This window comes from Globicephala melas, unplaced genomic scaffold, assembly GCF_963455315.2.
Source record: "Globicephala melas unplaced genomic scaffold, mGloMel1.2 SCAFFOLD_53, whole genome shotgun sequence".
NCBI lineage: Eukaryota > Metazoa > Chordata > Mammalia > Artiodactyla > Delphinidae > Globicephala > Globicephala melas.
In genome coordinates, this window is record NW_027207232.1 from 278196 (window position 1) to 417834 (window position 139639).

A 139639-nucleotide genomic window follows, 5' to 3' on the forward strand; every position below is an offset into this window, starting at 1 on the left:
AGTGCCTCCAGACAGACACCTGTGGGCCGGCTGAGCAACGTCGAGGTCCATTGGTTGATTCCCTCGGAGGACCCCTGAGCGTGCCGGGTGCTGGGCAACCACACACTGCGCGTTCCTTGAGGAGCGCTACATCTCCGGAGCCCTCGAACGCCCTCAGGACAGCATGGCTGGTGAGTGCCAAGTGCCCAGGAAGACTCTGTCATGGCCCTTTGTGTGAGCTGCCATGAGAGAACGCTGTGCTTGGAACACTGCGAGGCCCGCCCTCGTACCTGAAGTCACTCCGCTGGAGGAGAGAGTCAGCCTCTTAGCAGGCTGTGTGGCTCCCGGCACACCCAGCGTGAACCCGTGCCTGGAAGTAAGGCCCTGATTTGCCGTGCAGAAGCGGAGGCGTGCTGCAGCTTCCAGGAGGCGGTGGCCTCTGCCCTGCCTACCTTGCACGGCAGCACAGCTTTCTGGACACCTGGGAGGCTAGCCGGGGCACCCTGTTCCCGGCAGGAACACTGAGTAACCCCAGGCGCACCTGGGTCTGCTAAGCAACATCCGGGCCCGTGGCCCTTTAGAGCCCCTCTGCGCACGCCGAGCGTAGGGAAACGCACTGCCCTCTCCTTTGGAGCAGCTTGGTTTCCTCAGCACTCGCACACGTTCACGAACACCGTTCTGGCACATCCCACATGGCGCGGAGGTCTTACGCGTTGCCCCAATCGGAGCTGCGCTCAGAGTAACCCTCGTCTTCGCATTCCATCCAGGACCTCCTGACTGAAGGCACCGTGCCTCCTAGAGGACGGCGGCTTGGGTTCTTACTGCCATGCAAGTCCTGTTCCTTCTTTGGCACCGCCGGCAGCCCCAGGCCCAGAGGAGCAGCTACGGCGTTCCTTGGTTGAGACCGTTCGCTGGGTGCGGGACTCCCTACTTCGATAAGTTGACTCAGGGAAGGAAACACAGGGCAACCGGTGTCTCTTGGGACGCCTTAGAAACCACGGGGATGTACGCTGAGTGTGCCCATGAAAACGGGGGCCTGCTGGAACTAGCCCTGCTTTCCCATTTGGAGGGCGGCATTCATGCCTGCCTTGAAGCTCCCTGACATTCCCGGCTCCCGACAGGCCAGTGAGCCCTGGAAGAATGCTTCGGGGAAAATTGTGAGTTTGCTCTCTCTCAACCAGGGGCTTCCGTGGCCGCGGTGGCGGTCCGCATGACAGGCTCTAGAGCTAAAGGGAACCTCAGCGTGAGAACTCGCCTCCAGGTTAGGCCCTGAGTAACCGTGCAGAAAGGGAGGCATGCAGCTCTTTCCAGGAGTTCTTAGTCGCCTTGCTTTAAAGGAAGTACGCGTCCGGGGACTCCTAGGCCCCACGGGTGTGCACCATTTTCCCTCCAAGGTCACTGAGTGCCTCCAGACAGACACCTGTGGGCCGGCTGAGCAACGTCGAGGTCCATTGGTTGATTCCCTCGGAGGACCCCTGAGCGTGCCGGGTGCTGGGCAACCACACACTGCGCGTTCCTTGAGGAGCGCTACATCTCCGGAGCCCTCGAACGCCCTCAGGACAGCATGGCTGGTGAGTGCCAAGTGCCCAGGAAGACTCTGTCATGGCCCTTTGTGTGAGCTGCCATGAGAGAACGCTGTGCTTGGAACACTGCGAGGCCCGCCCTCGTACCTGAAGTCACTCCGCTGGAGGAGAGAGTCAGCCTCTTAGCAGGCTGTGTGGCTCCCGGCACACCCAGCGTGAACCCGTGCCTGGAAGTAAGGCCGTGATTTGCCGTGCAGAAGCGGAGGCGTGCTGCAGCTTCCAGGAGGCGGTGGCCTCTGCCCTGCCTACCTTGCACGGCAGCACAGCTTTCTGGACACCTGGGAGGCTAGCCGGGGCACCCTGTTCCCGGCAGGAACACTGAGTAACCCCAGGCGCACCTGGGTCTGCTAAGCAACATCCGGGCCCGTGGCCCTTTAGAGCCCCTCTGCGCACGCCGAGCGTAGGGAAACGCACTGCCCTCTCCTTTGGAGCAGCTTGGTTTCCTCAGCACTCGCACACGTTCACGAACACCGTTCTGGCACATCCCACATGGCGCGGAGGTCTTACGCGTTGCCCCAATCGGAGCTGCGCTCAGAGTAACCCTCGTCTTCGCATTCCATCCAGGACCTCCTGACTGAAGGCACCGTGCCTCCTAGAGGACGGCGGCTTGGGTTCTTACTGCCATGCAAGTCCTGTTCCTTCTTTGGCACCGCCGGCAGCCCCAGGCCCAGAGGAGCAGCTACGGCGTTCCTTGGTTGAGACCGTTCGCTGGGTGCGGGACTCCCTACTTCGATAAGTTGACTCAGGGAAGGAAACACAGGGCAACCGGTGTCTCTTGGGATGCCTTAGAAACCACGGGGATGTACGCTGAGTGTGCCCATGAAAACGGGGGCCTGCAGGAACTAGCCCTGCTTTCCCATTTGGAGGGCGGCATTCATGCCTGCCTTGAAGCTCCCTGACATTCCCGGCTCCCGACAGGCCAGTGAGCCCTGGAAGAATGCTTCGGGGAAAATTGTGAGTTTGCTCTCTCTCAACCAGGGGCTTCCGTGGCCGCGGTGGCGGTCCGCATGACAGGCTCTAGAGCTAAAGGGAACCTCAGCGTGAGAACTCGCCTCCAGGTTAGGCCCTGAGTAGCCGTGCAGAAAGGGAGGCATGCAGCTCTTTCCAGGAGTTCTTAGTCGCTTTGCTTTAAAGGAAGTACGCGTCCGGGGACTCCTAGGCCCCACGGGTGTGCATCATTTTCCCTCCAAGGTCACTGAGTGCCTCCAGACAGACACCTGTGGGCCGGCTGAGCAACGTCGAGGTCCATTGGTTGATTCCCTCGGAGGACCCCTGAGCGTGCCGGGTGCTGGGCAACCACACACTGCGCGTTCCTTGAGGAGCGCTACATCTCCGGAGCCCTCGAACGCCCTCAGGACAGCATGGCTGGTGAGTGCCAAGTGCCCAGGAAGACTCTGTCATGGCCCTTTGTGTGAGCTGCCATGAGAGAACGCTGTGCTTGGAACACTGCGAGGCCCGCCCTCGTACCTGAAGTCACTCCGCTGGAGGAGAGAGTCAGCCTCTTAGCAGGCTGTGTGGCTCCCGGCACACCCAGCGTGAACCCGTGCCTGGAAGTAAGGCCCTGATTTGCCGTGCAGAAGCGGAGGCGTGCTGCAGCTTCCAGGAGGCGGTGGCCTCTGCCCTGCCTACCTTGCACGGCAGCACAGCTTTCTGGACACCTGGGAGGCTAGCCGGGGCACCCTGTTCCCGGCAGGAACACTGAGTAACCCCAGGCGCACCTGGGTCTGCTAAGCAACATCCGGGCCCGTGGCCCTTTAGAGCCCCTCTGCGCACGCCGAGCGTAGGGAAACGCACTGCCCTCTCCTTTGGAGCAGCTTGGTTTCCTCAGCACTCGCACACGTTCACGAACACCGTTCTGGCACATCCCACATGGCGCGGAGGTCTTACGCGTTGCCCCAATCGGAGCTGCGCTCAGAGTAACCCTCGTCTTCGCATTCCATCCAGGACCTCCTGACTGAAGGCACCGTGCCTCCTAGAGGACGGCGGCTTGGGTTCTTACTGCCATGCAAGTCCTGTTCCTTCTTTGGCACCGCCGGCAGCCCCAGGCCCAGAGGAGCAGCTACGGCGTTCCTTGGTTGAGACCGTTCGCTGGGTGCGGGACTCCCTACTTCGATAAGTTGACTCAGGGAAGGAAACACAGGGCAACCGGTGTCTCTTGGGACGCCTTAGAAACCACGGGGATGTACGCTGAGTGTGCCCATGAAAACGGGGGCCTGCTGGAACTAGCCCTGCTTTCCCATTTGGAGGGCGGCATTCATGCCTGCCTTGAAGCTCCCTGACATTCCCGGCTCCCGACAGGCCAGTGAGCCCTGGAAGAATGCTTCGGGGAAAATTGTGAGTTTGCTCTCTCTCAACCAGGGGCTTCCGTGGCCGCGGTGGCGGTCCGCATGACAGGCTCTAGAGCTAAAGGGAACCTCAGCGTGAGAACTCGCCTCCAGGTTAGGCCCTGAGTAACCGTGCAGAAAGGGAGGCATGCAGCTCTTTCCAGGAGTTCTTAGTCGCCTTGCTTTAAAGGAAGTACGCGTCCGGGGACTCCTAGGCCCCACGGGTGTGCACCATTTTCCCTCCAAGGTCACTGAGTGCCTCCAGACAGACACCTGTGGGCCGGCTGAGCAACGTCGAGGTCCATTGGTTGATTCCCTCGGAGGACCCCTGAGCGTGCCGGGTGCTGGGCAACCACACACTGCGCGTTCCTTGAGGAGCGCTACATCTCCGGAGCCCTCGAACGCCCTCAGGACAGCATGGCTGGTGAGTGCCAAGTGCCCAGGAAGACTCTGTCATGGCCCTTTGTGTGAGCTGCCATGAGAGAACGCTGTGCTTGGAACACTGCGAGGCCCGCCCTCGTACCTGAAGTCACTCCGCTGGAGGAGAGAGTCAGCCTCTTAGCAGGCTGTGTGGCTCCCGGCACACCCAGCGTGAACCCGTGCCTGGAAGTAAGGCCGTGATTTGCCGTGCAGAAGCGGAGGCGTGCTGCAGCTTCCAGGAGGCGGTGGCCTCTGCCCTGCCTACCTTGCACGGCAGCACAGCTTTCTGGACACCTGGGAGGCTAGCCGGGGCACCCTGTTCCCGGCAGGAACACTGAGTAACCCCAGGCGCACCTGGGTCTGCTAAGCAACATCCGGGCCCGTGGCCCTTTAGAGCCCCTCTGCGCACGCCGAGCGTAGGGAAACGCACTGCCCTCTCCTTTGGAGCAGCTTGGTTTCCTCAGCACTCGCACACGTTCACGAACACCGTTCTGGCACATCCCACATGGCGCGGAGGTCTTACGCGTTGCCCCAATCGGAGCTGCGCTCAGAGTAACCCTCGTCTTCGCATTCCATCCAGGACCTCCTGACTGAAGGCACCGTGCCTCCTAGAGGACGGCGGCTTGGGTTCTTACTGCCATGCAAGTCCTGTTCCTTCTTTGGCACCGCCGGCAGCCCCAGGCCCAGAGGAGCAGCTACGGCGTTCCTTGGTTGAGACCGTTCGCTGGGTGCGGGACTCCCTACTTCGATAAGTTGACTCAGGGAAGGAAACACAGGGCAACCGGTGTCTCTTGGGATGCCTTAGAAACCACGGGGATGTACGCTGAGTGTGCCCATGAAAACGGGGGCCTGCAGGAACTAGCCCTGCTTTCCCATTTGGAGGGCGGCATTCATGCCTGCCTTGAAGCTCCCTGACATTCCCGGCTCCCGACAGGCCAGTGAGCCCTGGAAGAATGCTTCGGGGAAAATTGTGAGTTTGCTCTCTCTCAACCAGGGGCTTCCGTGGCCGCGGTGGCGGTCCGCATGACAGGCTCTAGAGCTAAAGGGAACCTCAGCGTGAGAACTCGCCTCCAGGTTAGGCCCTGAGTAGCCGTGCAGAAAGGGAGGCATGCAGCTCTTTCCAGGAGTTCTTAGTCGCTTTGCTTTAAAGGAAGTACGCGTCCGGGGACTCCTAGGCCCCACGGGTGTGCATCATTTTCCCTCCAAGGTCACTGAGTGCCTCCAGACAGACACCTGTGGGCCGGCTGAGCAACGTCGAGGTCCATTGGTTGATTCCCTCGGAGGACCCCTGAGCGTGCCGGGTGCTGGGCAACCACACACTGCGCGTTCCTTGAGGAGCGCTACATCTCCGGAGCCCTCGAACGCCCTCAGGACAGCATGGCTGGTGAGTGCCAAGTGCCCAGGAAGACTCTGTCATGGCCCTTTGTGTGAGCTGCCATGAGAGAACGCTGTGCTTGGAACACTGCGAGGCCCGCCCTCGTACCTGAAGTCACTCCGCTGGAGGAGAGAGTCAGCCTCTTAGCAGGCTGTGTGGCTCCCGGCACACCCAGCGTGAACCCGTGCCTGGAAGTAAGGCCCTGATTTGCCGTGCAGAAGCGGAGGCGTGCTGCAGCTTCCAGGAGGCGGTGGCCTCTGCCCTGCCTACCTTGCACGGCAGCACAGCTTTCTGGACACCTGGGAGGCTAGCCGGGGCACCCTGTTCCCGGCAGGAACACTGAGTAACCCCAGGCGCACCTGGGTCTGCTAAGCAACATCCGGGCCCGTGGCCCTTTAGAGCCCCTCTGCGCACGCCGAGCGTAGGGAAACGCACTGCCCTCTCCTTTGGAGCAGCTTGGTTTCCTCAGCACTCGCACACGTTCACGAACACCGTTCTGGCACATCCCACATGGCGCGGAGGTCTTACGCGTTGCCCCAATCGGAGCTGCGCTCAGAGTAACCCTCGTCTTCGCATTCCATCCAGGACCTCCTGACTGAAGGCACCGTGCCTCCTAGAGGACGGCGGCTTGGGTTCTTACTGCCATGCAAGTCCTGTTCCTTCTTTGGCACCGCCGGCAGCCCCAGGCCCAGAGGAGCAGCTACGGCGTTCCTTGGTTGAGACCGTTCGCTGGATGCGGGACTCCCTACTTCGATAAGTTGACTCAGGGAAGGAAACACAGGGCAACCGGTGTCTCTTGGGACGCCTTAGAAACCACGGGGATGTACGCTGAGTGTGCCCATGAAAACGGGGGCCTGCTGGAACTAGCCCTGCTTTCCCATTTGGAGGGCGGCATTCATGCCTGCCTTGAAGCTCCCTGACATTCCCGGCTCCCGACAGGCCAGTGAGCCCTGGAAGAATGCTTCGGGGAAAATTGTGAGTTTGCTCTCTCTCAACCAGGGGCTTCCGTGGCCGCGGTGGCGGTCCGCATGACAGGCTCTAGAGCTAAAGGGAACCTCAGCGTGAGAACTCGCCTCCAGGTTAGGCCCTGAGTAGCCGTGCAGAAAGGGAGGCATGCAGCTCTTTCCAGGAGTTCTTAGTCGCTTTGCTTTAAAGGAAGTACGCGTCCGGGGACTCCTAGGCCCCACGGGTGTGCATCATTTTCCCTCCAAGGTCACTGAGTGCCTCCAGACAGACACCTGTGGGCCGGCTGAGCAACGTCGAGGTCCATTGGTTGATTCCCTCGGAGGACCCCTGAGCGTGCCGGGTGCTGGGCAACCACACACTGCGCGTTCCTTGAGGAGCGCTACATCTCCGGAGCCCTCGAACGCCCTCAGGACAGCATGGCTGGTGAGTGCCAAGTGCCCAGGAAGACTCTGTCATGGCCCTTTGTGTGAGCTGCCATGAGAGAACGCTGTGCTTGGAACACTGCGAGGCCCGCCCTCGTACCTGAAGTCACTCCGCTGGAGGAGAGAGTCAGCCTCTTAGCAGGCTGTGTGGCTCCCGGCACACCCAGCGTGAACCCGTGCCTGGAAGTAAGGCCCTGATTTGCCGTGCAGAAGCGGAGGCGTGCTGCAGCTTCCAGGAGGCGGTGGCCTCTGCCCTGCCTACCTTGCACGGCAGCACAGCTTTCTGGACACCTGGGAGGCTAGCCGGGGCACCCTGTTCCCGGCAGGAACACTGAGTAACCCCAGGCGCACCTGGGTCTGCTAAGCAACATCCGGGCCCGTGGCCCTTTAGAGCCCCTCTGCGCACGCCGAGCGTAGGGAAACGCACTGCCCTCTCCTTTGGAGCAGCTTGGTTTCCTCAGCACTCGCACACGTTCACGAACACCGTTCTGGCACATCCCACATGGCGCGGAGGTCTTACGCGTTGCCCCAATCGGAGCTGCGCTCAGAGTAACCCTCGTCTTCGCATTCCATCCAGGACCTCCTGACTGAAGGCACCGTGCCTCCTAGAGGACGGCGGCTTGGGTTCTTACTGCCATGCAAGTCCTGTTCCTTCTTTGGCACCGCCGGCAGCCCCAGGCCCAGAGGAGCAGCTACGGCGTTCCTTGGTTGAGACCGTTCGCTGGGTGCGGGACTCCCTACTTCGATAAGTTGACTCAGGGAAGGAAACACAGGGCAACCGGTGTCTCTTGGGACGCCTTAGAAACCACGGGGATGTACGCTGAGTGTGCCCATGAAAACGGGGGCCTGCTGGAACTAGCCCTGCTTTCCCATTTGGAGGGCGGCATTCATGCCTGCCTTGAAGCTCCCTGACATTCCCGGCTCCCGACAGGCCAGTGAGCCCTGGAAGAATGCTTCGGGGAAAATTGTGAGTTTGCTCTCTCTCAACCAGGGGCTTCCGTGGCCGCGGTGGCGGTCCGCATGACAGGCTCTAGAGCTAAAGGGAACCTCAGCGTGAGAACTCGCCTCCAGGTTAGGCCCTGAGTAGCCGTGCAGAAAGGGAGGCATGCAGCTCTTTCCAGGAGTTCTTAGTCGCCTTGCTTTAAAGGAAGTACGCGTCCGGGGACTCCTAGGCCCCACGGGTGTGCACCATTTTCCCTCCAAGGTCACTGAGTGCCTCCAGACAGACACCTGTGGGCCGGCTGAGCAACGTCGAGGTCCATTGGTTGATTCCCTCGGAGGACCCCTGAGCGTGCCGGGTGCTGGGCAACCACACACTGCGCGTTCCTTGAGGAGCGCTACATCTCCGGAGCCCTCGAACGCCCTCAGGACAGCATGGCTGGTGAGTGCCAAGTGCCCAGGAAGACTCTGTCATGGCCCTTTGTGTGAGCTGCCATGAGAGAACGCTGTGCTTGGAACACTGCGAGGCCCGCCCTCGTACCTGAAGTCACTCCGCTGGAGGAGAGAGTCAGCCTCTTAGCAGGCTGTGTGGCTCCCGGCACACCCAGCGTGAACCCGTGCCTGGAAGTAAGGCCCTGATTTGCCGTGCAGAAGCGGAGGCGTGCTGCAGCTTCCAGGAGGCGGTGGCCTCTGCCCTGCCTACCTTGCACGGCAGCACAGCTTTCTGGACACCTGGGAGGCTAGCCGGGGCACCCTGTTCCCGGCAGGAACACTGAGTAACCCCAGGCGCACCTGGGTCTGCTAAGCAACATCCGGGCCCGTGGCCCTTTAGAGCCCCTCTGCGCACGCCGAGCGTAGGGAAACGCACTGCCCTCTCCTTTGGAGCAGCTTGGTTTCCTCAGCACTCGCACACGTTCACGAACACCGTTCTGGCACATCCCACATGGCGCGGAGGTCTTACGCGTTGCCCCAATCGGAGCTGCGCTCAGAGTAACCCTCGTCTTCGCATTCCATCCAGGACCTCCTGACTGAAGGCACCGTGCCTCCTAGAGGACGGCGGCTTGGGTTCTTACTGCCATGCAAGTCCTGTTCCTTCTTTGGCACCGCCGGCAGCCCCAGGCCCAGAGGAGCAGCTACGGCGTTCCTTGGTTGAGACCGTTCGCTGGATGCGGGACTCCCTACTTCGATAAGTTGACTCAGGGAAGGAAACACAGGGCAACCGGTGTCTCTTGGGACGCCTTAGAAACCACGGGGATGTACGCTGAGTGTGCCCATGAAAACGGGGGCCTGCTGGAACTAGCCCTGCTTTCCCATTTGGAGGGCGGCATTCATGCCTGCCTTGAAGCTCCCTGACATTCCCGGCTCCCGACAGGCCAGTGAGCCCTGGAAGAATGCTTCGGGGAAAATTGTGAGTTTGCTCTCTCTCAACCAGGGGCTTCCGTGGCCGCGGTGGCGGTCCGCATGACAGGCTCTAGAGCTAAAGGGAACCTCAGCGTGAGAACTCGCCTCCAGGTTAGGCCCTGAGTAGCCGTGCAGAAAGGGAGGCATGCAGCTCTTTCCAGGAGTTCTTAGTCGCCTTGCTTTAAAGGAAGTACGCGTCCGGGGACTCCTAGGCCCCACGGGTGTGCATCATTTTCCCTCCAAGGTCACTGAGTGCCTCCAGACAGACACCTGTGGGCCGGCTGAGCAACGTCGAGGTCCATTGGTTGATTCCCTCGGAGGACCCCTGAGCGTGCCGGGTGCTGGGCAACCACACACTGCGCGTTCCTTGAGGAGCGCTACATCTCCGGAGCCCTCGAACGCCCTCAGGACAGCATGGCTGGTGAGTGCCAAGTGCCCAGGAAGACTCTGTCATGGCCCTTTGTGTGAGCTGCCATGAGAGAACGCTGTGCTTGGAACACTGCGAGGCCCGCCCTCGTACCTGAAGTCACTCCGCTGGAGGAGAGAGTCAGCCTCTTAGCAGGCTGTGTGGCTCCCGGCACACCCAGCGTGAACCCGTGCCTGGAAGTAAGGCCCTGATTTGCCGTGCAGAAGCGGAGGCGTGCTGCAGCTTCCAGGAGGCGGTGGCCTCTGCCCTGCCTACCTTGCACGGCAGCACAGCTTTCTGGACACCTGGGAGGCTAGCCGGGGCACCCTGTTCCCGGCAGGAACACTGAGTAACCCCAGGCGCACCTGGGTCTGCTAAGCAACATCCGGGCCCGTGGCCCTTTAGAGCCCCTCTGCGCACGCCGAGCGTAGGGAAACGCACTGCCCTCTCCTTTGGAGCAGCTTGGTTTCCTCAGCACTCGCACACGTTCACGAACACCGTTCTGGCACATCCCACATGGCGCGGAGGTCTTACGCGTTGCCCCAATCGGAGCTGCGCTCAGAGTAACCCTCGTCTTCGCATTCCATCCAGGACCTCCTGACTGAAGGCACCGTGCCTCCTAGAGGACGGCGGCTTGGGTTCTTACTGCCATGCAAGTCCTGTTCCTTCTTTGGCACCGCCGGCAGCCCCAGGCCCAGAGGAGCAGCTACGGCGTTCCTTGGTTGAGACCGTTCGCTGGATGCGGGACTCCCTACTTCGATAAGTTGACTCAGGGAAGGAAACACAGGGCAACCGGTGTCTCTTGGGACGCCTTAGAAACCACGGGGATGTACGCTGAGTGTGCCCATGAAAACGGGGGCCTGCTGGAACTAGCCCTGCTTTCCCATTTGGAGGGCGGCATTCATGCCTGCCTTGAAGCTCCCTGACATTCCCGGCTCCCGACAGGCCAGTGAGCCCTGGAAGAATGCTTCGGGGAAAATTGTGAGTTTGCTCTCTCTCAACCAGGGGCTTCCGTGGCCGCGGTGGCGGTCCGCATGACAGGCTCTAGAGCTAAAGGGAACCTCAGCGTGAGAACTCGCCTCCAGGTTAGGCCCTGAGTAGCCGTGCAGAAAGGGAGGCATGCAGCTCTTTCCAGGAGTTCTTAGTCGCTTTGCTTTAAAGGAAGTACGCGTCCAGGGACTCCTAGGCCCCACGGGTGTGCATCATTTTCCCTCCAAGGTCACTGAGTGCCTCCAGACAGACACCTGTGGGCCGGCTGAGCAACGTCGAGGTCCATTGGTTGATTCCCTCGGAGGACCCCTGAGCGTGCCGGGTGCTGGGCAACCACACACTGCGCGTTCCTTGAGGAGCGCTACATCTCCGGAGCCCTCGAACGCCCTCAGGACAGCATGGCTGGTGAGTGCCAAGTGCCCAGGAAGACTCTGTCATGGCCCTTTGTGTGAGCTGCCATGAGAGAACGCTGTGCTTGGAACACTGCGAGGCCCGCCCTCGTACCTGAAGTCACTCCGCTGGAGGAGAGAGTCAGCCTCTTAGCAGGCTGTGTGGCTCCCGGCACACCCAGCGTGAACCCGTGCCTGGAAGTAAGGCCCTGATTTGCCGTGCAGAAGCGGAGGCGTGCTGCAGCTTCCAGGAGGCGGTGGCCTCTGCCCTGCCTACCTTGCACGGCAGCACAGCTTTCTGGACACCTGGGAGGCTAGCCGGGGCACCCTGTTCCCGGCAGGAACACTGAGTAACCCCAGGCGCACCTGGGTCTGCTAAGCAACATCCGGGCCCGTGGCCCTTTAGAGCCCCTCTGCGCACGCCGAGCGTAGGGAAACGCACTGCCCTCTCCTTTGGAGCAGCTTGGTTTCCTCAGCACTCGCACACGTTCACGAACACCGTTCTGGCACATCCCACATGGCGCGGAGGTCTTACGCGTTGCCCCAATCGGAGCTGCGCTCAGAGTAACCCTCGTCTTCGCATTCCATCCAGGACCTCCTGACTGAAGGCACCGTGCCTCCTAGAGGACGGCGGCTTGGGTTCTTACTGCCATGCAAGTCCTGTTCCTTCTTTGGCACTGCCGGCAGCCCCAGGCCCAGAGGAGCAGCTACGGCGTTCCTTGGTTGAGACCGTTCGCTGGATGCGGGACTCCCTACTTCGATAAGTTGACTCAGGGAAGGAAACACAGGGCAACCGGTGTCTCTTGGGACGCCTTAGAAACCACGGGGATGTACGCTGAGTGTGCCCATGAAAACGGGGGCCTGCTGGAACTAGCCCTGCTTTCCCATTTGGAGGGCGGCATTCATGCCTGCCTTGAAGCTCCCTGACATTCCCGGCTCCCGACAGGCCAGTGAGCCCTGGAAGAATGCTTCGGGGAAAATTGTGAGTTTGCTCTCTCTCAACCAGGGGCTTCCGTGGCCGCGGTGGCGGTCCGCATGACAGGCTCTAGAGCTAAAGGGAACCTCAGCGTGAGAACTCGCCTCCAGGTTAGGCCCTGAGTAGCCGTGCAGAAAGGGAGGCATGCAGCTCTTTCCACGAGTTCTTAGTCGCTTTGCTTTAAAGGAAATACGCGTCCGGGGACTCCTAGGCCCCACGGGTGTGCATCATTTTCCCTCCAAGGTCACTGAGTGCCTCCAGACAGACACCTGTGGGCCGGCTGAGCAACGTCGAGGTCCATTGGTTGATTCCCTCGGAGGACCCCTGAGCGTGCCGGGTGCTGTGCAACCACACACTGCGTGTTCCTTGAGGAGCGCTACATCTCCGGAGCCCTCGAACGCCCTCAGGACAGCATGGCTGGTGAGTGCCAAGTGCCCAGGAAGACTCTGTCATGGCCCTTTGTGTGAGCTGCCATGAGAGAACGCTGTGCTTGGAACACTGCGAGGCCCGCCCTCGTACCTGAAGTCACTCCGCTGGAGGAGAGAGTCAGCCTCTTAGCAGGCTGTGTGGCTCCCGGCACACCCAGCGTGAACCCGTGCCTGGAAGTAAGGCCCTGATTTGCCGTGCAGAAGCGGAGGCGTGCTGCAGCTTCCAGGAGGCGGTGGCCTCTGCCCTGCCTACCTTGCACGGCCGCACAGCTTTCTGGACACCTGGGAGGCTAGCCGGGGCACCCTGTTCCCGGCAGGAACACTGAGTAACCCCAGGCGCACCTGGGTCTGCTAAGCAACATCCGGGCCCGTGGCCCTTTAGAGCCCCTCTGCGCACGCCGAGCGTAGGGAAACGCACTGCCCTCTCTTTTGGAGCAGCTTGGTTTCCTCAGCACTCGCACACGTTCACGAACACCGTTCTGGCACATCCCACATGGCGCGGAGGTCTTACGCGTTGCCCCAATCGGAGCTGCGCTCAGAGTAACCCTCGTCTTCGCATTCCATCCAGGACCTCCTGACTGAAGGCACCGTGCCTCCTAGAGGACGGCGGCTTGGGTTCTTACTGCCATGCAAGTCCTGTTCCTTCTTTGGCACCGCCGGCAGCCCCAGGCCCAGAGGAGCAGCTACGGCGTTCCTTGGTTGAGACCGTTCGCTGGATGCGGGACTCCCTACTTCGATAAGTTGACTCAGGGAAGGAAACACAGGGCAACCGGTGTCTCTTGGGACGCCTTAGAAACCACGGGGATGTACGCTGAGTGTGCCCATGAAAACGGGGGCCTGCTGGAACTAGCCCTGCTTTCCCATTTGGAGGGCGGCATTCATGCCTGCCTTGAAGCTCCCTGACATTCCCGGCTCCCGACAGGCCAGTGAGCCCTGGAAGAATGCTTCGGGGAAAATTGTGAGTTTGCTCTCTCTCAACCAGGGGCTTCCGTGGCCGCGGTGGCGGTCCGCATGACAGGCTCTAGAGCTAAAGGGAACCTCAGCGTGAGAACTCGCCTCCAGGTTAGGCCCTGAGTAGCCGTGCAGAAAGGGAGGCATGCAGCTCTTTCCAGGAGTTCTTAGTCGCCTTGCTTTAAAGGAAGTACGCGTCCGGGGACTCCTAGGCCCCACGGGTGTGCATCATTTTCCCTCCAAGGTCACTGAGTGCCTCCAGACAGACACCCGTGGGCCGGCTGAGCAACGTCGAGGTCCATTGGTTGATTCCCTCGGAGGACCCCTGAGCGTGCCGGGTGCTGGGCAACCACACACTGCGCGTTCCTTGAGGAGCGCTACATCTCCGGAGCCCTCGAACGCCCTCAGGACAGCATGGCTGGTGAGTGCCAAGTGCCCAGGAAGACTCTGTCATGGCCCTTTGTGTGAGCTGCCATGAGAGAACGCTGTGCTTGGAACACTGCGAGGCCCGCCCTCGTACCTGAAGTCACTCCGCTGGAGGAGAGAGTCAGCCTCTTAGCAGGCTGTGTGGCTCCCGGCACACCCAGCGTGAACCCGTGCCTGGAAGTAAGGCCCTGATTTGCCGTGCAGAAGCGGAGGCGTGCTGCAGCTTCCAGGAGGCGGTGGCCTCTGCCCTGCCTACCTTGCACGGCAGCACAGCTTTCTGGACACCTGGGAGGCTAGCCGGGGCACCCTGTTCCCGGCAGGAACACTGAGTAACCCCAGGCGCACCTGGGTCTGCTAAGCAACATCCGGGCCCGTGGCCCTTTAGAGCCCCTCTGCGCACGCCGAGCGTAGGGAAACGCACTGCCCTCTCTTTTGGAGCAGCTTGGTTTCCTCAGCACTCGCACACGTTCACGAACACCGTTCTGGCACATCCCACATGGCGCGGAGGTCTTACGCGTTGCCCCAATCGGAGCTGCGCTCAGAGTAACCCTCGTCTTCGCATTCCATCCAGGACCTCCTGACTGAAGGCACCGTGCCTCCTAGAGGACGGCGGCTTGGGTTCTTACTGCCATGCAAGTCCTGTTCCTTCTTTGGCACCGCCGGCAGCCCCAGGCCCAGAGGAGCAGCTACGGCGTTCCTTGGTTGAGACCGTTCGCTGGATGCGGGACTCCCTACTTCGATAAGTTGACTCAGGGAAGGAAACACAGGGCAACCGGTGTCTCTTGGGACGCCTTAGAAAGCACGGGGATGTACGCTGAGTGTGCCCATGAAAACGGGGGCCTGCTGGAACTAGCCCTGCTTTCCCATTTGGAGGGCGGCATTCATGCCTGCCTTGAAGCTCCCTGACATTCCCGGCTCCCGACAGGCCAGTGAGCCCTGGAAGAATGCTTCGGGGAAAATTGTGAGTTTGCTCTCTCTCAACCAGGGGCTTCCGTGGCCGCGGTGGCGGTCCGCATGACAGGCTCTAGAGCTAAAGGGAACCTCAGCGTGAGAACTCGCCTCCAGGTTAGGCCCTGAGTAGCCGTGCAGAAAGGGAGGCATGCAGCTCTTTCCAGGAGTTCTTAGTCGCTTTGCTTTAAAGGAAGTACGCGTCCGGGGACTCCTAGGCCCCACGGGTGTGCATCATTTTCCCTCCAAGGTCACTGAGTGCCTCCAGACAGACACCTGTGGGCCGGCTGAGCAACGTCGAGGTCCATTGGTTGATTCCCTCGGAGGACCCCTGAGCGTGCCGGGTGCTGGGCAACCACACACTGCGCGTTCCTTGAGGAGCGCTACATCTCCGGAGCCCTCGAACGCCCTCAGGACAGCATGGCTGGTGAGTGCCAAGTGCCCAGGAAGACTCTGTCATGGCCCTTTGTGTGAGCTGCCATGAGAGAACGCTGTGCTTGGAACACTGCGAGGCCCGCCCTCGTACCTGAAGTCACTCCGCTGGAGGAGAGAGTCAGCCTCTTAGCAGGCTGTGTGGCTCCCGGCACACCCAGCGTGAACCCGTGCCTGGAAGTAAGGCCCTGATTTGCCGTGCAGAAGCGGAGGCGTGCTGCAGCTTCCAGGAGGCGGTGGCCTCTGCCCTGCCTACCTTGCACGGCAGCACAGCTTTCTGGACACCTGGGAGGCTAGCCGGGGCACCCTGTTCCCGGCAGGAACACTGAGTAACCCCAGGCGCACCTGGGTCTGCTAAGCAACATCCGGGCCCGTGGCCCTTTAGAGCCCCTCTGCGCACGCCGAGCGTAGGGAAACGCACTGCCCTCTCCTTTGGAGCAGCTTGGTTTCCTCAGCACTCGCACACGTTCACGAACACCGTTCTGGCACATCCCACATGGCGCGGAGGTCTTACGCGTTGCCCCAATCGGAGCTGCGCTCAGAGTAACCCTCGTCTTCGCATTCCATCCAGGACCTCCTGACTGAAGGCACCGTGCCTCCTAGAGGACGGCGGCTTGGGTTCTTACTGCCATGCAAGTCCTGTTCCTTCTTTGGCACCGCCGGCAGCCCCAGGCCCAGAGGAGCAGCTACGGCGTTCCTTGGTTGAGACCGTTCGCTGGATGCGGGACTCCCTACTTCGATAAGTTGACTCAGGGAAGGAAACACAGGGCAACCGGTGTCTCTTGGGACGCCTTAGAAACCACGGGGATGTACGCTGAGTGTGCCCATGAAAACGGGGGCCTGCTGGAACTAGCCCTGCTTTCCCATTTGGAGGGCGGCATTCATGCCTGCCTTGAAGCTCCCGACAGGCCAGTGAGCCCTGGAAGAATGCTTCGGGGAAAATTGTGAGTTTGCTCTCTCTCAACCAGGGGCTTCCGTGGCCGCGGTGGCGGTCCGCATGACAGGCTCTAGAGCTAAAGGGAACCTCAGCGTGAGAACTCGCCTCCAGGTTAGGCCCTGAGTAGCCGTGCAGAAAGGGAGGCATGCAGCTCTTTCCAGGAGTTCTTAGTCGCTTTGCTTTAAAGGAAGTACGCGTCCGGGGACTCCTAGTCCCCACGGGTGTGCATCATTTTCCCTCCAAGGTCACTGAGTGCCTCCAGACAGACACCTGTGGGCCGGCTGAGCAACGTCGAGGTCCATTGGTTGATTCCCTCGGAGGACCCCTGAGCGTGCCGGGTGCTGGGCAACCACACACTGCGCGTTCCTTGAGGAGCGCTACATCTCCGGAGCCCTCGAACGCCCTCAGGACAGCATGGCTGGTGAGTGCCAAGTGCCCAGGAAGACTCTGTCATGGCCCTTTGTGTGAGCTGCCATGAGAGAACGCTGTGCTTGGAACACTGCGAGGCCCGCCCTCGTACCTGAAGTCACTCCGCTGGAGGAGAGAGTCAGCCTCTTAGCAGGCTGTGTGGCTCCCGGCACACCCAGCGTGAACCCGTGCCTGGAAGTAAGGCCCTGATTTGCCGTGCAGAAGCGGAGGCGTGCTGCAGCTTCCAGGAGGCGGTGGCCTCTGCCCTGCTTACCTTGCACGGCAGCACAGCTTTCTGGACACCTGGGAGGCTAGCCGGGGCACCCTGTTCCCGGCAGGAACACTGAGTAACCCCAGGCGCACCTGGGTCTGCTAAGCAACATCCGGGCCCGTGGCCCTTTAGAGCCCCTCTGCGCACGCCGAGCGTAGGGAAACGCACTGCCCTCTCTTTTGGAGCAGCTTGGTTTCCTCAGCACTCGCACACGTTCACGAACACCGTTCTGGCACATCCCACATGGCGCGGAGGTCTTACGCGTTGCCCCAATCGGAGCTGCGCTCAGAGTAACCCTCGTCTTCGCATTCCATCCAGGACCTCCTGACTGAAGGCACCGTGCCTCCTAGAGGACGGCGGCTTGGGTTCTTACTGCCATGCAAGTCCTGTTCCTTCTTTGGCACCGCCGGCAGCCCCAGGCCCAGAGGAGCAGCTACGGCGTTCCTTGGTTGAGACCGTTCGCTGGATGCGGGACTCCCTACTTCGATAAGTTGACTCAGGGAAGGAAACACAGGGCAACCGGTGTCTCTTGGGACGCCTTAGAAACCACGGGGATGTACGCTGAGTGTGCCCATGAAAACGGGGGCCTGCTGGAACTAGCCCTGCTTTCCCATTTGGAGGGCGGCATTCATGCCTGCCTTGAAGCTCCCTGACATTCCCGGCTCCCGACAGGCCAGTGAGCCCTGGAAGAATGCTTCAGGGAAAATTGTGAGTTTGCTCTCTCTCAACCAGGGGCTTCCGTGGCCGCGGTGGCGGTCCACATGACAGGCTCTAGAGCTAAAGGGAACCTCAGCGTGAGAACTCGCCTCCAGGTTAGGCCCTGAGTAGCCGTGCAGAAAGGGAGGCATGCAGCTCTTTCCAGGAGTTCTTAGTCGCTTTGCTTTAAAGGAAGTACGCGTCCGGGGACTCCTAGGCCCCACGGGTGTGCATCATTTTCCCTCCAAGGTCACTGAGTGCCTCCAGACAGACACCTGTGGGCCGGCTGAGCAACGTCGAGGTCCATCGGTTGATTCCCTCGGAGGACCCCTGAGCGTGCCGGGTGCTGGGCAACCACACACTGCGCGTTCCTTGAGGAGCGCTACATCTCCGGAGCCCTCGAACGCCCTCAGGACAGCATGGCTGGTGAGTGCCAAGTGCCCAGGAAGACTCTGTCATGGCCCTTTGTGTGAGCTGCCATGAGAGAACGCTGTGCTTGGAACACTGCGAGGCCCGCCCTCGTACCTGAAGTCACTCCGCTGGAGGAGAGAGTCAGCCTCTTAGCAGGCTGTGTGGCTCCCGGCACACCCAGCGTGAACCCGTGCCTGGAAGTAAGGCCCTGATTTGCCGTGCAGAAGCGGAGGCGTGCTGCAGCTTCCAGGAGGCGGTGGCCTCTGCCCTGCCTACCTTGCACGGCAGCACAGCTTTCTGGACACCTGGGAGGCTAGCCGGGGCACCCTGTTCCCGGCAGGAACACTGAGTAACCCCAGGCGCACCTGGGTCTGCTAAGCAACATCCGGGCCCGTGGCCCTTTAGAGCCCCTCTGCGCACGCCGAGCGTAGGGAAACGCACTGCCCTCTCTTTTGGAGCAGCTTGGTTTCCTCAGCACTCGCACACGTTCACGAACACCGTTCTGGCACATCCCACATGGCGCGGAGGTCTTACGCGTTGCCCCAATCGGAGCTGCGCTCAGAGTAACCCTCGTCTTCGCATTCCATCCAGGACCTCCTGACTGAAGGCACCGTGCCTCCTAGAGGACGGCGGCTTGGGTTCTTACTGCCAGGCAAGTCCTGTTCCTTCTTTGGCACCGCCGGCAGCCCCAGGCCCAGAGGAGCAGCTACGGCGTTCCTTGGTTGAGACCGTTCGCTGGATGCGGGACTCCCTACTTCGATAAGTTGACTCAGGGAAAGAAACACAGGGCAACCGGTGTCTCTTGGGACGCCTTAGAAACCACGGGGATGTACGCTGAGTGTGCCCATGAAAACGGGGGCCTGCTGGAACTAGCCCTGCTTTCCCATTTGGAGGGCGGCATTCATGCCTGCCTTGAAGCTCCCTGACATTCCCGGCTCCCGACAGGCCAGTGAGCCCTGGAAGAATGCTTCGGGGAAAATTGTGAGTTTGCTCTCTCTCAACCAGGGGCTTCCGTGGCCGCGGTGGCGGCCCGCATGACAGGCTCTAGAGCTAAAGGGAACCTCAACGTGAGAACTCGCCTCCAGGTTAGGCCCTGAGTAGCCGTGCAGAAAGGGAGGCATGCAGCTCTTTCCAGGAGTTCTTAGTCGCTTTGCTTTAAAGGAAGTACACGTCCGGGGACTCCTAGGCCCCACGGGTGTGCATCATTTTCCCTCCAAGGTCACTGAGTGCCTCCAGACGGACACCTGTGGGCCGGCTGAGCAACGTCGAGGTCCATCGGTTGATTCCCTCGGAGGACCCCTGAGCGTGCCGGGTGCTGGGCAACCACACACTGCGCGTTCCTTGAGGAGCGCTACATCTCCAGAGCCCTCGAACGCCCTCAGGACAGCATGGCTGGTGAGTGCCAAGTGCCCAGGAAGACTCTGTCATGGCCCTTGTGTGAGCTGCCATGAGAGAACGCTGTGCTTGGAACACTGCGAGGCCCGCCCTCGTACCTTAAGTCACTCCGCTGGAGGAGAGAGTCAGCCTCTTAGCAGGCTGTGTGGCTCCCGGCACACCCAGCGTGAACCCGTGCCTGGAAGTAAGGCCCTGATTTGCCGTGCAGAAGCGGAGGCGTGCTGCAGCTTCCAGGAGGCGGTGGCCTCTGCCCTGCATACCGTGAACGGCAGCACAGCTTTCTGGACACCTGGGAGGCTAGCCGGGGCACCCTGTTCCCGGCAGGAACACTGAGTAACCCCAGGCGCACCTGGGTCTGCTAAGCAACATCCGGGCCCGTGGCCCTTTAGAGCCCCTCTGCGCACGCCGAGCGTAGGGAAACGCACTGCCCTCTCTTTTGGAGCAGCTTGGTTTCCTCAGCACTCGCACACGTTCACGAACACCGTTCTGGCACATCCCACATGGCGCGGAGGTCTTACGCGTTGCCCCAATCGGAGCTGCGCTCAGAGTAACCCTCGTCTTCGCATTCCATCCAGGACCTCCTGACTGAAGGCACCGTGCCTCCTAGAGGACGGCGGCTTGGGTTCTTACTGCCATGCAAGTCCTGTTCCTTCTTTGGCACCGCCGGCAGCCCCAGGCCCAGAGGAGCAGCTACGGCGTTCCTAGGTTGAGACCGTTCGCTGGATGCGGGACTCCCTACATCGATAAGTTGACTCAGGGAAGGAAACACAGGGCAACCGGTGTCTCTTGGGACGCCTTAGAAACCACGGGGATGTACGCTGAGTGTGCCCATGAAAACGGGGGCCTGCTGGAACTAGCCCTGCTTTCCCATTTGGAGGGCGGCATTCATGCCTGCCTTGAAGCTCCCTGACATTCCCGGCTCCCGACAGGCCAGTGAGCCCTGGAAGAATGCTTCGGGGAAAATTGTGAGTTTGCTCTCTCTCAACCAGGGGCTTCCGTGGCCGCGGTGGCGGTCCGCATGACAGGCTCTAGAGCTAAAGGGAACCTCAGCGTGAGAACTCGCCTCCAGGTTAGGCCCTGAGTAGCCGTGCAGAAAGGGAGGCATGCAGCTCTTTCCAGGAGTTCTTAGTCGCTTTGCTTTAAAGGAAGTACGCGTCCGGGGACTCCTAGGCCCCACGGGTGTGCATCATTTTCCCTCCAAGGTCACTGAGTGCCTCCAGACGGACACCTGTGGGCCGGCTGAGCAACGTCGAGGTCCATCGGTTGATTCCCTCGGAGGACCCCTGAGCGTGCCGGGTGCTGGGCAACCACACACTGCGCGTTCCTTGAGGAGCGCTACATCTCCGGAGCCCTCGAACGCCCTCAGGACTGCATGGCTGGTGAGTGCCAAGTGCCCAGGAAGACTCTGTCATGGCCCTTTGTGTGAGCTGCCATGAGAGAACGCTGTGCTTGGAACACTGCGAGGCCCGCCCTCGTACCTGAAGTCACTCCGCTGGAGGAGAGAGTCAGCCTCTTAGCAGGCTGTGTGGCTCGCGGCACACCCAGCGTGAACCCGTGCCTGGAAGTAAGGCCCTGATTTGCCGTGCAGAAGCGGAGGCGTGCTGCAGCTTCCAGGAGGCGGTGGCCTCTGCCCTGCCTACCTTGCACGGCAGCACAGCTTTCTGGACACCTGGGAGGCTAGCCGGGGCACCCTGTTCCCGGCAGGAACACTGAGTAACCCCAGGCGCACCTGGGTCTGCTAAGCAACATCCGGGCCCGTGACCCTTTAGAGCCCCTCTGCGCACGCCGAGCGTAGGGAAACGCACTGCCCTCTCTTTTGGAGCAGCTTGGTTTCCTCAGCACTCGCACACGTTCACGAACACCGTTCTGGCACATCCCACATGGCGCGGAGGTCTTACGCGTTGCCCCAATCGGAGCTGCGCTCAGAGTAACCCTCGTCTTCGCATTCCATCCAGGACCTCCTGACTGAAGGCACCGTGCCTCCTAGAGGACGGCGGCTTGGGTTCTGACTGCCATGCAAGTCCTGTTCCTTCTTTGGCACCGCCGGCAGCCCCAGGCCCAGAGGAGCAGCTACGGCGTTCCTAGGTTGAGACCGTTCGCTGGATGCGGGACTCCCTACTTCGATAAGTTGACTCAGGGAAGGAAACACAGGGCAACCGGTGTCTCTTGGGACGCCTTAGAAACCACGGGGATGTACGCTGAGTGTGCCCATGAAAACGGGGGCCTGCTGGAACTAGCCCTGCTTTCCCATTTGCAGGGCGGCATTCATGCCTGCCTTGAAGCTCCCTGACATTCCCGGCTCCCGACAGGCCAGTGAGCCCTGGAAGAATGCTTCGGGGAAAATTGTGAGTTTGCTCTCTCTCAACCAGGGGCTTCCGTGGCCGCGGTGGCGGTCCGCATGACAGGCTCTAGAGCTAAAGGGAACCTCAGCGTGAGAACTCGCCTCCAGGTTAGGCCCTGAGTAGCCGTGCAGAAAGGGAGGCATGCAGCTCTTTCCAGGAGTTCTTAGTCGCTTTGCTTTAAAGGAAGTACGCGTCCGGGGACTCCTAGGCCCTACGGGTGTGCATCATTTTCCCTCCAAGGTCACTGAGTGCCTCCAGACGGACACCTGTGGGCCGGCTGAGCAACGTCGAGGTCCATCGGTTGATTCCCTCGGAGGACCCCTGAGCGTGCCGGGTGCTGGGCAACCACACACTGCGCGTTCCTTGAGGAGCGCTACATCTCCGGAGCCCTCGAACGCCCTCAGGACAGCATGGCTGGTGAGTGCCAAGTGCCCAGGAAGACTCTGTCATGGCCCTTTGTGTGAGCTGCCATGAGAGAACGCTGTGCTTGGAACACTGCGAGGCCCGCCCTCGTACCTGAAGTCACTCCGCTGGAGGAGAGAGTCAGCCTCTTAGCAGGCTGTGTGGCTCCCGGCACACCCAGCGTGAACCCGTGCCTGGAAGTAAGGCCCTGATTTGCCGTGCAGAAGCGGAGGCGTGCTGCAGCTTCCAGGAGGCGGTGGCCTCTGCCCTGCCTACCTTGCACGGCAGCACAGCTTTCTGGACACCTGGGAGGCTAGCCGGGGCACCCTGTTCCCGGCAGGAACACTGAGTAACCCCAGGCGCACCTGGGTCTGCTAAGCAACATCCGGGCCCGTAGCCCTTTAGAGCCCCTCTGCGCACGCCGAGCGTAGGGAAACGCACTGCCCTCTCTTTTGGAGCAGCTTGGTTTCCTCAGCACTCGCACACGTTCACGAACACCGTTCTGGCACATCCCACATGGCGCGGAGGTCTTACGCGTTGCCCCAATCGGAGCTGCGCTCAGAGTAACCCTCGTCTTCGCATTCCATCCAGGACCTCCTGACTGAAGGCACCGTGCCTCCTAGAGGACGGCGGCTTGGGTTCTTACTGCCATGCAAGTCCTGTTCCTTCTTTGGCACCGCCGGCAGCCCCAGGCCCAGAGGAGCAGCTACGGCGTTCCTTGGTTGAGACCGTTTGCTGGATGCGGGACTCCCTACTTCGATAAGTTGACTCAGGGAAGGAAACACAGGGCAACCGGTGTCTTTTGGGACGCCTTAGAAACCACGGGGATGTACGCTGAGTGTGCCCATGAAAACGGGGGCCTGCTGGAACTAGCCCTGCTTTCCCATTTGGAGGGCGGCATTCATGCCTGCCTTGAAGCTCCCTGACATTCCCGGCTCCCGACAGGCCAGTGAGCCCTGGAAGAATGCTTCGGGGAAAATTGTGAGTTTGCTCTCTCTCAACCAGGGGCTTCCGTGGCCGCGGTGGCGGTCCGCATGACAGGCTCTAGAGCTAAAGGGAACCTCAGCGTGAGAACTCGCCTCCAGGTTAGGCCCTGAGTAGCCGTGCAGAAAGGGAGGCATGCAGCTCTTTCCAGGAGTTCTTAGTCGCTTTGCTTTAAAGGAAGTACGCGTCCGGGGACTCCTAGGCCCCACGGGTGTGCACCATTTTCCCTCCAAGGTCACTGAGTGCCTCCAGACGGACACCTGTGGGCCGGCTGAGCAACGTCGAGGTCCATCGGTTGATTCCCTCGGAGGACCCCTGAGCGTGCCGGGTGCTGGGCAACCACACACTGCGCGTTCCTTGAGGAGCGCTACATCTCCGGAGCCCTCGAACGCCCTCAGGACAGCATGGCTGGTGAGTGCCAAGTGCCCAGGAAGACTCTGTCATGGCCCTTTGTGTGAGCTGCCATGAGAGAACGCTGTGCTTGGAACACTGCGAGGCCCGCCCTCGTACCTGAAGTCACTCCGCTGGAGGAGAGAGTCAGCCTCTTAGCAGGCTGTGTGGCTCCTGGCACACCCAGCGTGAACCCGTGCCTGGAAGTAAGGCCCTGATTTGCCGTGCAGAAGCGGAGGCGTGCTGCAGCTTCCAGGAGGCGGTGGCCTCTGCCCTGCCTACCTTGCACGGCAGCACAGCTTTCTGGACACCTGGGAGGCTAGCCGGGGCACCCTGTTCCCGGCAGGAACACTGAGTAACCCCAGGCGCACCTGGGTCTGCTAAGCAACATCCGGGCCCGTAGCCCTTTAGAGCCCCTCTGCGCACGCCGAGCGTAGGGAAACGCACTGCCCTCTCTTTTGGAGCAGCTTGGTTTCCTCACCACTCGCACACGTTCACGAACACCGTTCTGGCACATCCCACATGGCGCGGAGGTCTTACGCGTTGCCCCAATCGGAGCTGCGCTCAGAGTAACCCTCGTCTTCGCATTCCATCCAGGACCTCCTGACTGAAGGCACCGTGCCTCCTAGAGGACGGCGGCTTGGGTTCTTACTGCCATGCAAGTCCTGTTCCTTCTTTGGCACCGCCGGCAGCCCCAGGCCCAGAGGAGCAGCTACGGCGTTCCGTGGTTGAGACCGTTCGCTGGTTGCGGGACTCCCTACTTCGATAGGTTGACTCAGGGAAGGAAACACAGGGTAACCGGTGTCTCTTGGGACGCCTTAGAAACCACGGGGATGTACGCTGAGTGTGCCCATGAAAACGGGGGCCTGCTGGAACTAGCCCTGCTTTCCCATTTGGAGGGCGGCATTCATGCCTGCCTTGAAGCTCCCTGACATTCCCGGCTCCCGACAGGCCAGTGAGCCCTGGAAGAATGCTTCGGGGAAAATTGTGAGTTTGCTCTCTCTCAACCAGGGGCTTCCGTGGCCGCGGTGGCGGTCCGCATGACAGGCTCTAGAGCTAAAGGGAACCTCAGCGTGAGAACTCGCCTCCAGGTTAGGCCCTGAGTAGCCGTGCAGAAAGGGACGCATGCAGCTCTTTCCAGGAGTTCTTAGTCGCTTTGCTTTAAAGGAAGTACACGTCCGGGGACTCCTAGGCCCCACGGGTGTGCATCATTTTCCCTCCAAGGTCACTGAGTGCCTCCAGACGGACACCTGTGGGCCGGCTGAGCAACGTCGAAGTCCATCGGTTGATTCCCTCGGAGGACCCCTGAGCGTGCCGGGTGCTGGGCAACCACACACTGCGCGTTCCTTGAGGAGCGCTACATCTCCGGAGCCCTCGAACGCCCTCAGGACAGCATGGCTGGTGAGTGCCAAGTGCCCAGGAAGACTCTGTCATGGCCCTTTGTGTGAGCTGCCATGAGAGAACGCTGTGCTTGGAACACTGCGAGGCCTGCCCTCGTACCTGAAGTCACTCCGCTGGAGGAGAGAGTCAGCCTCTTAGCAGGCTGTGTGGCTCCCGGCACACCCAGCGTGAACCCGTGCCTGGAAGTAAGGCCCTGATTTGCCGTGCAGAAGCGGAGGCGTGCTGCAGCTTCCAGGAGGCGGTGGCCTCTGCCCTGCCTACCTTGCACGGCAGCACAGCTTTCTGGACACCTGGGAGGCTAGCCGGGGCACCCTGTTCCCGGCAGGAACACTGAGTAACCCCAGGCGCACCTGGGTCTGCTAAGCAACATCCGGGCCCGTGGCCCTTTAGAGCCCCTCTGCGCACGCCGAGCGTAGGGAAACGCACTGCCCTCTCTTTTGGAGCAGCTTGGTTTCCTCAGCACTCGCACACGTTCACGAACACCGTTCTGGCACATCCCACATGGCGCGGAGGTCTTACGCGTTGCCCCAATCGGAGCTGCGCTCAGAGTAACCCTCGTCTTCGCATTCCATCCAGGACCTCCTGACTGAAGGCACCGTGCCTCCTAGAGGACGGCGGCTTGGGTTCTTACTGCCATGCAAGTCCTGTTCCTTCTTTGGCACCGCCGGCAGCCCCAGGCCCAGAGGAGCAGCTACGGCGTTCCTAGGTTGAGACCGTTCGCTGGATGCGGGACTCCCTACTTCGATAAGTTGACTCAGGGAAGGAAACACAGGGCAACCGGTGTCTCTTGGGACGCCTTAGAAACCACGGGGATGTACGCTGAGTGTGCCCATGAAAACGGGGGCCTGCTGGAACTAGCCCTGCTTTCCCATTTGGAGGGCGGCATTCATGCCTGCCTTGAAGCTCCCTGACATTCCCGGCTCCCGACAGGCCAGTGAGCCCTGGAAGAATGCTTCGGGGAAAATTGTGAGTTTGCTCTCTCTCAACCAGGGGCTTCCGTGGCCGCGGTGGCGGTCCGCATGACAGGCTCTAGAGCTAAAGGGAACCTCAGCGTGAGAACTCGCCTCCAGGTTAGGCCCTGAGTAGCCGTGCAGAAAGGGAGGCATGCAGCTCTTTCCAGGAGTTCTTAGTCGCTTTGCTTTAAAGGAAGTACGCGTCCGGGGACTCCTAGGCCCCACGGGTGTGCACCATTTTCCCTCCAAGGTCACTGAGTGCCTCCAGACGGACACCTGTGGGCCGGCTGAGCAACGTCGAGGTCCATCGGTTGATTCCCTCGGAGGACCCCTGAGCGTGCCGGGTGCTGGGCAACCACACACTGCGCGTTCCTTGAGGAGCGCTACATCTCCGGAGCCCTCGAACGCCCTCAGGACAGCATGGCTGGTGAGTGCCAAGTGCCCAGGAAGACTCTGTCATGGCCCTTTGTGTGAGCTGCCATGAGAGAACGCTGTGCTTGGAACACTGCGAGGCCCGCCCTCGTACCTGAAGTCACTCCGCTGGAGGAGAGAGTCAGCCTCTTAGCAGGCTGTGTGGCTCCTGGCACACCCAGCGTGAACCCGTGCCTGGAAGTAAGGCCCTGATTTGCCGTGCAGAAGCGGAGGCGTGCTGCAGCTTCCAGGAGGCGGTGGCCTCTGCCCTGCCTACCTTGCACGGCAGCACAGCTTTCTGGACACCTGGGAGGCTAGCCGGGGCACCCTGTTCCCGGCAGGAACACTGAGTAACCCCAGGCGCACCTGGGTCTGCTAAGCAACATCCGGGCCCGTAGCCCTTTAGAGCCCCTCTGCGCACGCCGAGCGTAGGGAAACGCACTGCCCTCTCTTTTGGAGCAGCTTGGTTTCCTCAGCACTCGCACACGTTCACGAACACCGTTCTGGCACATCCCACATGGCGCGGAGGTCTTACGCGTTGCCCCAATCGGAGCTGCGCTCAGAGTAACCCTCGTCTTCGCATTCCATCCAGGACCTCCTGACTGAAGGCACCGTGCCTCCTAGAGGACGGCGGCTTGGGTTCTTACTGCCATGCAAGTCCTGTTCCTTCTTTGGCACCGCCGGCAGCCCCAGGCCCAGAGGAGCAGCTACGGCGTTCCTAGGTTGAGACCGTTCGCTGGATGCGGGACTCCCTACTTCGATAAGTTGACTCAGGGAAGGAAACACAGGGCAACCGGTGTCTCTTGGGACGCCTTAGAAACCACGGGGATGTACGCTGAGTGTGCCCATGAAAACGGGGGCCTGCTGGAACTAGCCCTGCTTTCCCATTTGGAGGGCGGCATTCATGCCTGCCTTGAAGCTCCCTGACATTCCCGGCTCCCGACAGGCCAGTGAGCCCTGGAAGAATGCTTCGGGGAAAATTGTGAGTTTGCTCTCTCTCAACCAGGGGCTTCCGTGGCCGCGGTGGCGGTCCGCATGACAGGCTCTAGAGCTAAAGGGAACCTCAGCGTGAGAACTCGCCTCCAGGTTAGGCCCTGAGTAGCCGTGCAGAAAGGGAGGCATGCAGCTCTTTCCAGGAGTTCTTAGTCGCTTTGCTTTAAAGGAAGTACGCGTCCGGGGACTCCTAGGCCCTACGGGTGTGCATCATTTTCCCTCCAAGGTCACTGAGTGCCTCCAGACGGACACCTGTGGGCCGGCTGAGCAACGTCGAGGTCCATCGGTTGATTCCCTCGGAGGACCCCTGAGCGTGCCGGGTGCTGGGCAACCACACACTGCGCGTTCCTTGAGGAGCGCTACATCTCTGGAGCCCTCGAACGCCCTCAGGACAGCATGGCTGGTGAGTGCCAAGTGCCCAGGAAGACTCTGTCATGGCCCTTTGTGTGAGCTGCCATGAGAGAACGCTGTGCTTGGAACACTGCGAGGCCCGCCCTCGTACCTGAAGTCACTCCGCTGGAGGAGAGAGTCAGCCTCTTAGCAGGCTGTGTGGCTCCCGGCACACCCAGCGTGAACCCGTGCCTGGAAGTAAGGCCCTGATTTGCCGTGCAGAAGCGGAGGCGTGCTGCAGCTTCCAGGAGGCGGTGGCCTCTGCCCTGCCTACCTTGCACGGCAGCACAGCTTTCTGGACACCTGGGAGGCTAGCCGGGGCACCCTGTTCCCGGCAGGAACACTGAGTAACCCCAGGCGCACCTGGGTCTGCTAAGCAACATCCGGGCCCGTGGCCCTTTAGAGCCCCTCTGTGCACGCCGAGCGTAGGGAAACGCACTGCCCTCTCTTTTGGAGCAGCTTGGTTTCCTCAGCACTCGCACACGTTCACGAACACCGTTCTGGCACATCCCACATGGCGCGGAGGTCTTACGCGTTGCCCCAATCGGAGCTGCGCTCAGAGTAACCCTCGTCTTCGCATTCCATCCAGGACCTCCTGACTGAAGGCACCGTGCCTCCTAGAGGACGGCGGCTTGGGTTCTTACGGCCATGCAAGTCCTGTTCCTTCTTTGGCACCGCTGGCAGCCCCAGGCCCAGAGGAGCAGCTACGGCGTTCCTTGGTTGAGACCGTTCGCTGGATGCGGGACTCCCTACTTCGATAAGTTGACTCAGGGAAGGAAACACAGGGCAACCGGTGTCTCTTGGGACGCCTTAGAAACCACGGGGATGTACGCTGAGTGTGCCCATGAAAACGGGGGCCTGCTGGAACTAGCCCTGCTTTCCCATTTGGAGGGCGGCATTCATGCCTGCCTTGAAGCTCCCTGACATTCCCGGCTCCCGACAGGCCAGTGAGCCCTGGAAGAATGCTTCGGGGAAAATTGTGAGTTTGCTCTCTCTCAACCAGGGGCTTCCGTGGCCGCGGTGGCGGTCCGCATGACAGGCTCTAGAGCTAAAGGGAACCTCAGCGTGAGAACTCGCCTCCAGGTTAGGCCCTGAGTAGCCGTGCAGAAAGGGAGGCATGCAGCTCTTTCCAGGAGTTCTTAGTCGCTTTGCTTTAAAGGAAGTACGCGTCCGGGGACTCCTAGGCCCCACGGGTGTGCACCATTTTCCCTCCAAGGTCACTGAGTGCCTCCAGACGGACACCTGTGGGCCGGCTGAGCAACGTCGAGGTCCATCGGTTGATTCCCTCGGAGGACCCCTGAGCGTGCCGGGTGCTGGGCAACCACACACTGCGCGTTCCTTGAGGAGCGCTACATCTCCGGAGCCCTCGAACGCCCTCAGGACAGCATGGCTGGTGAGTGCCAAGTGCCCAGGAAGACTCTGTCATGGCCCTTTGTGTGAGCTGCCATGAGAGAACGCTGTGCTTGGAACACTGCGAGGCCCGCCCTCGTACCTGAAGTCACTCCGCTGGAGGAGAGAGTCAGCCTCTTAGCAGGCTGTGTGGCTCCCGGCACACCCAGCGTGAACCCGTGCCTGGAAGTAAGGCCCTGATTTGCCGTGCAGAAGCGGAGGCGTGCTGCAGCTTCCAGGAGGCGGTGGCCTCTGCCCTGCCTACCTTGCACGGCAGCACAGCTTTCTGGACACCTGGGAGGCTAGCCGGGGCACCCTGTTCCCGGCAGGAACACTGAGTAACCCCAGGCGCACCTGGGTCTGCTAAGCAACATCCGGGCCCGTGGCCCTTTAGAGCCCCTCTGCGCACGCCGAGCGTAGGGAAACGCACTGCCCTCTCCTTTGGAGCAGCTTGGTTTCCTCAGCACTCGCACACGTTCACGAACACCGTTCTGGCACATCCCACATGGCGCGGAGGTCTTACGCGTTGCCCCAATCGGAGCTGCGCTCAGAGTAACCCTCGTCTTCGCATTCCATCCAGGACCTCCTGACTGAAGGCACCGTGCCTCCTAGAGGACGGCGGCTTGGGTTCTTACTGCCATGCAAGTCCTGTTCCTTCTTTGGCACCGCCGGCAGCCCCAGGCCCAGAGGAGCAGCTACGGCGTTCCTTGGTTGAGACCGTTCGCTGGATGCGGGACTCCCTACTTCGATAAGTTGACTCAGGGAAGGAAACACAGGGCAACCGGTGTCTCTTGGGACGCCTTAGAAACCACGGGGATGTACGCTGAGTGTGCCCATGAAAACGGGGGCCTGCTGGAACTAGCCCTGCTTTCCCATTTGGAGGGCGGCATTCATGCCTGCCTTGAAGCTCCCGACAGGCCAGTGAGCCCTGGAAGAATGCTTCGGGGAAAATTGTGAGTTTGCTCTCTCTCAACCAGGGGCTTCCGTGGCCGCGGTGGCGGTCCGCATGACAGGCTCTAGAGCTAAAGGGAACCTCAGCGTGAGAACTCGCCTCCAGGTTAGGCCCTGAGTAGCCGTGCAGAAAGGGAGGCATGCAGCTCTTTCCAGGAGTTCTTAGTCGCTTTGCTTTAAAGGAAGTACGCGTCCGGGGACTCCTAGGCCCCACGGGTGTGCATCATTTTCCCTCCAAGGTCACTGAGTGCCTCCAGACAGACACCTGTGGGCCGGCTGAGCAACGTCGAGGTCCATTGGTTGATTCCCTCGGAGGACCCCTGAGCGTGCCGGGTGCTGGGCAACCACACACTGCGCGTTCCTTGAGGAGCGCTACATCTCCGGAGCCCTCGAACGCCCTCAGGACAGCATGGCTGGTGAGTGCCAAGTGCCCAGGAAGACTCTGTCATGGCCCTTTGTGTGAGCTGCCATGAGAGAACGCTGTGCTTGGAACACTGCGAGGCCCGCCCTCGTACCTGAAGTCACTCCGCTGGAGGAGAGAGTCAGCCTCTTAGCAGGCTGTGTGGCTCCCGGCACACCCAGCGTGAACCCGTGCCTGGAAGTAAGGCCCTGATTTGCCGTGCAGAAGCGGAGGCGTGCTGCAGCTTCCAGGAGGCGGTGGCCTCTGCCCTGCTTACCTTGCACGGCAGCACAGCTTTCTGGACACCTGGGAGGCTAGCCGGGGCACCCTGTTCCCGGCAGGAACACTGAGTAACCCCAGGCGCACCTGGGTCTGCTAAGCAACATCCGGGCCCGTGGCCCTTTAGAGCCCCTCTGCGCACGCCGAGCGTAGGGAAACGCACTGCCCTCTCCTTTGGAGCAGCTTGGTTTCCTCAGCACTCGCACACGTTCACGAACACCGTTCTGGCACATCCCACATGGCGCGGAGGTCTTACGCGTTGCCCCAATCAGAGCTGCGCTCAGAGTAACCCTCGTCTTCGCATTCCATCCAGGACCTCCTGACTGAAGGCACCGTGCCTCCTAGAGGACGGCGGCTTGGGTTCTTACTGCCAGGCAAGTCCTGTTCCTTCTTTGGCACCGCCGGCAGCCCCAGGCCCAGAGGAGCAGCTACGGCGTTCCTTGGTTGAGACCGTTCGCTGGATGCGGGACTCCCTACTTCGATAAGTTGACTCAGGGAAGGAAACACAGGGCAACCGGTGTCTCTTGGGACGCCTTAGAAACCACGGGGATGTACGCTGAGTGTGCCCATGAAAACGGGGGCCTGCTGGAACTAGCCCTGCTTTCCCATTTGGAGGGCGGCATTCATGCCTGCCTTGAAGCTCCCTGACATTCCCGGCTCCCGACAGGCCAGTGAGCCCTGGAAGAATGCTTCGGGGAAAATTGTGAGTTTGCTCTCTCTCAACCAGGGGCTTCCGTGGCCGCGGTGGCGGTCCGCATGACAGGCTCTAGAGCTAAAGGGAACCTCAGCGTGAGAACTCGCCTCCAGGTTAGGCCCTGAGTAGCCGTGCAGAAAGGGACGCATGCAGCTCTTTCCAGGAGTTCTTAGTCGCTTTGCTTTAAAGGAAGTACGCGTCCGGGGACTCCTAGGCCCCACGGGTGTGCATCATTTTCCCTCCAAGGTCACTGAGTGCCTCCAGACAGACACCTGTGGGCCGGCTGAGCAACGTCGAGGTCCATTGGTTGATTCCCTCGGAGGACCCCTGAGCGTGCCGGGTGCTGGGCAACCACACACTGCGCGTTCCTTGAGGAGCGCTACATCTCCGGAGCCCTCGAACGCCCTCAGGACAGCATGGCTGGTGAGTGCCAAGTGCCCAGGAAGACTCTGTCATGGCCCTTTGTGTGAGCTGCCATGAGAGAACGCTGTGCTTGGAACACTGCGAGGCCCGCCCTCGTACCTGAAGTCACTCCGCTGGAGGAGAGAGTCAGCCTCTTAGCAGGCTGTGTGGCTCCCGGCACACCCAGCGTGAACCCGTGCCTGGAAGTAAGGCCCTGATTTGCCGTGCAGAAGCGGAGGCGTGCTGCAGCTTCCAGGAGGCGGTGGCCTCTGCCCTGCCTACCTTGCACGGCAGCACAGCTTTCTGGACACCTGGGAGGCTAGCCGGGGCACCCTGTTCCCGGCAGGAACACTGAGTAACCCCAGGCGCACCTGGGTCTGCTAAGCAACATCCGGGCCCGTGGCCCTTTAGAGCCCCTCTGCGCACGCCGAGCGTAGGGAAACGCACTGCCCTCTCTTTTGGAGCAGCTTGGTTTCCTCAGCACTCGCACACGTTCACGAACACCGTTCTGGCACATCCCACATGGCGCGGAGGTCTTACGCGTTGCCCCAATCGGAGCTGCGCTCAGAGTAACCCTCGTCTTCGCATTCCATCCAGGACCTCCTGACTGAAGGCACCGTGCCTCCTAGAGGACGGCGGCTTGGGTTCTTACTGCCATGCAAGTCCTGTTCCTTCTTTGGCACCGCCGGCAGCCCCAGGCCCAGAGGAGCAGCTACGGCGTTCCTTGGTTGAGACCGTTCGCTGGATGCGGGACTCCCTACTTCGATAAGTTGACTCAGGGAAGGAAACACAGGGCAACCGGTGTCTCTTGGGACGCCTTAGAAACCACGGGGATGTACGCTGAGTGTGCCCATGAAAACGGGGGCCTGCTGGAACTAGCCCTGCTTTCCCATTTGGAGGGCGGCATTCATGCCTGCCTTGAAGCTCCCTGACATTCCCGGCTCCCGACAGGCCAGTGAGCCCTGGAAGAATGCTTCAGGGAAAATTGTGAGTTTGCTCTCTCTCAACTAGGGGCTTCCGTGGCCGCGGTGGCGGTCCACATGACAGGCTCTAGAGCTAAAGGGAACCTCAGCGTGAGAACTCGCCTCCAGGTTAGGCCCTGAGTAGCCGTGCAGAAAGGGAGGCATGCAGCTCTTTCCAGGAGTTCTTAGTCGCTTTGCTTTAAAGGAAGTACGCGTCCGGGGACTCCTAGGCCCCACGGGTGTGCATCATTTTCCCTCCAAGGTCACTGAGTGCCTCCAGACAGACACCTGTGGGCCGGCTGAGCAACGTCGAGGTCCATCGGTTGATTCCCTCGGAGGACCCCTGAGCGTGCCGGGTGCTGGGCAACCACACACTGCGCGTTCCTTGAGGAGCGCTACATCTCCGGAGCCCTCGAACGCCCTCAGGACAGCATGGCTGGTGAGTGCCAAGTGCCCAGGAAGACTCTGTCATGGCCCTTTGTGTGAGCTGCCATGAGAGAACGCTGTGCTTGGAACACTGCGAGGCCCGCCCTCGTACCTGAAGTCACTCCGCTGGAGGAGAGAGTCAGCCTCTTAGCAGGCTGTGTGGCTCCCGGCACACCCAGCGTGAACCCGTGCCTGGAAGTAAGGCCCTGATTTGCCGTGCAGAAGCGGAGGCGTGCTGCAGCTTCCAGGAGGCGGTGGCCTCTGCCCTGCCTACCTTGCACGGCAGCACAGCTTTCTGGACACCTGGGAGGCTAGCCGGGGCACCCTGTTCCCGGCAGGAACACTGAGTAACCCCAGGCGCACCTGGGTCTGCTAAGCAACATCCGGGCCCGTGGCCCTTTAGAGCCCCTCTGCGCACGCCGAGCGTAGGGAAACGCACTGCCCTCTCTTTTGGAGCAGCTTGGTTTCCTCAGCACTCGCACACGTTCACGAACACCGTTCTGGCACATCCCACATGGCGCGGAGGTCTTACGCGTTGCCCCAATCGGAGCTGCGCTCAGAGTAACCCTCGTCTTCGCATTCCATCCAGGACCTCCTGACTGAAGGCACCGTGCCTCCTAGAGGACGGCGGCTTGGGTTCTTACTGCCAGGCAAGTCCTGTTCCTTCTTTGGCACCGCCGGCAGCCCCAGGCCCAGAGGAGCAGCTACGGCGTTCCTTGGTTGAGACCGTTCGCTGGATGCGGGACTCCCTACTTCGATAAGTTGACTCAGGGAAACAAACACAGGGCAACCGGTGTCTCTTGGGACGCCTTAGAAACCACGGGGATGTACGCTGAGTGTGCCCATGAAAACGGGGGCCTGCTGGAACTAGCCCTGCTTTCCCATTTGGAGGGCGGCATTCATGCCTGCCTTGAAGCTCCCTGACATTCCCGGCTCCCGACAGGCCAGTGAGCCCTGGAAGAATGCTTCGGGGAAAATTGTGAGTTTGCTCTCTCTCAACCAGGGGCTTCCGTGGCCGCGGTGGCGGCCCGCATGACAGGCTCTAGAGCTAAAGGGAACCTCAACGTGAGAACTCGCCTCCAGGTTAGGCCCTGAGTAGCCGTGCAGAAAGGGAGGCATGCAGCTCTTTCCAGGAGTTCTTAGTCGCTTTGCTTTAAAGGAAGTACGCGTCCGGGGACTCCTAGGCCCCACGGGTGTGCATCATTTTCCCTCCAAGGTCACTGAGTGCCTCCAGACGGACACCTGTGGGCCGGCTGAGCAACGTCGAGGTCCATCGGTTGATTCCCTCGGAGGACCCCTGAGCGTGCCGGGTGCTGGGCAACCACACACTGCGCGTTCCTTGAGGAGCGCTACATCTCCAGAGCCCTCGAACGCCCTCAGGACAGCATGGCTGGTGAGTGCCAAGTGCCCAGGAAGACTCTGTCATGGCCCTTGTGTGAGCTGCCATGAGAGAACGCTGTGCTTGGAACACTGCGAGGCCCGCCCTCGTACCTTAAGTCACTCCGCTGGAGGAGAGAGTCAGCCTCTTAGCAGGCTGTGTGGCTCCCGGCACACCCAGCGTGAACCCGTGCCTGGAAGTAAGGCCCTGATTTGCCGTGCAGAAGCGGAGGCGTGCTGCAGCTTCCAGGAGGCGGTGGCCTCTGCCCTGCCTACCTTGCACGGCAGCACAGCTTTCTGGACACCTGGGAGGCTAGCCGGGGCACCCTGTTCCCGGCAGGAACACTGAGTAACCCCAGGCGCACCTGGGTCTGCTAAGCAACATCCGGGCCCGTGGCCCTTTAGAGCCCCTCTGCGCACGCCGAGCGTAGGGAAACGCACTGCCCTCTCTTTTGGAGCAGCTTGGTTTCCTCAGCACTCGCACACGTTCACGAACACCGTTCTGGCACATCCCACATGGCGCGGAGGTCTTACGCGTTGCCCCAATCGGAGCTGCGCTCAGAGTAACCCTCGTCTTCGCATTCCATCCAGGACCTCCTGACTGAAGGCACCGTGCCTCCTAGAGGACGGCGGCTTGGGTTCTTACTGCCATGCAAGTCCTGTTCCTTCTTTGGCACCGCCGGCAGCCCCAGGCCCAGAGGAGCAGCTACGGCGTTCCTAGGTTGAGACCGTTCGCTGGATGCGGGACTCCCTACTTCGATAAGTTGACTCAGGGAAGGAAACACAGGGCAACCGGTGTCTCTTGGGACGCCTTAGAAACCACGGGGATGTACGCTGAGTGTGCCCATGAAAACGGGGGCCTGCTGGAACTAGCCCTGCTTTCCCATTTGGAGGGCGGCATTCATGCCTGCCTTGAAGCTCCCTGACATTCCCGGCTCCCGACAGGCCAGTGAGCCCTGGAAGAATGCTTCGGGGAAAATTGTGAGTTTGCTCTCTCTCAACCAGGGGCTTCCGTGGCCGCGGTGGCGGTCCGCATGACAGGCTCTAGAGCTAAAGGGAACCTCAGCGTGAGAACTCGCCTCCAGGTTAGGCCCTGAGTAGCCGTGCAGAAAGGGAGGCATGCAGCTCTTTCCAGGAGTTCTTAGTCGCTTTGCTTTAAAGGAAGTACGCGTCCGGGGACTCCTAGGCCCCACGGGTGTGCATCATTTTCCCTCCAAGGTCACTGAGTGCCTCCAGACGGACACCTGTGGGCCGGCTGAGCAACGTCGAGGTCCATCGGTTGATTCCCTCGGAGGACCCCTGAGCGTGCCGGGTGCTGGGCAACCACACACTGCGCGTTCCTTGAGGAGCGCTACATCTCCGGAGCCCTCGAACGCCCTCAGGACTGCATGGCTGGTGAGTGCCAAGTGCCCAGGAAGACTCTGTCATGGCCCTTTGTGTGAGCTGCCATGAGAGAACGCTGTGCTTGGAACACTGCGAGGCCCGCCCTCGTACCTGAAGTCACTCCGCTGGAGGAGAGAGTCAGCCTCTTAGCAGGCTGTGTGGCTCGCGGCACACCCAGCGTGAACCCGTGCCTGGAAGTAAGGCCCTGATTTGCCGTGCAGAAGCGGAGGCGTGCTGCAGCTTCCAGGAGGCGGTGGCCTCTGCCCTGCCTACCTTGCACGGCAGCACAGCTTTCTGGACACCTGGGAGGCTAGCCGGGGCACCCTGTTCCCGGCAGGAACACTGAGTAACCCCAGGCGCACCTGGGTCTGCTAAGCAACATCCGGGCCCGTGACCCTTTAGAGCCCCTCTGCGCACGCCGAGCGTAGGGAAACGCACTGCCCTCTCTTTTGGAGCAGCTTGGTTTCCTCAGCACTCGCACACGTTCACGAACACCGTTCTGGCACATCCCACATGGCGCGGAGGTCTTACGCGTTGCCCCAATCGGAGCTGCGCTCAGAGTAACCCTCGTCTTCGCATTCCATCCAGGACCTCCTGACTGAAGGCACCGTGCCTCCTAGAGGACGGCGGCTTGGGTTCTGACTGCCATGCAAGTCCTGTTCCTTCTTTGGCACCGCCGGCAGCCCCAGGCCCAGAGGAGCAGCTACGGCGTTCCTAGGTTGAGACCGTTCGCTGGATGCGGGACTCCCTACTTCGATAAGTTGACTCAGGGAAGGAAACACAGGGCAACCGGTGTCTCTTGGGACGCCTTAGAAACCACGGGGATGTACGCTGAGTGTGCCCATGAAAACGGGGGCCTGCTGGAACTAGCCCTGCTTTCCCATTTGCAGGGCGGCATTCATGCCTGCCTTGAAGCTCCCTGACATTCCCGGCTCCCGACAGGCCAGTGAGCCCTGGAAGAATGCTTCGGGGAAAATTGTGAGTTTGCTCTCTCTCAACCAGGGGCTTCCGTGGCCGCGGTGGCGGTCCGCATGACAGGCTCTAGAGCTAAAGGGAACCTCAGCGTGAGAACTCGCCTCCAGGTTAGGCCCTGAGTAGCCGTGCAGAAAGGGAGGCATGCAGCTCTTTCCAGGAGTTCTTAGTCGCTTTGCTTTAAAGGAAGTACGCGTCCGGGGACTCCTAGGCCCTACGGGTGTGCATCATTTTCCCTCCAAGGTCACTGAGTGCCTCCAGACGGACACCTGTGGGCCGGCTGAGCAACGTCGAGGTCCATCGGTTGATTCCCTCGGAGGACCCCTGAGCGTGCCGGGTGCTGGGCAACCACACACTGCGCGTTCCTTGAGGAGCGCTACATCTCCGGAGCCCTCGAACGCCCTCAGGACAGCATGGCTGGTGAGTGCCAAGTGCCCAGGAAGACTCTGTCATGGCCCTTTGTGTGAGCTGCCATGAGAGAACGCTGTGCTTGGAACACTGCGAGGCCCGCCCTCGTACCTGAAGTCACTCCGCTGGAGGAGAGAGTCAGCCTCTTAGCAGGCTGTGTGGCTCCCGGCACACCCAGCGTGAACCCGTGCCTGGAAGTAAGGCCCTGATTTGCCGTGCAGAAGCGGAGGCGTGCTGCAGCTTCCAGGAGGCGGTGGCCTCTGCCCTGCCTACCTTGCACGGCAGCACAGCTTTCTGGACACCTGGGAGGCTAGCCGGGGCACCCTGTTCCCGGCAGGAACACTGAGTAACCCCAGGCGCACCTGGGTCTGCTAAGCAACATCCGGGCCCGTGGCCCTTTAGAGCCCCTCTGCGCACGCCGAGCGTAGGGAAACGCACTGCCCTCTCTTTTGGAGCAGCTTGGTTTCCTCAGCACTCGCACACGTTCACGAACACCGTTCTGGCACATCCCACATGGCGCGGAGGTCTTACGCGTTGCCCCAATCGGAGCTGCGCTCAGAGTAACCCTCGTCTTCGCATTCCATCCAGGACCTCCTGACTGAAGGCACCGTGCCTCCTAGAGGACGGCGGCTTGGGTTCTTACTGCCATGCAAGTCCTGTTCCTTCTTTGGCACCGCCGGCAGCCCCAGGCCCAGAGGAGCAGCTACGGCGTTCCTTGGTTGAGACCGTTTGCTGGATGCGGGACTCCCTACTTCGATAAGTTGACTCAGGGAAGGAAACACAGGGCAACCGGTGTCTTTTGGGACGCCTTAGAAACCACGGGGATGTACGCTGAGTGTGCCCATGAAAACGGGGGCCTGCTGGAACTAGCCCTGCTTTCCCATTTGGAGGGCGGCATTCATGCCTGCCTTGAAGCTCCCTGACATTCCCGGCTCCCGACAGGCCAGTGAGCCCTGGAAGAATGCTTCGGGGAAAATTGTGAGTTTGCTCTCTCTCAACCAGGGGCTTCCGTGGCCGCGGTGGCGGTCCGCATGACAGGCTCTAGAGCTAAAGGGAACCTCAGCGTGAGAACTCGCCTCCAGGTTAGGCCCTGAGTAGCCGTGCAGAAAGGGAGGCATGCAGCTCTTTCCAGGAGTTCTTAGTCGCTTTGCTTTAAAGGAAGTACGCGTCCGGGGACTCCTAGGCCCCACGGGTGTGCATCATTTTCCCTCCAAGGTCACTGAGTGCCTCCAGACGGACACCTGTGGGCCGGCTGAGCAACGTCGAGGTCCATCGGTTGATTCCCTCGGAGGACCCCTGAGCGTGCCGGGTGCTGGGCAACCACACACTGCGCGTTCCTTGAGGAGCGCTACATCTCCGGAGCCCTCGAACGCCCTCAGGACAGCATGGCTGGTGAGTGCCAAGTGCCCAGGAAGACTCTGTCATGGCCCTTTGTGTGAGCTGCCATGAGAGAACGCTGTGCTTGGAACACTGCGAGGCCCGCCCTCGTACCTGAAGTCACTCCGCTGGAGGAGAGAGTCAGCCTCTTAGCAGGCTGTGTGGCTCCTGGCACACCCAGCGTGAACCCGTGCCTGGAAGTAAGGCCCTGATTTGCCGTGCAGAAGCGGAGGCGTGCTGCAGCTTCCAGGAGGCGGTGGCCTCTGCCCTGCCTACCTTGCACGGCAGCACAGCTTTCTGGACACCTGGGAGGCTAGCCGGGGCACCCTGTTCCCGGCAGGAACACTGAGTAACCCCAGGCGCACCTGGGTCTGCTAAGCAACATCCGGGCCCGTAGCCCTTTAGAGCCCCTCTGCGCACGCCGAGCGTAGGGAAACGCACTGCCCTCTCTTTTGGAGCAGCTTGGTTTCCTCAGCACTCGCACACGTTCACGAACACCGTTCTGGCACATCCCACATGGCGCGGAGGTCTTACGCGTTGCCCCAATCGGAGCTGCGCTCAGAGTAACCCTCGTCTTCGCATTCCATCCAGGACCTCCTGACTGAAGGCACCGTGCCTCCTAGAGGACGGCGGCTTGGGTTCTTACTGCCATGCAAGTCCTGTTCCTTCTTTGGCACCGCCGGCAGCCCCAGGCCCAGAGGAGCAGCTACGGCGTTCCGTGGTTGAGACCGTTCGCTGGTTGCGGGACTCCCTACTTCGATAGGTTGACTCAGGGAAGGAAACACAGGGTAACCGGTGTCTCTTGGGACGCCTTAGAAACCACGGGGATGTACGCTGAGTGTGCCCATGAAAACGGGGGCCTGCTGGAACTAGCCCTGCTTTCCCATTTGGAGGGCGGCATTCATGCCTGCCTTGAAGCTCCCTGACATTCCCGGCTCCCGACAGGCCAGTGAGCCCTGGAAGAATGCTTCGGGGAAAATTGTGAGTTTGCTCTCTCTCAACCAGGGGCTTCCGTGGCCGCGGTGGCGGTCCGCATGACAGGCTCTAGAGCTAAAGGGAACCTCAGCGTGAGAACTCGCCTCCAGGTTAGGCCCTGAGTAGCCGTGCAGAAAGGGACGCATGCAGCTCTTTCCAGGAGTTCTTAGTCGCTTTGCTTTAAAGGAAGTACACGTCCGGGGACTCCTAGGCCCCACGGGTGTGCATCATTTTCCCTCCAAGGTCACTGAGTGCCTCCAGACGGACACCTGTGGGCCGGCTGAGCAACGTCGAAGTCCATCGGTTGATTCCCTCGGAGGACCCCTGAGCGTGCCGGGTGCTGGGCAACCACACACTGCGCGTTCCTTGAGGAGCGCTACATCTCCGGAGCCCTCGAACGCCCTCAGGACAGCATGGCTGGTGAGTGCCAAGTGCCCAGGAAGACTCTGTCATGGCCCTTTGTGTGAGCTGCCATGAGAGAACGCTGTGCTTGGAACACTGCGAGGCCTGCCCTCGTACCTGAAGTCACTCCGCTGGAGGAGAGAGTCAGCCTCTTAGCAGGCTGTGTGGCTCCCGGCACACCCAGCGTGAACCCGTGCCTGGAAGTAAGGCCCTGATTTGCCGTGCAGAAGCGGAGGCGTGCTGCAGCTTCCAGGAGGCGGTGGCCTCTGCCCTGCCTACCTTGCACGGCAGCACAGCTTTCTGGACACCTGGGAGGCTAGCCGGGGCACCCTGTTCCCGGCAGGAACACTGAATAACCCCAGGCGCACCTGGGTCTGCTAAGCAACATCCGGGCCCGTGGCCCTTTAGAGCCCCTCTGCGCACGCCGAGCGTAGGGAAACGCACTGCCCTCTCTTTTGGAGCAGCTTGGTTTCCTCAGCACTCGCACACGTTCACGAACACCGTTCTGGCACATCCCACATGGCGCGGAGGTCTTACGCGTTGCCCCAATCGGAGCTGCGCTCAGAGTAACCCTCGTCTTCGCATTCCATCCAGGACCTCCTGACTGAAGGCACCGTGCCTCCTAGAGGACGGCGGCTTGGGTTCTTACTGCCATGCAAGTCCTGTTCCTTCTTTGGCACCGCCGGCAGCCCCAGGCCCAGAGGAGCAGCTACGGCGTTCCTAGGTTGAGACCGTTCGCTGGATGCGGGACTCCCTACTTCGATAAGTTGACTCAGGGAAGGAAACACAGGGCAACCGGTGTCTCTTGGGACGCCTTAGAAACCACGGGGATGTACGCTGAGTGTGCCCATGAAAACGGGGGCCTGCTGGAACTAGCCCTGCTTTCCCATTTGGAGGGCGGCATTCATGCCTGCCTTGAAGCTCCCTGACATTCCCGGCTCCCGACAGGCCAGTGAGCCCTGGAAGAATGCTTCGGGGAAAATTGTGAGTTTGCTCTCTCTCAACCAGGGGCTTCCGTGGCCGCGGTGGCGGTCCGCATGACAGGCTCTAGAGCTAAAGGGAACCTCAGCGTGAGAACTCGCCTCCAGGTTAGGCCCTGAGTAGCCGTGCAGAAAGGGAGGCATGCAGCTCTTTCCAGGAGTTCTTAGTCGCTTTGCTTTAAAGGAAGTACGCGTCCGGGGACTCCTAGGCCCCACGGGTGTGCATCATTTTCCCTCCAAGGTCACTGAGTGCCTCCAGACGGACACCTGTGGGCCGGCTGAGCAACGTCGAGGTCCATCGGTTGATTCCCTCGGAGGACCCCTGAGCGTGCCGGGTGCTGGGCAACCACACACTGCGCGTTCCTTGAGGAGCGCTACATCTCCGGAGCCCTCGAACGCCCTCAGGACTGCATGGCTGGTGAGTGCCAAGTGCCCAGGAAGACTCTGTCATGGCCCTTTGTGTGAGCTGCCATGAGAGAACGCTGTGCTTGGAACACTGCGAGGCCCGCCCTCGTACCTGAAGTCACTCCGCTGGAGGAGAGAGTCAGCCTCTTAGCAGGCTGTGTGGCTCGCGGCACACCCAGCGTGAACCCGTGCCTGGAAGTAAGGCCCTGATTTGCCGTGCAGAAGCGGAGGCGTGCTGCAGCTTCCAGGAGGCGGTGGCCTCTGCCCTGCCTACCTTGCACGGCAGCACAGCTTTCTGGACACCTGGGAGGCTAGCCGGGGCACCCTGTTCCCGGCAGGAACACTGAGTAACCCCAGGCGCACCTGGGTCTGCTAAGCAACATCCGGGCCCGTGACCCTTTAGAGCCCCTCGGCGCACGCCGAGCGTAGGGAATCGCACTGCCCTCTCTTTTGGAGCAGCTTGGTTTCCTCAGCACTCGCACACGTTCACGAACACCGTTCTGGCACATCCCACATGGCGCGGAGGTCTTACGCGTTGCCCCAATCGGAGCTGCGCTCAGAGTAACCCTCGTCTTCGCATTCCATCCAGGACCTCCTGACTGAAGGCACCGTGCCTCCTAGAGGACGGCGGCTTGGGTTCTTACTGCCATGCAAGTCCTGTTCCTTCTTTGGCACCGCCGGCAGCCCCAGGCCCAGAGGAGCAGCTACGGCGTTCCTAGGTTGAGACCGTTCGCTGGATGCGGGACTCCCTACTTCGATAAGTTGACTCAGGGAAGGAAACACAGGGCAACCGGTGTCTCTTGGGACGCCTTAGAAACCACGGGGATGTACGCTGAGTGTGCCCATGAAAACGGGGGCCTGCTGGAACTAGCCCTGCTTTCCCATTTGGAGGGCGGCATTCATGCCTGCCTTGAAGCTCCCTGACATTCCCGGCTCCCGACAGGCCAGTGAGCCCTGGAAGAATGCTTCGGGGAAAATTGTGAGTTTGCTCTCTCTCAACCAGGGGCTTCCGTGGCCGCGGTGGCGGTCCGCATGACAGGCTCTAGAGCTAAAGGGAACCTCAGCGTGAGAACTCGCCTCCAGGTTAGGCCCTGAGTAGCCGTGCAGAAAGGGAGGCATGCAGCTCTTTCCAGGAGTTCTTAGTCGCTTTGCTTTAAAGGAAGTACGCGTCCGGGGACTCCTAGGCCCTACGGGTGTGCATCATTTTCCCTCCAAGGTCACTGAGTGCCTCCAGACGGACACCTGTGGGCCGGCTGAGCAACGTCGAGGTCCATCGGTTGATTCCCTCGGAGGACCCCTGAGCGTGCCGGGTGCTGGGCAACCACACACTGCGCGTTCCTTGAGGAGCGCTACATCTCTGGAGCCCTCGAACGCCCTCAGGACAGCATGGCTGGTGAGTGCCAAGTGCCCAGGAAGACTCTGTCATGGCCCTTTGTGTGAGCTGCCATGAGAGAACGCTGTGCTTGGAACACTGCGAGGCCCGCCCTCGTACCTGAAGTCACTCCGCTGGAGGAGAGAGTCAGCCTCTTAGCAGGCTGTGTGGCTCCCGGCACACCCAGCGTGAACCCGTGCCTGGAAGTAAGGCCCTGATTTGCCGTGCAGAAGCGGAGGCGTGCTGCAGCTTCCAGGAGGCGGTGGCCTCTGCCCTGCCTACCTTGCACGGCAGCACAGCTTTCTGGACACCTGGGAGGCTAGCCGGGGCACCCTGTTCCCGGCAGGAACACTGAGTAACCCCAGGCGCACCTGGGTCTGCTAAGCAACATCCGGGCCCGTGGCCCTTTAGAGCCCCTCTGTGCACGCCGAGCGTAGGGAAACGCACTGCCCTCTCTTTTGGAGCAGCTTGGTTTCCTCAGCACTCGCACACGTTCACGAACACCGTTCTGGCACATCCCACATGGCGCGGAGGTCTTACGCGTTGCCCCAATCGGAGCTGCGCTCAGAGTAACCCTCGTCTTCGCATTCCATCCAGGACCTCCTGACTGAAGGCACCGTGCCTCCTAGAGGACGGCGGCTTGGGTTCTTACGGCCATGCAAGTCCTGTTCCTTCTTTGGCACCGCTGGCAGCCCCAGGCCCAGAGGAGCAGCTACGGCGTTCCTTGGTTGAGACCGTTCGCTGGATGCGGGACTCCCTACTTCGATAAGTTGACTCAGGGAAGGAAACACAGGGCAACCGGTGTCTCTTGGGACGCCTTAGAAACCACGGGGATGTACGCTGAGTGTGCCCATGAAAACGGGGGCCTGCTGGAACTAGCCCTGCTTTCCCATTTGGAGGGCGGCATTCATGCCTGCCTTGAAGCTCCCTGACATTCCCGGCTCCCGACAGGCCAGTGAGCCCTGGAAGAATGCTTCGGGGAAAATTGTGAGTTTGCTCTCTCTCAACCAGGGGCTTCCGTGGCCGCGGTGGCGGTCCGCATGACAGGCTCTAGAGCTAAAGGGAACCTCAGCGTGAGAACTCGCCTCCAGGTTAGGCCCTGAGTAGCCGTGCAGAAAGGGAGGCATGCAGCTCTTTCCAGGAGTTCTTAGTCGCTTTGCTTTAAAGGAAGTACGCGTCCGGGGACTCCTAGGCCCCACGGGTGTGCACCATTTTCCCTCCAAGGTCACTGAGTGCCTCCAGACGGACACCTGTGGGCCGGCTGAGCAACGTCGAGGTCCATCGGTTGATTCCCTCGGAGGACCCCTGAGCGTGCCGGGTGCTGGGCAACCACACACTGCGCGTTCCTTGAGGAGCGCTACATCTCCGGAGCCCTCGAACGCCCTCAGGACAGCATGGCTGGTGAGTGCCAAGTGCCCAGGAAGACTCTGTCATGGCCCTTTGTGTGAGCTGCCATGAGAGAACGCTGTGCTTGGAACACTGCGAGGCCCGCCCTCGTACCTGAAGTCACTCCGCTGGAGGAGAGAGTCAGCCTCTTAGCAGGCTGTGTGGCTCCCGGCACACCCAGCGTGAACCCGTGCCTGGAAGTAAGGCCCTGATTTGCCGTGCAGAAGCGGAGGCGTGCTGCAGCTTCCAGGAGGCGGTGGCCTCTGCCCTGCCTACCTTGCACGGCAGCACAGCTTTCTGGACACCTGGGAGGCTAGCCGGGGCACCCTGTTCCCGGCAGGAACACTGAGTAACCCCAGGCGCACCTGGGTCTGCTAAGCAACATCCGGGCCCGTGGCCCTTTAGAGCCCCTCTGCGCACGCCGAGCGTAGGGAAACGCACTGCCCTCTCTTTTGGAGCAGCTTGGTTTCCTCAGCACTCGCACACGTTCACGAACACCGTTCTGGCACATCCCACATGGCGCGGAGGTCTTACGCGTTGCCCCAATCGGAGCTGCGCTCAGAGTAACCCTCGTCTTCGCATTCCATCCAGGACCTCCTGACTGAAGGCACCGTGCCTCCTAGAGGACGGCGGCTTGGGTTCTTACTGCCATGCAAGTCCTGTTCCTTCTTTGGCACCGCCGGCAGCCCCAGGCCCAGAGGAGCAGCTACGGCGTTCCTTGGTTGAGACCGTTCGCTGGATGCGGGACTCCCTACTTCGATAAGTTGACTCAGGGAAGGAAACACAGGGCAACCGTTGTCTCTTGGGACACCTTAGAAACCACGGGGATGTACGCTGAGTGTGCCCATGAAAACGGGGGCCTGCTGGAACTAGCCCTGCTTTCCCATTTGGAGGGCGGCATTCATGCCTGCCTTGAAGCTCCCTGACATTCCCGGCTCCCGACAGGCCAGTGAGCCCTGGAAGAATGCTTCGGGGAAAATTGTGAGTTTGCTCTCTCTCAACCAGGGGCTTCCGTGGCCGCGGTGGCGGTCCGCATGACAGGCTCTAGAGCTAAAGGGAACCTCAGCGTGAGAACTCGCCTCCAGGTTAGGCCCTGAGTAGCCGTGCAGAAAGGGAGGCATGCAGCTCTTTCCAGGAGTTCTTAGTCGCTTTGCTTTAAAGGAAGTACGCGTCCGGGGACTCCTAGGCCCCACGGGTGTGCACCATTTTCCCTCCAAGGTCACTGAGTGCCTCCAGACGGACACCTGTGGGCCGGCTGAGCAACGTCGAGGTCCATCGGTTGATTCCCTCGGAGGACCCCTGAGCGTGCCGGGTGCTGGGCAACCACACACTGCGCGTTCCTTGAGGAGCGCTACATCTGCGGAGCCCTCGAACGCCCTCAGGACAGCATGGCTGGTGAGTGCCAAGTGCCCAGGAAGACTCTGTCATGGCCCTTTGTGTGAGCTGCCATGAGAGAACGCTGTGCTTGGAACACTGCGAGGCCCGCCCTCGTACCTGAAGTCACTCCGCTGGAGGAGAGAGTCAGCCTCTTAGCAGGCTGTGTGGCTCCCGGCACACCCAGCGTGAACCCGTGCCTGGAAGTAAGGCCCTGATTTGCCGTGCAGAAGCGGAGGCGTGCTGCAGCTTCCAGGAGGCGGTGGCCTCTGCCCTGCCTACCTTGCACGGCAGCACAGCTTTCTGGACACCTGGGAGGCTAGCCGGGGCACCCTGTTCCCGGCAGGAACACTGAGTAACCCCAGGCGCACCTGGGTCTGCTAAGCAACATCCGGGCCCGTGGCCCTTTAGAGCCCCTCTGCGCACGCCGAGCGTAGGGAAACGCACTGCCCTCTCTTTTGGAGCAGCTTGGTTTCCTCAGCTCTCGCACACGTTCACGAACACCGTTCTGGCACATCCCACATGGCGCGGAGGTCTTACGCGTTGCCCCAATCGGAGCTGCGCTCAGAGTAACCCTCGTCTTCGCATTCCATCCAGGACCTCCTGACTGAAGGCACCGTGCCTCCTAGAGGACGGCGGCTTGGGTTCTTACTGCCATGCAAGTCCTGTTCCTTCTTTGGCACCGCCGGCAGCCCCAGGCCCAGAGGAGCAGCTACGGCGTTCCTTGGTTGAGACCGTTCGCTGGATGCGGGACTCCCTACTTCGATAAGTTGACTCAGGGAAGGAAACACAGGGCAACCGGTGTCTCTTGGGACGCCTTAGAAACCACGGGGATGTACGCTGAGTGTGCCCATGAAAACGGGGGCCTGCTGGAACTAGCCCTGCTTTCCCATTTGGAGGGCGGCATTCATGCCTGCCTTGAAGCTCCCTGACATTCCCGGCTCCCGACAGGCCAGTGAGCCCTGGAAGAATGCTTCGGGGAAAATTGTGAGTTTGCTCTCTCTCAACCAGGGGCTTCCGTGGCCGCGGTGGCGGTCCGCATGACAGGCTCTAGATCTAAAGGGAACCTCAGCGTGAGAATTCGCCTCCAGGTTAGGCCCTGAGTAGCCGTGCAGAAAGGGAGGCATGCAGCTCTTTCCAGGAGTTCTTAGTCGCTTTGCTTTAAAGGAAGTACGCGTCCGGGGACTCCTAGGCCCCACGGGTGTGCATCATTTTCCCTCCAAGGTCACTGAGTGCATCCAGACAGACACCTGTGGGCCGGCTGAGCAACGTCGAGGTCCATTGGTTGATTCCCTCGGAGGACCCCTGAGCGTGCCGGGTGCTGGGCAACCACACACTGCGCGTTCCTTGAGGAGCGCTACATCTCCGGAGCCCTCGAACGCCCTCAGGACAGCATGGCTGGTGAGTGCCAAGTGCCCAGGAAGACTCTGTCATGGCCCTTTGTGTGAGCTGCCATGAGAGAACGCTGTGCTTGGAACACTGCGAGGCCCGCCCTCGTACCTGAAGTCACTCCGCTGGAGGAGAGAGTCAGCCTCTTAGCAGGCTGTGTGGCTCCCGGCACACCCAGCGTGAACCCGTGCCTGGAAGTAAGGCCCTGATTTGCCGTGCAGAAGCGGAGGCGTGCTGCAGCTTCCAGGAGGCGGTGGCCTCTGCCCTGCATACCTTGCACGGCAGCACAGCTTTCTGGACACCTGGGAGGCTAGCCGGGGCACCCTGTTCCCGGCAGGAACACTGAGTAACCCCAGGCGCACCTGGGTCTGCTAAGCAACATCCGGGCCCGTGGCCCTTTAGAGCCCCTCTGCGCACGCCGAGCATAGGGAAACGCACTGCCCTCTCTTTTGGAGCAGCTTGGTTTCCTCAGCACTCGCACATGTTCACGAACACCGTTCTGGCACATCCCACATGGCGCGGAGGTCTTACGCGTTGCCCCAATCGGAGCTGCGCTCAGAGTAACCCTCGTCTTCGCATTCCATCCAGGACCTCCTGACTGAAGGCACCGTGCCTCCTAGAGGACGGCGGCTTGGGTTCTTACTGCCATGCAAGTCCTGTTCCTTCTTTGGCACCGCCGGCAGCCCCAGGCCCAGAGGAGCAGCTACGGCGTTCCTTGGTTGGGACCGTTCGCTGGATGCGGGACTCCCTACTTCGATAAGTTGACTCAGGGAAGGAAACACAGGGCAACCGGTGTCTCTTGGGACGCTTTAGAAACCACGGGGATGTACGCTGAGTGTGCCCATGAAAACGGGGGCCTGCTGGAACTAGCCCTGCTTTCCCATTTGGAGGGCGGCATTCATGCCTGCCTTGAAGCTCCCTGACATTCCCGGCTCCCGACAGGCCAGTGAGCCCTGGAAGAATGCTTCGGGGAAAATTGTGAGTTTGCTCTCTCTCAACCAGGGGCTTCCGTGGCCGCGGTGGCGGTCCGCATGACAGGCTCTAGAGCTAAAGGGAACCTCAGCGTGAGAACTCGCCTCCAGGTTAGGCCCTGAGTAGCCGTGCAGAAAGGGAGGCATGCAGCTCTTTCCAGGAGTTCTTAGTCGCTTTGCTTTAAAGGAAGTACGCGTCCGGGGACTCCTAGGCCCCACGGGTGTGCATCATTTTCCCTCCAAGGTCACTGAGTGCCTCCAGACGGACACCTGTGGGCCGGCTGAGCAACGTCGAGGTCCATCGGTTGATTCCCTCGGAGGACCCCTGAGCGTGCCGGGTGCTGGGCAACCACACACTGCGCGTTCCTTGAGGAGCGCTACATCTCCGGAGCCCTCGAACGCCCTCAGGACAGCATGGCTGGTGAGTGCCAAGTGCCCAGGAAGACTCTGTCATGGCCCTTTGTGTGAGCTGCCATGAGAGAACGCTGTGCTTGGAACACTGCGAGGCCCGCCCTCGTACCTGAAGTCACTCCGCTGGAGGAGAGAGTCAGCCTCTTAGCAGGCTGTGTGGCTCCCGGCACACCCAGCGTGAACCCGTGCCTGGAAGTAAGGCCCTGATTTGCCGTGCAGAAGCGGAGGCGTGCTGCAGCTTCCAGGAGGCGGTGGCCTCTGCCCTGCCTACCTTGCACGGCAGCACAGCTTTCTGGACACCTGGGAGGCTAGCCGGGGCACCCTGTTCCCGGCAGGAACACTGAGTAACCCCAGGCGCACCTGGGTCTGCTAAGCAACATCCGGGCCCGTGGCCCTTTAGAGCCCCTCTGCGCACGCCGAGCGTAGGGAAACGCACTGCCCTCTCTTTTGGAGCAGCTTGGTTTCCTCAGCACTCGCACACGTTCACGAACACCGTTCTGGCACATCCCACATGGCGCGGAGGTTTTACGCGTTGCCCCAATCGGAGCTGCGCTCAGAGTAACCCTCGTCTTCGCATTCCATCCAGGACCTCCTGACTGAAGGCACCGTGCCTCCTAGAGGACGGCGGCTTGGGTTCTTACTGCCATGCAAGTCCTGTTCCTTCTTTGGCACCGCCGGCAGCCCCAGGCCCAGAGGAGCAGCTACGGCGTTCCTTGGTTGAGACCGTTCGCTGGATGCGGGACTCCCTACTTCGATAAGTTGACTCAGGGAAGGAAACACAGGGCAACCGGTGTCTCTTGGGACGCCTTAGAAACCACGGGGATGTACGCTGAGTGTGCCCATGAAAACGGGGGCCTGCTGGAACTAGCCCTGCTTTCCCATTTGGAGGGCGGCATTCATGCCTGCCTTGAAGCTCCCTGACATTCCCGGCTCCCGACAGGCCAGTGAGCCCTGGAAGAATGCTTCGGGGAAAATTGTGAGTTTGCTCTCTCTCAACCAGGGGCTTCCGTGGCCGCGGTGGCGGTCCGCATGACAGGCTCTAGAGCTGAAGGGAACCTCAGCGTGAGAACTCGCCTCCAGGTTAGGCCCGGAGTAGCCGTGCAGAAAGGGAGGCATGCAGCTCTTTCCAGGAGTTCTTAGTCGCTTTGCTTTAAAGGAAGTACGCGTCCGGGGACTCCTAGGCCCCACGGGTGTGCATCATTTTCCCTCCAAGGTCACTGAGTGCCTCCAGACAGACACCTGTGGGCCGGCTGAGCAACGTCGAGGTCCATTGGTTGATTCCCTCGGAGGACCCCTGAGCGTGCCGGGTGCTGGGCAACCACACACTGCGCGTTCCTTGAGGAGCGCTACATCTCCGGAGCCCTCGAACGCCCTCAGGACAGCATGGCTGGTGAGTGCCAAGTGCCCAGGAAGACTCTGTCATGGCCCTTTGTGTGAGCTGCCATGAGAGAACGCTGTGCTTGGAACACTGCGAGGCCCGCCCTCGTACCTGAAGTCACTCCGCTGGAGGAGAGAGTCAGCCTCTTAGCAGGCTGTGTGGCTCCCGGCACACCCAGCGTGAACCCGTGCCTGGAAGTAAGGCCCTGATTTGCCGTGCAGAAGCGGAGGCGTGCTGCAGCTTCCAGGAGGCGGTGGCCTCTGCCCTGCCTACCTTGCACGGCAGCACAGCTTTCTGGACACCTGGGAGGCTAGCCGGGGCACCCTGTTCCCGGCAGGAACACTGAGTAACCCCAGGCGCACCTGGGTCTGCTAAGCAACATCCGGGCCCGTGGCCCTTTAGAGCCCCTCTGCGCACGCCGAGCGTAGGGAAACGCACTGCCCTCTCTTTTGGAGCAGCTTGGTTTCCTCAGCACTCGCACACGTTCACGAACACCGTTCTGGCACATCCCACATGGCGCGGAGGTCTTACGCGTTGCCCCAATCGGAGCTGCGCTCAGAGTAACCCTCGTCTTCGCATTCCATCCAGGACCTCCTGACTGAAGGCACCGTGCCTCCTAGAGGACGGCGGCTTGGGTTCTTACTGCCATGCAAGTCCTGTTCCTTCTTTGGCACCGCCGGCAGCCCCAGGCCCAGAGGAGCAGCTACGGCGTTCCTTGGTTGAGACCGTTCGCTGGATGCGGGACTCCCTACTTCGATAAGTTGACTCAGGGAAGGAAACACAGGGCAACCGGTGTCTCTTGGGACGCCTTAGAAACCACGGGGATGTACGCTGAGTGTGCCCATGAAAACGGGGGCCTGCTGGAACTAGCCCTGCTTTCCCATTTGGAGGGCGGCATTCATGCCTGCCTTGAAGCTCCCTGACATTCCCGGCTCCCGACAGGCCAGTGAGCCCTGGAAGAATGCTTCGGGGAAAATTGTGAGTTTGCTCTCTCTCAACCAGGGGCTTCCGTGGCCGCGGTGGCGGTCCGCATGACAGGCTCTAGAGCTAAAGGGAACCTCAGCGTGAGAACTCGCCTCCAGGTTAGGCCCTGAGTAGCCGTGCAGAAAGGGAGGCATGCAGCTCTTTCCAGGAGTTCTTAGTCGCTTTGCTTTAAAGGAAGTACGCGTCCGGGGACTCCTAGGCCCCACGGGTGTGCACCATTTTCCCTCCAAGGTCACTGAGTGCCTCCAGACAGACACCTGTGGGCCGGCTGAGCAACGTCGAGGTCCATTGGTTGATTCCCTCGGAGGACCCCTGAGCGTGCCGGGTGCTGGGCAACCACACACTGCGCGTTCCTTGAGGAGCGCTACATCTCCGGAGCCCTCGAACGCCCTCAGGACAGCATGGCTGGTGAGTGCCAAGTGCCCAGGAAGACTCTGTCATGGCCCTTTGTGTGAGCTGCCATGAGAGAACGCTGTGCTTGGAACACTGCGAGGCCCGCCCTCGTACCTGAAGTCACTCCGCTGGAGGAGAGAGTCAGCCTCTTAGCAGGCTGTGTGGCTCCCGGCACACCCAGCGTGAACCCGTGCCTGGAAGTAAGGCCCTGATTTGCCGTGCAGAAGCGGAGGCGTGCTGCAGCTTCCAGGAGGCGGTGGCCTCTGCCCTGCCTACCTTGCACGGCAGCACAGCTTTCTGGACACCTGGGAGGCTAGCCGGGGCACCCTGTTCCCGGCAGGAACACTGAGTAACCCCAGGCGCACCTGGGTCTGCTAAGCAACATCCGGGCCCGTGGCCCTTTAGAGCCCCTCTGCGCACGCCGAGCGTAGGGAAACGCACTGCCCTCTCTTTTGGAGCAGCTTGGTTTCCTCAGCACTCGCACACGTTCACGAACACCGTTCTGGCACATCCCACATGGTGCGGAGGTCTTACGCGTTGCCCCAATCGGAGCTGCGCTCAGAGTAACCCTCGTCTTCGCATTCCATCCAGGACCTCCTGACTGAAGGCACCGTGCCTCCTAGAGGACGGCGGCTTGGGTTCTTACTGCCATGCAAGTCCTGTTCCTTCTTTGGCACCGCCGGCAGCCCCAGGCCCAGAGGAGCAGCTACGGCGTTCCTTGGTTGAGACCGTTCGCTGGATGCGGGACTCCCTACTTCGATAAGTTGACTCAGGGAAGGAAACACAGGGCAACCGGTGTCTCTTGGGACGCCTTAGAAACCACGGGGATGTACGCTGAGTGTGCCCATGAAAACGGGGGCCTGCTGGAACTAGCCCTGCTTTCCCATTTGGAGGGCGGCATTCATGCCTGCCTTGAAGCTCCCTGACATTCCCGGCTCCCGACAGGCCAGTGAGCCCTGGAAGAATGCTTCGGGGAAAATTGTGAGTTTGCTCTCTCTCAACCAGGGGCTTCCGTGGCCGCGGTGGCGGTCCGCATGACAGGCTCTAGAGCTAAAGGGAACCTCAGCGTGAGAACTCGCCTCCAGGTTAGGCCCTGAGTAGCCGTGCAGAAAGGGAGGCATGCAGCTCTTTCCAGGAGTTCTTAGTCGCTTTGCTTTAAAGGAAGTACGCGTCCGGGGACTCCTAGGCCCCACGGGTGTGCACCATTTTCCCTCCAAGGTCACTGAGTGCCTCCAGACAGACACCTGTGGGCCGGCTGAGCAACGTCGAGGTCCATTGGTTGATTCCCTCGGAGGACCCCTGAGCGTGCCGGGTGCTGGGCAACCACACACTGCGCGTTCCTTGAGGAGCGCTACATCTCCGGAGCCCTCGAACGCCCTCAGGACAGCATGGCTGGTGAGTGCCAAGTGCCCAGGAAGACTCTGTCATGGCCCTTTGTGTGAGCTGCCATGAGAGAACGCTGTGCTTGGAACACTGCGAGGCCCGCCCTCGTACCTGAAGTCACTCCGCTGGAGGAGAGAGTCAGCCTCTTAGCAGGCTGTGTGGCTCCCGGCACACCCAGCGTGAACCCGTGCCTGGAAGTAAGGCCCTGATTTGCCGTGCAGAAGCGGAGGCGTGCTGCAGCTTCCAGGAGGCGGTGGCCTCTGCCCTGCCTACCTTGCACGGCAGCACAGCTTTCTGGACACCTGGGAGGCTAGCCGGGGCACCCTGTTCCCGGCAGGAACACTGAGTAACCCCAGGCGCACCTGGGTCTGCTAAGCAACATCCGGGCCCGTGGCCCTTTAGAGCCCCTCTGCGCACGCCGAGCGTAGGGAAACGCACTGCCCTCTCTTTTGGAGCAGCTTGGTTTCCTCAGCACTCGCACACGTTCACGAACACCGTTCTGGCACATCCCACATGGCGCGGAGGTCTTACGCGTTGCCCCAATCGGAGCTGCGCTCAGAGTAACCCTCGTCTTCGCATTCCATCCAGGACCTCCTGACTGAAGGCACCGTGCCTCCTAGAGGACGGCGGCTTGGGTTCTTACTGCCATGCAAGTCCTGTTCCTTCTTTGGCACCGCCGGCAGCCCCAGGCCCAGAGGAGCAGCTACGGCGTTCCTTGGTTGAGACCGTTCGCTGGATGCGGGACTCCCTACTTCGATAAGTTGACTCAGGGAAGGAAACACAGGGCAACCGGTGTCTCTTGGGACGCCTTAGAAACCACGGGGATGTACGCTGAGTGTGCCCATGAAAACGGGGGCCTGCTGGAACTAGCCCTGCTTTCCCATTTGGAGGGCGGCATTCATGCCTGCCTTGAAGCTCCCTGACATTCCCGGCTCCCGACAGGCCAGTGAGCCCTGGAAGAATGCTTCGGGGAAAATTGTGAGTTTGCTCTCTCTCAACCAGGGGCTTCCGTGGCCGCGGTGGCGGTCCGCATGACAGGCTCTAGAGCTAAAGGGAACCTCAGCGTGAGAACTCGCCTCCAGGTTAGGCCCTGAGTAGCCGTGCAGAAAGGGAGGCATGCAGCTCTTTCCAGGAGTTCTTAGTCGCTTTGCTTTAAAGGAAGTACGCGTCCGGGGACTCCTAGGCCCCACGGGTGTGCACCATTTTCCCTCCAAGGTCACTGAGTGCCTCCAGACGGACACCTGTGGGCCGGCTGAGCAACGTCGAGGTCCATCGGTTGATTCCCTCGGAGGACCCCTGAGCGTGCCGGGTGCTGGGCAACCACACACTGCGCGTTCCTTGAGGAGCGCTACATCTCCGGAGCCCTCGAACGCCCTCAGGACAGCATGGCTGGTGAGTGCCAAGTGCCCAGGAAGACTCTGTCATGGCCCTTTGTGTGAGCTGCCATGAGAGAACGCTGTGCTTGGAACACTGCGAGGCCCGCCCTCGTACCTGAAGTCACTCCGCTGGAGGAGAGAGTCAGCCTCTTAGCAGGCTGTGTGGCTCCCGGCACACCCAGCGTGAACCCGTGCCTGGAAGTAAGGCCCTGATTTGCCGTGCAGAAGCGGAGGCGTGCTGCAGCTTCCAGGAGGCGGTGGCCTCTGCCCTGCCTACCTTGCACGGCAGCACAGCTTTCTGGACACCTGGGAGGCTAGCCGGGGCACCCTGTTCCCGGCAGGAACACTGAGTAACCCCAGGCGCACCTGGGTCTGCTAAGCAACATCCGGGCCCGTGGCCCTTTAGAGCCCCTCTGCGCACGCCGAGCGTAGGGAAACGCACTGCCCTCTCTTTTGGAGCAGCTTGGTTTCCTCAGCACTCGCACACGTTCACGAACACCGTTCTGGCACATCCCACATGGCGCGGAGGTCTTACGCGTTGCCCCAATCGGAGCTACGCTCAGAGTAACCCTCGTCTTCGCATTCCATCCAGGACCTCCTGACTGAAGGCACCGTGCCTCCTAGAGGACGGCGGCTTGGGTTCTTACTGCCATGCAAGTCCTGTTCCTTCTTTGGCACCGCCGGCAGCCCCAGGCCCAGAGGAGCAGCTACGGCGTTCCTTGGTTGAGACCGTTCGCTGGATGCGGGACTCCCTACTTCGATAAGTTGACTCAGGGAAGGAAACACAGGGCAACCGGTGTCTCTTGGGACGCCTTAGAAACCACGGGGATGTACGCTGAGTGTGCCCATGAAAACGGGGGCCTGCTGGAACTAGCCCTGCTTTCCCATTTGGAGGGCGGCATTCATGCCTGCCTTGAAGCTCCCTGACATTCCCGGCTCCCGACAGGCCAGTGAGCCCTGGAAGAATGCTTCGGGGAAAATTGTGAGTTTGCTCTCTCTCAACCAGGGGCTTCCGTGGCCGCGGTGGCAGTCCGCATGACAGGCTCTAGAGCTAAAGGGAACCTCAGCGTGAGAACTCGCCTCCAGGTTAGGCCCTGAGTAGCCGTGCAGAAAGGGAGGCATGCAGCTCTTTCCAGGAGTTCTTAGTCGCTTTGCTTTAAAGGAAGTACGCGTCCGGGGACTCCTAGGCCCCACGGGTGTGCATCATTTTCCCTCCAAGGTCACTGAGTGCCTCCAGACGGACACCTGTGGGCCGGCTGAGCAACGTCGAGGTCCATCGGTTGATTCCCTCGGAGGACCCCTGAGCGTGCCGGGTGCTGGGCAACCACACACTGCGCGTTCCTTGAGGAGCGCTACATCTCCGGAGCCCTCGAACGCCCTCAGGACAGCATGGCTGGTGAGTGCCAAGTGCCCAGGAAGACTCTGTCATGGCCCTTTGTGTGAGCTGCCATGAGAGAACACTGTGCTTGGAACACTGCGAGGCCCGCCCTCGTACCTGAAGTCACTCCGCTGGAGGAGAGAGTCAGCCTCTTAGCAGGCTGTGTGGCTCCCGGCACACCCAGCGTGAACCCGTGCCTGGAAGTAAGGCCCTGATTTGCCGTGCAGAAGCGGAGGCGTGCTGCAGCTTCCAGGAGGCGGTGGCCTCTGCCCTGCCTACCTTGCACGGCAGCACAGCTTTCTGGACACCTGGGAGGCTAGCCGGGGCACCCTGTTCCCGGCAGGAACACTGAGTAACCCCAGGCGCACCTGGGTCTGCTAAGCAACATCCGGGCCCGTGGCCCTTTAGAGCCCCTCTGCGCACGCCGAGCGTAGGGAAACGCACTGCCCTCTCTTTTGGAGCAGCTTGGTTTCCTCAGCACTCGCACACGTTCACGAACACCGTTCTGGCACATCCCACATGGCGCGGAGGTCTTACGCGTTGCCCCAATCGGAGCTGCGCTCAGAGTAACCCTCGTCTTCGCATTCCATCCAGGACCTCCTGACTGAAGGCACCGTGCCTCCTAGAGGACGGCGGCTTGGGTTCTTACTGCCAGGCAAGTCCTGTTCCTTCTTTGGCACCGCCGGCAGCCCCAGGCCCAGAGGAGCAGCTACGGCGTTCCTTGGTTGAGACCGTTCGCTGGATGCGGGACTCCCTACTTCGATAAGTTGACTCAGGGAAGGAAACACAGGGCAACCGGTGTCTCTTGGGACGCCTTAGAAACCACGGGGATGTACGCTGAGTGTGCCCATGAAAACGGGGGCCTGCTGGAACTAGCCCTGCTTTCCCATTTGGAGGGCGGCATTCATGCCTGCCTTGAAGCTCCCTGACATTCCCGGCTCCCGACAGGCCAGTGAGCCCTGGAAGAATGCTTCGGGGAAAATTGTGAGTTTGCTCTCTCTCAACCAGGGGCTTCCGTGGCCGCGGTGGCGGTCCGCATGACAGGCTCTAGAGCTAAAGGGAACCTCAGCGTGAGAACTCGCCTCCAGGTTAGGCCCTGAGTAGCCGTGCAGAAAGGGAGGCATGCAGCTCTTTCCAGGAGTTCTTAGTCGCTTTGCTTTAAAGGAAGTACGCGTCCGGGGACTCCTAGGCCCCACGGGTGTGCACCATTTTCCCTCCAAGGTCACTGAGTGCCTCCAGACAGACACCTGTGGGCCGGCTGAGCAACGTCGAGGTCCATTGGTTGATTCCCTCGGAGGACCCCTGAGCGTGCCGGGTGCTGGGCAACCACACACTGCGCGTTCCTTGAGGAGCGCTACATCTCCGGAGCCCTCGAACGCCCTCAGGACAGCATGGCTGGTGAGTGCCAAGTGCCCAGGAAGACTCTGTCATGGCCCTTTGTGTGAGCTGCCATGAGAGAACGCTGTGCTTGGAACACTGCGAGGCCCGCCCTCGTACCTGAAGTCACTCCGCTGGAGGAGAGAGTCAGCCTCTTAGCAGGCTGTGTGGCTCCCGGCACACCCAGCGTGAACCCGTGCCTGGAAGTAAGGCCCTGATTTGCCGTGCAGAAGCGGAGGCGTGCTGCAGCTTCCAGGAGGCGGTGGCCTCTGCCCTGCCTACCTTGCACGGCAGCACAGCTTTCTGGACACCTGGGAGGCTAGCCGGGGCACCCTGTTCCCGGCAGGAACACTGAGTAACCCCAGGCGCACCTGGGTCTGCTAAGCAACATCCGGGCCCGTGGCCCTTTAGAGCCCCTCTGCGCACGCCGAGCGTAGGGAAACGCACTGCCCTCTCTTTTGGAGCAGCTTGGTTTCCTCAGCACTCGCACACGTTCACGAACACCGTTCTGGCACATCCCACATGGCGCGGAGGTCTTACGCGTTGCCCCAATCGGAGCTGCGCTCAGAGTAACCCTCGTCTTCGCATTCCATCCAGGACCTCCTGACTGAAGGCACCGTGCCTCCTAGAGGACGGCGGCTTGGGTTCTTACTGCCAGGCAAGTCCTGTTCCTTCTTTGGCACCGCCGGCAGCCCCAGGCCCAGAGGAGCAGCTACGGCGTTCCTTGGTTGAGACCGTTCGCTGGATGCGGGACTCCCTACTTCGATAAGTTGACTCAGGGAAGGAAACACAGGGCAACCGGTGTCTCTTGGGACGCCTTAGAAACCACGGGGATGTACGCTGAGTGTGCCCATGAAAACGGGGGCCTGCTGGAACTAGCCCTGCTTTCCCATTTGGAGGGCGGCATTCATGCCTGCCTTGAAGCTCCCTGACATTCCCGGCTCCCGACAGGCCAGTGAGCCCTGGAAGAATGCTTCGGGGAAAATTGTGAGTTTGCTCTCTCTCAACCAGGGGCTTCCGTGGCCGCGGTGGCGGTCCGCATGACAGGCTCTAGAGCTAAAGGGAACCTCAGCGTGAGAACTCGCCTCCAGGTTAGGCCCTGAGTAGCCGTGCAGAAAGGGAGGCATGCAGCTCTTTCCAGGAGTTCTTAGTCGCTTTGCTTTAAAGGAAGTACGCGTCCGGGGACTCCTAGGCCCCACGGGTGTGCACCATTTTCCCTCCAAGGTCACTGAGTGCCTCCAGACAGACACCTGTGGGCCGGCTGAGCAACGTCGAGGTCCATTGGTTGATTCCCTCGGAGGACCCCTGAGCGTGCCGGGTGCTGGGCAACCACACACTGCGCGTTCCTTGAGGAGCGCTACATCTCCGGAGCCCTCGAACGCCCTCAGGACAGCATGGCTGGTGAGTGCCAAGTGCCCAGGAAGACTCTGTCATGGCCCTTTGTGTGAGCTGCCATGAGAGAACGCTGTGCTTGGAACACTGCGAGGCCCGCCCTCGTACCTGAAGTCACTCCGCTGGAGGAGAGAGTCAGCCTCTTAGCAGGCTGTGTGGCTCCCGGCACACCCAGCGTGAACCCGTGCCTGGAAGTAAGGCCCTGATTTGCCGTGCAGAAGCGGAGGCGTGCTGCAGCTTCCAGGAGGCGGTGGCCTCTGCCCTGCCTACCTTGCACGGCAGCACAGCTTTCTGGACACCTGGGAGGCTAGCCGGGGCACCCTGTTCCCGGCAGGAACACTGAGTAACCCCAGGCGCACCTGGGTCTGCTAAGCAACATCCGGGCCCGTGGCCCTTTAGAGCCCCTCTGCGCACGCCGAGCGTAGGGAAACGCACTGCCCTCTCTTTTGGAGCAGCTTGGTTTCCTCAGCACTCGCACACGTTCACGAACACCGTTCTGGCACATCCCACATGGCGCGGAGGTCTTACGCGTTGCCCCAATCGGAGCTGCGCTCAGAGTAACCCTCGTCTTCGCATTCCATCCAGGACCTCCTGACTGAAGGCACCGTGCCTCCTAGAGGACGGCGGCTTGGGTTCTTACTGCCAGGCAAGTCCTGTTCCTTCTTTGGCACCGCCGGCAGCCCCAGGCCCAGAGGAGCAGCTACGGCGTTCCTTGGTTGAGACCGTTCGCTGGATGCGGGACTCCCTACTTCGATAAGTTGACTCAGGGAAGGAAACACAGGGCAACCGGTGTCTCTTGGGACGCCTTAGAAACCACGGGGATGTACGCTGAGTGTGCCCATGAAAACGGGGGCCTGCTGGAACTAGCCCTGCTTTCCCATTTGGAGGGCGGCATTCATGCCTGCCTTGAAGCTCCCTGACATTCCCGGCTCCCGACAGGCCAGTGAGCCCTGGAAGAATGCTTCGGGGAAAATTGTGAGTTTGCTCTCTCTCAACCAGGGGCTTCCGTGGCCGCGGTGGCGGTCCGCATGACAGGCTCTAGAGCTAAAGGGAACCTCAGCGTGAGAACTCGCCTCCAGGTTAGGCCCTGAGTAGCCGTGCAGAAAGGGAGGCATGCAGCTCTTTCCAGGAGTTCTTAGTCGCTTTGCTTTAAAGGAAGTACGCGTCCGGGGACTCCTAGGCCCCACGGGTGTGCACCATTTTCCCTCCAAGGTCACTGAGTGCCTCCAGACAGACACCTGTGGGCCGGCTGAGCAACGTCGAGGTCCATTGGTTGATTCCCTCGGAGGACCCCTGAGCGTGCCGGGTGCTGGGCAACCACACACTGCGCGTTCCTTGAGGAGCGCTACATCTCCGGAGCCCTCGAACGCCCTCAGGACAGCATGGCTGGTGAGTGCCAAGTGCCCAGGAAGACTCTGTCATGGCCCTTTGTGTGAGCTGCCATGAGAGAACGCTGTGCTTGGAACACTGCGAGGCCCGCCCTCGTACCTGAAGTCACTCCGCTGGAGGAGAGAGTCAGCCTCTTAGCAGGCTGTGTGGCTCCCGGCACACCCAGCGTGAACCCGTGCCTGGAAGTAAGGCCCTGATTTGCCGTGCAGAAGCGGAGGCGTGCTGCAGCTTCCAGGAGGCGGTGGCCTCTGCCCTGCCTACCTTGCACGGCAGCACAGCTTTCTGGACACCTGGGAGGCTAGCCGGGGCACCCTGTTCCCGGCAGGAACACTGAGTAACCCCAGGCGCACCTGGGTCTGCTAAGCAACATCCGGGCCCGTGGCCCTTTAGAGCCCCTCTGCGCACGCCGAGCGTAGGGAAACGCACTGCCCTCTCTTTTGGAGCAGCTTGGTTTCCTCAGCACTCGCACACGTTCACGAACACCGTTCTGGCACATCCCACATGGCGCGGAGGTCTTACGCGTTGCCCCAATCGGAGCTGCGCTCAGAGTAACCCTCGTCTTCGCATTCCATCCAGGACCTCCTGACTGAAGGCACCGTGCCTCCTAGAGGACGGCGGCTTGGGTTCTTACTGCCAGGCAAGTCCTGTTCCTTCTTTGGCACCGCCGGCAGCCCCAGGCCCAGAGGAGCAGCTACGGCGTTCCTTGGTTGAGACCGTTCGCTGGATGCGGGACTCCCTACTTCGATAAGTTGACTCAGGGAAGGAAACACAGGGCAACCGGTGTCTCTTGGGACGCCTTAGAAACCACGGGGATGTACGCTGAGTGTGCCCATGAAAACGGGGGCCTGCTGGAACTAGCCCTGCTTTCCCATTTGGAGGGCGGCATTCATGCCTGCCTTGAAGCTCCCTGACATTCCCGGCTCCCGACAGGCCAGTGAGCCCTGGAAGAATGCTTCGGGGAAAATTGTGAGTTTGCTCTCTCTCAACCAGGGGCTTCCGTGGCCGCGGTGGCGGTCCGCATGACAGGCTCTAGAGCTAAAGGGAACCTCAGCGTGAGAACTCGCCTCCAGGTTAGGCCCTGAGTAGCCGTGCAGAAAGGGAGGCATGCAGCTCTTTCCAGGAGTTCTTAGTCGCTTTGCTTTAAAGGAAGTACGCGTCCGGGGACTCCTAGGCCCCACGGGTGTGCACCATTTTCCCTCCAAGGTCACTGAGTGCCTCCAGACAGACACCTGTGGGCCGGCTGAGCAACGTCGAGGTCCATTGGTTGATTCCCTCGGAGGACCCCTGAGCGTGCCGGGTGCTGGGCAACCACACACTGCGCGTTCCTTGAGGAGCGCTACATCTCCGGAGCCCTCGAACGCCCTCAGGACAGCATGGCTGGTGAGTGCCAAGTGCCCAGGAAGACTCTGTCATGGCCCTTTGTGTGAGCTGCCATGAGAGAACGCTGTGCTTGGAACACTGCGAGGCCCGCCCTCGTACCTGAAGTCACTCCGCTGGAGGAGAGAGTCAGCCTCTTAGCAGGCTGTGTGGCTCCCGGCACACCCAGCGTGAACCCGTGCCTGGAAGTAAGGCCCTGATTTGCCGTGCAGAAGCGGAGGCGTGCTGCAGCTTCCAGGAGGCGGTGGCCTCTGCCCTGCCTACCTTGCACGGCAGCACAGCTTTCTGGACACCTGGGAGGCTAGCCGGGGCACCCTGTTCCCGGCAGGAACACTGAGTAACCCCAGGCGCACCTGGGTCTGCTAAGCAACATCCGGGCCCGTGGCCCTTTAGAGCCCCTCTGCGCACGCCGAGCGTAGGGAAACGCACTGCCCTCTCTTTTGGAGCAGCTTGGTTTCCTCAGCACTCGCACACGTTCACGAACACCGTTCTGGCACATCCCACATGGCGCGGAGGTCTTACGCGTTGCCCCAATCGGAGCTGCGCTCAGAGTAACCCTCGTCTTCGCATTCCATCCAGGACCTCCTGACTGAAGGCACCGTGCCTCCTAGAGGACGGCGGCTTGGGTTCTTACTGCCAGGCAAGTCCTGTTCCTTCTTTGGCACCGCCGGCAGCCCCAGGCCCAGAGGAGCAGCTACGGCGTTCCTTGGTTGAGACCGTTCGCTGGATGCGGGACTCCCTACTTCGATAAGTTGACTCAGGGAAGGAAACACAGGGCAACCGGTGTCTCTTGGGACGCCTTAGAAACCACGGGGATGTACGCTGAGTGTGCCCATGAAAACGGGGGCCTGCTGGAACTAGCCCTGCTTTCCCATTTGGAGGGCGGCATTCATGCCTGCCTTGAAGCTCCCTGACATTCCCGGCTCCCGACAGGCCAGTGAGCCCTGGAAGAATGCTTCGGGGAAAATTGTGAGTTTGCTCTCTCTCAACCAGGGGCTTCCGTGGCCGCGGTGGCGGTCCGCATGACAGGCTCTAGAGCTAAAGGGAACCTCAGCGTGAGAACTCGCCTCCAGGTTAGGCCCTGAGTAGCCGTGCAGAAAGGGAGGCATGCAGCTCTTTCCAGGAGTTCTTAGTCGCTTTGCTTTAAAGGAAGTACGCGTCCGGGGACTCCTAGGCCCCACGGGTGTGCACCATTTTCCCTCCAAGGTCACTGAGTGCCTCCAGACAGACACCTGTGGGCCGGCTGAGCAACGTCGAGGTCCATTGGTTGATTCCCTCGGAGGACCCCTGAGCGTGCCGGGTGCTGGGCAACCACACACTGCGCGTTCCTTGAGGAGCGCTACATCTCCGGAGCCCTCGAACGCCCTCAGGACAGCATGGCTGGTGAGTGCCAAGTGCCCAGGAAGACTCTGTCATGGCCCTTTGTGTGAGCTGCCATGAGAGAACGCTGTGCTTGGAACACTGCGAGGCCCGCCCTCGTACCTGAAGTCACTCCGCTGGAGGAGAGAGTCAGCCTCTTAGCAGGCTGTGTGGCTCCCGGCACACCCAGCGTGAACCCGTGCCTGGAAGTAAGGCCCTGATTTGCCGTGCAGAAGCGGAGGCGTGCTGCAGCTTCCAGGAGGCGGTGGCCTCTGCCCTGCCTACCTTGCACGGCAGCACAGCTTTCTGGACACCTGGGAGGCTAGCCGGGGCACCCTGTTCCCGGCAGGAACACTGAGTAACCCCAGGCGCACCTGGGTCTGCTAAGCAACATCCGGGCCCGTGGCCCTTTAGAGCCCCTCTGCGCACGCCGAGCGTAGGGAAACGCACTGCCCTCTCTTTTGGAGCAGCTTGGTTTCCTCAGCACTCGCACACGTTCACGAACACCGTTCTGGCACATCCCACATGGCGCGGAGGTCTTACGCGTTGCCCCAATCGGAGCTGCGCTCAGAGTAACCCTCGTCTTCGCATTCCATCCAGGACCTCCTGACTGAAGGCACCGTGCCTCCTAGAGGACGGCGGCTTGGGTTCTTACTGCCAGGCAAGTCCTGTTCCTTCTTTGGCACCGCCGGCAGCCCCAGGCCCAGAGGAGCAGCTACGGCGTTCCTTGGTTGAGACCGTTCGCTGGATGCGGGACTCCCTACTTCGATAAGTTGACTCAGGGAAGGAAACACAGGGCAACCGGTGTCTCTTGGGACGCCTTAGAAACCACGGGGATGTACGCTGAGTGTGCCCATGAAAACGGGGGCCTGCTGGAACTAGCCCTGCTTTCCCATTTGGAGGGCGGCATTCATGCCTGCCTTGAAGCTCCCTGACATTCCCGGCTCCCGACAGGCCAGTGAGCCCTGGAAGAATGCTTCGGGGAAAATTGTGAGTTTGCTCTCTCTCAACCAGGGGCTTCCGTGGCCGCGGTGGCGGTCCGCATGACAGGCTCTAGAGCTAAAGGGAACCTCAGCGTGAGAACTCGCCTCCAGGTTAGGCCCTGAGTAGCCGTGCAGAAAGGGAGGCATGCAGCTCTTTCCAGGAGTTCTTAGTCGCTTTGCTTTAAAGGAAGTACGCGTCCGGGGACTCCTAGGCCCCACGGGTGTGCACCATTTTCCCTCCAAGGTCACTGAGTGCCTCCAGACAGACACCTGTGGGCCGGCTGAGCAACGTCGAGGTCCATTGGTTGATTCCCTCGGAGGACCCCTGAGCGTGCCGGGTGCTGGGCAACCACACACTGCGCGTTCCTTGAGGAGCGCTACATCTCCGGAGCCCTCGAACGCCCTCAGGACAGCATGGCTGGTGAGTGCCAAGTGCCCAGGAAGACTCTGTCATGGCCCTTTGTGTGAGCTGCCATGAGAGAACGCTGTGCTTGGAACACTGCGAGGCCCGCCCTCGTACCTGAAGTCACTCCGCTGGAGGAGAGAGTCAGCCTCTTAGCAGGCTGTGTGGCTCCCGGCACACCCAGCGTGAACCCGTGCCTGGAAGTAAGGCCCTGATTTGCCGTGCAGAAGCGGAGGCGTGCTGCAGCTTCCAGGAGGCGGTGGCCTCTGCCCTGCCTACCTTGCACGGCAGCACAGCTTTCTGGACACCTGGGAGGCTAGCCGGGGCACCCTGTTCCCGGCAGGAACACTGAGTAACCCCAGGCGCACCTGGGTCTGCTAAGCAACATCCGGGCCCGTGGCCCTTTAGAGCCCCTCTGCGCACGCCGAGCGTAGGGAAACGCACTGCCCTCTCTTTTGGAGCAGCTTGGTTTCCTCAGCACTCGCACACGTTCACGAACACCGTTCTGGCACATCCCACATGCCGCGGAGGTCTTACGCGTTGCCCCAATCGGAGCTGCGCTCAGAGTAACCCTCGTCTTCGCATTCCATCCAGGACCTCCTGACTGAAGGCACCGTGCCTCCTAGAGGACGGCGGCTTGGGTTCTTACTGCCATGCAAGTCCTGTTCCTTCTTTGGCACCGCCGGCAGCCCCAGGCCCAGAGGAGCAGCTACGGCGTTCCTTGGTTGAGACCGTTCGCTGGATGCGGGACTCCCTACTTCGATAAGTTGACTCAGGGAAGGAAACACAGGGCAACCGGTGTCTCTTGGGACGCCTTAGAAACCACGGGGATGTACGCTGAGTGTGCCCATGAAAACGGGGGCCTGCTGGAACTAGCCCTGCTTTCCCATTTGGAGGGCGGCATTCATGCCTGCCTTGAAGCTCCCTGACATTCCCGGCTCCCGACAGGCCAGTGAGCCCTGGAAGAATGCTTCGGGGAAAATTGTGAGTTTGCTCTCTCTCAACCAGGGGCTTCCGTGGCCGCGGTGGCGGTCCGCATGACAGGCTCTAGAGCTAAAGGGAACCTCAGCGTGAGAACTCGCCTCCAGGTTAGGCCCTGAGTAGCCGTGCAGAAAGGGAGGCATGCAGCTCTTTCCAGGAGTTCTTAGTCGCTTTGCTTTAAAGGAAGTACGCGTCCGGGGACTCCTAGGCCCCACGGGTGTGCACCATTTTCCCTCCAAGGTCACTGAGTGCCTCCAGACAGACACCTGTGGGCCGGCTGAGCAACGTCGAGGTCCATTGGTTGATTCCCTCGGAGGACCCCTGAGCGTGCCGGGTGCTGGGCAACCACACACTGCGCGTTCCTTGAGGAGCGCTACATCTCCGGAGCCCTCGAACGCCCTCAGGACAGCATGGCTGGTGAGTGCCAAGTGCCCAGGAAGACTCTGTCATGGCCCTTTGTGTGAGCTGCCATGAGAGAACGCTGTGCTTGGAACACTGCGAGGCCCGCCCTCGTACCTGAAGTCACTCCGCTGGAGGAGAGAGTCAGCCTCTTAGCAGGCTGTGTGGCTCCCGGCACACCCAGCGTGAACCCGTGCCTGGAAGTAAGGCCCTGATTTGCCGTGCAGAAGCGGAGGCGTGCTGCAGCTTCCAGGAGGCGGTGGCCTCTGCCCTGCCTACCTTGCACGGCAGCACAGCTTTCTGGACACCTGGGAGGCTAGCCGGGGCACCCTGTTCCCGGCAGGAACACTGAGTAACCCCAGGCGCACCTGGGTCTGCTAAGCAACATCCGGGCCCGTGGCCCTTTAGAGCCCCTCTGCGCACGCCGAGCGTAGGGAAACGCACTGCCCTCTCTTTTGGAGCAGCTTGGTTTCCTCAGCACTCGCACACGTTCACGAACACCGTTCTGGCACATCCCACATGGCGCGGAGGTCTTACGCGTTGCCCCAATCGGAGCTGCGCTCAGAGTAACCCTCGTCTTCGCATTCCATCCAGGACCTCCTGACTGAAGGCACCGTGCCTCCTAGAGGACGGCGGCTTGGGTTCTTACTGCCATGCAAGTCCTGTTCCTTCTTTGGCACCGCCGGCAGCCCCAGGCCCAGAGGAGCAGCTACGGCGTTCCTTGGTTGAGACCGTTCGCTGGATGCGGGACTCCCTACTTCGATAAGTTGACTCAGGGAAGGAAACACAGGGCAACCGGTGTCTCTTGGGACGCCTTAGAAACCACGGGGATGTACGCTGAGTGTGCCCATGAAAACGGGGGCCTGCTGGAACTAGCCCTGCTTTCCCATTTGGAGGGCGGCATTCATGCCTGCCTTGAAGCTCCCTGACATTCCCGGCTCCCGACAGGCCAGTGAGCCCTGGAAGAATGCTTCGGGGAAAATTGTGAGTTTGCTCTCTCTCAACCAGGGGCTTCCGTGGCCGCGGTGGCGGTCCGCATGACAGGCTCTAGAGCTAAAGGGAACCTCAGCGTGAGAACTCGCCTCCAGGTTAGGCCCTGAGTAGCCGTGCAGAAAGGGAGGCATGCAGCTCTTTCCAGGAGTTCTTAGTCGCTTTGCTTTAAAGGAAGTACGCGTCCGGGGACTCCTAGGCCCCACGGGTGTGCACCATTTTCCCTCCAAGGTCACTGAGTGCCTCCAGACAGACACCTGTGGGCCGGCTGAGCAACGTCGAGGTCCATTGGTTGATTCCCTCGGAGGACCCCTGAGCGTGCCGGGTGCTGGGCAACCACACACTGCGCGTTCCTTGAGGAGCGCTACATCTCCGGAGCCCTCGAACGCCCTCAGGACAGCATGGCTGGTGAGTGCCAAGTGCCCAGGAAGACTCTGTCATGGCCCTTTGTGTGAGCTGCCATGAGAGAACGCTGTGCTTGGAACACTGCGAGGCCCGCCCTCGTACCTGAAGTCACTCCGCTGGAGGAGAGAGTCAGCCTCTTAGCAGGCTGTGTGGCTCCCGGCACACCCAGCGTGAACCCGTGCCTGGAAGTAAGGCCCTGATTTGCCGTGCAGAAGCGGAGGCGTGCTGCAGCTTCCAGGAGGCGGTGGCCTCTGCCCTGCCTACCTTGCACGGCAGCACAGCTTTCTGGACACCTGGGAGGCTAGCCGGGGCACCCTGTTCCCGGCAGGAACACTGAGTAACCCCAGGCGCACCTGGGTCTGCTAAGCAACATCCGGGCCCGTGGCCCTTTAGAGCCCCTCTGCGCACGCCGAGCGTAGGGAAACGCACTGCCCTCTCTTTTGGAGCAGCTTGGTTTCCTCAGCACTCGCACACGTTCACGAACACCGTTCTGGCACATCCCACATGGCGCGGAGGTCTTACGCGTTGCCCCAATCGGAGCTGCGCTCAGAGTAACCCTCGTCTTCGCATTCCATCCAGGACCTCCTGACTGAAGGCACCGTGCCTCCTAGAGGACGGCGGCTTGGGTTCTTACTGCCATGCAAGTCCTGTTCCTTCTTTGGCACCGCCGGCAGCCCCAGGCCCAGAGGAGCAGCTATGGCGTTCCTTGGTTGAGACCGTTCGCTGGATGCGGGACTCCCTACTTCGATAAGTTGACTCAGGGAAGGAAACACAGGGCAACCGGTGTCTCTTGGGACGCCTTAGAAACCACGGGGATGTACGCTGAGTGTGCCCATGAAAACGGGGGCCTGCTGGAACTAGCCCTGCTTTCCCATTTGGAGGGCGGCATTCATGCCTGCCTTGAAGCTCCCTGACATTCCCGGCTCCCGACAGGCCAGTGAGCCCTGGAAGAATGCTTCGGGGAAAATTGTGAGTTTGTTCTCTCTCAACCAGGGGCTTCCGTGGCTGCGGTGGCGGTCCGCATGACAGGCTCTAGAGCTAAAGGGAACCTCAGCGTGAGAACTCGCCTCCAGGTTAGGCCCTGAGTAGCCGTGCAGAAAGGGAGGCATGCAGCTCTTTCCAGGAGTTCTTAGTCGCTTTGCTTTAAAGGAAGTACGCGTCCGGGGACTCCTAGGCCCCACGGGTGTGCACCATTTTCCCTCCAAGGTCACTGAGTGCCTCCAGACAGACACCTGTGGGCCGGCTGAGCAACGTCGAGGTCCATTGGTTGATTCCCTCGGAGGACCCCTGAGCGTGCCGGGTGCTGGGCAACCACACACTGCGCGTTCCTTGAGGAGCGCTACATCTCCGGAGCCCTCGAACGCCCTCAGGACAGCATGGCTGGTGAGTGCCAAGTGCCCAGGAAGACTCTGTCATGGCCCTTTGTGTGAGCTGCCATGAGAGAACGCTGTGCTTGGAACACTGCGAGGCCCGCCCTCGTACCTGAAGTCACTCCGCTGGAGGAGAGAGTCAGCCTCTTAGCAGGCTGTGTGGCTCCCGGCACACCCAGCGTGAACCCGTGCCTGGAAGTAAGGCCCTGATTTGCCGTGCAGAAGCGGAGGCATGCTGCAGCTTCCAGGAGGCGGTGGCCTCTGCCCTGCCTACCTTGCACGGCAGCACAGCTTTCTGGACACCTGGGAGGCTAGCCGGGGCACCCTGTTCCCGGCAGGAACACTGAGTAACCCCAGGCGCACCTGGGTCTGCTAAGCAACATCCGGGCCCGTGGCCCTTTAGAGCCCCTCTGCGCACGCCGAGCGTAGGGAAACGCACTGCCCTCTCTTTTGGAGCAGCTTGGTTTCCTCAGCACTCGCACACGTTCACGAACACCGTTCTGGCACATCCCACATGGCGCGGAGGTCTTACGCGTTGCCCCAATCGGAGCTGCGCTCAGAGTAACCCTCGTCTTCGCATTCCATCCAGGACCTCCTGACTGAAGGCACCGTGCCTCCTAGAGGACGGCGGCTTGGGTTCTTACTGCCATGCAAGTCCTGTTACTTCTTTGGCACCGCCGGCAGCCCCAGGCCCAGAGGAGCAGCTACGGCGTTCCTTGGTTGAGACCGTTCGCTGGATGCGGGACTCCCTACTTCGATAAGTTGACTCAGGGAAGGAAACACAGGGCAACCGGTGTCTCTTGGGACGCCTTAGAAACCACGGGGATGTACGCTGAGTGTGCCCATGAAAACGGGGGCCTGCTGGAACTAGCCCTGCTTTCCCATTTGGAGGGCGGCATTCATGCCTGCCTTGAAGCTCCCTGACATTCCCGGCTCCCGACAGGCCAGTGAGCCCTGGAAGAATGCTTCGGGGAAAATTGTGAGTTTGCTCTCTCTCAACCAGGGGCTTCCGTGGCCGCGGTGGCGGTCCGCATGACAGGCTCTAGAGCTAAAGGGAACCTCAGCGTGAGAACTCGCCTCCAGGTTAGGCCCTGAGTAGCCGTGCAGAAAGGGAGGCATGCAGCTCTTTCCAGGAGTTCTTAGTCGCTTTGCTTTAAAGGAAGTACGCGTCCGGGGACTCCTAGGCCCCACGGGTGTGCACCATTTTCCCTCCAAGGTCACTGAGTGCCTCCAGACAGACACCTGTGGGCCGGCTGAGCAACGTCGAGGTCCATTGGTTGATTCCCTCGGAGGACCCCTGAGCGTGCCGGGTGCTGGGCAACCACACACTGCGCGTTCCTTGAGGAGCGCTACATCTCCGGAGCCCTCGAACGCCCTCAGGACAGCATGGCTGGTGAGTGCCAAGTGCCCAGGAAGACTCTGTCATGGCCCTTTGTGTGAGCTGCCATGAGAGAACGCTGTGCTTGGAACACTGCGAGGCCCGCCCTCGTACCTGAAGTCACTCCGCTGGAGGAGAGAGTCAGCCTCTTAGCAGGCTGTGTGGCTCCCGGCACACCCAGCGTGAACCCGTGCCTGGAAGTAAGGCCCTGATTTGCCGTGCAGAAGCGGAGGCGTGCTGCAGCTTCCAGGAGGCGGTGGCCTCTGCCCTGCCTACCTTGCACGGCAGCACAGCTTTCTGGACACCTGGGAGGCTAGCCGGGGCACCCTGTTCCCGGCAGGAACACTGAGTAACCCCAGGCGCACCTGGGTCTGCTAAGCAACATCCGGGCCCGTGGCCCTTTAGAGCCCCTCTGCGCACGCCGAGCGTAGGGAAACGCACTGCCCTCTCTTTTGGAGCAGCTTGGTTTCCTCAGCACTCGCACACGTTCACGAACACCGTTCTGGCACATCCCACATGGCGCGGAGGTCTTACGCGTTGCCCCAATCGGAGCTGCGCTCAGAGTAACCCTCGTCTTCGCATTCCATCCAGGACCTCCTGACTGAAGGCACCGTGCCTCCTAGAGGACGGCGGCTTGGGTTCTTACTGCCATGCAAGTCCTGTTCCTTCTTTGGCACCGCCGGCAGCCCCAGGCCCAGAGGAGCAGCTACGGCGTTCCTTGGTTGAGACCGTTCGCTGGATGCGGGACTCCCTACTTCGATAAGTTGACTCAGGGAAGGAAACACAGGGCAACCGGTGTCTCTTGGGACGCCTTAGAAACCACGGGGATGTACGCTGAGTGTGCCCATGAAAACGGGGGCCTGCTGGAACTAGCCCTGCTTTCCCATTTGGAGGGCGGCATTCATGCCTGCCTTGAAGCTCCCTGACATTCCCGGCTCCCGACAGGCCAGTGAGCCCTGGAAGAATGCTTCGGGGAAAATTGTGAGTTTGCTCTCTCTCAACCAGGGGCTTCCGTGGCCGCGGTGGCGGTCCGCATGACAGGCTCTAGAGCTAAAGGGAACCTCAGCGTGAGAACTCGCCTCCAGGTTAGGCCCTGAGTAGCCGTGCAGAAAGGGAGGCATGCAGCTCTTTCCAGGAGTTCTTAGTCGCTTTGCTTTAAAGGAAGTACGCGTCCGGGGACTCCTAGGCCCCACGGGTGTGCACCATTTTCCCTCCAAGGTCACTGAGTGCCTCCAGACAGACACCTGTGGGCCGGCTGAGCAACGTCGAGGTCCATTGGTTGATTCCCTCGGAGGACCCCTGAGCGTGCCGGGTGCTGGGCAACCACACACTGCGCGTTCCTTGAGGAGCGCTACATCTCCGGAGCCCTCGAACGCCCTCAGGACAGCATGGCTGGTGAGTGCCAAGTGCCCAGGAAGACTCTGTCATGGCCCTTTGTGTGAGCTGCCATGAGAGAACGCTGTGCTTGGAACACTGCGAGGCCCGCCCTCGTACCTGAAGTCACTCCGCTGGAGGAGAGAGTCAGCCTCTTAGCAGGCTGTGTGGCTCCCGGCACACCCAGCGTGAACCCGTGCCTGGAAGTAAGGCCCTGATTTGCCGTGCAGAAGCGGAGGCGTGCTGCAGCTTCCAGGAGGCGGTGGCCTCTGCCCTGCCTACCTTGCACGGCAGCACAGCTTTCTGGACACCTGGGAGGCTAGCCGGGGCACCCTGTTCCCGGCAGGAACACTGAGTAACCCCAGGCGCACCTGGGTCTGCTAAGCAACATCCGGGCCCGTGGCCCTTTAGAGCCCCTCTGCGCACGCCGAGCGTAGGGAAACGCACTGCCCTCTCTTTTGGAGCAGCTTGGTTTCCTCAGCACTCGCACACGTTCACGAACACCGTTCTGGCACATCCCACATGGCGCGGAGGTCTTACGCGTTGCCCCAATCGGAGCTGCGCTCAGAGTAACCCTCGTCTTCGCATTCCATCCAGGACCTCCTGACTGAAGGCACCGTGCCTCCTAGAGGACGGCGGCTTGGGTTCTTACTGCCAGGCAAGTCCTGTTCCTTCTTTGGCACCGCCGGCAGCCCCAGGCCCAGAGGAGCAGCTACGGCGTTCCTTGGTTGAGACCGTTCGCTGGATGCGGGACTCCCTACTTCGATAAGTTGACTCAGGGAAGGAAACACAGGGCAACCGGTGTCTCTTGGGACGCCTTAGAAACCACGGGGATGTACGCTGAGTGTGCCCATGAAAACGGGGGCCTGCTGGAACTAGCCCTGCTTTCCCATTTGGAGGGCGGCATTCATGCCTGCCTTGAAGCTCCCTGACATTCCCGGCTCCCGACAGGCCAGTGAGCCCTGGAAGAATGCTTCGGGGAAAATTGTGAGTTTGCTCTCTCTCAACCAGGGGCTTCCGTGGCCGCGGTGGCGGTCCGCATGACAGGCTCTAGAGCTAAAGGGAACCTCAGCGTGAGAACTCGCCTCCAGGTTAGGCCCTGAGTAGCCGTGCAGAAAGGGAGGCATGCAGCTCTTTCCAGGAGTTCTTAGTCGCTTTGCTTTAAAGGAAGTACGCGTCCGGGGACTCCTAGGCCCCACGGGTGTGCACCATTTTCCCTCCAAGGTCACTGAGTGCCTCCAGACAGACACCTGTGGGCCGGCTGAGCAACGTCGAGGTCCATTGGTTGATTCCCTCGGAGGACCCCTGAGCGTGCCGGGTGCTGGGCAACCACACACTGCGCGTTCCTTGAGGAGCGCTACATCTCCGGAGCCCTCGAACGCCCTCAGGACAGCATGGCTGGTGAGTGCCAAGTGCCCAGGAAGACTCTGTCATGGCCCTTTGTGTGAGCTGCCATGAGAGAACGCTGTGCTTGGAACACTGCGAGGCCCGCCCTCGTACCTGAAGTCACTCCGCTGGAGGAGAGAGTCAGCCTCTTAGCAGGCTGTGTGGCTCCCGGCACACCCAGCGTGAACCCGTGCCTGGAAGTAAGGCCCTGATTTGCCGTGCAGAAGCGGAGGCGTGCTGCAGCTTCCAGGAGGCGGTGGCCTCTGCCCTGCCTACCTTGCACGGCAGCACAGCTTTCTGGACACCTGGGAGGCTAGCCGGGGCACCCTGTTCCCGGCAGGAACACTGAGTAACCCCAGGCGCACCTGGGTCTGCTAAGCAACATCCGGGCCCGTGGCCCTTTAGAGCCCCTCTGCGCACGCCGAGCGTAGGGAAACGCACTGCCCTCTCTTTTGGAGCAGCTTGGTTTCCTCAGCACTCGCACACGTTCACGAACACCGTTCTGGCACATCCCACATGGCGCGGAGGTCTTACGCGTTGCCCCAATCGGAGCTGCGCTCAGAGTAACCCTCGTCTTCGCATTCCATCCAGGACCTCCTGACTGAAGGCACCGTGCCTCCTAGAGGACGGCGGCTTGGGTTCTTACTGCCAGGCAAGTCCTGTTCCTTCTTTGGCACCGCCGGCAGCCCCAGGCCCAGAGGAGCAGCTACGGCGTTCCTTGGTTGAGACCGTTCGCTGGATGCGGGACTCCCTACTTCGATAAGTTGACTCAGGGAAGGAAACACAGGGCAACCGGTGTCTCTTGGGACGCCTTAGAAACCACGGGGATGTACGCTGAGTGTGCCCATGAAAACGGGGGCCTGCTGGAACTAGCCCTGCTTTCCCATTTGGAGGGCGGCATTCATGCCTGCCTTGAAGCTCCCTGACATTCCCGGCTCCCGACAGGCCAGTGAGCCCTGGAAGAATGCTTCGGGGAAAATTGTGAGTTTGCTCTCTCTCAACCAGGGGCTTCCGTGGCCGCGGTGGCGGTCCGCATGACAGGCTCTAGAGCTAAAGGGAACCTCAGCGTGAGAACTCGCCTCCAGGTTAGGCCCTGAGTAGCCGTGCAGAAAGGGAGGCATGCAGCTCTTTCCAGGAGTTCTTAGTCGCTTTGCTTTAAAGGAAGTACGCGTCCGGGGACTCCTAGGCCCCACGGGTGTGCACCATTTTCCCTCCAAGGTCACTGAGTGCCTCCAGACGGACACCTGTGGGCCGGCTGAGCAACGTCGAGGTCCATTGGTTGATTCCCTCGGAGGACCCCTGAGCGTGCCGGGTGCTGGGCAACCACACACTGCGCGTTCCTTGAGGAGCGCTACATCTCCGGAGCCCTCGAACGCCCTCAGGACAGCATGGCTGGTGAGTGCCAAGTGCCCAGGAAGACTCTGTCATGGCCCTTTGTGTGAGCTGCCATGAGAGAACGCTGTGCTTGGAACACTGCGAGGCCCGCCCTCGTACCTGAAGTCACTCCGCTGGAGGAGAGAGTCAGCCTCTTAGCAGGCTGTGTGGCTCCCGGCACACCCAGCGTGAACCCGTGCCTGGAAGTAAGGCCCTGATTTGCCGTGCAGAAGCGGAGGCGTGCTGCAGCTTCCAGGAGGCGGTGGCCTCTGCCCTGCCTACCTTGCACGGCAGCACAGCTTTCTGGACACCTGGGAGGCTAGCCGGGGCACCCTGTTCCCGGCAGGAACACTGAGTAACCCCAGGCGCACCTGGGTCTGCTAAGCAACATCCGGGCCCGTGGCCCTTTAGAGCCCCTCTGCGCACGCCGAGCGTAGGGAAACGCACTGCCCTCTCCTTTGGAGCAGCTTGGTTTCCTCAGCACTCGCACACGTTCACGAACACCGTTCTGGCACATCCCACATGGCGCGGAGGTCTTACGCGTTGCCCCAATCGGAGCTGCGCTCAGAGTAACCCTCGTCTTCGCATTCCATCCAGGACCTCCTGACTGAAGGCACCGTGCCTCCTAGAGGACGGCGGCTTGGGTTCTTTCTGCCATGCAAGTCCTGTTCCTAGTTTGGCACCGCCGGCAGCCCCAGGCCCAGAGGAGCAGCTACGGCGTTCCTTGGTTGAGACCGTTCGCTGGATGCGGGACTCCCTACTTCGATAAGTTGACTCAGGGAAGGAAACACAGGGCAACCGGTGTCTCTTGGGACGCCTTAGAAACCACGGGGATGTACGCTGAGTGTGCCCATGAAAACGGGGGCCTGCTGGAACTAGCCCTGCTTTCCCATTTGGAGGGCGGCATTCATGCCTGCCTTGAAGCTCCCTGACATTCCCGGCTCCCGACAGGCCAGTGAGCCCTGGAAGAATGCTTCGGGGAAAATTGTGAGTTTGCTCTCTCTCAACCAGGGGCTTCCGTGGCCGCGGTGGCGGTCCGCATGACAGGCTCTAGAGCTAAAGGGAACCTCAGCGTGAGAACTCGCCTCCAGGTTAGGCCCTGAGTAGCCGTGCAGAAAGGGAGGCATGCAGCTCTTTCCAGGAGTTCTTAGTCGCTTTGCTTTAAAGGAAGTACGCGTCCGGGGACTCCTAGGCCCCACGGGTGTGCACCATTTTCCCTCCAAGGTCACTGAGTGCCTCCAGACAGACACCTGTGGGCCGGCTGAGCAACGTCGAGGTCCATTGGTTGATTCCCTCGGAGGACCCCTGAGCGTGCCGGGTGCTGGGCAACCACACACTGCGCGTTCCTTGAGGAGCGCTACATCTCCGGAGCCCTCGAACGCCCTCAGGACAGCATGGCTGGTGAGTGCCAAGTGCCCAGGAAGACTCTGTCATGGCCCTTTGTGTGAGCTGCCATGAGAGAACGCTGTGCTTGGAACACTGCGAGGCCCGCCCTCGTACCTGAAGTCACTCCGCTGGAGGAGAGAGTCAGCCTCTTAGCAGGCTGTGTGGCTCCCGGCACACCCAGCGTGAACCCGTGCCTGGAAGTAAGGCCCTGATTTGCCGTGCAGAAGCGGAGGCGTGCTGCAGCTTCCAGGAGGCGGTGGCCTCTGCCCTGCCTACCTTGCACGGCAGCACAGCTTTCTGGACACCTGGGAGGCTAGCCGGGGCACCCTGTTCCCGGCAGGAACACTGAGTAACCCCAGGCGCACCTGGGTCTGCTAAGCAACATCCGGGCCCGTGGCCCTTTAGAGCCCCTCTGCGCACGCCGAGCGTAGGGAAACGCACTGCCCTCTCTTTTGGAGCAGCTTGGTTTCCTCAGCACTCGCACACGTTCACGAACACCGTTCTGGCACATCCCACATGCCGCGGAGGTCTTACGCGTTGCCCCAATCGGAGCTGCGCTCAGAGTAACCCTCGTCTTCGCATTCCATCCAGGACCTCCTGACTGAAGGCACCGTGCCTCCTAGAGGACGGCGGCTTGGGTTCTTACTGCCATGCAAGTCCTGTTCCTTCTTTGGCACCGCCGGCAGCCCCAGGCCCAGAGGAGCAGCTACGGCGTTCCTTGGTTGAGACCGTTCGCTGGATGCGGGACTCCCTACTTCGATAAGTTGACTCAGGGAAGGAAACACAGGGCAACCGGTGTCTCTTGGGACGCCTTAGAAACCACGGGGATGTACGCTGAGTGTGCCCATGAAAACGGGGGCCTGCTGGAACTAGCCCTGCTTTCCCATTTGGAGGGCGGCATTCATGCCTGCCTTGAAGCTCCCTGACATTCCCGGCTCCCGACAGGCCAGTGAGCCCTGGAAGAATGCTTCGGGGAAAATTGTGAGTTTGCTCTCTCTCAACCAGGGGCTTCCGTGGCCGCGGTGGCGGTCCGCATGACAGGCTCTAGAGCTAAAGGGAACCTCAGCGTGAGAACTCGCCTCCAGGTTAGGCCCTGAGTAGCCGTGCAGAAAGGGAGGCATGCAGCTCTTTCCAGGAGTTCTTAGTCGCTTTGCTTTAAAGGAAGTACGCGTCCGGGGACTCCTAGGCCCCACGGGTGTGCACCATTTTCCCTCCAAGGTCACTGAGTGCCTCCAGACAGACACCTGTGGGCCGGCTGAGCAACGTCGAGGTCCATTGGTTGATTCCCTCGGAGGACCCCTGAGCGTGCCGGGTGCTGGGCAACCACACACTGCGCGTTCCTTGAGGAGCGCTACATCTCCGGAGCCCTCGAACGCCCTCAGGACAGCATGGCTGGTGAGTGCCAAGTGCCCAGGAAGACTCTGTCATGGCCCTTTGTGTGAGCTGCCATGAGAGAACGCTGTGCTTGGAACACTGCGAGGCCCGCCCTCGTACCTGAAGTCACTCCGCTGGAGGAGAGAGTCAGCCTCTTAGCAGGCTGTGTGGCTCCCGGCACACCCAGCGTGAACCCGTGCCTGGAAGTAAGGCCCTGATTTGCCGTGCAGAAGCGGAGGCGTGCTGCAGCTTCCAGGAGGCGGTGGCCTCTGCCCTGCCTACCTTGCACAGCAGCACAGCTTTCTGGACACCTGGGAGGCTAGCCGGGGCACCCTGTTCCCGGCAGGAACACTGAGTAACCCCAGGCGCACCTGGGTCTGCTAAGCAACATCCGGGCCCGTGGCCCTTTAGAGCCCCTCTGCGCACGCCGAGCGTAGGGAAACGCACTGCCCTCTCTTTTGGAGCAGCTTGGTTTCCTCAGCACTCGCACACGTTCACGAACACCGTTCTGGCACATCCCACATGGCGCGGAGGTCTTACGCGTTGCCCCAATCGGAGCTGCGCTCAGAGTAACCCTCGTCTTCGCATTCCATCCAGGACCTCCTGACTGAAGGCACCGTGCCTCCTAGAGGACGGCGGCTTGGGTTCTTACTGCCATGCAAGTCCTGTTCCTTCTTTGGCACCGCCGGCAGCCCCAGGCCCAGAGGAGCAGCTACGGCGTTCCTTGGTTGAGACCGTTCGCTGGATGCGGGACTCCCTACTTCGATAAGTTGACTCAGGGAAGGAAACACAGGGCAACCGGTGTCTCTTGGGACGCCTTAGAAACCACGGGGATGTACGCTGAGTGTGCCCATGAAAACGGGGGCCTGCTGGAACTAGCCCTGCTTTCCCATTTGGAGGGCGGCATTCATGCCTGCCTTGAAGCTCCCTGACATTCCCGGCTCCCGACAGGCCAGTGAGCCCTGGAAGAATGCTTCGGGGAAAATTGTGAGTTTGCTCTCTCTCAACCAGGGGCTTCCGTGGCCGCGGTGGCGGTCCGCATGACAGGCTCTAGAGCTAAAGGGAACCTCAGCGTGAGAACTCGCCTCCAGGTTAGGCCCTGAGTAGCCGTGCAGAAAGGGAGGCATGCAGCTCTTTCCAGGAGTTCTTAGTCGCTTTGCTTTAAAGGAAGTACGCGTCCGGGGACTCCTAGGCCCCACGGGTGTGCACCATTTTCCCTCCAAGGTCACTGAGTGCCTCCAGACAGACACCTGTGGGCCGGCTGAGCAACGTCGAGGTCCATTGGTTGATTCCCTCGGAGGACCCCTGAGCGTGCCGGGTGCTGGGCAACCACACACTGCGCGTTCCTTGAGGAGCGCTACATCTCCGGAGCCCTCGAACGCCCTCAGGACAGCATGGCTGGTGAGTGCCAAGTGCCCAGGAAGACTCTGTCATGGCCCTTTGTGTGAGCTGCCATGAGAGAACGCTGTGCTTGGAACACTGCGAGGCCCGCCCTCGTACCTGAAGTCACTCCGCTGGAGGAGAGAGTCAGCCTCTTAGCAGGCTGTGTGGCTCCCGGCACACCCAGCGTGAACCCGTGCCTGGAAGTAAGGCCCTGATTTGCCGTGCAGAAGCGGAGGCGTGCTGCAGCTTCCAGGAGGCGGTGGCCTCTGCCCTGCCTACCTTGCACGGCAGCACAGCTTTCTGGACACCTGGGAGGCTAGCCGGGGCACCCTGTTCCCGGCAGGAACACTGAGTAACCCCAGGCGCACCTGGGTCTGCTAAGCAACATCCGGGCCCGTGGCCCTTTAGAGCCCCTCTGCGCACGCCGAGCGTAGGGAAACGCACTGCCCTCTCTTTTGGAGCAGCTTGGTTTCCTCAGCACTCGCACACGTTCACGAACACCGTTCTGGCACATCCCACATGGCGCGGAGGTCTTACGCGTTGCCCCAATCGGAGCTGCGCTCAGAGTAACCCTCGTCTTCGCATTCCATCCAGGACCTCCTGACTGAAGGCACCGTGCCTCCTAGAGGACGGCGGCTTGGGTTCTTACTGCCATGCAAGTCCTGTTCCTTCTTTGGCACCGCCGGCAGCCCCAGGCCCAGAGGAGCAGCTATGGCGTTCCTTGGTTGAGACCGTTCGCTGGATGCGGGACTCCCTACTTCGATAAGTTGACTCAGGGAAGGAAACACAGGGCAACCGGTGTCTCTTGGGACGCCTTAGAAACCACGGGGATGTACGCTGAGTGTGCCCATGAAAACGGGGGCCTGCTGGAACTAGCCCTGCTTTCCCATTTGGAGGGCGGCATTCATGCCTGCCTTGAAGCTCCCTGACATTCCCGGCTCCCGACAGGCCAGTGAGCCCTGGAAGAATGCTTCGGGGAAAATTGTGAGTTTGTTCTCTCTCAACCAGGGGCTTCCGTGGCCGCGGTGGCGGTCCGCATGACAGGCTCTAGAGCTAAAGGGAACCTCAGCGTGAGAACTCGCCTCCAGGTTAGGCCCTGAGTAGCCGTGCAGAAAGGGAGGCATGCAGCTCTTTCCAGGAGTTCTTAGTCGCTTTGCTTTAAAGGAAGTACGCGTCCGGGGACTCCTAGGCCCCACGGGTGTGCACCATTTTCCCTCCAAGGTCACTGAGTGCCTCCAGACAGACACCTGTGGGCCGGCTGAGCAACGTCGAGGTCCATTGGTTGATTCCCTCGGAGGACCCCTGAGCGTGCCGGGTGCTGGGCAACCACACACTGCGCGTTCCTTGAGGAGCGCTACATCTCCGGAGCCCTCGAACGCCCTCAGGACAGCATGGCTGGTGAGTGCCAAGTGCCCAGGAAGACTCTGTCATGGCCCTTTGTGTGAGCTGCCATGAGAGAACGCTGTGCTTGGAACACTGCGAGGCCCGCCCTCGTACCTGAAGTCACTCCGCTGGAGGAGAGAGTCAGCCTCTTAGCAGGCTGTGTGGCTCCCGGCACACCCAGCGTGAACCCGTGCCTGGAAGTAAGGCCCTGATTTGCCGTGCAGAAGCGGAGGCATGCTGCAGCTTCCAGGAGGCGGTGGCCTCTGCCCTGCCTACCTTGCACGGCAGCACAGCTTTCTGGACACCTGGGAGGCTAGCCGGGGCACCCTGTTCCCGGCAGGAACACTGAGTAACCCCAGGCGCACCTGGGTCTGCTAAGCAACATCCGGGCCCGTGGCCCTTTAGAGCCCCTCTGCGCACGCCGAGCGTAGGGAAACGCACTGCCCTCTCTTTTGGAGCAGCTTGGTTTCCTCAGCACTCGCACACGTTCACGAACACCGTTCTGGCACATCCCACATGGCGCGGAGGTCTTACGCGTTGCCCCAATCGGAGCTGCGCTCAGAGTAACCCTCGTCTTCGCATTCCATCCAGGACCTCCTGACTGAAGGCACCGTGCCTCCTAGAGGACGGCGGCTTGGGTTCTTACTGCCATGCAAGTCCTGTTACTTCTTTGGCACCGCCGGCAGCCCCAGGCCCAGAGGAGCAGCTACGGCGTTCCTTGGTTGAGACCGTTCGCTGGATGCGGGACTCCCTACTTCGATAAGTTGACTCAGGGAAGGAAACACAGGGCAACCGGTGTCTCTTGGGACGCCTTAGAAACCACGGGGATGTACGCTGAGTGTGCCCATGAAAACGGGGGCCTGCTGGAACTAGCCCTGCTTTCCCATTTGGAGGGCGGCATTCATGCCTGCCTTGAAGCTCCCTGACATTCCCGGCTCCCGACAGGCCAGTGAGCCCTGGAAGAATGCTTCGGGGAAAATTGTGAGTTTGCTCTCTCTCAACCAGGGGCTTCCGTGGCCGCGGTGGCGGTCCGCATGACAGGCTCTAGAGCTAAAGGGAACCTCAGCGTGAGAACTCGCCTCCAGGTTAGGCCCTGAGTAGCCGTGCAGAAAGGGAGGCATGCAGCTCTTTCCAGGAGTTCTTAGTCGCTTTGCTTTAAAGGAAGTACGCGTCCGGGGACTCCTAGGCCCCACGGGTGTGCACCATTTTCCCTCCAAGGTCACTGAGTGCCTCCAGACAGACACCTGTGGGCCGGCTGAGCAACGTCGAGGTCCATTGGTTGATTCCCTCGGAGGACCCCTGAGCGTGCCGGGTGCTGGGCAACCACACACTGCGCGTTCCTTGAGGAGCGCTACATCTCCGGAGCCCTCGAACGCCCTCAGGACAGCATGGCTGGTGAGTGCCAAGTGCCCAGGAAGACTCTGTCATGGCCCTTTGTGTGAGCTGCCATGAGAGAACGCTGTGCTTGGAACACTGCGAGGCCCGCCCTCGTACCTGAAGTCACTCCGCTGGAGGAGAGAGTCAGCCTCTTAGCAGGCTGTGTGGCTCCCGGCACACCCAGCGTGAACCCGTGCCTGGAAGTAAGGCCCTGATTTGCCGTGCAGAAGCGGAGGCGTGCTGCAGCTTCCAGGAGGCGGTGGCCTCTGCCCTGCCTACCTTGCACGGCAGCACAGCTTTCTGGACACCTGGGAGGCTAGCCGGGGCACCCTGTTCCCGGCAGGAACACTGAGTAACCCCAGGCGCACCTGGGTCTGCTAAGCAACATCCGGGCCCGTGGCCCTTTAGAGCCCCTCTGCGCACGCCGAGCGTAGGGAAACGCACTGCCCTCTCTTTTGGAGCAGCTTGGTTTCCTCAGCACTCGCACACGTTCACGAACACCGTTCTGGCACATCCCACATGGCGCGGAGGTCTTACGCGTTGCCCCAATCGGAGCTGCGCTCAGAGTAACCCTCGTCTTCGCATTCCATCCAGGACCTCCTGACTGAAGGCACCGTGCCTCCTAGAGGACGGCGGCTTGGGTTCTTACTGCCATGCAAGTCCTGTTCCTTCTTTGGCACCGCCGGCAGCCCCAGGCCCAGAGGAGCAGCTACGGCGTTCCTTGGTTGAGACCGTTCGCTGGATGCGGGACTCCCTACTTCGATAAGTTGACTCAGGGAAGGAAACACAGGGCAACCGGTGTCTCTTGGGACGCCTTAGAAACCACGGGGATGTACGCTGAGTGTGCCCATGAAAACGGGGGCCTGCTGGAACTAGCCCTGCTTTCCCATTTGGAGGGCGGCATTCATGCCTGCCTTGAAGCTCCCTGACATTCCCGGCTCCCGACAGGCCAGTGAGCCCTGGAAGAATGCTTCGGGGAAAATTGTGAGTTTGCTCTCTCTCAACCAGGGGCTTCCGTGGCCGCGGTGGCGGTCCGCATGACAGGCTCTAGAGCTAAAGGGAACCTCAGCGTGAGAACTCGCCTCCAGGTTAGGCCCTGAGTAGCCGTGCAGAAAGGGAGGCATGCAGCTCTTTCCAGGAGTTCTTAGTCGCTTTGCTTTAAAGGAAGTACGCGTCCGGGGACTCCTAGGCCCCACGGGTGTGCATCATTTTCCCTCCAAGGTCACTGAGTGCCTCCAGACAGACACCTGTGGGCCGGCTGAGCAACGTCGAGGTCCATTGGTTGATTCCCTCGGAGGACCCCTGAGCGTGCCGGGTGCTGGGCAACCACACACTGCGCGTTCCTTGAGGAGCGCTACATCTCCGGAGCCCTCGAACGCCCTCAGGACAGCATGGCTGGTGAGTGCCAAGTGCCCAGGAAGACTCTGTCATGGCCCTTTGTGTGAGCTGCCATGAGAGAACGCTGTGCTTGGAACACTGCGAGGCCCGCCCTCGTACCTGAAGTCACTCCGCTGGAGGAGAGAGTCAGCCTCTTAGCAGGCTGTGTGGCTCCCGGCACACCCAGCGTGAACCCGTGCCTGGAAGTAAGGCCCTGATTTGCCGTGCAGAAGCGGAGGCGTGCTGCAGCTTCCAGGAGGCGGTGGCCTCTGCCCTGCCTACCTTGCACGGCAGCACAGCTTTCTGGACACCTGGGAGGCTAGCCGGGGCACCCTGTTCCCGGCAGGAACACTGAGTAACCCCAGGCGCACCTGGGTCTGCTAAGCAACATCCGGGCCCGTGGCCCTTTAGAGCCCCTCTGCGCACGCCGAGCGTAGGGAAACGCACTGCCCTCTCTTTTGGAGCAGCTTGGTTTCCTCAGCACTCGCACACGTTCACGAACACCGTTCTGGCACATCCCACATGGCGCGGAGGTCTTACGCGTTGCCCCAATCGGAGCTGCGCTCAGAGTAACCCTCGTCTTCGCATTCCATCCAGGACCTCCTGACTGAAGGCACCGTGCCTCCTAGAGGACGGCGGCTTGGGTTCTTACTGCCAGGCAAGTCCTGTTCCTTCTTTGGCACCGCCGGCAGCCCCAGGCCCAGAGGAGCAGCTACGGCGTTCCTTGGTTGAGACCGTTCGCTGGATGCGGGACTCCCTACTTCGATAAGTTGACTCAGGGAAGGAAACACAGGGCAACCGGTGTCTCTTGGGACGCCTTAGAAACCACGGGGATGTACGCTGAGTGTGCCCATGAAAACGGGGGCCTGCTGGAACTAGCCCTGCTTTCCCATTTGGAGGGCGGCATTCATGCCTGCCTTGAAGCTCCCTGACATTCCCGGCTCCCGACAGGCCAGTGAGCCCTGGAGGAATGCTTCGGGAAAAATTGTGAGTTTGCTCTCTCTCAACCAGGGGCTTCCGTGGCCGCGGTGGCGGTCCGCATGACAGGCTCTAGAGCTAAAGGGAACCTCAGCGTGAGAACTCGCCTCCAGGTTAGGCCCTGAGTAGCCGTGCAGAAAGGGAGGCATGCAGCTCTTTCCAGGAGTTCTTAGTCGCTTTGCTTTAAAGGAAGTACGCGTCCGGGGACTCCTAGGCCCCACGGGTGTGCACCATTTTCCCTCCAAGGTCACTGAGTGCCTCCAGACAGACACCTGTGGGCCGGCTGAGCAACGTCGAGGTCCATTGGTTGATTCCCTCGGAGGACCCCTGAGCGTGCCGGGTGCTGGGCAACCACACACTGCGCGTTCCTTGAGGAGCGCTACATCTCCGGAGCCCTCGAACGCCCTCAGGACAGCATGGCTGGTGAGTGCCAAGTGCCCAGGAAGACTCTGTCATGGCCCTTTGTGTGAGCTGCCATGAGAGAACGCTGTGCTTGGAACACTGCGAGGCCCGCCCTCGTACCTGAAGTCACTCCGCTGGAGGAGAGAGTCAGCCTCTTAGCAGGCTGTGTGGCTCCCGGCACACCCAGCGTGAACCCGTGCCTGGAAGTAAGGCCCTGATTTGCCGTGCAGAAGCGGAGGCGTGCTGCAGCTTCCAGGAGGCGGTGGCCTCTGCCCTGCCTACCTTGCACGGCAGCACAGCTTTCTGGACACCTGGGAGGCTAGCCGGGGCACCCTGTTCCCGGCAGGAACACTGAGTAACCCCAGGCGCACCTGGGTCTGCTAAGCAACATCCGGGCCCGTGGCCCTTTAGAGCCCCTCTGCGCACGCCGAGCGTAGGGAAACGCACTGCCCTCTCTTTTGGAGCAGCTTGGTTTCCTCAGCACTCGCACACGTTCACGAACACCGTTCTGGCACATCCCACATGGCGCGGAGGTCTTACGCGTTGCCCCAATCGGAGCTGCGCTCAGAGTAACCCTCGTCTTCGCATTCCATCCAGGACCTCCTGACTGAAGGCACCGTGCCTCCTAGAGGACGGCGGCTTGGGTTCTTACTGCCATGCAAGTCCTGTTCCTTCTTTGGCACCGCCGGCAGCCCCAGGCCCAGAGGAGCAGCTACGGCGTTCCTTGGTTGAGACCGTTCGCTGGATGCGGGACTCCCTACTTCGATAAGTTGACTCAGGGAAGGAAACACAGGGCAACCGGTGTCTCTTGGGACGCCTTAGAAACCACGGGGATGTACGCTGAGTGTGCCCATGAAAACGGGGGCCTGCTGGAACTAGCCCTGCTTTCCCATTTGGAGGGCGGCATTCATGCCTGCCTTGAAGCTCCCTGACATTCCCGGCTCCCGACAGGCCAGTGAGCCCTGGAAGAATGCTTCGGGGAAAATTGTGAGTTTGCTCTCTCTCAACCAGGGGCTTCCGTGGCCGCGGTGGCGGTCCGCATGACAGGCTCTAGAGCTAAAGGGAACCTCAGCGTGAGAACTCGCCTCCAGGTTAGGCCCTGAGTAGCCGTGCAGAAAGGGAGGCATGCAGCTCTTTCCAGGAGTTCTTAGTCGCTTTGCTTTAAAGGAAGTACGCGTCCGGGGACTCCTAGGCCCCACGGGTGTGCACCATTTTCCCTCCAAGGTCACTGAGTGCCTCCAGACGGACACCTGTGGGCCGGCTGAGCAACGTCGAGGTCCATCGGTTGATTCCCTCGGAGGACCCCTGAGCGTGCCGGGTGCTGGGCAACCACACACTGCGCGTTCCTTGAGGAGCGCTACATCTCCGGAGCCCTCGAACGCCCTCAGGACAGCATGGCTGGTGAGTGCCAAGTGCCCAGGAAGACTCTGTCATGGCCCTTTGTGTGAGCTGCCATGAGAGAACGCTGTGCTTGGAACACTGCGAGGCCCGCCCTCGTACCTGAAGTCACTCCGCTGGAGGAGAGAGTCAGCCTCTTAGCAGGCTGTGTGGCTCCCGGCACACCCAGCGTGAACCCGTGCCTGGAAGTAAGGCCCTGATTTGCCGTGCAGAAGCGGAGGCGTGCTGCAGCTTCCAGGAGGCGGTGGCCTCTGCCCTGCCTACCTTGCACGGCAGCACAGGTTTCTGGACACCTGGGAGGCTAGCCGGGGCACCCTGTTCCCGGCAGGAACACTGAGTAACCCCAGGCGCACCTGGGTCTGCTAAGCAACATCCGGGCCCGTGGCCCTTTAGAGCCCCTCTGCGCACGCCGAGCGTAGGGAAACGCACTGCCCTCTCTTTTGGAGCAGCTTGGTTTCCTCAGCACTCGCACACGTTCACGAACACCGTTCTGGCACATCCCACATGGCGCGGAGGTCTTACGCGTTGCCCCAATCGGAGCTGCGCTCAGAGTAACCCTCGTCTTCGCATTCCATCCAGGACCTCCTGACTGAAGGCACCGTGCCTCCTAGAGGACGGCGGCTTGGGTTCTTACTGCCAGGCAAATCCTGTTCCTTCTTTGGCACCGCCGGCAGCCCCAGGCCCAGAGGAGCAGCTACGGCGTTCCTTGGTTGAGACCGTTCGCTGGATGCGGGACTCCCTACTTCGATAAGTTGACTCAGGGAAGGAAACACAGGGCAACCGGTGTCTCTTGGGACGCCTTAGAAACCACGGGGATGTACGCTGAGTGTGCCCATGAAAACGGGGGCCTGCTGGAACTAGCCCTGCTTTCCCATTTGGAGGGCGGCATTCATGCCTGCCTTGAAGCTCCCTGACATTCCCGGCTCCCGACAGGCCAGTGAGCCCTGGAAGAATGCTTCGGGGAAAATTGTGAGTTTGCTCTCTCTCAACCAGGGGCTTCCGTGGCCGCGGTGGCGGTCCGCATGACAGGCTCTAGAGCTAAAGGGAACCTCAGCGTGAGAACTCGCCTCCAGGTTAGGCCCTGAGTAGCCGTGCAGAAAGGGAGGCATGCAGCTCTTTCCAGGAGTTCTTAGTCGCTTTGCTTTAAAGGAAGTACGCGTCCGGGGACTCCTAGGCCCCACGGGTGTGCACCATTTTCCCTCCAAGGTCACTGAGTGCCTCCAGACAGACACCTGTGGGCCGGCTGAGCAACGTCGAGGTCCATTGGTTGATTCCCTCGGAGGACCCCTGAGCGTGCCGGGTGCTGGGCAACCACACACTGCGCGTTCCTTGAGGAGCGCTACATCTCCGGAGCCCTCGAACGCCCTCAGGACAGCATGGCTGGTGAGTGCCAAGTGCCCAGGAAGACTCTGTCATGGCCCTTTGTGTGAGCTGCCATGAGAGAACGCTGTGCTTGGAACACTGCGAGGCCCGCCCTCGTACCTGAAGTCACTCCGCTGGAGGAGAGAGTCAGCCTCTTAGCAGGCTGTGTGGCTCCCGGCACACCCAGCGTGAACCCGTGCCTGGAAGTAAGGCCCTGATTTGCCGTGCAGAAGCGGAGGCGTGCTGCAGCTTCCAGGAGGCGGTGGCCTCTGCCCTGCCTACCTTGAACGGCAGCACAGCTTTCTGGACACCTGGGAGGCTAGCCGGGGCACCCTGTTCCCGGCAGGAACACTGAGTAACCCCAGGCGCACCTGGGTCTGCTAAGCAACATCCGGGCCCGTGGCCCTTTAGAGCCCCTCTGAGCACGCCGAGCGTAGGGAAACGCACTGCCCTCTCCTTTGGAGCAGCTTGGTTTCCTCAGCACTCGCACACGTTCACGAACACCGTTCTGGCACATCCCACATGGCGCGGAGGTCTTACGCGTTGCCCCAATCGGAGCTGCGCTCAGAGTAACCCTCGTCTTCGCATTCCATCCAGGACCTCCTGACTGAAGGCACCGTGCCTCCTAGAGGACGGCGGCTTGGGTTCTTACTGCCAGGCAAGTCCTGTTCCTTCTTTGGCACCGCCGGCAGCCCCAGGCCCAGAGGAGCAGCTACGGCGTTCCTTGGTTGAGACCGTTCGCTGGATGCGGGACTCCCTACTTCGATAAGTTGACTCAGGGAAGGAAACACAGGGCAACCGGTGTCTCTTGGGACGCCTTAGAAACCACGGGGATGTACGCTGAGTGTGCCCATGAAAACGGGGGCCTGCTGGAACTAGCCCTGCTTTCCCATTTGGAGGGCGGCATTCATGCCTGCCTTGAAGCTCCCTGACATTCCCGGCTCCCGACAGGCCAGTGAGCCCTGGAAGAATGCTTCGGGGAAAATTGTGAGTTTGCTCTCTCTCAACCAGGGGCTTCCGTGGCCGCGGTGGCGGTCCGCATGACAGGCTCTAGAGCTAAAGGGAACCTCAGCGTGAGAACTCGCCTCCAGGTTAGGCCCTGAGTAGCCGTGCAGAAAGGGAGGCATGCAGCTCTTTCCAGGAGTTCTTAGTCGCTTTGCTTTAAAGGAAGTACGCGTCCGGGGACTCCTAGGCCCCACGGGTGTGCATCATTTTCCCTCCAAGGTCACTGAGTGCCTCCAGACAGACACCTGTGGGCCGGCTGAGCAACGTCGAGGTCCATTGGTTGATTCCCTCGGAGGACCCCTGAGCGTGCCGGGTGCTGGGCAACCACACACTGCGCGTTCCTTGAGGAGCGCTACATCTCCGGAGCCCTCGAACGCCCTCAGGACAGCATGGCTGGTGAGTGCCAAGTGCCCAGGAAGACTCTGTCATGGCTCCTTGTGTGAGCTGCCATGAGAGAACGCTGTGCTTGGAACACTGCGAGGCCCGCCCTCGTACCTGAAGTCACTCCGCTGGAGGAGAGAGTCAGCCTCTTAGCAGGCTGTGTGGCTCCCGGCACACCCAGCGTGAACCCGTGCCTGGAAGTAAGGCCCTGATTTGCCGTGCAGAAGCGGAGGCGTGCTGCAGCTTCCAGGAGGCGGTGGCCTCTGCCCTGCCTACCTTGCACGGCAGCACAGCTTTCTGGACACCTGGGAGGCTAGCCGGGGCACCCTGTTCCCGGCAGGAACACTGAGTAACCCCAGGCGCACCTGGGTCTGCTAAGCAACATCCGGGCCCGTGGCCCTTTAGAGCCCCTCTGCGCACGCCGAGCGTAGGGAAACGCACTGCCCTCTCCTTTGGAGCAGCTTGGTTTCCTCAGCACTCGCACACGTTCACGAACACCGTTCTGGCACATCCCACATGGCGCGGAGGTCTTACGCGTTGCCCCAATCGGAGCTGTGCTCAGAGTAACCCTCGTCTTCGCATTCCATCCAGGACCTCCTGACTGAAGGCACCGTGCCTCCTAGAGGACGGCGGCTTGGGTTCTTTCTGCCATGCAAGTCCTGTTCCTAGTTTGGCACCGCCGGCAGCCCCAGGCCCAGAGGAGCAGCTACGGCGTTCCTTGGTTGAGACCGTTCGCTGGATGCGGGACTCCCTACTTCGATAAGTTGACTCAGGGAAGGAAACACAGGGCAACCGGTGTCTCTTGGGACGCCTTAGAAACCACGGGGATGTACGCTGAGTGTGCCCATGAAAACGGGGGCCTGCTGGAACTAGCCCTGCTTTCCCATTTGGAGGGCGGCATTCATGCCTGCCTTGAAGCTCCCTGACATTCCCGGCTCCCGACAGGCCAGTGAGCCCTGGAAGAATGCTTCGGGGAAAATTGTGAGTTTGCTCTCTCTCAACCAGGGGCTTCCGTGGCCGCGGTGGCGGTCCGCATGACAGGCTCTAGAGCTAAAGGGAACCTCAGCGTGAGAACTCGCCTCCAGGTTAGGCCCTGAGTAGCCGTGCAGAAAGGGAGGCATGCAGCTCTTTCCAGGAGTTCTTAGTCGCTTTGCTTTAAAGGAAGTACGCGTCCGGGGACTCCTAGGCCCCACGGGTGTGCACCATTTTCCCTCCAAGGTCACTGAGTGCCTCCAGACGGACACCTGTGGGCCGGCTGAGCAACGTCGAGGTCCATTGGTTGATTCCCTCGGAGGACCCCTGAGCGTGCCGGGTGCTGGGCAACCACACACTGCGCGTTCCTTGAGGAGCGCTACATCTCCGGAGCCCTCGAACGCCCTCAGGACAGCATGGCTGGTGAGTGCCAAGTGCCCAGGAAGACTCTGTCATGGCCCTTTGTGTGAGCTGCCATGAGAGAACGCTGTGCTTGGAACACTGCGAGGCCCGCCCTCGTACCTGAAGTCACTCCGCTGGAGGAGAGAGTCAGCCTCTTAGCAGGCTGTGTGGCTCCCGGCACACCCAGCGTGAACCCGTGCCTGGAAGTAAGGCCCTGATTTGCCGTGCAGAAGCGGAGGCGTGCTGCAGCTTCCAGGAGGCGGTGGCCTCTGCCCTGCCTACCTTGCACGGCAGCACAGCTTTCTGGACACCTGGGAGGCTAGCCGGGGCACCCTGTTCCCGGCAGGAACACTGAGTAACCCCAGGCGCACCTGGGTCTGCTAAGCAACATCCGGGCCCGTGGCCCTTTAGAGCCCCTCTGCGCACGCCGAGCGTAGGGAAACGCACTGCCCTCTCTTTTGGAGCAGCTTGGTTTCCTCAGCACTCGCACACGTTCACGAACACCGTTCTGGCACATCCCACATGGCGCGGAGGTCTTACGCGTTGCCCCAATCGGAGCTGCGCTCAGAGTAACCCTCGTCTTCGCATTCCATCCAGGACCTCCTGACTGAAGGCACCGTGCCTCCTAGAGGACGGCGGCTTGGGTTCTTACTGCCATGCAAGTCCTGTTCCTTCTTTGGCACCGCCGGCAGCCCCAGGCCCAGAGGAGCAGCTACGGCGTTCCTTGGTTGAGACCGTTCGCTGGATGCGGGACTCCCTACTTCGATAAGTTGACTCAGGGAAGGAAACACAGGGCAACCGGTGTCTCTTGGGACGCCTTAGAAACCACGGGGATGTACGCTGAGTGTGCCCATGAAAACGGGGGCCTGCTGGAACTAGCCCTGCTTTCCCATTTGGAGGGCGGCATTCATGCCTGCCTTGAAGCTCCCTGACATTCCCGGCTCCCGACAGGCCAGTGAGCCCTGGAAGAATGCTTCGGGGAAAATTGTGAGTTTGCTCTCTCTCAACCAGGGGCTTCCGTGGCCGCGGTGGCGGTCCGCATGACAGGCTCTAGAGCTAAAGGGAACCTCAGCGTGAGAACTCGCCTCCAGGTTAGGCCCTGAGTAGCCGTGCAGAAAGGGAGGCATGCAGCTCTTTCCAGGAGTTCTTAGTCGCTTTGCTTTAAAGGAAGTACGCGTCCGGGGACTCCTAGGCCCCACGGGTGTGCACCATTTTCCCTCCAAGGTCACTGAGTGCCTCCAGACGGACACCTGTGGGCCGGCTGAGCAACGTCGAGGTCCATTGGTTGATTCCCTCGGAGGACCCCTGAGCGTGCCGGGTGCTGGGCAACCACACACTGAGCGTTCCTTGAGGAGCGCTACATCTCCGGAGCCCTCGAACGCCCTCAGGACAGCATGGCTGGTGAGTGCCAAGTGCCCAGGAAGACTCTGTCATGGCCCTTTGTGTGAGCTGCCATGAGAGAACGCTGTGCTTGGAACACTGCGAGGCCCGCCCTCGTACCTGAAGTCACTCCGCTGGAGGAGAGAGTCAGCCTCTTAGCAGGCTGTGTGGCTCCCGGCACACCCAGCGTGAACCCGTGCCTGGAAGTAAGGCCCTGATTTGCCGTGCAGAAGCGGAGGCGTGCTGCAGCTTCCAGGAGGCGGTGGCCTCTGCCCTGCCTACCTTGCACGGCAGCACAGCTTTCTGGACACCTGGGAGGCTAGCCGGGGCACCCTGTTCCCGGCAGGAACACTGAGTAACCCCAGGCGCACCTGGGTCTGCTAAGCAACATCCGGGCCCGTGGCCCTTTAGAGCCCCTCTGCGCACGCCGAGCGTAGGGAAACGCACTGCCCTCTCTTTTGGAGCAGCTTGGTTTCCTCAGCACTCGCACACGTTCACGAACACCGTTCTGGCACATCCCACATGGCGCGGAGGTCTTACGCGTTGCCCCAATCGGAGCTGCGCTCAGAGTAACCCTCGTCTTCGCATTCCATCCAGGACCTCCTGACTGAAGGCACCGTGCCTCCTAGAGGACGGCGGCTTGGGTTCTTACTGCCATGCAAGTCCTGTTCCTTCTTTGGCACCGCCGGCAGCCCCAGGCCCAGAGGAGCAGCTACGGCGTTCCTTGGTTGAGACCGTTCGCTGGATGCGGGACTCCCTACTTCGATAAGTTGACTCAGGGAAGGAAACACAGGGCAACCGGTGTCTCTTGGGACGCCTTAGAAACCACGGGGATGTACGCTGAGTGTGCCCATGAAAACGGGGGCCTGCTGGAACTAGCCCTGCTTTCCCATTTGGAGGGCGGCATTCATGCCTGCCTTGAAGCTCCCTGACATTCCCGGCTCCCGACAGGCCAGTGAGCCCTGGAAGAATGCTTCGGGGAAAATTGTGAGTTTGCTCTCTCTCAACCAGGGGCTTCCGTGGCCGCGGTGGCGGTCCGCATGACAGGCTCTAGAGCTAAAGGGAACCTCAGCGTGAGAACTCGCCTCCAGGTTAGGCCCTGAGTAGCCGTGCAGAAAGGGAGGCATGCAGCTCTTTCCAGGAGTTCTTAGTCGCTTTGCTTTAAAGGAAGTACGCGTCCGGGGACTCCTAGGCCCCACGGGTGTGCACCATTTTCCCTCCAAGGTCACTGAGTGCCTCCAGACAGACACCTGTGGGCCGGCTGAGCAACGTCGAGGTCCATTGGTTGATTCCCTCGGAGGACCCCTGAGCGTGCCGGGTGCTGGGCAACCACACACTGAGCGTTCCTTGAGGAGCGCTACATCTCCGGAGCCCTCGAACGCCCTCAGGACAGCATGGCTGGTGAGTGCCAAGTGCCCAGGAAGACTCTGTCATGGCCCTTTGTGTGAGCTGCCATGAGAGAACGCTGTGCTTGGAACACTGCGAGGCCCGCCCTCGTACCTGAAGTCACTCCGCTGGAGGAGAGAGTCAGCCTCTTAGCAGGCTGTGTGGCTCCCGGCACACCCAGCGTGAACCCGTGCCTGGAAGTAAGGCCCTGATTTGCCGTGCAGAAGCGGAGGCGTGCTGCAGCTTCCAGGAGGCGGTGGCCTCTGCCCTGCCTACCTTGCACGGCAGCACAGCTTTCTGGACACCTGGGAGGCTAGCCGGGGCACCCTGTTCCCGGCAGGAACACTGAGTAACCCCAGGCGCACCTGGGTCTGCTAAGCAACATCCGGGCCCGTGGCCCTTTAGAGCCCCTCTGCGCACGCCGAGCGTAGGGAAACGCACTGCCCTCTCTTTTGGAGCAGCTTGGTTTCCTCAGCACTCGCACACGTTCACGAACACCGTTCTGGCACATCCCACATGGCGCGGAGGTCTTACGCGTTGCCCCAATCGGAGCTGCGCTCAGAGTAACCCTCGTCTTCGCATTCCATCCAGGACCTCCTGACTGAAGGCACCGTGCCTCCTAGAGGACGGCGGCTTGGGTTCTTACTGCCATGCAAGTCCTGTTCCTTCTTTGGCACCGCCGGCAGCCCCAGGCCCAGAGGAGCAGCTACGGCGTTCCTTGGTTGAGACCGTTCGCTGGATGCGGGACTCCCTACTTCGATAAGTTGACTCAGGGAAGGAAACACAGGGCAACCGGTGTCTCTTGGGACGCCTTAGAAACCACGGGGATGTACGCTGAGTGTGCCCATGAAAACGGGGGCCTGCTGGAACTAGCCCTGCTTTCCCATTTGGAGGGCGGCATTCATGCCTGCCTTGAAGCTCCCTGACATTCCCGGCTCCCGACAGGCCAGTGAGCCCTGGAAGAATGCTTCGGGGAAAATTGTGAGTTTGCTCTCTCTCAACCAGGGGCTTCCGTGGCCGCGGTGGCGGTCCGCATGACAGGCTCTAGAGCTAAAGGGAACCTCAGCGTGAGAACTCGCCTCCAGGTTAGGCCCTGAGTAGCCGTGCAGAAAGGGAGGCATGCAGCTCTTTCCAGGAGTTCTTAGTCGCTTTGCTTTAAAGGAAGTACGCGTCCGGGGACTCCTAGGCCCCACGGGTGTGCATCATTTTCCCTCCAAGGTCACTGAGTGCCTCCAGACGGACACCTGTGGGCCGGCTGAGCAACGTCGAGGTCCATTGGTTGATTCCCTCGGAGGACCCCTGAGCGTGCCGGGTGCTGGGCAACCACACACTGCGCGTTCCTTGAGGAGCGCTACATCTCCGGAGCCCTCGAACGCCCTCAGGACAGCATGGCTGGTGAGTGCCAAGTGCCCAGGAAGACTCTGTCATGGCCCTTTGTGTGAGCTGCCATGAGAGAACGCTGTGCTTGGAACACTGCGAGGCCCGCCCTCGTACCTGAAGTCACTCCGCTGGAGGAGAGAGTCAGCCTCTTAGCAGGCTGTGTGGCTCCCGGCACACCCAGCGTGAACCCGTGCCTGGAAGTAAGGCCCTGATTTGCCGTGCAGAAGCGGAGGCGTGCTGCAGCTTCCAGGAGGCGGTGGCCTCTGCCCTGCCTACCTTGCACGGCAGCACAGCTTTCTGGACACCTGGGAGGCTAGCCGGGGCACCCTGTTCCCGGCAGGAACACTGAGTAACCCCAGGCGCACCTGGGTCTGCTAAGCAACATCCGGGCCCGTGGCCCTTTAGAGCCCCTCTGCGCACGCCGAGCGTAGGGAAACGCACTGCCCTCTCCTTTGGAGCAGCTTGGTTTCCTCAGCACTCGCACACGTTCACGAACACCGTTCTGGCACATCCCACATGGCGCGGAGGTCTTACGCGTTGCCCCAATCGGAGCTGCGCTCAGAGTAACCCTCGTCTTCGCATTCCATCCAGGACCTCCTGACTGAAGGCACCGTGCCTCCTAGAGGACGGCGGCTTGGGTTCTTACTGCCATGCAAGTCCTGTTCCTTCTTTGGCACCGCCGGCAGCCCCAGGCCCAGAGGAGCAGCTACGGCGTTCCTTGGTTGAGACCGTTCGCTGGATGCGGGACTCCCTACTTCGATAAGTTGACTCAGGGAAGGAAACACAGGGCAACCGGTGTCTCTTGGGACGCCTTAGAAACCACGGGGATGTACGCTGAGTGTGCCCATGAAAACGGGGGCCTGCTGGAACTAGCCCTGCTTTCCCATTTGGAGGGCGGCATTCATGCCTGCCTTGAAGCTCCCTGACATTCCCGGCTCCCGACAGGCCAGTGAGCCCTGGAAGAATGCTTCGGGGAAAATTGTGAGTTTGCTCTCTCTCAACCAGGGGCTTCCGTGGCCGCGGTGGCGGTCCGCATGACAGGCTCTAGAGCTAAAGGGAACCTCAGCGTGAGAACTCGCCTCCAGGTTAGGCCCTGAGTAGCCGTGCAGAAAGGGAGGCATGCAGCTCTTTCCAGGAGTTCTTAGTCGCTTTGCTTTAAAGGAAGTACGCGTCCGGGGACTCCTAGGCCCCACGGGTGTGCATCATTTTCCCTCCAAGGTCACTGAGTGCCTCCAGACGGACACCTGTGGGCCGGCTGAGCAACGTCGAGGTCCATTGGTTGATTCCCTCGGAGGACCCCTGAGCGTGCCGGGTGCTGGGCAACCACACACTGCGCGTTCCTTGAGGAGCGCTACATCTCCGGAGCCCTCGAACGCCCTCAGGACAGCATGGCTGGTGAGTGCCAAGTGCCCAGGAAGACTCTGTCATGGCCCTTTGTGTGAGCTGCCATGAGAGAACGCTGTGCTTGGAACACTGCGAGGCCCGCCCTCGTACCTGAAGTCACTCCGCTGGAGGAGAGAGTCAGCCTCTTAGCAGGCTGTGTGGCTCCCGGCACACCCAGCGTGAACCCGTGCCTGGAAGTAAGGCCCTGATTTGCCGTGCAGAAGCGGAGGCGTGCTGCAGCTTCCAGGAGGCGGTGGCCTCTGCCCTGCCTACCTTGCACGGCAGCACAGCTTTCTGGACACCTGGGAGGCTAGCCGGGGCACCCTGTTCCCGGCAGGAACACTGAGTAACCCCAGGCGCACCTGGGTCTGCTAAGCAACATCCGGGCCCGTGGCCCTTTAGAGCCCCTCTGCGCACGCCGAGCGTAGGGAAACGCACTGCCCTCTCTTTTGGAGCAGCTTGGTTTCCTCAGCACTCGCACACGTTCACGAACACCGTTCTGGCACATCCCACATGGCGCGGAGGTCTTACGCATTGCCCCAATCGGAGCTGCGCTCAGAGTAACCCTCGTCTTCGCATTCCATCCAGGACCTCCTGACTGAAGGCACCGTGCCTCCTAGAGGACGGCGGCTTGGGTTCTTACTGCCATGCAAGTCCTGTTCCTTCTTTGGCACCGCCGGCAGCCCCAGGCCCAGAGGAGCAGCTACGGCGTTCCTTGGTTGAGACCGTTCGCTGGATGCGGGACTCCCTACTTCGATAAGTTGACTCAGGGAAGGAAACACAGGGCAACCGGTGTCTCTTGGGACGCCTTAGAAACCACGGGGATGTACGCTGAGTGTGCCCATGAAAACGGGGGCCTGCTGGAACTAGCCCTGCTTTCCCATTTGGAGGGCGGCATTCATGCCTGCCTTGAAGCTCCCTGACATTCCCGGCTCCCGACAGGCCAGTGAGCCCTGGAAGAATGCTTCGGGGAAAATTGTGAGTTTGCTCTCTCTCAACCAGGGGCTTCCGTGGCCGCGGTGGCGGTCCGCATGACAGGCTCTAGAGCTAAAGGGAACCTCAGCGTGAGAACTCGCCTCCAGGTTAGGCCCTGAGTAGCCGTGCAGAAAGGGAGGCATGCAGCTCTTTCCAGGAGTTCTTAGTCGCTTTGCTTTAAAGGAAGTACGCGTCCGGGGACTCCTAGGCCCCACGGGTGTGCACCATTTTCCCTCCAAGGTCACTGAGTGCCTCCAGACAGACACCTGTGGGCCGGCTGAGCAACGTCGAGGTCCATTGGTTGATTCCCTCGGAGGACCCCTGAGCGTGCCGGGTGCTGGGCAACCACACACTGCGCGTTCCTTGAGGAGCGCTACATCTCCGGAGCCCTCGAACGCCCTCAGGACAGCATGGCTGGTGAGTGCCAAGTGCCCAGGAAGACTCTGTCATGGCCCTTTGTGTGAGCTGCCATGAGAGAACGCTGTGCTTGGAACACTGCGAGGCCCGCCCTCGTACCTGAAGTCACTCCGCTGGAGGAGAGAGTCAGCCTCTTAGCAGGCTGTGTGGCTCCCGGCACACCCAGCGTGAACCCGTGCCTGGAAGTAAGGCCCTGATTTGCCGTGCAGAAGCGGAGGCGTGCTGCAGCTTCCAGGAGGCGGTGGCCTCTGCCCTGCCTACCTTGCACGGCAGCACAGCTTTCTGGACACCTGGGAGGCTAGCCGGGGCACCCTGTTCCCGGCAGGAACACTGAGTAACCCCAGGCGCACCTGGGTCTGCTAAGCAACATCCGGGCCCGTGGCCCTTTAGAGCCCCTCTGCGCACGCCGAGCGTAGGGAAACGCACCGCCCTCTCTTTTGGAGCAGCTTGGTTTCCTCAGCACTCGCACACGTTCACGAACACCGTTCTGGCACATCCCACATGGCGCGGAGGTCTTACGCGTTGCCCCAATCGGAGCTGCGCTCAGAGTAACCCTCGTCTTCGCATTCCATCCAGGACCTCCTGACTGAAGGCACCGTGCCTCCTAGAGGACGGCGGCTTGGGTTCTTACTGCCATGCAAGTCCTGTTCCTTCTTTGGCACCGCCGGCAGCCCCAGGCCCAGAGGAGCAGCTACGGCGTTCCTTGGTTGAGACCGTTCGCTGGATGCGGGACTCCCTACTTCGATAAGTTGACTCAGGGAAGGAAACACAGGGCAACCGGTGTCTCTTGGGACGCCTTAGAAACCACGGGGATGTACGCTGAGTGTGCCCATGAAAACGGGGGCCTGCTGGAACTAGCCCTGCTTTCCCATTTGGAGGGCGGCATTCATGCCTGCCTTGAAGCTCCCTGACATTCCCGGCTCCCGACAGGCCAGTGAGCCCTGGAAGAATGCTTCGGGGAAAATTGTGAGTTTGCTCTCTCTCAACCAGGGGCTTCCGTGGCCGCGGTGGCGGTCCGCATGACAGGCTCTAGAGCTAAAGGGAACCTCAGCGTGAGAACTCGCCTCCAGGTTAGGCCCTGAGTAGCCGTGCAGAAAGGGAGGCATGCAGCTCTTTCCAGGAGTTCTTAGTCGCTTTGCTTTAAAGGAAGTACGCGTCCGGGGACTCCTAGGCCCCACGGGTGTGCATCATTTTCCCTCCAAGGTCACTGAGTGCCTCCAGACAGACACCTGTGGGCCGGCTGAGCAACGTCGAGGTCCATTGGTTGATTCCCTCGGAGGACCCCTGAGCGTGCCGGGTGCTGGGCAACCACACACTGCGCGTTCCTTGAGGAGCGCTACATCTCCGGAGCCCTCGAACGCCCTCAGGACAGCATGGCTGGTGAGTGCCAAGTGCCCAGGAAGACTCTGTCATGGCCCTTTGTGTGAGCTGCCATGAGAGAACGCTGTGCTTGGAACACTGCGAGGCCCGCCCTCGTACCTGAAGTCACTCCGCTGGAGGAGAGAGTCAGCCTCTTAGCAGGCTGTGTGGCTCCCGGCACACCCAGCGTGAACCCGTGCCTGGAAGTAAGGCCCTGATTTGCCGTGCAGAAGCGGAGGCGTGCTGCAGCTTCCAGGAGGCGGTGGCCTCTGCCCTGCCTACCTTGCACGGCAGCACAGCTTTCTGGACACCTGGGAGGCTAGCCGGGGCACCCTGTTCCCGGCAGGAACACTGAGTAACCCCAGGCGCACCTGGGTCTGCTAAGCAACATCCGGGCCCGTGGCCCTTTAGAGCCCCTCTGCGCATGCCAAGCGTAGGGAAACGCACTGCCCTCTCCTTTGGAGCAGCTTGGTTTCCTCAGCACTCGCACACGTTCACGAACACCGTTCTGGCACATCCCACATGGCGCGGAGGTCTTACGCGTTGCCCCAATCGGAGCTGCGCTCAGAGTAACCCTCGTCTTCGCATTCCATCCAGGACCTCCTGACTGAAGGCACCGTGCCTCCTAGAGGACGGCGGCTTGGGTTCTTACTGCCATGCAAGTCCTGTTCCTTCTTTGGCACCGCCGGCAGCCCCAGGCCCAGAGGAGCAGCTACGGCGTTCCTTGGTTGAGACCGTTCGCTGGATGCGGGACTCCCTACTTCGATAAGTTGACTCAGGGAAGGAAACACAGGGCAACCGGTGTCTCTTGGGACGCCTTAGAAACCACGGGGATGTACGCTGAGTGTGCCCATGAAAACGGGGGCCTGCTGGAACTAGCCCTGCTTTCCCATTTGGAGGGCGGCATTCATGCCTGCCTTGAAGCTCCCTGACATTCCCGGCTCCCGACAGGCCAGTGAGCCCTGGAAGAATGCTTCGGGGAAAATTGTGAGTTTGCTCTCTCTCAACCAGGGGCTTCCGTGGCCGCGGTGGTGGTCCGCATGACAGGCTCTAGAGCTAAAGGGAACCTCAGCGTGAGAACTCGCCTCCAGGTTAGGCCCTGAGTAGCCGTGCAGAAAGGGAGGCATGCAGCTCTTTCCAGGAGTTCTTAGTCGCTTTGCTTTAAAGGAAGTACGCGTCCGGGGACTCCTAGGCCCCACGGGTGTGCATCATTTTCCCTCCAAGGTCACTGAGTGCCTCCAGACGGACACCTGTGGGCCGGCTGAGCAACGTCGAGGTCCATTGGTTGATTCCCTCGGAGGACCCCTGAGCGTGCCGGGTGCTGGGCAACCACACACTGCGCGTTCCTTGAGGAGCGCTACATCTCCGGAGCCCTCGAACGCCCTCAGGACAGCATGGCTGGTGAGTGCCAAGTGCCCAGGAAGACTCTGTCATGGCCCTTTGTGTGAGCTGCCATGAGAGAACGCTGTGCTTGGAACACTGCGAGGCCCGCCCTCGTACCTGAAGTCACTCCGCTGGAGGAGAGAGTCAGCCTCTTAGCAGGCTGTGTGGCTCCCGGCACACCCAGCGTGAACCCGTGCCTGGAAGTAAGGCCCTGATTTGCCGTGCAGAAGCGGAGGCGTGCTGCAGCTTCCAGGAGGCGGTGGCCTCTGCCCTGCCTACCTTGCACGGCAGCACAGCTTTCTGGACACCTGGGAGGCTAGCCGGGGCACCCTGTTCCCGGCAGGAACACTGAGTAACCCCAGGCGCACCTGGGTCTGCTAAGCAACATCCGGGCCCGTGGCCCTTTAGAGCCCCTCTGCGCACGCCGAGCGTAGGGAAACGCACCGCCCTCTCTTTTGGAGCAGCTTGGTTTCCTCAGCACTCGCACACGTTCACGAACACCGTTCTGGCACATCCCACATGGCGCGGAGGTCTTACGCGTTGCCCCAATCGGAGCTGCGCTCAGAGTAACCCTCGTCTTCGCATTCCATCCAGGACCTCCTGACTGAAGGCACCGTGCCTCCTAGAGGACGGCGGCTTGGGTTCTTACTGCCATGCAAGTCCTGTTCCTTCTTTGGCACCGCCGGCAGCCCCAGGCCCAGAGGAGCAGCTACGGCGTTCCTTGGTTGAGACCGTTCGCTGGATGCGGGACTCCCTACTTCGATAAGTTGACTCAGGGAAGGAAACACAGGGCAACCGGTGTCTCTTGGGACGCCTTAGAAACCACGGGGATGTACGCTGAGTGTGCCCATGAAAACGGGGGCCTGCTGGAACTAGCCCTGCTTTCCCATTTGGAGGGCGGCATTCATGCCTGCCTTGAAGCTCCCTGACATTCCCGGCTCCCGACAGGCCAGTGAGCCCTGGAAGAATGCTTCGGGGAAAATTGTGAGTTTGCTCTCTCTCAACCAGGGGCTTCCGTGGCCGCGGTGGCGGTCCGCATGACAGGCTCTAGAGCTAAAGGGAACCTCAGCGTGAGAACTCGCCTCCAGGTTAGGCCCTGAGTAGCCGTGCAGAAAGGGAGGCATGCAGCTCTTTCCAGGAGTTCTTAGTCGCTTTGCTTTAAAGGAAGTACGCGTCCGGGGACTCCTAGGCCCCACGGGTGTGCATCATTTTCCCTCCAAGGTCACTGAGTGCCTCCAGACAGACACCTGTGGGCCGGCTGAGCAACGTCGAGGTCCATTGGTTGATTCCCTCGGAGGACCCCTGAGCGTGCCGGGTGCTGGGCAACCACACACTGCGCGTTCCTTGAGGAGCGCTACATCTCCGGAGCCCTCGAACGCCCTCAGGACAGCATGGCTGGTGAGTGCCAAGTGCCCAGGAAGACTCTGTCATGGCCCTTTGTGTGAGCTGCCATGAGAGAACGCTGTGCTTGGAACACTGCGAGGCCCGCCCTCGTACCTGAAGTCACTCCGCTGGAGGAGAGAGTCAGCCTCTTAGCAGGCTGTGTGGCTCCCGGCACACCCAGCGTGAACCCGTGCCTGGAAGTAAGGCCCTGATTTGCCGTGCAGAAGCGGAGGCGTGCTGCAGCTTCCAGGAGGCGGTGGCCTCTGCCCTGCCTACCTTGCACGGCAGCACAGCTTTCTGGACACCTGGGAGGCTAGCCGGGGCACCCTGTTCCCGGCAGGAACACTGAGTAACCCCAGGCGCACCTGGGTCTGCTAAGCAACATCCGGGCCCGTGGCCCTTTAGAGCCCCTCTGCGCACGCCGAGCGTAGGGAAACGCACCGCCCTCTCTTTTGGAGCAGCTTGGTTTCCTCAGCACTCGCACACGTTCACGAACACCGTTCTGGCACATCCCACATGGCGCGGAGGTCTTACGCGTTGCCCCAATCGGAGCTGCGCTCAGAGTAACCCTCGTCTTCGCATTCCATCCAGGACCTCCTGACTGAAGGCACCGTGCCTCCTAGAGGACGGCGGCTTGGGTTCTTACTGCCATGCAAGTCCTGTTCCTTCTTTGGCACCGCCGGCAGCCCCAGGCCCAGAGGAGCAGCTACGGCGTTCCTTGGTTGAGACCGTTCGCTGGATGCGGGACTCCCTACTTCGATAAGTTGACTCAGGGAAGGAAACACAGGGCAACCGGTGTCTCTTGGGACGCCTTAGAAAGCACGGGGATGTACGCTGAGTGTGCCCATGAAAACGGGGGCCTGCTGGAACTAGCCCTGCTTTCCCATTTGGAGGGCGGCATTCATGCCTGCCTTGAAGCTCCCTGACATTCCCGGCTCCCGACAGGCCAGTGAGCCCTGGAAGAATGCTTCGGGGAAAATTGTGAGTTTGCTCTCTCTCAACCAGGGGCTTCCGTGGCCGCGGTGGCGGTCCGCATGACAGGCTCTAGAGCTAAAGGGAACCTCAGCGTGAGAACTCGCCTCCAGGTTAGGCCCTGAGTAGCCGTGCAGAAAGGGAGGCATGCAGCTCTTTCCAGGAGTTCTTAGTCGCTTTGCTTTAAAGGAAGTACGCGTCCGGGGACTCCTAGGCCCCACGGGTGTGCATCATTTTCCCTCCAAGGTCACTGAGTGCCTCCAGACAGACACCTGTGGGCCGGCTGAGCAACGTCGAGGTCCATTGGTTGATTCCCTCGGAGGACCCCTGAGCGTGCCGGGTGCTGGGCAACCACACACTGCGCGTTCCTTGAGGAGCGCTACATCTCCGGAGCCCTCGAACGCCCTCAGGACAGCATGGCTGGTGAGTGCCAAGTGCCCAGGAAGACTCTGTCATGGCCCTTTGTGTGAGCTGCCATGAGAGAACGCTGTGCTTGGAACACTGCGAGGCCCGCCCTCGTACCTGAAGTCACTCCGCTGGAGGAGAGAGTCAGCCTCTTAGCAGGCTGTGTGGCTCCCGGCACACCCAGCGTGAACCCGTGCCTGGAAGTAAGGCCCTGATTTGCCGTGCAGAAGCGGAGGCGTGCTGCAGCTTCCAGGAGGCGGTGGCCTCTGCCCTGCCTACCTTGCACGGCAGCACAGCTTTCTGGACACCTGGGAGGCTAGCCGGGGCACCCTGTTCCCGGCAGGAACACTGAGTAACCCCAGGCGCACCTGGGTCTGCTAAGCAACATCCGGGCCCGTGGCCCTTTAGAGCCCCTCTGCGCACGCCGAGCGTAGGGAAACGCACTGCCCTCTCTTTTGGAGCAGCTTGGTTTCCTCAGCACTCGCACACGTTCACGAACACCGTTCTGGCATATCCCACATGGCGCGGAGGTCTTACGCGTTGCCCCAATCGGAGCTGCGCTCAGAGTAACCCTCGTCTTCGCATTCCATCCAGGACCTCCTGACTGAAGGCACCGTGCCTCCTAGAGGACGGCGGCTTGGGTTCTTACTGCCATGCAAGTCCTGTTCCTTCTTTGGCACCGCCGGCAGCCCCAGGCCCAGAGGAGCAGCTACGGCGTTCCTTGGTTGAGACCGTTCGCTGGATGCGGGACTCCCTACTTCGATAAGTTGACTCAGGGAAGGAAACACAGGGCAACCGGTGTCTCTTGGGACGCCTTAGAAACCACGGGGATGTACGCTGAGTGTGCCCATGAAAACGGGGGCCTGCTGGAACTAGCCCTGCTTTCCCATTTGGAGGGCGGCATTCATGCCTGCCTTGAAGCTCCCTGACATTCCCGGCTCCCGACAGGCCAGTGAGCCCTGGAAGAATGCTTCGGGGAAAATTGTGAGTTTGCTCTCTCTCAACCAGGGGCTTCCGTGGCCGCGGTGGCGGTCCGCATGACAGGCTCTAGAGCTAAAGGGAACCTCAGCGTGAGAACTCGCCTCCAGGTTAGGCCCTGAGTAGCCGTGCAGAAAGGGAGGCATGCAGCTCTTTCCAGGAGTTCTTAGTCGCTTTGCTTTAAAGGAAGTACGCGTCCGGGGACTCCTAGGCCCCACGGGTGTGCATCATTTTCCCTCCAAGGTCACTGAGTGCCTCCAGACAGACACCTGTGGGCCGGCTGAGCAACGTCGAGGTCCATTGGTTGATTCCCTCGGAGGACCCCTGAGCGTGCCGGGTGCTGGGCAACCACACACTGCGCGTTCCTTGAGGAGCGCTACATCTCCGGAGCCCTCGAACGCCCTCAGGACAGCATGGCTGGTGAGTGCCAAGTGCCCAGGAAGACTCTGTCATGGCCCTTTGTGTGAGCTGCCATGAGAGAACGCTGTGCTTGGAACACTGCGAGGCCCGCCCTCGTACCTGAAGTCACTCCGCTGGAGGAGAGAGTCAGCCTCTTAGCAGGCTGTGTGGCTCCCGGCACACCCAGCGTGAACCCGTGCCTGGAAGTAAGGCCCTGATTTGCCGTGCAGAAGCGGAGGCGTGCTGCAGCTTCCAGGAGGCGGTGGCCTCTGCCCTGCCTACCTTGCACGGCAGCACAGCTTTCTGGACACCTGGGAGGCTAGCCGGGGCACCCTGTTCCCGGCAGGAACACTGAGTAACCCCAGGCGCACCTGGGTCTGCTAAGCAACATCCGGGCCCGTGGCCCTTTAGAGCCCCTCTGCGCACGCCGAGCGTAGGGAAACGCACCGCCCTCTCTTTTGGAGCAGCTTGGTTTCCTCAGCACTCGCACACGTTCACGAACACCGTTCTGGCACATCCCACATGGCGCGGAGGTCTTACGCGTTGCCCCAATCGGAGCTGCGCTCAGAGTAACCCTCGTCTTCGCATTCCATCCAGGACCTCCTGACTGAAGGCACCGTGCCTCCTAGAGGACGGCGGCTTGGGTTCTTACTGCCATGCAAGTCCTGTTCCTTCTTTGGCACCGCCGGCAGCCCCAGGCCCAGAGGAGCAGCTACGGTGTTCCTTGGTTGAGACCGTTCGCTGGATGCGGGACTCCCTACTTCGATAAGTTGACTCAGGGAAGGAAACACAGGGCAACCGGTGTCTCTTGGGACGCCTTAGAAACCACGGGGATGTACGCTGAGTGTGCCCATGAAAACGGGGGCCTGCTGGAACTAGCCCTGCTTTCCCATTTGGAGGGCGGCATTCATGCCTGCCTTGAAGCTCCCTGACATTCCCGGCTCCCGACAGGCCAGTGAGCCCTGGAAGAATGCTTCGGGGAAAATTGTGAGTTTGCTCTCTCTCAACCAGGGGCTTCCGTGGCCGCGGTGGCGGTCCGCATGACAGGCTCTAGAGCTAAAGGGAACCTCAGCGTGAGAACTCGCCTCCAGGTTAGGCCCTGAGTAGCCGTGCAGAAAGGGAGGCATGCAGCTCTTTCCAGGAGTTCTTAGTCGCTTTGCTTTAAAGGAAGTACGCGTCCGGGGACTCCTAGGCCCCACGGGTGTGCATCATTTTCCCTCCAAGGTCACTGAGTGCCTCCAGACAGACACCTGTGGGCCGGCTGAGCAACGTCGAGGTCCATTGGTTGATTCCCTCGGAGGACCCCTGAGCGTGCCGGGTGCTGGGCAACCACACACTGCGCGTTCCTTGAGGAGCGCTACATCTCCGGAGCCCTCGAACGCCCTCAGGACAGCATGGCTGGTGAGTGCCAAGTGCCCAGGAAGACTCTGTCATGGCCCTTTGTGTGAGCTGCCATGAGAGAACGCTGTGCTTGGAACACTGCGAGGCCCGCCCTCGTACCTGAAGTCACTCCGCTGGAGGAGAGAGTCAGCCTCTTAGCAGGCTGTGTGGCTCCCGGCACACCCAGCGTGAACCCGTGCCTGGAAGTAAGGCCCTGATTTGCCGTGCAGAAGCGGAGGCGTGCTGCAGCTTCCAGGAGGCGGTGGCCTCTGCCCTGCCTACCTTGCACGGCAGCACAGCTTTCTGGACACCTGGGAGGCTAGCCGGGGCACCCTGTTCCCGGCAGGAACACTGAGTAACCCCAGGCGCACCTGGGTCTGCTAAGCAACATCCGGGCCCGTGGCCCTTTAGAGCCCCTCTGCGCACGCCGAGCGTAGGGAAACGCACCGCCCTCTCTTTTGGAGCAGCTTGGTTTCCTCAGCACTCGCACACGTTCACGAACACCGTTCTGGCACATCCCACATGGCGCGGAGGTCTTACGCGTTGCCCCAATCGGAGCTGCGCTCAGAGTAACCCTCGTCTTCGCATTCCATCCAGGACCTCCTGACTGAAGGCACCGTGCCTCCTAGAGGACGGCGGCTTGGGTTCTTACTGCCATGCAAGTCCTGTTCCTTCTTTGGCACCGCCGGCAGCCCCAGGCCCAGAGGAGCAGCTACGGCGTTCCTTGGTTGAGACCGTTCGCTGGATGCGGGACTCCCTACTTCGATAAGTTGACTCAGGGAAGGAAACACAGGGCAACCGGTGTCTCTTGGGACGCCTTAGAAACCACGGGGATGTACGCTGAGTGTGCCCATGAAAACGGGGGCCTGCTGGAACTAGCCCTGCTTTCCCATTTGGAGGGCGGCATTCATGCCTGCCTTGAAGCTCCCTGACATTCCCGGCTCCCGACAGGCCAGTGAGCCCTGGAAGAATGCTTCGGGGAAAATTGTGAGTTTGCTCTCTCTCAACCAGGGGCTTCCGTGGCCGCGGTGGCGGTCCGCATGACAGGCTCTAGAGCTAAAGGGAACCTCAGCGTGAGAACTCGCCTCCAGGTTAGGCCCTGAGTAGCCGTGCAGAAAGGGAGGCATGCAGCTCTTTCCAGGAGTTCTTAGTCGCTTTGCTTTAAAGGAAGTACGCGTCCGGGGACTCCTAGGCCCCACGGGTGTGCATCATTTTCCCTCCAAGGTCACTGAGTGCCTCCAGACAGACACCTGTGGGCCGGCTGAGCAACGTCGAGGTCCATTGGTTGATTCCCTCGGAGGACCCCTGAGCGTGCCGGGTGCTGGGCAACCACACACTGCGCGTTCCTTGAGGAGCGCTACATCTCCGGAGCCCTCGAACGCCCTCAGGACAGCATGGCTGGTGAGTGCCAAGTGCCCAGGAAGACTCTGTCATGGCCCTTTGTGTGAGCTGCCATGAGAGAACGCTGTGCTTGGAACACTGCGAGGCCCGCCCTCGTACCTGAAGTCACTCCGCTGGAGGAGAGAGTCAGCCTCTTAGCAGGCTGTGTGGCTCCCGGCACACCCAGCGTGAACCCGTGCCTGGAAGTAAGGCCCTGATTTGCCGTGCAGAAGCGGAGGCGTGCTGCAGCTTCCAGGAGGCGGTGGCCTCTGCCCTGCCTACCTTGCACGGCAGCACAGCTTTCTGGACACCTGGGAGGCTAGCCGGGGCACCCTGTTCCCGGCAGGAACACTGAGTAACCCCAGGCGCACCTGGGTCTGCTAAGCAACATCCGGGCCCGTGGCCCTTTAGAGCCCCTCTGCGCACGCCGAGCGTAGGGAAACGCACCGCCCTCTCTTTTGGAGCAGCTTGGTTTCCTCAGCACTCGCACACGTTCACGAACACCGTTCTGGCACATCCCACATGGCGCGGAGGTCTTACGCGTTGCCCCAATCGGAGCTGCGCTCAGAGTAACCCTCGTCTTCGCATTCCATCCAGGACCTCCTGACTGAAGGCACCGTGCCTCCTAGAGGACGGCGGCTTGGGTTCTTACTGCCATGCAAGTCCTGTTCCTTCTTTGGCACCGCCGGCAGCCCCAGGCCCAGAGGAGCAGCTACGGCGTTCCTTGGTTGAGACCGTTCGCTGGATGCGGGACTCCCTACTTCGATAAGTTGACTCAGGGAAGGAAACACAGGGCAACCGGTGTCTCTTGGGACGCCTTAGAAAGCACGGGGATGTACGCTGAGTGTGCCCATGAAAACGGGGGCCTGCTGGAACTAGCCCTGCTTTCCCATTTGGAGGGCGGCATTCATGCCTGCCTTGAAGCTCCCTGACATTCCCGGCTCCCGACAGGCCAGTGAGCCCTGGAAGAATGCTTCGGGGAAAATTGTGAGTTTGCTCTCTCTCAACCAGGGGCTTCCGTGGCCGCGGTGGCGGTCCGCATGACAGGCTCTAGAGCTAAAGGGAACCTCAGCGTGAGAACTCGCCTCCAGGTTAGGCCCTGAGTAGCCGTGCAGAAAGGGAGGCATGCAGCTCTTTCCAGGAGTTCTTAGTCGCTTTGCTTTAAAGGAAGTACGCGTCCGGGGACTCCTAGGCCCCACGGGTGTGCATCATTTTCCCTCCAAGGTCACTGAGTGCCTCCAGACAGACACCTGTGGGCCGGCTGAGCAACGTCGAGGTCCATTGGTTGATTCCCTCGGAGGACCCCTGAGCGTGCCGGGTGCTGGGCAACCACACACTGCGCGTTCCTTGAGGAGCGCTACATCTCCGGAGCCCTCGAACGCCCTCAGGACAGCATGGCTGGTGAGTGCCAAGTGCCCAGGAAGACTCTGTCATGGCCCTTTGTGTGAGCTGCCATGAGAGAACGCTGTGCTTGGAACACTGCGAGGCCCGCCCTCGTACCTGAAGTCACTCCGCTGGAGGAGAGAGTCAGCCTCTTAGCAGGCTGTGTGGCTCCCGGCACACCCAGCGTGAACCCGTGCCTGGAAGTAAGGCCCTGATTTGCCGTGCAGAAGCGGAGGCGTGCTGCAGCTTCCAGGAGGCGGTGGCCTCTGCCCTGCCTACCTTGCACGGCAGCACAGCTTTCTGGACACCTGGGAGGCTAGCCGGGGCACCCTGTTCCCGGCAGGAACACTGAGTAACCCCAGGCGCACCTGGGTCTGCTAAGCAACATCCGGGCCCGTGGCCCTTTAGAGCCCCTCTGCGCACGCCGAGCGTAGGGAAACGCACCGCCCTCTCTTTTGGAGCAGCTTGGTTTCCTCAGCACTCGCACACGTTCACGAACACCGTTCTGGCACATCCCACATGGCGCGGAGGTCTTACGCGTTGCCCCAATCGGAGCTGCGCTCAGAGTAACCCTCGTCTTCGCATTCCATCCAGGACCTCCTGACTGAAGGCACCGTGCCTCCTAGAGGACGGCGGCTTGGGTTCTTACTGCCATGCAAGTCCTGTTCCTTCTTTGGCACCGCCGGCAGCCCCAGGCCCAGAGGAGCAGCTACGGCGTTCCTTGGTTGAGACCGTTCGCTGGATGCGGGACTCCCTACTTCGATAAGTTGACTCAGGGAAGGAAACACAGGGCAACCGGTGTCTCTTGGGACGCCTTAGAAAGCACGGGGATGTACGCTGAGTGTGCCCATGAAAACGGGGGCCTGCTGGAACTAGCCCTGCTTTCCCATTTGGAGGGCGGCATTCATGCCTGCCTTGAAGCTCCCTGACATTCCCGGCTCCCGACAGGCCAGTGAGCCCTGGAAGAATGCTTCGGGGAAAATTGTGAGTTTGCTCTCTCTCAACCAGGGGCTTCCGTGGCCGCGGTGGCGGTCCGCATGACAGGCTCTAGAGCTAAAGGGAACCTCAGCGTGAGAACTCGCCTCCAGGTTAGGCCCTGAGTAGCCGTGCAGAAAGGGAGGCATGCAGCTCTTTCCAGGAGTTCTTAGTCGCTTTGCTTTAAAGGAAGTACGCGTCCGGGGACTCCTAGGCCCCACGGGTGTGCATCATTTTCCCTCCAAGGTCACTGAGTGCCTCCAGACAGACACCTGTGGGCCGGCTGAGCAACGTCGAGGTCCATTGGTTGATTCCCTCGGAGGACCCCTGAGCGTGCCGGGTGCTGGGCAACCACACACTGCGCGTTCCTTGAGGAGCGCTACATCTCCGGAGCCCTCGAACGCCCTCAGGACAGCATGGCTGGTGAGTGCCAAGTGCCCAGGAAGACTCTGTCATGGCCCTTTGTGTGAGCTGCCATGAGAGAACGCTGTGCTTGGAACACTGCGAGGCCCGCCCTCGTACCTGAAGTCACTCCGCTGGAGGAGAGAGTCAGCCTCTTAGCAGGCTGTGTGGCTCCCGGCACACCCAGCGTGAACCCGTGCCTGGAAGTAAGGCCCTGATTTGCCGTGCAGAAGCGGAGGCGTGCTGCAGCTTCCAGGAGGCGGTGGCCTCTGCCCTGCCTACCTTGCACGGCAGCACAGCTTTCTGGACACCTGGGAGGCTAGCCGGGGCACCCTGTTCCCGGCAGGAACACTGAGTAACCCCAGGCGCACCTGGGTCTGCTAAGCAACATCCGGGCCCGTGGCCCTTTAGAGCCCCTCTGCGCACGCCGAGCGTAGGGAAACGCACCGCCCTCTCTTTTGGAGCAGCTTGGTTTCCTCAGCACTCGCACACGTTCACGAACACCGTTCTGGCACATCCCACATGGCGCGGAGGTCTTACGCGTTGCCCCAATCGGAGCTGCGCTCAGAGTAACCCTCGTCTTCGCATTCCATCCAGGACCTCCTGACTGAAGGCACCGTGCCTCCTAGAGGACGGCGGCTTGGGTTCTTACTGCCATGCAAGTCCTGTTCCTTCTTTGGCACCGCCGGCAGCCCCAGGCCCAGAGGAGCAGCTACGGCGTTCCTTGGTTGAGACCGTTCGCTGGATGCGGGACTCCCTACTTCGATAAGTTGACTCAGGGAAGGAAACACAGGGCAACCGGTGTCTCTTGGGACGCCTTAGAAACCACGGGGATGTACGCTGAGTGTGCCCATGAAAACGGGGGCCTGCTGGAACTAGCCCTGCTTTCCCATTTGGAGGGCGGCATTCATGCCTGCCTTGAAGCTCCCTGACATTCCCGGCTCCCGACAGGCCAGTGAGCCCTGGAAGAATGCTTCGGGGAAAATTGTGAGTTTGCTCTCTCTCAACCAGGGGCTTCCGTGGCCGCGGTGGCGGTCCGCATGACAGGCTCTAGAGCTAAAGGGAACCTCAGCGTGAGAACTCGCCTCCAGGTTAGGCCCTGAGTAGCCGTGCAGAAAGGGAGGCATGCAGCTCTTTCCAGGAGTTCTTAGTCGCTTTGCTTTAAAGGAAGTACGCGTCCGGGGACTCCTAGGCCCCACGGGTGTGCATCATTTTCCCTCCAAGGTCACTGAGTGCCTCCAGACAGACACCTGTGGGCCGGCTGAGCAACGTCGAGGTCCATTGGTTGATTCCCTCGGAGGACCCCTGAGCGTGCCGGGTGCTGGGCAACCACACACTGCGCGTTCCTTGAGGAGCGCTACATCTCCGGAGCCCTCGAACGCCCTCAGGACAGCATGGCTGGTGAGTGCCAAGTGCCCAGGAAGACTCTGTCATGGCCCTTTGTGTGAGCTGCCATGAGAGAACGCTGTGCTTGGAACACTGCGAGGCCCGCCCTCGTACCTGAAGTCACTCCGCTGGAGGAGAGAGTCAGCCTCTTAGCAGGCTGTGTGGCTCCCGGCACACCCAGCGTGAACCCGTGCCTGGAAGTAAGGCCCTGATTTGCCGTGCAGAAGCGGAGGCGTGCTGCAGCTTCCAGGAGGCGGTGGCCTCTGCCCTGCCTACCTTGCACGGCAGCACAGCTTTCTGGACACCTGGGAGGCTAGCCGGGGCACCCTGTTCCCGGCAGGAACACTGAGTAACCCCAGGCGCACCTGGGTCTGCTAAGCAACATCCGGGCCCGTGGCCCTTTAGAGCCCCTCTGCGCACGCCGAGCGTAGGGAAACGCACTGCCCTCTCTTTTGGAGCAGCTTGGTTTCCTCAGCACTCGCACACGTTCACGAACACCGTTCTGGCACATGCCACATGGCGCGGAGGTCTTACGCGTTGCCCCAATCGGAGCTGCGCTCAGAGTAACCCTCGTCTTCGCATTCCATCCAGGACCTCCTGACTGAAGGCACCGTGCCTCCTAGAGGACGGCGGCTTGGGTTCTTACTGCCATGCAAGTCCTGTTCCTTCTTTGGCACCGCCGGCAGCCCCAGGCCCAGAGGAGCAGCTACGGCGTTCCTTGGTTGAGACCGTTCGCTGGATGCGGGACTCCCTACTTCGATAAGTTGACTCAGGGAAGGAAACACAGGGCAACCGGTGTCTCTTGGGACGCCTTAGAAAGCACGGGGATGTACGCTGAGTGTGCCCATGAAAACGGGGGCCTGCTGGAACTAGCCCTGCTTTCCCATTTGGAGGGCGGCATTCATGCCTGCCTTGAAGCTCCCTGACATTCCCGGCTCCCGACAGGCCAGTGAGCCCTGGAAGAATGCTTCGGGGAAAATTGTGAGTTTGCTCTCTCTCAACCAGGGGCTTCCGTGGCCGCGGTGGCGGTCCGCATGACAGGCTCTAGAGCTAAAGGGAACCTCAGCGTGAGAACTCGCCTCCAGGTTAGGCCCTGAGTAGCCGTGCAGAAAGGGAGGCATGCAGCTCTTTCCAGGAGTTCTTAGTCGCTTTGCTTTAAAGGAAGTACGCGTCCGGGGACTCCTAGGCCCCACGGGTGTGCATCATTTTCCCTCCAAGGTCACTGAGTGCCTCCAGACAGACACCTGTGGGCCGGCTGAGCAACGTCGAGGTCCATTGGTTGATTCCCTCGGAGGACCCCTGAGCGTGCCGGGTGCTGGGCAACCACACACTGCGCGTTCCTTGAGGAGCGCTACATCTCCGGAGCCCTCGAACGCCCTCAGGACAGCATGGCTGGTGAGTGCCAAGTGCCCAGGAAGACTCTGTCATGGCCCTTTGTGTGAGCTGCCATGAGAGAACGCTGTGCTTGGAACACTGCGAGGCCCGCCCTCGTACCTGAAGTCACTCCGCTGGAGGAGAGAGTCAGCCTCTTAGCAGGCTGTGTGGCTCCCGGCACACCCAGCGTGAACCCGTGCCTGGAAGTAAGGCCCTGATTTGCCGTGCAGAAGCGGAGGCGTGCTGCAGCTTCCAGGAGGCGGTGGCCTCTGCCCTGCCTACCTTGCACGGCAGCACAGCTTTCTGGACACCTGGGAGGCTAGCCGGGGCACCCTGTTCCCGGCAGGAACACTGAGTAACCCCAGGCGCACCTGGGTCTGCTAAGCAACATCCGGGCCCGTGGCCCTTTAGAGCCCCTCTGCGCACGCCGAGCGTAGGGAAACGCACCGCCCTCTCTTTTGGAGCAGCTTGGTTTCCTCAGCACTCGCACACGTTCACGAACACCGTTCTGGCACATCCCACATGGCGCGGAGGTCTTACGCGTTGCCCCAATCGGAGCTGCGCTCAGAGTAACCCTCGTCTTCGCATTCCATCCAGGACCTCCTGACTGAAGGCACCGTGCCTCCTAGAGGACGGCGGCTTGGGTTCTTACTGCCATGCAAGTCCTGTTCCTTCTTTGGCACCGCCGGCAGCCCCAGGCCCAGAGGAGCAGCTACGGCGTTCCTTGGTTGAGACCGTTCGCTGGATGCGGGACTCCCTACTTCGATAAGTTGACTCAGGGAAGGAAACACAGGGCAACCGGTGTCTCTTGGGACGCCTTAGAAAGCACGGGGATGTACGCTGAGTGTGCCCATGAAAACGGGGGCCTGCTGGAACTAGCCCTGCTTTCCCATTTGGAGGGCGGCATTCATGCCTGCCTTGAAGCTCCCTGACATTCCCGGCTCCCGACAGGCCAGTGAGCCCTGGAAGAATGCTTCGGGGAAAATTGTGAGTTTGCTCTCTCTCAACCAGGGGCTTCCGTGGCCGCGGTGGCGGTCCGCATGACAGGCTCTAGAGCTAAAGGGAACCTCAGCGTGAGAACTCGCCTCCAGGTTAGGCCCTGAGTAGCCGTGCAGAAAGGGAGGCATGCAGCTCTTTCCAGGAGTTCTTAGTCGCTTTGCTTTAAAGGAAGTACGCGTCCGGGGACTCCTAGGCCCCACGGGTGTGCATCATTTTCCCTCCAAGGTCACTGAGTGCCTCCAGACAGACACCTGTGGGCCGGCTGAGCAACGTCGAGGTCCATTGGTTGATTCCCTCGGAGGACCCCTGAGCGTGCCGGGTGCTGGGCAACCACACACTGCGCGTTCCTTGAGGAGCGCTACATCTCCGGAGCCCTCGAACGCCCTCAGGACAGCATGGCTGGTGAGTGCCAAGTGCCCAGGAAGACTCTGTCATGGCCCTTTGTGTGAGCTGCCATGAGAGAACGCTGTGCTTGGAACACTGCGAGGCCCGCCCTCGTACCTGAAGTCACTCCGCTGGAGGAGAGAGTCAGCCTCTTAGCAGGCTGTGTGGCTCCCGGCACACCCAGCGTGAACCCGTGCCTGGAAGTAAGGCCCTGATTTGCCGTGCAGAAGCGGAGGCGTGCTGCAGCTTCCAGGAGGCGGTGGCCTCTGCCCTGCCTACCTTGCACGGCAGCACAGCTTTCTGGACACCTGGGAGGCTAGCCGGGGCACCCTGTTCCCGGCAGGAACACTGAGTAACCCCAGGCGCACCTGGGTCTGCTAAGCAACATCCGGGCCCGTGGCCCTTTAGAGCCCCTCTGCGCACGCCGAGCGTAGGGAAACGCACCGCCCTCTCTTTTGGAGCAGCTTGGTTTCCTCAGCACTCGCACACGTTCACGAACACCGTTCTGGCACATCCCACATGGCGCGGAGGTCTTACGCGTTGCCCCAATCGGAGCTGCGCTCAGAGTAACCCTCGTCTTCGCATTCCATCCAGGACCTCCTGACTGAAGGCACCGTGCCTCCTAGAGGACGGCGGCTTGGGTTCTTACTGCCATGCAAGTCCTGTTCCTTCTTTGGCACCGCCGGCAGCCCCAGGCCCAGAGGAGCAGCTACGGCGTTCCTTGGTTGAGACCGTTCGCTGGATGCGGGACTCCCTACTTCGATAAGTTGACTCAGGGAAGGAAACACAGGGCAACCGGTGTCTCTTGGGACGCCTTAGAAACCACGGGGATGTACGCTGAGTGTGCCCATGAAAACGGGGGCCTGCTGGAACTAGCCCTGCTTTCCCATTTGGAGGGCGGCATTCATGCCTGCCTTGAAGCTCCCTGACATTCCCGGCTCCCGACAGGCCAGTGAGCCCTGGAAGAATGCTTCGGGGAAAATTGTGAGTTTGCTCTCTCTCAACCAGGGGCTTCCGTGGCCGCGGTGGCGGTCCGCATGACAGGCTCTAGAGCTAAAGGGAACCTCAGCGTGAGAACTCGCCTCCAGGTTAGGCCCTGAGTAGCCGTGCAGAAAGGGAGGCATGCAGCTCTTTCCAGGAGTTCTTAGTCGCTTTGCTTTAAAGGAAGTACGCGTCCGGGGACTCCTAGGCCCCACGGGTGTGCATCATTTTCCCTCCAAGGTCACTGAGTGCCTCCAGACAGACACCTGTGGGCCGGCTGAGCAACGTCGAGGTCCATTGGTTGATTCCCTCGGAGGACCCCTGAGCGTGCCGGGTGCTGGGCAACCACACACTGCGCGTTCCTTGAGGAGCGCTACATCTCCGGAGCCCTCGAACGCCCTCAGGACAGCATGGCTGGTGAGTGCCAAGTGCCCAGGAAGACTCTGTCATGGCCCTTTGTGTGAGCTGCCATGAGAGAACGCTGTGCTTGGAACACTGCGAGGCCCGCCCTCGTACCTGAAGTCACTCCGCTGGAGGAGAGAGTCAGCCTCTTAGCAGGCTGTGTGGCTCCCGGCACACCCAGCGTGAACCCGTGCCTGGAAGTAAGGCCCTGATTTGCCGTGCAGAAGCGGAGGCGTGCTGCAGCTTCCAGGAGGCGGTGGCCTCTGCCCTGCCTACCTTGCACGGCAGCACAGCTTTCTGGACACCTGGGAGGCTAGCCGGGGCACCCTGTTCCCGGCAGGAACACTGAGTAACCCCAGGCGCACCTGGGTCTGCTAAGCAACATCCGGGCCCGTGGCCCTTTAGAGCCCCTCTGCGCACGCCGAGCGTAGGGAAACGCACCGCCCTCTCTTTTGGAGCAGCTTGGTTTCCTCAGCACTCGCACACGTTCACGAACACCGTTCTGGCACATCCCACATGGCGCGGAGGTCTTACGCGTTGCCCCAATCGGAGCTGTGCTCAGAGTAACCCTCGTCTTCGCATTCCATCCAGGACCTCCTGACTGAAGGCACCGTGCCTCCTAGAGGACGGCGGCTTGGGTTCTTACTGCCATGCAAGTCCTGTTCCTTCTTTGGCACCGCCGGCAGCCCCAGGCCCAGAGGAGCAGCTACGGCGTTCCTTGGTTGAGACCGTTCGCTGGATGCGGGACTCCCTACTTCGATAAGTTGACTCAGGGAAGGAAACACAGGGCAACCGGTGTCTCTTGGGACGCCTTAGAAACCACGGGGATGTACGCTGAGTGTGCCCATGAAAACGGGGGCCTGCTGGAACTAGCCCTGCTTTCCCATTTGGAGGGCGGCATTCATGCCTGCCTTGAAGCTCCCTGACATTCCCGGCTCCCGACAGGCCAGTGAGCCCTGGAAGAATGCTTCGGGGAAAATTGTGAGTTTGCTCTCTCTCAACCAGGGGCTTCCGTGGCCGCGGTGGCGGTCCGCATGACAGGCTCTAGAGCTAAAGGGAACCTCAGCGTGAGAACTCGCCTCCAGGTTAGGCCCTGAGTAGCCGTGCAGAAAGGGAGGCATGCAGCTCTTTCCAGGAGTTCTTAGTCGCTTTGCTTTAAAGGAAGTACGCGTCCGGGGACTCCTAGGCCCCACGGGTGTGCATCATTTTCCCTCCAAGGTCACTGAGTGCCTCCAGACAGACACCTGTGGGCCGGCTGAGCAACGTCGAGGTCCATTGGTTGATTCCCTCGGAGGACCCCTGAGCGTGCCGGGTGCTGGGCAACCACACACTGCGCGTTCCTTGAGGAGCGCTACATCTCCGGAGCCCTCGAACGCCCTCAGGACAGCATGGCTGGTGAGTGCCAAGTGCCCAGGAAGACTCTGTCATGGCCCTTTGTGTGAGCTGCCATGAGAGAACGCTGTGCTTGGAACACTGCGAGGCCCGCCCTCGTACCTGAAGTCACTCCGCTGGAGGAGAGAGTCAGCCTCTTAGCAGGCTGTGTGGCTCCCGGCACACCCAGCGTGAACCCGTGCCTGGAAGTAAGGCCCTGATTTGCCGTGCAGAAGCGGAGGCGTGCTGCAGCTTCCAGGAGGCGGTGGCCTCTGCCCTGCCTACCTTGCACGGCAGCACAGCTTTCTGGACACCTGGGAGGCTAGCCGGGGCACCCTGTTCCCGGCAGGAACACTGAGTAACCCCAGGCGCACCTGGGTCTGCTAAGCAACATCCGGGCCCGTGGCCCTTTAGAGCCCCTCTGCGCACGCCGAGCGTAGGGAAACGCACCGCCCTCTCTTTTGGAGCAGCTTGGTTTCCTCAGCACTCGCACACGTTCACGAACACCGTTCTGGCACATCCCACATGGCGCGGAGGTCTTACGCGTTGCCCCAATCGGAGCTGCGCTCAGAGTAACCCTCGTCTTCGCATTCCATCCAGGACCTCCTGACTGAAGGCACCGTGCCTCCTAGAGGACGGCGGCTTGGGTTCTTACTGCCATGCAAGTCCTGTTCCTTCTTTGGCACCGCCGGCAGCCCCAGGCCCAGAGGAGCAGCTACGGCGTTCCTTGGTTGAGACCGTTCGCTGGATGCGGGACTCCCTACTTCGATAAGTTGACTCAGGGAAGGAAACACAGGGCAACCGGTGTCTCTTGGGACGCCTTAGAAAGCACGGGGATGTACGCTGAGTGTGCCCATGAAAACGGGGGCCTGCTGGAACTAGCCCTGCTTTCCCATTTGGAGGGCGGCATTCATGCCTGCCTTGAAGCTCCCTGACATTCCCGGCTCCCGACAGGCCAGTGAGCCCTGGAAGAATGCTTCGGGGAAAATTGTGAGTTTGCTCTCTCTCAACCAGGGGCTTCCGTGGCCGCGGTGGCGGTCCGCATGACAGGCTCTAGAGCTAAAGGGAACCTCAGCGTGAGAACTCGCCTCCAGGTTAGGCCCTGAGTAGCCGTGCAGAAAGGGAGGCATGCAGCTCTTTCCAGGAGTTCTTAGTCGCTTTGCTTTAAAGGAAGTACGCGTCCGGGGACTCCTAGGCCCCACGGGTGTGCATCATTTTCCCTCCAAGGTCACTGAGTGCCTCCAGACAGACACCTGTGGGCCGGCTGAGCAACGTCGAGGTCCATTGGTTGATTCCCTCGGAGGACCCCTGAGCGTGCCGGGTGCTGGGCAACCACACACTGCGCGTTCCTTGAGGAGCGCTACATCTCCGGAGCCCTCGAACGCCCTCAGGACAGCATGGCTGGTGAGTGCCAAGTGCCCAGGAAGACTCTGTCATGGCCCTTTGTGTGAGCTGCCATGAGAGAACGCTGTGCTTGGAACACTGCGAGGCCCGCCCTCGTACCTGAAGTCACTCCGCTGGAGGAGAGAGTCAGCCTCTTAGCAGGCTGTGTGGCTCCCGGCACACCCAGCGTGAACCCGTGCCTGGAAGTAAGGCCCTGATTTGCCGTGCAGAAGCGGAGGCGTGCTGCAGCTTCCAGGAGGCGGTGGCCTCTGCCCTGCCTACCTTGCACGGCAGCACAGCTTTCTGGACACCTGGGAGGCTAGCCGGGGCACCCTGTTCCCGGCAGGAACACTGAGTAACCCCAGGCGCACCTGGGTCTGCTAAGCAACATCCGGGCCCGTGGCCCTTTAGAGCCCCTCTGCGCACGCCGAGCGTAGGGAAACGCACCGCCCTCTCTTTTGGAGCAGCTTGGTTTCCTCAGCACTCGCACACGTTCACGAACACCGTTCTGGCACATCCCACATGGCGCGGAGGTCTTACGCGTTGCCCCAATCGGAGCTGCGCTCAGAGTAACCCTCGTCTTCGCATTCCATCCAGGACCTCCTGACTGAAGGCACCGTGCCTCCTAGAGGACGGCGGCTTGGGTTCTTACTGCCATGCAAGTCCTGTTCCTTCTTTGGCACCGCCGGCAGCCCCAGGCCCAGAGGAGCAGCTACGGCGTTCCTTGGTTGAGACCGTTCGCTGGATGCGGGACTCCCTACTTCGATAAGTTGACTCAGGGAAGGAAACACAGGGCAACCGGTGTCTCTTGGGACGCCTTAGAAACCACGGGGATGTACGCTGAGTGTGCCCATGAAAACGGGGGCCTGCTGGAACTAGCCCTGCTTTCCCATTTGGAGGGCGGCATTCATGCCTGCCTTGAAGCTCCCTGACATTCCCGGCTCCCGACAGGCCAGTGAGCCCTGGAAGAATGCTTCGGGGAAAATTGTGAGTTTGCTCTCTCTCAACCAGGGGCTTCCGTGGCCGCGGTGGTGGTCCGCATGACAGGCTCTAGAGCTAAAGGGAACCTCAGCGTGAGAACTCGCCTCCAGGTTAGGCCCTCAGTAGCCGTGCAGAAAGGGAGGCATGCAGCTCTTTCCAGGAGTTCTTAGTCGCTTTGCTTTAAAGGAAGTACGCGTCCGGGGACTCCTAGGCCCCACGGGTGTGCATCATTTTCCCTCCAAGGTCACTGAGTGCCTCCAGACAGACACCTGTGGGCCGGCTGAGCAACGTCGAGGTCCATTGGTTGATTCCCTCGGAGGACCCCTGAGCGTGCCGGGTGCTGGGCAACCACACACTGCGCGTTCCTTGAGGAGCGCTACATCTCCGGAGCCCTCGAACGCCCTCAGGACAGCATGGCTGGTGAGTGCCAAGTGCCCAGGAAGACTCTGTCATGGCCCTTTGTGTGAGCTGCCATGAGAGAACGCTGTGCTTGGAACACTGCGAGGCCCGCCCTCGTACCTGAAGTCACTCCGCTGGAGGAGAGAGTCAGCCTCTTAGCAGGCTGTGTGGCTCCCGGCACACCCAGCGTGAACCCGTGCCTGGAAGTAAGGCCCTGATTTGCCGTGCAGAAGCGGAGGCGTGCTGCAGCTTCCAGGAGGCGGTGGCCTCTGCCCTGCCTACCTTGCACGGCAGCACAGCTTTCTGGACACCTGGGAGGCTAGCCGGGGCACCCTGTTCCCGGCAGGAACACTGAGTAACCCCAGGCGCACCTGGGTCTGCTAAGCAACATCCGGGCCCGTGGCCCTTTAGAGCCCCTCTGCGCACGCCGAGCGTAGGGAAACGCACCGCCCTCTCTTTTGGAGCAGCTTGGTTTCCTCAGCACTCGCACACGTTCACGAACACCGTTCTGGCACATCCCACATGGCGCGGAGGTCTTACGCGTTGCCCCAATCGGAGCTGCGCTCAGAGTAACCCTCGTCTTCGCATTCCATCCAGGACCTCCTGACTGAAGGCACCGTGCCTCCTAGAGGACGGCGGCTTGGGTTCTTACTGCCATGCAAGTCCTGTTCCTTCTTTGGCACCGCCGGCAGCCCCAGGCCCAGAGGAGCAGCTACGGCGTTCCTTGGTTGAGACCGTTCGCTGGATGCGGGACTCCCTACTTCGATAAGTTGACTCAGGGAAGGAAACACAGGGCAACCGGTGTCTCTTGGGACGCCTTAGAAACCACGGGGATGTACGCTGAGTGTGCCCATGAAAACGGGGGCCTGCTGGAACTAGCCCTGCTTTCCCATTTGGAGGGCGGCATTCATGCCTGCCTTGAAGCTCCCTGACATTCCCGGCTCCCGACAGGCCAGTGAGCCCTGGAAGAATGCTTCGGGGAAAATTGTGAGTTTGCTCTCTCTCAACCAGGGGCTTCCGTGGCCGCGGTGGCGGTCCGCATGACAGGCTCTAGAGCTAAAGGGAACCTCAGCGTGAGAACTCGCCTCCAGGTTAGGCCCTGAGTAGCCGTGCAGAAAGGGAGGCATGCAGCTCTTTCCAGGAGTTCTTAGTCGCTTTGCTTTAAAGGAAGTACGCGTCCGGGGACTCCTAGGCCCCACGGGTGTGCATCATTTTCCCTCCAAGGTCACTGAGTGCCTCCAGACAGACACCTGTGGGCCGGCTGAGCAACGTCGAGGTCCATTGGTTGATTCCCTCGGAGGACCCCTGAGCGTGCCGGGTGCTGGGCAACCACACACTGCGCGTTCCTTGAGGAGCGCTACATCTCCGGAGCCCTCGAACGCCCTCAGGACAGCATGGCTGGTGAGTGCCAAGTGCCCAGGAAGACTCTGTCATGGCCCTTTGTGTGAGCTGCCATGAGAGAACGCTGTGCTTGGAACACTGCGAGGCCCGCCCTCGTACCTGAAGTCACTCCGCTGGAGGAGAGAGTCAGCCTCTTAGCAGGCTGTGTGGCTCCCGGCACACCCAGCGTGAACCCGTGCCTGGAAGTAAGGCCCTGATTTGCCGTGCAGAAGCGGAGGCGTGCTGCAGCTTCCAGGAGGCGGTGGCCTCTGCCCTGCCTACCTTGCACGGCAGCACAGCTTTCTGGACACCTGGGAGGCTAGCCGGGGCACCCTGTTCCCGGCAGGAACACTGAGTAACCCCAGGCGCACCTGGGTCTGCTAAGCAACATCCGGGCCCGTGGCCCTTTAGAGCCCCTCTGCGCACGCCGAGCGTAGGGAAACGCACTGCCCTCTCTTTTGGAGCAGCTTGGTTTCCTCAGCACTCGCACACGTTCACGAACACCGTTCTGGCACATCCCACATGGCGCGGAGGTCTTACGCGTTGCCCCAATCGGAGCTGCGCTCAGAGTAACCCTCGTCTTCGCATTCCATCCAGGACCTCCTGACTGAAGGCACCGTGCCTCCTAGAGGACGGCGGCTTGGGTTCTTACTGCCATGCAAGTCCTGTTCCTTCTTTGGCACCGCCGGCAGCCCCAGGCCCAGAGGAGCAGCTACGGCGTTCCTTGGTTGAGACCGTTCGCTGGATGCGGGACTCCCTACTTCGATAAGTTGACTCAGGGAAGGAAACACAGGGCAACCGGTGTCTCTTGGGACGCCTTAGAAACCACGGGGATGTACGCTGAGTGTGCCCATGAAAACGGGGGCCTGCTGGAACTAGCCCTGATTTCCCATTTGGAGGGCGGCATTCATGCCTGCCTTGAAGCTCCCTGACATTCCCGGCTCCCGACAGGCCAGTGAGCCCTGGAAGAATGCTTCGGGGAAAATTGTGAGTTTGCTCTCTCTCAACCAGGGGCTTCCGTGGCCGCGGTGGCGGTCCGCATGACAGGCTCTAGAGCTAAAGGGAACCTCAGCGTGAGAACTCGCCTCCAGGTTAGGCCGTGAGTAGCCGTGCAGAAAGGGAGGCATGCAGCTCTTTCCAGGAGTTCTTAGTCGCTTTGCTTTAAAGGAAGTACGCGTCCGGGGACTCCTAGGCCCCACGGGTGTGCATCATTTTCCCTCCAAGGTCACTGAGTGCCTCCAGACAGACACCTGTGGGCCGGCTGAGCAACGTCGAGGTCCATTGGTTGATTCCCTCGGAGGACCCCTGAGCGTGCCGGGTGCTGGGCAACCACACACTGCGCGTTCCTTGAGGAGCGCTACATCTCCGGAGCCCTCGAACGCCCTCAGGACAGCATGGCTGGTGAGTGCCAAGTGCCCAGGAAGACTCTGTCATGGCCCTTTGTGTGAGCTGCCATGAGAGAACGCTGTGCTTGGAACACTGCGAGGCCCGCCCTCGTACCTGAAGTCACTCCGCTGGAGGAGAGAGTCAGCCTCTTAGCAGGCTGTGTGGCTCCCGGCACACCCAGCGTGAACCCGTGCCTGGAAGTAAGGCCCTGATTTGCCGTGCAGAAGCGGAGGCGTGCTGCAGCTTCCAGGAGGCGGTGGCCTCTGCCCTGCCTACCTTGCACGGCAGCACAGCTTTCTGGACACCTGGGAGGCTAGCCGGGGCACCCTGTTCCCGGCAGGAACACTGAGTAACCCCAGGCGCACCTGGGTCTGCTAAGCAACATCCGGGCCCGTGGCCCTTTAGAGCCCCTCTGCGCACGCCGAGCGTAGGGAAACGCACCGCCCTCTCTTTTGGAGCAGCTTGGTTTCCTCAGCACTCGCACACGTTCACGAACACCGTTCTGGCACATCCCACATGGCGCGGAGGTCTTACGCGTTGCCCCAATCGGAGCTGCGCTCAGAGTAACCCTCGTCTTCGCATTCCATCCAGGACCTCCTGACTGAAGGCACCGTGCCTCCTAGAGGACGGCGGCTTGGGTTCTTACTGCCATGCAAGTCCTGTTCCTTCTTTGGCACCGCCGGCAGCCCCAGGCCCAGAGGAGCAGCTACGGCGTTCCTTGGTTGAGACCGTTCGCTGGATGCGGGACTCCCTACTTCGATAAGTTGACTCAGGGAAGGAAACACAGGGCAACCGGTGTCTCTTGGGACGCCTTAGAAACCACGGGGATGTACGCTGAGTGTGCCCATGAAAACGGGGGCCTGCTGGAACTAGCCCTGATTTCCCATTTGGAGGGCGGCATTCATGCCTGCCTTGAAGCTCCCTGACATTCCCGGCTCCCGACAGGCCAGTGAGCCCTGGAAGAATGCTTCGGGGAAAATTGTGAGTTTGCTCTCTCTCAACCAGGGGCTTCCGTGGCCGCGGTGGCGGTCCGCATGACAGGCTCTAGAGCTAAAGGGAACCTCAGCGTGAGAACTCGCCTCCAGGTTAGGCCCTGAGTAGCCGTGCAGAAAGGGAGGCATGCAGCTCTTTCCAGGAGTTCTTAGTCGCTTTGCTTTAAAGGAAGTACGCGTCCGGGGACTCCTAGGCCCCACGGGTGTGCATCATTTTCCCTCCAAGGTCACTGAGTGCCTCCAGACAGACACCTGTGGGCCGGCTGAGCAACGTCGAGGTCCATTGGTTGATTCCCTCGGAGGACCCCTGAGCGTGCCGGGTGCTGGGCAACCACACACTGCGCGTTCCTTGAGGAGCGCTACATCTCCGGAGCCCTCGAACGCCCTCAGGACAGCATGGCTGGTGAGTGCCAAGTGCCCAGGAAGACTCTGTCATGGCCCTTTGTGTGAGCTGCCATGAGAGAACGCTGTGCTTGGAACACTGCGAGGCCCGCCCTCGTACCTGAAGTCACTCCGCTGGAGGAGAGAGTCAGCCTCTTAGCAGGCTGTGTGGCTCCCGGCACACCCAGCGTGAACCCGTGCCTGGAAGTAAGGCCCTGATTTGCCGTGCAGAAGCGGAGGCGTGCTGCAGCTTCCAGGAGGCGGTGGCCTCTGCCCTGCCTACCTTGCACGGCAGCACAGCTTTCTGGACACCTGGGAGGCTAGCCGGGGCACCCTGTTCCCGGCAGGAACACTGAGTAACCCCAGGCGCACCTGGGTCTGCTAAGCAACATCCGGGCCCGTGGCCCTTTAGAGCCCCTCTGCGCACGCCGAGCGTAGGGAAACGCACCGCCCTCTCTTTTGGAGCAGCTTGGTTTCCTCAGCACTCGCACACGTTCACGAACACCGTTCTGGCACATCCCACATGGCGCGGAGGTCTTACGCGTTGCCCCAATCGGAGCTGCGCTCAGAGTAACCCTCGTCTTCGCATTCCATCCAGGACCTCCTGACTGAAGGCACCGTGCCTCCTAGAGGACGGCGGCTTGGGTTCTTACTGCCATGCAAGTCCTGTTCCTTCTTTGGCACCGCCGGCAGCCCCAGGCCCAGAGGAGCAGCTACGGCGTTCCTTGGTTGAGACCGTTCGCTGGATGCGGGACTCCCTACTTCGATAAGTTGACTCAGGGAAGGAAACACAGGGCAACCGGTGTCTCTTGGGACGCCTTAGAAACCACGGGGATGTACGCTGAGTGTGCCCATGAAAACGGGGGCCTGCTGGAACTAGCCCTGCTTTCCCATTTGGAGGGCGGCATTCATGCCTGCCTTGAAGCTCCCTGACATTCCCGGCTCCCGACAGGCCAGTGAGCCCTGGAAGAATGCTTCGGGGAAAATTGTGAGTTTGCTCTCTCTCAACCAGGGGCTTCCGTGGCCGCGGTGGCGGTCCGTATGACAGGCTCTAGAGCTAAAGGGAACCTCAGCGTGAGAACTCGCCTCCAGGTTAGGCCCTGAGTAGCCGTGCAGAAAGGGAGGCATGCAGCTCTTTCCAGGAGTTCTTAGTCGCTTTGCTTTAAAGGAAGTACGCGTCCGGGGACTCCTAGGCCCCACGGGTGTGCATCATTTTCCCTCCAAGGTCACTGAGTGCCTCCAGACAGACACCTGTGGGCCGGCTGAGCAACGTCGAGGTCCATTGGTTGATTCCCTCGGAGGACCCCTGAGCGTGCCGGGTGCTGGGCAACCACACACTGCGCGTTCCTTGAGGAGCGCTACATCTCCGGAGCCCTCGAACGCCCTCAGGACAGCATGGCTGGTGAGTGCCAAGTGCCCAGGAAGACTCTGTCATGGCCCTTTGTGTGAGCTGCCATGAGAGAACGCTGTGCTTGGAACACTGCGAGGCCCGCCCTCGTACCTGAAGTCACTCCGCTGGAGGAGAGAGTCAGCCTCTTAGCAGGCTGTGTGGCTCCCGGCACACCCAGCGTGAACCCGTGCCTGGAAGTAAGGCCCTGATTTGCCGTGCAGAAGCGGAGGCGTGCTGCAGCTTCCAGGAGGCGGTGGCCTCTGCCCTGCCTACCTTGCACGGCAGCACAGCTTTCTGGACACCTGGGAGGCTAGCCGGGGCACCCTGTTCCCGGCAGGAACACTGAGTAACCCCAGGCGCACCTGGGTCTGCTAAGCAACATCCGGGCCCGTGGCCCTTTAGAGCCCCTCTGCGCACGCCGAGCGTAGGGAAACGCACCGCCCTCTCTTTTGGAGCAGCTTGGTTTCCTCAGCACTCGCACACGTTCACGAACACCGTTCTGGCACATCCCACATGGCGCGGAGGTCTTACGCGTTGCCCCAATCGGAGCTGCGCTCAGAGTAACCCTCGTCTTCGCATTCCATCCAGGACCTCCTGACTGAAGGCACCGTGCCTCCTAGAGGACGGCGGCTTGGGTTCTTACTGCCATGCAAGTCCTGTTCCTTCTTTGGCACCGCCGGCAGCCCCAGGCCCAGAGGAGCAGCTACGGCGTTCCTTGGTTGAGACCGTTCGCTGGATGCGGGACTCCCTACTTCGATAAGTTGACTCAGGGAAGGAAACACAGGGCAACCGGTGTCTCTTGGGACGCCTTAGAAACCACGGGGATGTACGCTGAGTGTGCCCATGAAAACGGGGGCCTGCTGGAACTAGCCCTGCTTTCCCATTTGGAGGGCGGCATTCATGCCTGCCTTGAAGCTCCCTGACATTCCCGGCTCCCGACAGGCCAGTGAGCCCTGGAAGAATGCTTCGGGGAAAATTGTGAGTTTGCTCTCTCTCAACCAGGGGCTTCCGTGGCCGCGGTGGCGGTCCGCATGACAGGCTCTAGAGCTAAAGGGAACCTCAGCGTGAGAACTCGCCTCCAGGTTAGGCCCTGAGTAGCCGTGCAGAAACGGAGGCATGCAGCTCTTTCCAGGAGTTCTTAGTCGCTTTGCTTTAAAGGAAGTACGCGTCCGGGGACTCCTAGGCCCCACGGGTGTGCATCATTTTCCCTCCAAGGTCACTGAGTGCCTCCAGACAGACACCTGTGGGCCGGCTGAGCAACGTCGAGGTCCATTGGTTGATTCCCTCGGAGGACCCCTGAGCGTGCCGGGTGCTGGGCAACCACACACTGCGCGTTCCTTGAGGAGCGCTACATCTCCGGAGCCCTCGAACGCCCTCAGGACAGCATGGCTGGTGAGTGCCAAGTGCCCAGGAAGACTCTGTCATGGCCCTTTGTGTGAGCTGCCATGAGAGAACGCTGTGCTTGGAACACTGCGAGGCCCGCCCTCGTACCTGAAGTCACTCCGCTGGAGGAGAGAGTCAGCCTCTTAGCAGGCTGTGTGGCTCCCGGCACACCCAGCGTGAACCCGTGCCTGGAAGTAAGGCCCTGATTTGCCGTGCAGAAGCGGAGGCGTGCTGCAGCTTCCAGGAGGCGGTGGCCTCTGCCCTGCCTACCTTGCACGGCAGCACAGCTTTCTGGACACCTGGGAGGCTAGCCGGGGCACCCTGTTCCCGGCAGGAACACTGAGTAACCCCAGGCGCACCTGGGTCTGCTAAGCAACATCCGGGCCCGTGGCCCTTTAGAGCCCCTCTGCGCACGCCGAGCGTAGGGAAACGCACCGCCCTCTCTTTTGGAGCAGCTTGGTTTCCTCAGCACTCGCACACGTTCACGAACACCGTTCTGGCACATCCCACATGGCGCGGAGGTCTTACGCGTTGCCCCAATCGGAGCTGCGCTCAGAGTAACCCTCGTCTTCGCATTCCATCCAGGACCTCCTGACTGAAGGCACCGTGCCTCCTAGAGGACGGCGGCTTGGGTTCTTACTGCCATGCAAGTCCTGTTCCTTCTTTGGCACCGCCGGCAGCCCCAGGCCCAGAGGAGCAGCTACGGCGTTCCTTGGTTGAGACCGTTCGCTGGATGCGGGACTCCCTACTTCGATAAGTTGACTCAGGGAAGGAAACACAGGGCAACCGGTGTCTCTTGGGACGCCTTAGAAACCACGGGGATGTACGCTGAGTGTGCCCATGAAAACGGGGGCCTGCTGGAACTAGCCCTGCTTTCCCATTTGGAGGGCGGCATTCATGCCTGCCTTGAAGCTCCCTGACATTCCCGGCTCCCGACAGGCCAGTGAGCCCTGGAAGAATGCTTCGGGGAAAATTGTGAGTTTGCTCTCTCTCAACCAGGGGCTTCCGTGGCCGCGGTGGCGGTCCGCATGACAGGCTCTAGAGCTAAAGGGAACCTCAGCGTGAGAACTCGCCTCCAGGTTAGGCCCTGAGTAGCCGTGCAGAAAGGGAGGCATGCAGCTCTTTCCAGGAGTTCTTAGTCGCTTTGCTTTAAAGGAAGTACGCGTCCGGGGACTCCTAGGCCCCACGGGTGTGCATCATTTTCCCTCCAAGGTCACTGAGTGCCTCCAGACAGACACCTGTGGGCCGGCTGAGCAACGTCGAGGTCCATTGGTTGATTCCCTCGGAGGACCCCTGAGCGTGCCGGGTGCTGGGCAACCACACACTGCGCGTTCCTTGAGGAGCGCTACATCTCCGGAGCCCTCGAACGCCCTCAGGACAGCATGGCTGGTGAGTGCCAAGTGCCCAGGAAGACTCTGTCATGGCCCTTTGTGTGAGCTGCCATGAGAGAACGCTGTGCTTGGAACACTGCGAGGCCCGCCCTCGTACCTGAAGTCACTCCGCTGGAGGAGAGAGTCAGCCTCTTAGCAGGCTGTGTGGCTCCCGGCACACCCAGCGTGAACCCGTGCCTGGAAGTAAGGCCCTGATTTGCCGTGCAGAAGCGGAGGCGTGCTGCAGCTTCCAGGAGGCGGTGGCCTCTGCCCTGCCTACCTTGCACGGCAGCACAGCTTTCTGGACACCTGGGAGGCTAGCCGGGGCACCCTGTTCCCGGCAGGAACACTGAGTAACCCCAGGCGCACCTGGGTCTGCTAAGCAACATCCGGGCCCGTGGCCCTTTAGAGCCCCTCTGCGCACGCCGAGCGTAGGGAAACGCACCGCCCTCTCTTTTGGAGCAGCTTGGTTTCCTCAGCACTCGCACACGTTCACGAACACCGTTCTGGCACATCCCACATGGCGCGGAGGTCTTACGCGTTGCCCCAATCGGAGCTGCGCTCAGAGTAACCCTCGTCTTCGCATTCCATCCAGGACCTCCTGACTGAAGGCACCGTGCCTCCTAGAGGACGGCGGCTTGGGTTCTTACTGCCATGCAAGTCCTGTTCCTTCTTTGGCACCGCCGGCAGCCCCAGGCCCAGAGGAGCAGCTACGGCGTTCCTTGGTTGAGACCGTTCGCTGGATGCGGGACTCCCTACTTCGATAAGTTGACTCAGGGAAGGAAACACAGGGCAACCGGTGTCTCTTGGGACGCCTTAGAAACCACGGGGATGTACGCTGAGTGTGCCCATGAAAACGGGGGCCTGCTGGAACTAGCCCTGCTTTCCCATTTGGAGGGCGGCATTCATGCCTGCCTTGAAGCTCCCTGACATTCCCGGCTCCCGACAGGCCAGTGAGCCCTGGAAGAATGCTTCGGGGAAAATTGTGAGTTTGCTCTCTCTCAACCAGGGGCTTCCGTGGCCGCGGTGGCGGTCCGCATGACAGGCTCTAGAGCTAAAGGGAACCTCAGCGTGAGAACTCGCCTCCAGGTTAGGCCCTGAGTAGCCGTGCAGAAAGGGAGGCATGCAGCTCTTTCCAGGAGTTCTTAGTCGCTTTGCTTTAAAGGAAGTACGCGTCCGGGGACTCCTAGGCCCCACGGGTGTGCATCATTTTCCCTCCAAGGTCACTGAGTGCCTCCAGACAGACACCTGTGGGCCGGCTGAGCAACGTCGAGGTCCATTGGTTGATTCCCTCGGAGGACCCCTGAGCGTGCCGGGTGCTGGGCAACCACACACTGCGCGTTCCTTGAGGAGCGCTACATCTCCGGAGCCCTCGAACGCCCTCAGGACAGCATGGCTGGTGAGTGCCAAGTGCCCAGGAAGACTCTGTCATGGCCCTTTGTGTGAGCTGCCATGAGAGAACGCTGTGCTTGGAACACTGCGAGGCCCGCCCTCGTACCTGAAGTCACTCCGCTGGAGGAGAGAGTCAGCCTCTTAGCAGGCTGTGTGGCTCCCGGCACACCCAGCGTGAACCCGTGCCTGGAAGTAAGGCCCTGATTTGCCGTGCAGAAGCGGAGGCGTGCTGCAGCTTCCAGGAGGCGGTGGCCTCTGCCCTGCCTACCTTGCACGGCAGCACAGCTTTCTGGACACCTGGGAGGCTAGCCGGGGCACCCTGTTCCCGGCAGGAACACTGAGTAACCCCAGGCGCACCTGGGTCTGCTAAGCAACATCCGGGCCCGTGGCCCTTTAGAGCCCCTCTGCGCACGCCGAGCGTAGGGAAACGCACCGCCCTCTCTTTTGGAGCAGCTTGGTTTCCTCAGCACTCGCACACGTTCACGAACACCGTTCTGGCACATCCCACATGGCGCGGAGGTCTTACGCGTTGCCCCAATCGGAGCTGCGCTCAGAGTAACCCTCGTCTTCGCATTCCATCCAGGACCTCCTGACTGAAGGCACCGTGCCTCCTAGAGGACGGCGGCTTGGGTTCTTACTGCCATGCAAGTCCTGTTCCTTCTTTGGCACCGCCGGCAGCCCCAGGCCCAGAGGAGCAGCTACGGCGTTCCTTGGTTGAGACCGTTCGCTGGATGCGGGACTCCCTACTTCGATAAGTTGACTCAGGGAAGGAAACACAGGGCAACCGGTGTCTCTTGGGACGCCTTAGAAACCACGGGGATGTACGCTGAGTGTGCCCATGAAAACGGGGGCCTGCTGGAACTAGCCCTGCTTTCCCATTTGGAGGGCGGCATTCATGCCTGCCTTGAAGCTCCCTGACATTCCCGGCTCCCGACAGGCCAGTGAGCCCTGGAAGAATGCTTCGGGGAAAATTGTGAGTTTGCTCTCTCTCAACCAGGGGCTTCCGTGGCCGCGGTGGCGGTCCGCATGACAGGCTCTAGAGCTAAAGGGAACCTCAGCGTGAGAACTCGCCTCCAGGTTAGGCCCTGAGTAGCCGTGCAGAAAGGGAGGCATGCAGCTCTTTCCAGGAGTTCTTAGTCGCTTTGCTTTAAAGGAAGTACGCGTCCGGGGACTCCTAGGCCCCACGGGTGTGCATCATTTTCCCTCCAAGGTCACTGAGTGCCTCCAGACAGACACCTGTGGGCCGGCTGAGCAACGTCGAGGTCCATTGGTTGATTCCCTCGGAGGACCCCTGAGCGTGCCGGGTGCTGGGCAACCACACACTGCGCGTTCCTTGAGGAGCGCTACATCTCCGGAGCCCTCGAACGCCCTCAGGACAGCATGGCTGGTGAGTGCCAAGTGCCCAGGAAGACTCTGTCATGGCCCTTTGTGTGAGCTGCCATGAGAGAACGCTGTGCTTGGAACACTGCGAGGCCCGCCCTCGTACCTGAAGTCACTCCGCTGGAGGAGAGAGTCAGCCTCTTAGCAGGCTGTGTGGCTCCCGGCACACCCAGCGTGAACCCGTGCCTGGAAGTAAGGCCCTGATTTGCCGTGCAGAAGCGGAGGCGTGCTGCAGCTTCCAGGAGGCGGTGGCCTCTGCCCTGCCTACCTTGCACGGCAGCACAGCTTTCTGGACACCTGGGAGGCTAGCCGGGGCACCCTGTTCCCGGCAGGAACACTGAGTAACCCCAGGCGCACCTGGGTCTGCTAAGCAACATCCGGGCCCGTGGCCCTTTAGAGCCCCTCTGCGCACGCCGAGCGTAGGGAAACGCACCGCCCTCTCTTTTGGAGCAGCTTGGTTTCCTCAGCACTCGCACACGTTCACGAACACCGTTCTGGCACATCCCACATGGCGCGGAGGTCTTACGCGTTGCCCCAATCGGAGCTGCGCTCAGAGTAACCCTCGTCTTCGCATTCCATCCAGGACCTCCTGACTGAAGGCACCGTGCCTCCTAGAGGACGGCGGCTTGGGTTCTTACTGCCATGCAAGTCCTGTTCCTTCTTTGGCACCGCCGGCAGCCCCAGGCCCAGAGGAGCAGCTACGGCGTTCCTTGGTTGAGACCGTTCGCTGGATGCGGGACTCCCTACTTCGATAAGTTGACTCAGGGAAGGAAACACAGGGCAACCGGTGTCTCTTGGGACGCCTTAGAAACCACGGGGATGTACGCTGAGTGTGCCCATGAAAACGGGGGCCTGCTGGAACTAGCCCTGCTTTCCCATTTGGAGGGCGGCATTCATGCCTGCCTTGAAGCTCCCTGACATTCCCGGCTCCCGACAGGCCAGTGAGCCCTGGAAGAATGCTTCGGGGAAAATTGTGAGTTTGCTCTCTCTCAACCAGGGGCTTCCGTGGCCGCGGTGGCGGTCCGCATGACAGGCTCTAGAGCTAAAGGGAACCTCAGCGTGAGAACTCGCCTCCAGGTTAGGCCCTGAGTAGCCGTGCAGAAAGGGAGGCATGCAGCTCTTTCCAGGAGTTCTTAGTCGCTTTGCTTTAAAGGAAGTACGCGTCCGGGGACTCCTAGGCCCCACGGGTGTGCATCATTTTCCCTCCAAGGTCACTGAGTGCCTCCAGACAGACACCTGTGGGCCGGCTGAGCAACGTCGAGGTCCATTGGTTGATTCCCTCGGAGGACCCCTGAGCGTGCCGGGTGCTGGGCAACCACACACTGCGCGTTCCTTGAGGAGCGCTACATCTCCGGAGCCCTCGAACGCCCTCAGGACAGCATGGCTGGTGAGTGCCAAGTGCCCAGGAAGACTCTGTCATGGCCCTTTGTGTGAGCTGCCATGAGAGAACGCTGTGCTTGGAACACTGCGAGGCCCGCCCTCGTACCTGAAGTCACTCCGCTGGAGGAGAGAGTCAGCCTCTTAGCAGGCTGTGTGGCTCCCGGCACACCCAGCGTGAACCCGTGCCTGGAAGTAAGGCCCTGATTTGCCGTGCAGAAGCGGAGGCGTGCTGCAGCTTCCAGGAGGCGGTGGCCTCTGCCCTGCCTACCTTGCACGGCAGCACAGCTTTCTGGACACCTGGGAGGCTAGCCGGGGCACCCTGTTCCCGGCAGGAACACTGAGTAACCCCAGGCGCACCTGGGTCTGCTAAGCAACATCCGGGCCCGTGGCCCTTTAGAGCCCCTCTGCGCACGCCGAGCGTAGGGAAACGCACCGCCCTCTCTTTTGGAGCAGCTTGGTTTCCTCAGCACTCGCACACGTTCACGAACACCGTTCTGGCACATCCCACATGGCGCGGAGGTCTTACGCGTTGCCCCAATCGGAGCTGCGCTCAGAGTAACCCTCGTCTTCGCATTCCATCCAGGACCTCCTGACTGAAGGCACCGTGCCTCCTAGAGGACGGCGGCTTGGGTTCTTACTGCCATGCAAGTCCTGTTCCTTCTTTGGCACCGCCGGCAGCCCCAGGCCCAGAGGAGCAGCTACGGCGTTCCTTGGTTGAGACCGTTCGCTGGATGCGGGACTCCCTACTTCGATAAGTTGACTCAGGGAAGGAAACACAGGGCAACCGGTGTCTCTTGGGACGCCTTAGAAACCACGGGGATGTACGCTGAGTGTGCCCATGAAAACGGGGGCCTGCTGGAACTAGCCCTGCTTTCCCATTTGGAGGGCGGCATTCATGCCTGCCTTGAAGCTCCCTGACATTCCCGGCTCCCGACAGGCCAGTGAGCCCTGGAAGAATGCTTCGGGGAAAATTGTGAGTTTGCTCTCTCTCAACCAGGGGCTTCCGTGGCCGCGGTGGCGGTCCGCATGACAGGCTCTAGAGCTAAAGGGAACCTCAGCGTGAGAACTCGCCTCCAGGTTAGGCCCTGAGTAGCCGTGCAGAAAGGGAGGCATGCAGCTCTTTCCAGGAGTTCTTAGTCGCTTTGCTTTAAAGGAAGTACGCGTCCGGGGACCCCTAGGCCCCACGGGTGTGCATCATTTTCCCTCCAAGGTCACTGAGTGCCTCCAGACAGACACCTGTGGGCCGGCTGAGCAACGTCGAGGTCCATTGGTTGATTCCCTCGGAGGACCCCTGAGCGTGCCGGGTGCTGGGCAACCACACACTGCGCGTTCCTTGAGGAGCGCTACATCTCCGGAGCCCTCGAACGCCCTCAGGACAGCATGGCTGGTGAGTGCCAAGTGCCCAGGAAGACTCTGTCATGGCCCTTTGTGTGAGCTGCCATGAGAGAACGCTGTGCTTGGAACACTGCGAGGCCCGCCCTCGTACCTGAAGTCACTCCGCTGGAGGAGAGAGTCAGCCTCTTAGCAGGCTGTGTGGCTCCCGGCACACCCAGCGTGAACCCGTGCCTGGAAGTAAGGCCCTGATTTGCCGTGCAGAAGCGGAGGCGTGCTGCAGCTTCCAGGAGGCGGTGGCCTCTGCCCTGCCTACCTTGCACGGCAGCACAGCTTTCTGGACACCTGGGAGGCTAGCCGGGGCACCCTGTTCCCGGCAGGAACACTGAGTAACCCCAGGCGCACCTGGGTCTGCTAAGCAACATCCGGGCCCGTGGCCCTTTAGAGCCCCTCTGCGCACGCCGAGCGTAGGGAAACGCACCGCCCTCTCTTTTGGAGCAGCTTGGTTTCCTCAGCACTCGCACACGTTCACGAACACCGTTCTGGCACATCCCACATGGCGCGGAGGTCTTACGCGTTGCCCCAATCGGAGCTGCGCTCAGAGTAACCCTCGTCTTCGCATTCCATCCAGGACCTCCTGACTGAAGGCACCGTGCCTCCTAGAGGACGGCGGCTTGGGTTCTTACTGCCATGCAAGTCCTGTTCCTTCTTTGGCACCGCCGGCAGCCCCAGGCCCAGAGGAGCAGCTACGGCGTTCCTTGGTTGAGACCGTTCGCTGGATGCGGGACTCCCTACTTCGATAAGTTGACTCAGGGAAGGAAACACAGGGCAACCGGTGTCTCTTGGGACGCCTTAGAAACCACGGGGATGTACGCTGAGTGTGCCCATGAAAACGGGGGCCTGCTGGAACTAGCCCTGCTTTCCCATTTGGAGGGCGGCATTCATGCCTGCCTTGAAGCTCCCTGACATTCCCGGCTCCCGACAGGCCAGTGAGCCCTGGAAGAATGCTTCGGGGAAAATTGTGAGTTTGCTCTCTCTCAACCAGGGGCTTCCGTGGCCGCGGTGGCGGTCCGCATGACAGGCTCTAGAGCTAAAGGGAACCTCAGCGTGAGAACTCGCCTCCAGGTTAGGCCCTGAGTAGCCGTGCAGAAAGGGAGGCATGCAGCTCTTTCCAGGAGTTCTTAGTCGCTTTGCTTTAAAGGAAGTACGCGTCCGGGGACTCCTAGGCCCCACGGGTGTGCATCATTTTCCCTCCAAGGTCACTGAGTGCCTCCAGACAGACACCTGTGGGCCGGCTGAGCAACGTCGAGGTCCATTGGTTGATTCCCTCGGAGGACCCCTGAGCGTGCCGGGTGCTGGGCAACCACACACTGCGCGTTCCTTGAGGAGCGCTACATCTCCGGAGCCCTCGAACGCCCTCAGGACAGCATGGCTGGTGAGTGCCAAGTGCCCAGGAAGACTCTGTCATGGCCCTTTGTGTGAGCTGCCATGAGAGAACGCTGTGCTTGGAACACTGCGAGGCCCGCCCTCGTACCTGAAGTCACTCCGCTGGAGGAGAGAGTCAGCCTCTTAGCAGGCTGTGTGGCTCCCGGCACACCCAGCGTGAACCCGTGCCTGGAAGTAAGGCCCTGATTTGCCGTGCAGAAGCGGAGGCGTGCTGCAGCTTCCAGGAGGCGGTGGCCTCTGCCCTGCCTACCTTGCACGGCAGCACAGCTTTCTGGACACCTGGGAGGCTAGCCGGGGCACCCTGTTCCCGGCAGGAACACTGAGTAACCCCAGGCGCACCTGGGTCTGCTAAGCAACATCCGGGCCCGTGGCCCTTTAGAGCCCCTCTGCGCACGCCGAGCGTAGGGAAACGCACTGCCCTCTCTTTTGGAGCAGCTTGGTTTCCTCAGCACTCGCACACGTTCACGAACACCGTTCTGGCACATCCCACATGGCGCGGAGGTCTTACGCGTTGCCCCAATCGGAGCTGCGCTCAGAGTAACCCTCGTCTTCGCATTCCATCCAGGACCTCCTGACTGAAGGCACCGTGCCTCCTAGAGGACGGCGGCTTGGGTTCTTACTGCCATGCAAGTCCTGTTCCTTCTTTGGCACCGCCGGCAGCCCCAGGCCCAGAGGAGCAGCTACGGCGTTCCTTGGTTGAGACCGTTCGCTGGATGCGGGACTCCCTACTTCGATAGGTTGACTCAGGGAAGGAAACACAGGGCAACCGGTGTCTCTTGGGACGCCTTAGAAACCACGGGGATGTACGCTGAGTGTGCCCATGAAAACGGGGGCCTGCTGGAACTAGCCCTGCTTTCCCATTTGGAGGGCGGCATTCATGCCTGCCTTGAAGCTCCCTGACATTCCCGGCTCCCGACAGGCCAGTGAGCCCTGGAAGAATGCTTCGGGGAAAATTGTGAGTTTGCTCTCTCTCAACCAGGGGCTTCCGTGGCCGCGGTGGCGGTCCGCATGACAGGCTCTAGAGCTAAAGGGAACCTCAGCGTGAGAACTCGCCTCCAGGTTAGGCCCTGAGTAGCCGTGCAGAAAGGGAGGCATGCAGCTCTTTCCAGGAGTTCTTAGTCGCTTTGCTTTAAAGGAAGTACGCGTCCGGGGACTCCTAGGCCCCACGGGTGTGCATCATTTTCCCTCCAAGGTCACTGAGTGCCTCCAGACAGACACCTGTGGGCCGGCTGAGCAACGTCGAGGTCCATTGGTTGATTGCCTCGGAGGACCCCTGAGCGTGCCGGGTGCTGGGCAACCACACACTGCGCGTTCCTTGAGGAGCGCTACATCTCCGGAGCCCTCGAACGCCCTCAGGACAGCATGGCTGGTGAGTGCCAAGTGCCCAGGAAGACTCTGTCATGGCCCTTTGTGTGAGCTGCCATGAGAGAACGCTGTGCTTGGAACACTGCGAGGCCCGCCCTCGTGCCTGAAGTCACTCCGCTGGAGGAGAGAGTCAGCCTCTTAGCAGGCTGTGTGGCTCCCGGCACACCCAGCGTGAACCCGTGCCTGGAAGTAAGGCCCTGATTTGCCGTGCAGAAGCGGAGGCGTGCTGCAGCTTCCAGGAGGCGGTGGCCTCTGCCCTGCCTACCTTGCACGGCAGCACAGCTTTCTGGACACCTGGGAGGCTAGCCGGGGCACCCTGTTCCCGGCAGGAACACTGAGTAACCCCAGGCGCACCTGGGTCTGCTAAGCAACATCCGGGCCCGTGGCCCTTTAGAGCCCCTCTGCGCACGCCGAGCGTAGGGAAACGCACTGCCCTCTCTTTTGGAGCAGCTTGGTTTCCTCAGCACTCGCACACGTTCACGAACACCGTTCTGGCACATGCCACATGGCGCGGAGGTCTTACGCGTTGCCCCAATCGGAGCTGCGCTCAGAGTAACCCTCGTCTTCGCATTCCATCCAGGACCTCCTGACTGAAGGCACCGTGCCTCCTAGAGGACGGCGGCTTGGGTTCTTACTGCCATGCAAGTCCTGTTCCTTCTTTGGCACCGCCGGCAGCCCCAGGCCCAGAGGAGCAGCTACGGCGTTCCTTGGTTGAGACCGTTCGCTGGATGCGGGACTCCCTACTTCGATAGGTTGACTCAGGGAAGGAAACACAGGGCAACCGGTGTCTCTTGGGACGCCTTAGAAACCACGGGGATGTACGCTGAGTGTGCCCATGAAAACGGGGGCCTGCTGGAACTAGCCCTGCTTTCCCATTTGGAGGGCGGCATTCATGCCTGCCTTGAAGCTCCCTGACATTCCCGGCTCCCGACAGGCCAGTGAGCCCTGGAAGAATGCTTCGGGGAAAATTGTGAGTTTGCTCTCTCTCAACCAGGGGCTTCCGTGGCCGCGGTGGCGGTCCGCATGACAGGCTCTAGAGCTAAAGGGAACCTCAGCGTGAGAACTCGCCTCCAGGTTAGGCCCTGAGTAGCCGTGCAGAAAGGGAGGCATGCAGCTCTTTCCAGGAGTTCTTAGTCGCTTTGCTTTAAAGGAAGTACGCGTCCGGGGACTCCTAGGCCCCACGGGTGTGCATCATTTTCCCTCCAAGGTCACTGAGTGCCTCCAGACAGACACCTGTGGGCCGGCTGAGCAACGTCGAGGTCCATTGGTTGATTCCCTCGGAGGACCCCTGAGCGTGCCGGGTGCTGGGCAACCACACACTGCGCGTTCCTTGAGGAGCGCTACATCTCCGGAGCCCTCGAACGCCCTCAGGACAGCATGGCTGGTGAGTGCCAAGTGCCCAGGAAGACTCTGTCATGGCCCTTTGTGTGAGCTGCCATGAGAGAACGCTGTGCTTGGAACACTGCGAGGCCCGCCCTCGTGCCTGAAGTCACTCCGCTGGAGGAGAGAGTCAGCCTCTTAGCAGGCTGTGTGGCTCCCGGCACACCCAGCGTGAACCCGTGCCTGGAAGTAAGGCCCTGATTTGCCGTGCAGAAGCGGAGGCGTGCTGCAGCTTCCAGGAGGCGGTGGCCTCTGCCCTGCCTACCTTGCACGGCAGCACAGCTTTCTGGACACCTGGGAGGCTAGCCGGGGCACCCTGTTCCCGGCAGGAACACTGAGTAACCCCAGGCGCACCTGGGTCTGCTAAGCAACATCCGGGCCCGTGGCCCTTTAGAGCCCCTCGGCGCACGCCGAGCGTAGGGAAACGCACTGCCCTCTCTTTTGGAGCAGCTTGGTTTCCTCAGCACTCGCACACGTTCACGAACACCGTTCTGGCACATCCCACATGGCGCGGAGGTCTTACGCGTTGCCCCAATCGGAGCTGCGCTCAGAGTAACCCTCGTCTTCGCATTCCATCCAGGACCTCCTGACTGAAGGCACCGTGCCTCCTAGAGGACGGCGGCTTGGGTTCTTACTGCCATGCAAGTCCTGTTCCTTCTTTGGCACCGCCGGCAGCCCCAGGCCCAGAGGAGCAGCTACGGCGTTCCTTGGTTGAGACCGTTCGCTGGATGCGGGACTCCCTACTTCGATAGGTTGACTCAGGGAAGGAAACACAGGGCAACCGGTGTCTCTTGGGACGCCTTAGAAACCACGGGGATGTACGCTGAGTGTGCCCATGAAAACGGGGGCCTGCTGGAACTAGCCCTGCTTTCCCATTTGGAGGGCGGCATTCATGCCTGCCTTGAAGCTCCCTGACATTCCCGGCTCCCGACAGGCCAGTGAGCCCTGGAAGAATGCTTCGGGGAAAATTGTGAGTTTGCTCTCTCTCAACCAGGGGCTTCCGTGGCCGCGGTGGCGGTCCGCATGACAGGCTCTAGAGCTAAAGGGAACCTCAGCGTGAGAACTCGCCTCCAGGTTAGGCCCTGAGTAGCCGTGCAGAAAGGGAGGCATGCAGCTCTTTCCAGGAGTTCTTAGTCGCTTTGCTTTAAAGGAAGTACGCGTCCGGGGACTCCTAGGCCCCACGGGTGTGCATCATTTTCCCTCCAAGGTCACTGAGTGCCTCCAGACAGACACCTGTGGGCCGGCTGAGCAACGTCGAGGTCCATTGGTTGATTCCCTCGGAGGACCCCTGAGCGTGCCGGGTGCTGGGCAACCACACACTGCGCGTTCCTTGAGGAGCGCTACATCTCCGGAGCCCTCGAACGCCCTCAGGACAGCATGGCTGGTGAGTGCCAAGTGCCCAGGAAGACTCTGTCATGGCCCTTTGTGTGAGCTGCCATGAGAGAACGCTGTGCTTGGAACACTGCGAGGCCCGCCCTCGTACCTGAAGTCACTCCGCTGGAGGAGAGAGTCAGCCTCTTAGCAGGCTGTGTGGCTCCCGGCACACCCAGCGTGAACCCGTGCCTGGAAGTAAGGCCCTGATTTGCCGTGCAGAAGCGGAGGCGTGCTGCAGCTTCCAGGAGGCGGTGGCCTCTGCCCTGCCTACCTTGCACGGCAGCACAGCTTTCTGGACACCTGGGAGGCTAGCCGGGGCACCCTGTTCCCGGCAGGAACACTGAGTAACCCCAGGCGCACCTGGGTCTGCTAAGCAACATCCGGGCCCGTGGCCCTTTAGAGCCCCTCTGCGCACGCCGAGCGTAGGGAAACGCACTGCCCTCTCTTTTGGAGCAGCTTGGTTTCCTCAGCACTCGCACACGTTCACGAACACCGTTCTGGCACATCCCACATGGCGCGGAGGTCTTACGCGTTGCCCCAATCGGAGCTGCGCTCAGAGTAACCCTCGTCTTCGCATTCCATCCAGGACCACCTGACTGAAGGCACCGTGCCTCCTAGAGGACGGCGGCTTGGGTTCTTACTGCCATGCAAGTCCTGTTCCTTCTTTGGCACCGCCGGCAGCCCCAGGCCCAGAGGAGCAGCTACGGCGTTCCTTGGTTGAGACCGTTCGCTGGATGCGGGACTCCCTACTTCGATAGGTTGACTCAGGGAAGGAAACACAGGGCAACCGGTGTCTCTTGGGACGCCTTAGAAACCACGGGGATGTACACTGAGTGTGCCCATGAAAACGGGGGCCTGCTGGAACTAGCCCTGCTTTCCCATTTGGAGGGCGGCATTCATGCCTGCCTTGAAGCTCCCTGACATTCCCGGCTCCCGACAGGCCAGTGAGCCCTGGAAGAATGCTTCGGGGAAAATTGTGAGTTTGCTCTCTCTCAACCAGGGGCTTCCGTGGCCGCGGTGGCGGTCCGCATGACAGGCTCTAGAGCTAAAGGGAACCTCAGCGTGAGAACTCGCCTCCAGGTTAGGCCCTGAGTAGCCGTGCAGAAAGGGAGGCATGCAGCTCTTTCCAGGAGTTCTTAGTCGCTTTGCTTTAAAGGAAGTACGCGTCCGGGGACTCCTAGGCCCCACGGGTGTGCATCATTTTCCCTCCAAGGTCACTGAGTGCCTCCAGACAGACACCTGTGGGCCGGCTGAGCAACGTCGAGGTCCATTGGTTGATTCCCTCGGAGGACCCCTGAGCGTGCCGGGTGCTGGGCAACCACACACTGCGCGTTCCTTGAGGAGCGCTACATCTCCGGAGCCCTCGAACGCCCTCAGGACAGCATGGCTGGTGAGTGCCAAGTGCCCAGGAAGACTCTGTCATGGCCCTTTGTGTGAGCTGCCATGAGAGAACGCTGTGCTTGGAACACTGCGAGGCCCGCCCTCGTACCTGAAGTCACTCCGCTGGAGGAGAGAGTCAGCCTCTTAGCAGGCTGTGTGGCTCCCGGCACACCCAGCGTGAACCCGTGCCTGGAAGTAAGGCCCTGATTTGCCGTGCAGAAGCGGAGGCGTGCTGCAGCTTCCAGGAGGCGGTGGCCTCTGCCCTGCCTACCTTGCACGGCAGCACAGCTTTCTGGACACCTGGGAGGCTAGCCGGGGCACCCTGTTCCCGGCAGGAACACTGAGTAACCCCAGGCGCACCTGGGTCTGCTAAGCAACATCCGGGCCCGTGGCCCTTTAGAGCCCCTCGGCGCACGCCGAGCGTAGGGAAACGCACTGCCCTCTCTTTTGGAGCAGCTTGGTTTCCTCAGCACTCGCACACGTTCACGAACACCGTTCTGGCACATCCCACATGGCGCGGAGGTCTTACGCGTTGCCCCAATCGGAGCTGCGCTCAGAGTAACCCTCGTCTTCGCATTCCATCCAGGACCTCCTGACTGAAGGCACCGTGCCTCCTAGAGGACGGCGGCTTGGGTTCTTACTGCCATGCAAGTCCTGTTCCTTCTTTGGCACCGCCGGCAGCCCCAGGCCCAGAGGAGCAGCTACGGCGTTCCTTGGTTGAGACCGTTCGCTGGATGCGGGACTCCCTACTTCGATAGGTTGACTCAGGGAAGGAAACACAGGGCAACCGGTGTCTCTTGGGACGCCTTAGAAACCACGGGGATGTACGCTGAGTGTGCCCATGAAAACGGGGGCCTGCTGGAACTAGCCCTGCTTTCCCATTTGGAGGGCGGCATTCATGCCTGCCTTGAAGCTCCCTGACATTCCCGGCTCCCGACAGGCCAGTGAGCCCTGGAAGAATGCTTCGGGGAAAATTGTGAGTTTGCTCTCTCTCAACCAGGGGCTTCCGTGGCCGCGGTGGCGGTCCGCATGACAGGCTCTAGAGCTAAAGGGAACCTCAGCGTGAGAACTCGCCTCCAGGTTAGGCCCTGAGTAGCCGTGCAGAAAGGGAGGCATGCAGCTCTTTCCAGGAGTTCTTAGTCGCTTTGCTTTAAAGGAAGTACGCGTCCGGGGACTCCTAGGCCCCACGGGTGTGCATCATTTTCCCTCCAAGGTCACTGAGTGCCTCCAGACAGACACCTGTGGGCCGGCTGAGCAACGTCGAGGTCCATTGGTTGATTGCCTCGGAGGACCCCTGAGCGTGCCGGGTGCTGGGCAACCACACACTGCGCGTTCCTTGAGGAGCGCTACATCTCCGGAGCCCTCGAACGCCCTCAGGACAGCATGGCTGGTGAGTGCCAAGTGCCCAGGAAGACTCTGTCATGGCCCTTTGTGTGAGCTGCCATGAGAGAACGCTGTGCTTGGAACACTGCGAGGCCCGCCCTCGTACCTGAAGTCACTCCGCTGGAGGAGAGT